Source organism: Sminthopsis crassicaudata, chromosome 2 (genome assembly GCF_048593235.1).
Source record: "Sminthopsis crassicaudata isolate SCR6 chromosome 2, ASM4859323v1, whole genome shotgun sequence".
NCBI lineage: Eukaryota > Metazoa > Chordata > Mammalia > Dasyuromorphia > Dasyuridae > Sminthopsis > Sminthopsis crassicaudata.
The window spans coordinates 318,663,556-318,807,734 of NC_133618.1; the positions used below are offsets into that span (position 1 = coordinate 318,663,556).

The following is a 144,179-nucleotide window of genomic DNA, read 5'->3' on the forward strand; positions in this document are numbered from 1 at the left end:
TGCATCAGAAATTTATAACAAATTAAAAAATAGATTTTAAAAAATAAAATGTACATAATAGTCTCACAGTTTTACATTCAATCATCTTTTTATTATATTGTGTTATGAAAATACTTATTTTATTCCATATATTAAAAATAAAATAAATAAAATGTTTGAAAGCTTTAATGATGGCTTTAAAAAAAATAGTCATTTAAAAAAATTATATCCCACCCTGTTTCTTTCTCTTATAACAAAGAAAAACATTTAAGCAAAACTGGTAAGATGACTTCCGTTGATAGTATATGTAACATTCCCTTTTCCCATATCTCTGTTGAGATGAGGGAGTTTGATTCAATTAAATTCAAACTGCATTTAATAAGCAAGGATTTACAAGATACTGTTCTAGGTTCTGGACAAAGACAAGAACAAAGTATTCTCCTGTGGGATTGAGATTTGTGATTGAATTTAATGTGAAGAAGTTTCATTTTTGAGGATGTCTTCCAGAAATCAGTCTTTAAGATGAATGATATTCAGGATTTGGTAGAATTAAAAGAGTATTGTCTTTGGAGTCCATGAATCTAGATTCAAATCAATCATGTTCTGATAAATCTTTAACAACTAGTTCTCAAAAAAAAATGTACCTCCCCCCCTCCACATACACACACTTTAAAAATTAATCTACATTATTTATTTTTTTCCGATTGCTTTCTTTAATCTGGACAACCAACAAGACAATAAATCAAGCCCTGATTTGTATCTTTTGCTGATTTCTGAGGCTCACATAGAAAATTGAACAATTTGTGATTGGGTCTGACTCTCCCACATCACTGATTCAAAAGCTGTCTCTGATGCCAAGGTGTAGGCAAAAAAAGTGATGTTCCAACCAGGTGTTTTCACTTAACTCCTGCAATTTTCCATCTGCATCATAGCTACACCAAAAGGTTGCTGTGAAGATCAAATGATTAAAGGTAAAGTGCTTTGCAAATCTTAAAGTGCTATATTTACATATCAGGCATGACAATTATTATAACACTACTAAATCTTGAATTAGTAAAGACATTTTTCATTGAAGTCTATATTTCTACATATTACAGAAGCAAGTTTGGGATACAGTTTCATACCTTATTTGCAAATTCAAAAAGAGTGAATTAAGATGAGAACCAGCAATTAAACAGTTTGGGTGATATAGCTTATGAACTATATTAGAAAAATTGGGCAGCTTTAAAAGAAAAAGCTCATTTGTTTTGATTCTTTACCATCTGTTATGTAGGTAGCAGTGATCCACAGTGCAATCGACACAACAGGAAAAGCTCATGGGTGGGAGGAAAAATAGTAGGAAAAACCATGATTCATAATGATAACTATCAATTTTGATTTCCTAATCCTGTAGTAAATTAGGCTTTAGATATTTCTTCTTTACAGCTCTATAAGAAAGAAGGGATCAAGTTACTGGACAACATCATTCAGTTCAATATAAGAAGGAGTTGTTTCAGTGATAAAGGAGATACCAGGTTGTTTTTTCTTTTACCCCTCCAGATGGCATCATCTAACTTCAGTGAGGATTAGCCCTTCTTCACTGTTACATAGGGATTGATTCCATAGAGTAGCTTGAACAGGGAAACTCAACTAGATAAGCTTGGTCCTAGATTTCTATTTGCTTTTCCTGTTTTGCATTTCCTTTTTTTTGAGTAAGTGATCAAACATTCTCAAGATGGACATATTTAGAATTAGTTTATATTTACACTGATTTTAATGAGTTTAGTCAGATATACCGGTTCTTCAGTCTCTGCTGACTATACTTTAGAAGGATTCCCTTATATCTACTCTAGCCCTTTTAAAAAGGACTAAATCTAGGAGTGTTAATAATAATTACTATTTTAAATATAAACATTATTCTAGAATATAAATATTTTAAATATAAACATTTCAAGCATAAATGTTATTTAAAGCATTTATATAGTGCTTTAAGGCTTGTAAAATACTTTACAAATATTTCCTTTCATTTGTACAATAAACCCAGGAAGCAAGTTTTGTTATTATACCCATTTTACAGATGGAGAAACTGAAGAAGATAGAGGCCAAATGATTTGTCCACAACCACACAGATAGTTCATTTTTTTCTGGTTTCAATGACAAATTTAATCATCTGGCTATCTTGCCAGAAAACATAGAATTTGAAAGTGGAGAGATGAAGGTTAAATCCAAAATGCCTGAGCAGCATGTTTAATGGTTTTAAGTCTCAACTTCCAGAGTATAATAACAATTAGAATATTCATTTATTTAGTTTTGTTGTCCTATCAAATGTGTACTTGTGAGTGTTCTGTATTAATGACTATTTTGTGCCTAGAAAATATATAGTTGTCCCTTATAAGTCAAAAATTTATCATTAAATATTTTGTTCTGGTATATAATGATCTGGAGTATTAGAAAAGGAAAGTCTAACTTCTTTCAGATTTTATATATCTATATATTATAAATCTCTATATATGGATATACACAATACACACATATGTATATATATACATGTATGTATGCATGTATTCTTCTTTTTATATTTAAAATATAAATTTCAAATTTATATTTTATACACCTTTATAACCTGTCCCCTTCCTGCTTTTCCAGTCTTTTTAACACTTTACTCCCATCTATTTAGCAATGCTAGCCTTCTTCCTCTTCTTCCTACAGAGAGCTCCAGTTTTTGATCATGTTTAATTAATCTTCCCTCTTTTCACCTCCACCTCCTTTCTTCCCTGGTTTATTTCAAGATCTTCTACAGAAGGCCTTTTGGGCAGCTAAATGTCTTAATGGATAGACTGTTAAACCTGGAGTCAGGAAGACTCATCTTCCTGAATTCAAATCTGGCCTCAGATGCTTACTAGCTATGTGATGATGTGTCACACCATCCTGTTTGTCTCAGTTTCCCTATCTGTAAAATGAGCTGAAGAAGGAAATAGAAAATCATTCTAGTATCTTTGCCAAGAAAACCCCAAATGGGGTCATAAGGAGTCAGAAATAATTTAACAACAATAGGAAGTCTTTCTTGATCATCTTCCCCCTCTTATGTTTTCCCCCATCACTAGTGTCTTCCCTCTAGAATAACCCTCTATTTGTATTTTGTATTTGTACGTACAGTTATATGAATGTTGTTCCTGGAATTGCAACCTGAACTCCTTCTTGGAATCAGGGACTATAGTTCTTTCTTTCTTTGAGTTTCAGGACTTAGCACAGAAACATGAAGCAATTAATAAATGCTTGCTGATTGACTGGCTGACTAGAGACAGTGCATCAATTCTTAATATTACATGTGTATAACTTATAATTTCTGTGCAGTAAGTTTTAGATTTCTTGAGGTATAGACTATATTTTTCATCTTCGTTTCCTAGCCCATAATTAGATGCTACCACATAATACCCAAAATATATGTGTGTCAAATTAAACTGAATTGACGTAGTTGATCTGGGGATTATTCTAATTTTAAATTCCAATGATTTTATGATTTTTCCCCTTTACTAAAATTAAAAGAGATGGGCAGATATTATCTTTTAAACCAATAAAATGTCAGGTGGTGAAGTATTTGGTAGCCATTAGAATGATGAAACTTGGCTCTTCAGGACTATGCCAAGAAATAAATCCCATAGAGAATAGGAAACAGAAAAAAAACACCTAAAAATTTAAAGCATGGGAGGAGCAGTATTGGAGAATTCATCCTCTATAGCAATGGTTCTTAAACTGGTCTAAGATAACTTTAAATATAGATAGACAGATAGATAGGTTGTGCATTTATAAGTATAGTTATAGATAGAAAACTACTTCACTATTATTAGTGTCTTGTAATCTCCAGTATTTTATTTTCTTTATTATTCTAAGAGGACCAACTAATAGATTGTTTGTGGTGTTGTAAACTGATCCCATCATCCTGGAGAGCAATAGGAACTAGGCCCAAAGGGATATCAAACTGTGCATTTTCTTTGATCCAGCAGTGTCCTTATTGGGTCTATATCTCAAAGACATCATAAAAAATGGGGAAAGGACCCACATGTGCAAAAATGTTTGTAGTAGTCATTTTTTGTAGTAGCAAGAAACTGGAAACTGAATGAATGCCCATCAGTTGGGGAATGACTGAATAAGTTATGGTATATGAATGTAATGGAATAATTGTTTTATAAGAAATGATCAGCAGGACGATTTCAGAAAGGCCTAGAGAGACTTATGTAAACTGATGCTAAGTGAAATGAGTAGAACCAAGAGAACATGGAATACAGCAACAACAAGATTATGTAATGATCAACTCTGAAGCATTTAGCTTTTTTCTACAAGGAAATGATTTAGGCTAATTTCAGTACACTCATGATGGAGAGAGCCATCTATATACAGAAAGAAGACTATGGGGGCTGAATGTAGATCGCAACATAGTATTTTCAACTTTTTTGTTGTTTGCTTTTTTTTTTCTTTTTTCATCTGATTTTTCTTGTACAGAATGATAAATGTGGAAATATGTTTAGAAGAATTGCGCATATTTAACCTATATTGGATTACTTACTGTCTAGGGGAGGGTGATGAAGGAAAGGAGGGAGAAAAATTTGGAACACAAGGTTTTGCAAGGGTGAATGTTGAAAACTTTTTTTGCATGTATTTTGAAAATAAAAAGCTATTATTAAAAATTAAAAACAAAAAAACCCAGAAACCTACCTATCAAGCTCCAAGGGCTGGTCTGCAAATGGAAAACAGAGAGATAAGAAAATGGACAAATGTAGATTAGTTTTAACTTTATTAGAGAGAAAAAGTTGAAGGTCTGAAGTGAGAATGAAATCAATCTAAATATGAAGGGAGAGTCTCCCAAGGTGGAATGGAGAAGGCTCTTTAGGTGAAGTTCAGAAAAGGTTCCGATTCAATTCCTTGCAAACAAAGAAACTGCTCTTTCCTTCAGCTTTCTAACTAAATCTGAATGGAGGGTGGATTATTACCTATCAGAACACACCCGTCTGTCTTAGCCTGTCCAATGAAATTTACGTTCTCTTCACTTGAGGAGAACTGTACGTTCACGGTTAATCGACAGGTGCTTCTCACCAATGGTTGAATCTGACACCGGCCAATGGGCTTAGGGGGAAGGGTTGATCCATGGGTTTGAGAATGAGAAACCAGAAGGGGGGGGAGGGCGGAGACTCTCCTGCGGAGGAGGCGTGCTTTTCATTAGGGATGGAGAGTAGATGGGGGGGAGCAGTTGAGGGGCGGGTAGCAGGGGGAAAGGATATTTCCAATCAGAACTAGTATAACCTGTGGACCCAGGGTCTCTGTGGCCAATGGGAAGGGAAGCTGGCAGAAACCGGGCGTTGGAGGTGGGGCCGTAGTCCCCGCCCGCTCCCCGGTCCTCCATCCCCGCCCCAGTTAGTCCGCAGGGTTGGGCGGGGCGGAGTGGGTGTCAGGTGGTCCTGGGCGTGCAGCCTGGGCTAGGAAGACAGGACGAAAGGGGTGGGGAGGGGAGTAGAGAAGGGAGGACCGACGAGCCGGGAGCGGCTCTGGGCAGCAGAGCTGGCAGCGCTGGCTTCATGACCGGGTTCTCTCCCACCCTGTACCCCTCCCACCCCACCGCCCCTGTGTGGTGGAGGTAAAACAGGAGGAGGAGGAAGAAGAAGAGGTGGAAGAGGGAAGCGGGGGATCCGGCCCGGCCCCTGTGCTACAGTAAGGGCTCTTTGGGCCGGGACATCTCGAGGGGTTCTCCCTCCACACCCCCTACCTCGGCCCCCAGTCCTGCCCTATTCCGCCACTTTCCATCCTACCTGCAGCCGCCGCTGCCTTCGGGGGAGGGGTCCCCCAGCTTCCGCGGAGCCGCATGAACAATAGGCAGCGGCGGCTCCTGCGCTCCATGGATCTCCCGCTCCATGGATCCCTCCCGCGCGCTTCTCGGCTGCCTGGCGAGCGCTGCTGCCGCCGCCCCGCCCGGGGAGGATGGAGCCGGGGCCGGGGGCGAGGAGGAGGAGGAAGAGGAAGAAGAGGAGGGGGCGGCGGTGGCCGTGGCAGTAGCGGAGGAGCTGGGCTCCGAGCCACCACTGCCCTTCTGGACCGCGGTGTTCGACTACGAGGCTGCGGGCGAGGACGAGCTGACCCTGCGGCTGGGCGATGTGGTGGAAGTGCTGTCCAAGGACTCGCAGGTGTCCGGCGACGAGGGCTGGTGGACTGGGCAGCTGAACCAGCGGGTGGGCATCTTCCCCAGCAACTACGTGACCCCTCGGAGCGCCTTCTCCAGCCGCTGCCAGCCCGGCGGGGAAGACCCCAGCTGCTACCCAGCCATCCACTGTAAGGGCAAGGCGGGACAGCAGTAAAAAGACTGGAGGGTTGGAGGTGCCGCGGTGGACGCGAGGGGCCTGGCCCTAGTGGGTGGGTTGGGGCAGGAAGGTTGCTGGGGGTGGGGGTGGGTTACCCCTGGGAAAGCGGCCAGCCTGGCGGTGCGCGCTTGCGCCGGGTGCAGGGGCTTGGGAGTGCCATAGATAAGATCCTTGGTGCGCAGGCCGATCCTAGTATCTCAGGCTTTGGGCCTTCTCAGTTTTGATGGGACTACCACCTACTGTGACTTACCCCCCCTCCCCCCCAAAGTCAAGTCCTAGTTAGGGGAGCCCTTCACTGTACTGTGTAAGTGGCTAATAAGCTCATAAGTCCGACGTAGGTGTTTAAAGCAACCTTAGGGTTCTTTACTATACCACTCCTTTTACTCCATGAAAAAATGACTTGCCTAAGGTCACACAGCTACTAATAGAGCCGGTGCTCTTTTCATGACTTCAATATTGTGTGGATCTTAGTCATCAGATCCACTAACCTCCTCTTCTCCTCCACCCTGCATAGGCATTTGCTGTAAGGAAGATTGGGGAGTCCGAGGCAGGGTTGAGTTGAAAAGTTCATTGAATCCCAGGTTTCTTCAAAGCTGAAACATCTGTGAAATATTGTATAGTTTTTTTTTTTTTTTTTTTTTTTTTTTTTTTGACTCATCTCTACAGCAAGGAAGCTGTATTTTCAGGGCCTCACTGGTGAATGATGTCCCAAGAAGTGATGAGTTGGGAAAATGTATCTCAATTTCAAAGTTCTTTGCCTGAATTCCAGTTCTTTAACTCACCTGCTGTTTGTTGTTGTTTTTTAATCTTCGTTTTAAAGAACTTTTAGAAATATTTCTTGCTCTCTCTGCCTACAGTAGTACTTGTTTTTTAAAACAAGTTTTTCTTATGACAAATCACGATCAATAGTTGTCCATAGTATTCTTTCACTGTCCTGAATTTTCAGTCATCCTCAGTCCTTTGCCCACATCTGATAACTCCTTGGACCTAAATTACCACTGGAATCTCAGCCGATGCTAGTCATTTTTAAAAGAGAGAAGGCAAAAATTACAAGATTAAAAAAAAAATCTGAAATGTTCTTTGGATTCCTTGACTTTCTTTTATTTTCTTTTATTTTTTTTTTTTGGAAAAGGCCATGAGAGCGCCTAGGTTCAAATACTACCTCTGGTACTTTTTTTTTTTTTTGTTTTTTTCCTGAGGCAGTTGGGATTAAGTGACTTGCCCAGGGTCACAGAGCTAAGAAGTATTAAGTGTCTGAGGTGGGATTTGAATTCAGGTCCTCCTGACTTGCAAGGGCCAGACTTCAGGGCTGGTACTATATCCATTTCACCATCTACCTGCCGCTACCTCTCTTTCTTAGTGTCTTGATGGTTTTAAAGTCACCTGATCTTCTGGACTATCACTTTCCTTATTTGTAAAGAAAAAGGTACCTTTTGAAGGTGTTTTCAAGTTATAAACCTAGGATACCAAGTATTGAATATTTTTACTTCTTATTAACATTTACAACATATTTCATATCCCAGTTGACCTTTAGAATAAAAGGAAAACACAGGTTCTTAGCAAGAATGTTGTTATCAGTACTTAAATGTTCAGTGTTTAACTTAATCTTTATTGTGAAACTACTCTCTTGGCTTTTGGTTTTGTAACTTATTTCCACAAAAGTAGTTTATAATTTGGAACTATATGTATACTTCTAACCTATGTCATGGTGGAAATTTAGAACAAAACCAGAAATCGTTTATTCTTTTCTTCTTTTTGCCCTCAATTTGGGATCTCCAAAAGTTTTAACCTCCTTTCATTGCTTCTTTGAAATTAGAACTACATATAGCTTCATCTTGATCTTTATAATTTTTGGACCTGAAAAGAACTCTTGTGAATGATGTCCAAGTATTAAGTCCATTGGGCTAAAAGCCTGCTAGGAGCTGCCTGCTCTCAGATGTATTTCATGGCAAACTTGGTGATATGGCAGAGAAAGAAGTGAATGAGCATGTTGGATGACGCTGGTCATTTTAATGACTAAGTTAAATCAGAGAATGATGTTTTCTGCTCCTGAAATCTTTGGTCATTAGTAGGGGGTCTGCTTAAAATTAAGATAGAGAGAACTCAGGGCACAATGAACCTTACTCAAAGCAGATTCTTAATAAATGTTTATCTAATCGAGTTGCATCTAAATTCTTGGTAAAAGTATGTTGAATTGAGAATTTAGTTGATACTAAAAAGTTCATTTTTCTTCATTGTCTTCCATTCCATGGCTTCTGAAATATGTTTTATGGTCTGCACTGGATAGATATGAAGATAAAAATGATCCTGAGTTCTATGAACAGGTATATTGCCATTGTCCCATTTTAGGAGTTTTTCCTCCACTAAAGACAGAAGAGACAAATTGGGGTCTTACAAGATTCCCTCAGGATAAAACTGATTGAGCTTCAGTAGTGAAGAAGAACCAGAAAATAGAGTGATCCTTATATTATTCACAAAGCTGGGAAGAATTGACTTTGTTCAATGGACCTTGAGGAATGTTACTGGAATAAATACCTTTTGGAGACTGAGAAATACCTTTTGGAGACTGAGGTCATATAGTTCTAGACAAAATTCTTGTGAATTCTTTCCTTTGGTCCTTATTATGTTTCTGGAGATTGCCAGCAAATGGGCCTTTTGAACTTTAGAAGTTATCAGTCCTACAAGCTATCTAGGTGCTCATTTTATATTATATAGAAAATAAAAATGGACATCTATGTCACCAGAGACCTGGGGTGGGATAAAATTACTAATAATTCTTTCCTTGGACTACCTATTCAGACCCTCAGAATTTTTTCTGGATAGGTGTACATTTGTAATTGAACTTTAAAAACTTTATATGTAAAGTCTTAAAGAACTTGAGGACTATACATTTTAGTTTTGAATGTTGGTGTTTTAAAATAAAATTTTCTCATCATCAAATTCCATTCAAATATGGATGACAAGAATTCCCCAAATTTTGTTTGATTAGAAAATTCAATTCAACAAACATCCGTTCAACACTTACTTTGTACAAAAGCACTGTGCTAATTCTGGGAGCTACAAAAACCCTCCCCCCCAACAGTTTTTGCCTTCTATTTGACTAGAAGATTCTGTATAAGTAAGAGTAAATACAAAATATACATAAAGTAATATAAGTAATTTCAAGGATAGAGTGCTAGTGACCAGAAAGATGAGGAAAGGTTGTGTGTGGCAACTAAATTGTTCTTTGATCAAATGTAGAGGTTGTGAGAGGCTGAAGTGAGGAGGAAGGGCAATCTGGCCTTGGGGGCTACTTAGGCAAATGTGCCAAGGGAAAAGATGAAATATGTATAGAAAATGTACATATGTACATATCATGCATAGGAAATGGCTGGCTAGAGGGCAGTTTGATTGAAACCAAGTCTGGAGAGGGGAATAATATGAAACAATACTTGAGAAGTACTTAGGAGTCAAAATGTGTAGGACTTTGAGTGCTAGGCTAAGGAAATTTTTTTTTCAGAAACAATAGAGAGACACTGGATTTTTGAGTGGGGAAGTGACATGATCAAATCTGAATTGTAAGATTATTTAGTAGAAGTGTGAAGATGGTTTAGAAAAAGAAGATACTAGAAGTAGAAAGATCTAGGAGGGCTGTTTTGAATAATTAAGTTATTGATAATATCATCTTACAATATTATTTCACTTTTAACTTTGTAGAGTACACCCGTATCTATTACTTTATATACAGTAGAGTAAGTTTTCATTTTATTTGTAGTCAACCTAAGTAATACAGTTTGGTTCCCAGTTGGTTTGACATATATAACCCAGAGGTTTTCGTAATGATTAAAAAAAAAAAAAATCAGTTGTTTAAATTGTTTTATTTAGTTCTCTAGTCCAGTGGACTAAATTTTTTTTCTGATAAGAAATGTTTTTCTTTTTCTTTCAAATAGAGCATACATTCAGTGTATTTACAAATGTAAACTTTCATTATTATATGAGTAGAAAACAAAAAGGAGGTTTCAATGTACTTTAGATTTTAATTATGAGCATCCTTAAGTATTTCTTTGTAGAATGAGCACATTCTGGGGAATCTGCAGCTCACTAGCTCTAAGCATGCTAAAATGTGTTTGTATTATTACACATGATCTGGAGAGTGGGGAACATAACCCAATCCCAGAATGAAATAAATATGGTTTTTATTTTACTTTTTATTTTTATTTTTTAATTTATTTTATTTCAGTTTACTGAGCTGCAGCTTGTGTTGAAAATTTTATGACTTAATTCCTGTTTAAAACCAGCACTAAAATTTTATAAGAACAGAGAAGAAAAGTTAATTTTGCAGAATAATAAGCCATAATCCCCAAGAAAAAAAATATCAGTGAAGTGTCTTCTCAGAAAAGTCATTTTTCATTGTTACTATTTTTCATATTCTCTTATTCAACCTGGTCATCAATCTCAAAGTTAACACAGAATGCATGTAATGTTTCCATAAAATATGAAACAAGAAACTAAATTTTTTGTAACCAAAGAGGTCTTTACTGTATTTTTCCATGTAGTCTTCTTTTTCTTCCTCTGAATGATGGAACTTGAGGAGCTGTTCCTTCAGCACCCACAGCAGCATCTGCACAATTGATATTGATAAAATTCTGCCTTTTTGAATATCAATCAATTAACAAGCATTTATTAAATGTCTGCTGTGTAACAGACATCATTCTGTGTTCTGGGGATACAAATGCAAAAACTGAAATAATTTATAACAGAAGGAATTTATATTCTATTGAGGAGAAAATGTGTGTGTGTGTGTGTATGTATATATGTGCATGCATTTCAGTGTACTTAAATAATATAAACAGTAAATAGAAATGATTAAAATTCAAGGTTACTACTAGCTAAAAAGATTACCTAAGTATTGAAGGAAAAGAGGTATCTACCAGGTGGAGATGAGGACAAAAATCATTCCACGCATAGTGTATATAGCCAGTGCAAAGGTATAAATATGAAAGATAGAATATTTTGAGAAAAAAAAGAAAGCCAGGTAGCTGGATTTCAGTGGTATAGAGAATAATGTACAATGAGACTGGCAAGATAGATTGAGACTAGGCTATGAAGGGCTTTCAAAGCCTTTATATTTTATCTTACAGGAGGAGCCATTGGAGCTGATTGAGCAAGGTGGATGAAGATCTGTGCTTAAGGAAAATACTTTAGCTAGAGTGTATAGGATGGGCTGGAATGGAGAGAAACTTGAGGTTGTTACAATCATCTAAGTGAGTGGTGATAAGATAATAATAGTATGAGTAGACAGGAGAGGTCAGATTCTGGTTTTAGAAATGGCATAATTTGGCAATTAATTAGATGTATGAAGTGAGGGAGAGTGACAAAAGATAATTCCATTATTACAAGCCTACGGGACTTAGAGAATGTTTGGAAGAGGGGAAAGTTTGGGGGAAATGACTTTAATTTTGGACATATTTGATTTATAGTGCAGAGATTGGCAACTTACAACTGGAGAGCCTGTCTTCAAACTAAGAATAGTTTTTATATTTTTAAATGCAAAAAGGAGGCCTACTGTAGTTTGAAGACACTTGTTTTGTTTTTTCTGGGATATAAAGTTTGAAATGTGTAATAGACAGTTAATTATGGAGAGCTGAAGCTCAGATGAGAGATTGGGACAGGATATATAGAACCCCATGACTGAATTAGGAGGGAATAAATGGACTGCATTTTTTCAGTAAAGGCCAGTTGAAGTTAGTCAACTGAGTCTCAGTCAGCTAAGATTAAGAAATGGTCAATAGGTTTCGTTTCTTTTTCTTTTTTAAATAAGGTTAAAACTTTTAAGCATTTGCTTTCTTTTGGACAAGGCTCACCATCTTTGTTAAATGCAGAAAAGTCACCTAACTTTATTTTAAGAGTGGTTTCTGCATAAACTGCCAATCATATAACAAAATTGAGCTGAAAGGAAGGCAATGTTAAGACATGAAAGCTACACCTTAAACAAGGGAGAATGACTTATAGAGTCTTTGAAAATCATCAGTATTTAGAACAAAAGAGAAGGTGATTACACATTTTAATGGCCTTACAGACACACTATTTAGAAAGGAATAATGTCTGTGTATAAGCCATCTGCCAATAATTTTGAGGTAGGAATAATTCTGATTTTTATCTCTAAATTTTTGATTTCAAGAGATTTTATATCGGGTCTTTGTTTTTATTTTTATGTCTCAATTTATTTATTGGTTTTTCTCCAAGAATTGAGTTCGCTAATTTTCTAATATTGAAAAGCCTATAGGATGACTAATAAGATCATAGATTTAGAACTGAACCATAAAATAACCAATCTAATTCACCTGTTGTATTTTCAAGGAAATTGAAGTTAAGAAATGTTAAATGACTGCCATAACTTCACAGGGTGTTAAGTGTCAGAGTTAGTACTTGATCCCAAATTTTCTGATTCTAAATACAATGTTCTTTTCATTATTCTCACAGTATTTTATAAATTGTAAAGCATGATGGAAAAGTGAAATATTATTATTTTTCAATCCTTGACTTTCTGTGTGTTGCACAGCAAATTTCACCCTAGATTCTCTTATATGAGTTTTATTATGCCAGTATTTTATTTAAAAATATTTTAGCGCTAACAGGCTTGCTATAGAGAAGATAATGATAATTTTAGTAGTGATGATTTTAACAATATATATGTATATGTATGCATTTGCTTATATGTATGTAAGCAAAGTATTTTATATACTTTAATTGAACCTCACAACAATGTAGACATGATTCTCATTTTACTGATAAGAAATCTCTCAGCCTGAGAGATTTAGTGATTTACTTATGGTTACACATTTAGGAGGTTTCAGAAGTAGGAAGAAATCAGGTTTTCCTGACTATCCATTATGCCTTGCTCCCGATTGATCCTCTCAACAACCCTGTGAGGTGGATACTATTGTTACCCCTAATTTATAAATGAGGAGAGATGGGTATATTACCTAGGACCACTGAGCTAGAAATTACTTAAGGTATATTTGAATTAAATTTTTTTCCTGACTCCTGACTCCAAATCTTATGTTGGATCCTAGAGGCATAGTTCCCTCCAGTTCTAAATCTATAATCTCATTAATTATCTTGGCTACCTCAAAATTAACAAATATAATTCTGCAAGGGCAAACAGTAAGTCAGGACTTCTTATAATTAAGTAGAAGGTCCTTTGTGTTACCCAGTTCTTTGCAGTGATTCTCTTAGACATGAATGCTGTGTAATAAGTGTAAGAATATGCATTAAGGTTTTAGTTAGCCTCCTGCAACTACCAGCTTTGTAAGACCATTGCTTTGCAGCAGTTTGGCAAATAGCCACATCAGCCACTCACTAAGAGAGAAGAACTGCCTAAGCAGCAGTAGAGCAAGGAAATTATGCTGATTCTATTCATTTGTCCGCAGCAAACATGAGCTAGGTTTTAAAAGCCATTAGTGACTCTTAGGCTTCATGTGTGTGTATTAATATAAATGAATGTGTATATTTATGTATATATATGTATGTATATTGTATATATACACATATACAGAGAGAGCAAGTGAGCACTGCTTTACAAAGACTTGTATAAAGTGAGCCTCAAATAAAAATAAAGTATGTAGTCCCTTTCTCCTTGCCTTCCCCTCTTAAAATCTCTGGCTTCTTCAAGACATTGCTCAGGTGCCATCTTCCTTGTTTTTTAAACATTACATTGCTAGAAATGTATTATCATTGCCATAATTGTCATCATCATCATCACCATCTTCCTCTTCCTCCTTCATCTCTCCCTCCTCTTCCTCATCATTGTTCTCTTCTAGCTAGTTGTTCTGTTAACCATTCATCTTGATTAGATTAAGGAATGATTTTCTTTTTCATGGGAATCCCCTTGCTCTTGATAAGCAGGGGGTATCAGATGTTAATTTACATAGCAAAATCAAAAGATAGTTTTGCTCTGAAAGAAGGAACTTACATTGTGGTTGAGAAATTACAAGGAGATATTTCTTAACTGCACTTTTCCTGTGCCTGGATTGCCCTCCCTCCTCTCTTCTTAGAATAGGTTGGTTTCCTTATATGGTCTTCTCAAGTACAATTTCTAAGAAGTTTTCTCTGATTCTTTCCCTCTTCACATACTTATTTATATGTGCATGTTGTTTCCTTTTATCGAATGTAAACTCCTCAAGAGTAAAGATTGTTTTGCTTTTACTTTTATATCCCTAGTGCCTACAAAATTCTTGTTGATTTATTGATTTGAAATTCAACATGTCTTAAAAACCATGTAGTGGATAGAGAGCTTGCCTTGGATCTTAGGTTCAATTCTGCTTCTGACATATATTGCCTATGCATCTCTGGCCAAGTCATTTGACCTTTTAGTGATAGAGTCAATTTTTTCCTCATTTAAATATTTTTTCCCAACTACATGTAAAGAAAGTTAATTTTTTTTTAATTTTGAGTTCCACATTTTTTCCCTTCTTCACTCCTTCTCCCTGAGAGAGTAAACAATTTGATATAATTTATACATGTTGTAATCATGCAAAACATTTCCATATTAGTTGTTATGAAGACAGACAAAAAATCCACAAAAACTGAAAGTACATGAAAAATACTATGTTTTTGATCTTCAACCTAACATCTAAACCTCTTTCTAATATGGTTCCTCCTTATCTTTTTAGGTATATTGCACATTATTTTTATTGATACACTTTATATTTCAGCAAAAGTGACCTACATGCTGTTCCCCAAATTCAGCATTACATTTCTCCACCTTTGTTTCTTTGCACAGCCTGGCACTGATTTCTGAAGAGTACTCTCTCCTTTTCCCTCTTAGAATCCCTAACTTCTTCAAGGCATAGCTCATACACCATCTCTTATAGAAACCCTTTCCTGAATCACTCAACAGTTAGTGCTTTCTCTCTCCTAAAATTATTATACAGTACCATTTACATGGAGTATCCCTGCCTTTCCCTTTTCCCCTCTCTAGAAAATAATCTATTTAAGGGCAGGACTTTCTTTTATTAATTTGTTTTTCTGTCCCTCGATTTTAGTAAAATATGTTCCAAGTGATTAGTAAAGGTTGTTAGCTTTTATTGAATTTAAGCTTTCTTCTTGCTCCTCCCCACTTCTTACCCCAATTTGTCTTGTTTGAAGCCTGAGTGCATCCTTTATGTGTAATTACTATGTTTTTTTTTTTTTTTTTAAAGATCTCACTTTGAGGATAGCAGCCTATATGGCAGTCAACAACTTTAGTTCATGATCTCAACTCTGCACAACCATTATAAGTCATCCTATATGAAGCTTTTGTGTCATGGCATCAGAAGGAAATTGTGTTTTTAAAGGAGAATCAGTGTAGAAATGTGGTTCTTGTGAAGTCTAGGGCTAAATTAAATAGATAGCACTAGTAATACAGATTATTGCTGGTCTACCGTTTCTTGTGTTAAATTTTAGAATTTGTTATTATTGTTTCTCTTTATAGATCTTACTGAAATCGCTAATAACAATAAAAATCTCCATATGAGATTTCCATGATTAAGATCAGTGGTCTATCTATAAATTGATGATTAAATGATTTACTTCAGAATGATTTTGACTTAATGCCTCTGTCTCTTCTCTTCTCCTTGCCCAGTATTAGAGATTGACTTTGCAGAGCTGACCCTGGAGGAGATCATTGGCATTGGGGGTTTTGGAAAGGTGTATCGAGCTTTTTGGGCTGGAGAAGAAGTTGCCGTGAAAGCTGCTCGCCATGACCCTGATGAGGACATCAGTCAGACAATAGAGAACGTTCGTCAGGAAGCCAAACTTTTTGCCATGCTAAAGCACCCTAATATCATTGCTCTGAGGGGGGTGTGCCTGAAAGAACCCAATCTCTGTTTGATTATGGAATTTGCCCGTGGAGGGTCCTTAAATCGAGTGTTATCGGGAAAGAGGATCCCTCCTGACATATTGGTGAACTGGGCTGTACAGATTGCGAGGGGGATGAACTACCTGCATGATGAAGCTATAGTCCCCATCATCCATCGGGATCTCAAATCCAGCAACAGTGAGTCTGGTGGAAGAGTGGGGGGAAGGAAGTTCATGGAGCCAAATGGTAGCCATGTCTATAATGGATTCTGAGTGTATTTGTGATGAAATTACACACAGAAAGCAGCCTATCTGAGTGGATGTGGGGGGATTTGGGTACCAGGGAAGAATAGAGCACATATGGAAATGGAACAAATACTATGCATCATTGGCATTTGATAGTTATGTCATATTATGCTTATGGTGTTATCAAATTCTCTTTGCTAGATTTCTTTTTCTGTGGACCATTATTTAAAAAAGACATTTGTGAATTTGTTTACATACTTCTCAATAGGAAGTAGGCACATTATCTAAACTACCCAGAGTATTTTGCACATAATAGGCATTTATTAAATGCTTGTTAAATGAATTCATTCTTGTTTGCTTGTAATTTTAAGGGAATTGTCCAATAATGCATACTTGGGCAATTTTAGGTACCCTACAGATATTATGCATTCTCATAACTGATAATCCATAGGTAACTTTGTAAGGCATTCTGAATTCATACATTGAAATAGTAAAATGTGTGTTAATTTTGACTTAAATGATGACTTGCATGTAGTTGCTATTAAACTTTTGATGAGATTCTAAAACATGTCACCCTTGCCCTTCGGTTCTGGCTAGGATGAATTCAAAGACTGGGAATACCCTTCTGTTGGAGTGTGTGCTCTTTCTTTTCAAATTCATTTATATATAAAACACATTCCTCAAAACAATACTGTGAAGTAGATATCTCCATATTGAATCTGTGGGCTCATTATATCATAGATTTAGAATTGGAAGGGACCATGGAAGACATCTAGTTCAACCTTCTGTTTCATGGTTGAGGAATTTCAACCAAAAGGGTTTCGCTTCAAAGAGATTTGAAGTAAGATGGAACCAAAATTTTTCTGATTCTGATTCTAATTCATCACTTTACCCATGCAATGCAGAGGAAAAGACTATGGTGTGTGGCATACTTACTTTTCTTTTCCTACAATATAAGAAATATGAAAAATAGTGAAATTAGAGGATGAAATAAAAATTTAATTAATTTGCAATAAAAGCAGTTTTTTTCCTGTTCTGTCAGGATGCCAATGGTTTATTTACACTTGTCTGAAGTTACCTGAGAAATTACATTTTTTTTTTTTCAGATTTTTGGGAGATCAATTGAAAAATACCATAGAGACTTTTCTACAAAGTCCTTGTTTTCAGATGAGACTATGGGAGAGATTCCTGTTTGATATATATAAAGTTATCAATGTTATTTGTGGTTGCAGAATTAGGTTTTAAAAAATTTACTTTCTTTTTTGTCCTTATCTTGGGGAAAGATGTTGAAGAAGTCCTCTTACCTCCCTGTCCTCAGTTGCTCCATTTAAAAGGTCAGATAGTAATATGTGCCTCCCAAGGGGACTTTAATAATTAAGAATTTGCCTGTTGGAGGTTTTAAGATTTTTGGAATTAAGGCACAATTTGAAGCTATAAATAAATATAAGATATAATTATTATGAGATTTATGCTTAGGAACCTAGGGTATTGTAAAGATGAAATCATCCTGTGAGTGGTTCTGTTCTTGGGCAACTGTGAGAATCTTGCTATTTTTCTTTCAGCCAGGCGACTTCTCACTCTTAGAGTTAAAATTTCCCCTTTGTCCTTTGAGTGCCCCACGAATCTGAGAAATGCCATTTGAGAAACATTAAGCTTCACAAAAATTGGACTGCAGTGTAATACAATAGTGGTCAGAAATTCAGGGCATTCTTGATAAGTCCTGCTGAACTGATTTTTAAAAAGATGTCACAGGGGCAGCTAGATGGCATAGTGGTTAGAGCACCAGCCCTGAAGTCAGGAGGACCTGAGTTCAAATTTGACCTCAGACACAATACACCTCCTAGCTGTGTGACCTTGGGTAACTCTCCTAACCCCAATTGTCTCAGTGGGGGGAAAAGATGTCACTTAGGTTTTTGAAGATTTCATTTAATTTTATTTGTCTTACTGATCACTAATGTCAAGGTCCGTAAGACTCCACTGTCAAGGTTGATGTTGGCAGTCAAGAGTTTGCTCTTTGCAGACTTAAGGGAATTGATTTCTTTTTTCAGTTTTGTTGGATGCTGAGATTTGCCAGGCTCTGAGAGTCAATGTCTTCCAACTGCTGGAATGATTAGGGATTAATTACGTGTTTTGGGAAGTAGAGAAAATTATTGATAACTATGTATACACTGTGCAGATTTACTAAAAGACAAGGCTTTTTCTTCTGTTTCCTTTAGCAGTATCATTAAAAAAGAAACAAAACCAACTTTTTGTTATTTGCTAATAGTACAATGTGCTTTGTATTTACTATTTTGCAACTATAGGATATCTTAATTTAGTCTTTGAGAAGCATAAAAGTTCAGAAAAATGAGTGGGAATTAGAATCCATAGTCTTGGGCTCAGGCGAATTTTTTAATAGTATATGCATCCCACTGCTATTCTGTTTTTACCTTTATCTATGGAATTACCTATTATAAGTCTCATAATGATTGTTTTTTAAAGTCTAGGTCCATTGTCATTGGCTCTTATATCACTGTGTCAACCCAATTAATACTGACAAAACAACTATGTGTTTCTTAGCTGTACTAAGGAAATACTGAAATATGGTTTTGTGGTTGAAAAACTTTTTCTCTTAGTCATTATAGGTGTTAGTGAATATAGACATGGAGGTAATGGTAGTAGTAGTAATATTTCTAATACTTAGTAATGTTGCATATTTTTATAGTGCATTAGAGTTTACAACATGCTTTCTTTACAAAATCCCTTTTAAGGAGGTATTCTGAGATATATGTGTACATATGTATATATGTATATGTGTACACATACACACACACACACACACACACACACACACACTATAGACCACTTGGGACAGAAATAGGAAATCGATAAGCAAAGTTAAGAAAGCAGATTATAATTGCAACATGAAGGCATGATTGTATTGAGAATGGCAGAACTTTAGTTATCCAGACCAGAGTTAGAGTTCTTTTTTCTCTTGCAAAAAGCATAGCATCTAATAATTAATTGCATTGCTTGAATGATGGTTTCATCCTTCAAAAGATATGAGAACCAATTAGAAGGAAATTCTATTCTGGATCTGATTCTTATTAAAGTGAAACTGATCACTGGGATGGAAATGGTAAGAGCCATTCAGGGAAGTGATAATTATTCCATCCTAGGATCTGTAATCCTAGGATGTAGTAGTAGAAGTAGGAGTAGAAGAGAAAAGTTGGACATTCTCAAAGGTGCACCTTTGATCCGGGGGACAACCTTTTTAGGATGGAGAGGATCCTGTCACCTAAGATTCTATAGGATAATAAGAGTCTGAGAGGGAAAAGAAGTTCTTTAGACTGAAATTTTGAAAATTAAAATAGGTGTTTACTTTCAAATACTAGGAGTTTACAATCTAATTAGGGCTTTGTGCCAGGCACAAAGATAAGTGCTAGAAAATGCAAATACAAGAGTTGCCCTCTGGGAACTTATCATCTAATGGGGAAAGACTAGAGTAAAAGAGAAAAGTAGAGGGGATGGGGTGAAGGAGGAAGAAAGTAATTTCCTACCCAGGTAGGAGCATGATGAAGCAAGTTTCCAAAATGAGGAATAGAACTTAAAGACATAACTAGTGTATGGACTTCCAGGGTGAAATTGCTATGCATGGAGGAAATGATCTGAAAAGTCAGGAGTAGAACTTGAAGAGGAAAGTAGATTTGTTTGAAATTCAGCACTCTGGAAAAGAACCAACTAACCAGAGGAAGGGGCATCAGGGGTAAGCCATTATTTAACTAGGAGGTCATATTATTCATAATATTCTAGGAGTTGTTTTGCTCAGAACTATGCAGCTAGTTATCTAAACTAGTGATGATAGTGGAAGTCAAGTCTTCTGGACTCCAGGGAAACTACTTTATCCATTGTACCACCTAGATACTCTAGCTCAAGAGCTCTTAACCTGGGAATCTTGAAATTATTCTTTGTAATCCTATGTATTTTATTTTATGCATTTATAGCATTTTTTTCTGGAAGGAAAATTTATTTTTATTTCATTTTTATAATAGCATTTTATTTTTTCAAATTTATGCAAAAATAGTTTTCAGCATTCATCTTTGTAAAACTTTGTGTTCCAAAATGTTCTCCTTCTTTCTCCCCAAGACAGCAAGAAATCTGATATAGGTTAAACACATGTAATTCCTCTAAACATATCTCCATATTTGTTATGTTATAGCATTATTTTGAGAAGGGTTTCATAGACTTCCCCAAACTAATGATCTATGAGATAGAAATGACTCAGAACCCCTGTCCTTAAGCCAGGTCTAAATCTCAATTATAGTTAGATGCTCTGCATAGAACAGGGGTTCATAACCCAGGATCTGTGAACTAATTTCTTTTATAATCCTATGTATCTCATTTTTTACACTTAAAAATATTATTCTGAAAAAAGGAACTGTGGCTTCATTATGTGCACCAAAGAAATCCATGGCACCAAAAAAAGATTGAGAACCCAACTTTAGTGGACTTAGGTGAGTATGTGGTCTGGATTAGACTTGATTTATGGAAAAGGAATATGGGCTATTTTGTATCTCATTGTTGTAGATTCTCTGTTTTTGCCTCATTGATTTTTTTTTTATCCTTCCAACTGCTGATTGAACCATCATGAGTTTCTGTTTTTTTTTTTTTTTGTTTGTTTGTTTTTAACAATAGCTTTTTATTTTCCAAAATACATGTAAAGATAGTTTTGAACATTCACCCTTGCAAAATCTTGTGTTCCAAATTTTCCTCTTTTCCCCCTTCTGTTCTTTCCCCCTCCCCAGACAGCAGGTAATCCAATATAGGTTAAACATGTGTAATTTTTCTAAACATATTTCTACATTTATCATACTGCACAAGAAAAAAAAATCAAATCAAAAAGGGAAAACAATGAGAAAGAAAAAAATAAGCAATCAAACATTTATTGTTGCTTTTAATTAACAAGAGTTTTGGGCATGTTGGCTTTATCAGAAGCTTGGTCACAGCTGACTGGCTACCTTAATCTTTGGCTGACAGTTTTGCTATTATTCTCCCAGATGTTCAGGATATCCTAACTGGAGCTCAGTAAGCAACAAAATGGACCAAGCATTGAGCCAGAGACTGAATGTTTCTTCATCTGTAAAAGGGGAATAATAATACTTTTATTTCTTACTTCCTAGAGTTTTTTTTATTATTATCAAATGAGATAATAAAGTGCTTTGTAAACCCTGAAGTACTATATAAGCACAAAATTATTGTTGCCAGCATCTCTGCTTACTCTCCACTTACTCCACCAATGGAATCCTTAAATGTTTTTTTTTTCTTTAGAAAAAGAATTAGTCCAAGACTCCAAGTGATGCTGGCTTTAAAGGTTGCTGTTAAGTGGCCCTAGACTCAAAAGTTGGAGGGATGTAGAGATGGGGAGTCAAGATAATTGTTAATTAATGCTTCCAAATCTTGGCATTTGTTCTTCTAAGCCTTTCCTGTTTTGACCACTCAGAGAAATAGTGATCTAGGACATCTTTCTTTTTTTCTATCACTCAAAGTATTTTCCAGTCATTAATTTTATGGCCCACTATATTCTTATTGGCTAGTTCAGAATCTGGTTTTTAGATTGAAATTAACTAACTCGTAATGTTAGTGGATTCCTCCTTTTTGCTCTGAGTTTTCTGACTATACCAGGGATTCTTAACTTTTCATGTACCAGAACCCTGTGTGGGTCTGATGTGAAGCTCAGACTCTTTCTCAGAATGATAATCTATTTTTCTTTCTCTTTTTTTCTCTCTCCCTCCTTCCCTCCTTTCTTCTTTCCCTCTCTTCTCCCTCCCTTCCTTTCTTCTTTCATCTTTCAAAACAACTGATTTTCTTTGTAATCTTATATATTTTATTGTAGGTGGAAGGAAGGAATGAAGGAAAGAAGGAAGGAAGGAAAGCAGGCATTTTTTTAAAAGAGTAAAGGATGTCACTTCTAGGTCCTGTAACTTTATTTCTTGCAGTTATCCTTCCATTCCTCTTTAGAGATAATCTCTATTGCTTTCTAACTGTGGGACTGCTTTAAGTCTCAGTTTTTTCTCAAAAAATGGGAGTGATAGTACGGTAAACTTGAAGTGTTATGTAGATGTATTTAACTTTGCTGGTGTGGCTGGCTACTCTATCCATCAATTAATATTTAACTCCTCTATAGCCTAATAAATAGGTGGTCTTTGAGAACCATTGGGACCACAAAATTCTTCATCTTGTGCTATAGTGCTGAGCATCTCTCAGTTTAGCTAAGCTAGTCCTCAGGAAATAGACATACAATCAGAGGCCAGCTCTAACATCTAACTTGCTAGAGTAAATTGTTAAATTTTCAATCTGGAAAGTCTGTTTATTGATTATATAAACTTAAGAGAATAAAGGAGGAAATATTAAACATGTAATGTAGTACTAGTGTGTCTGAGGCTAGATTTGAATTCAGAAAGATGAATCTTCCTAATTCTAGGGCCTAGCATTCTAGCCATTGCACCCCCCAGACACTCTTCTATCTTACTTACTAATTGTGTAATCTTGGGCAAGTGACAGCCTCTCTGAGCCATGTTTTCATAATCAATAAATCAGTCATCAATATTTAAAATTTATTAAACACCTGCTATATACTAGACACTGTGCTCTGGAGATTAAAAAAAAAAAAAAAGAAACAAGAGACAGTCTCTGCCCCCAAGTTGCTTACAATCTAATGGAGGAGACAACAAACAAACATATGTACAAACGAACTATATGTGGGATAAATAGGAAATAATTAACAGAGGGAAGGTACGATTAAGAGAGGTTGGGAAAGGCTTCCTTTAAAAGATGGAATTCTAGCACTTAAAGGAAGCCAGGGTAAAGATGAAAAGGAAGAAGTATCAAGCTTGGGGGACAGTGAGAGAAAATGCTGTAGTTAAGAAACAGGGTGTCTTGTTCATGGAACAGGCAGGAGGCCATTGTCACTTAATGGAAAAATATTTGGCTGGAAGTAGCAAATGGCAAAGACTTTAGATTAGAAATGGAAGTTATTTACTTCAACCCCTGAAGCTTGAATTTCCCAAAGAAATGGTCATGTGTAAAAAAGCAGCATTGAAGTAGTGATCTTGAAGGACCTTTCTAATTCTGTCATTCTGTGATTTACTGTGTAAAGGGACTTTGGAGACAGGAAACGGTACAGGGTGGGGGATGGACCAGGGATGGGATCTGGAAGGATTTGATTCCCTTTCAAATCTGGGGCAGCTGTTGGTACAGACCTTACTTCTGGACTCTGAATCAGCCAGACTTGAGTTTGAAAATTGCCTGAGTCATTTAATAGCTGTCTGCTGGGCAAGTCATTTAACTTCTTAGTCTCCATTTTTTCATCTGTAAAATGGGATAAAAACAACCTTTATCTTACTGGGTTGCTGTGAGGTTCAAATAAGATAACATGTAAAATATTTTGCAAACATTTTTGCTTATATGTAACTACTAAACTGCTATTATTTACCATATGGCTGAATCTGTGTGATAAGCTAGAATATCAGTAGTACATATCAGGGATACTTATAGTTTATGATGAGAACAGGGATTCTTGCTGCAGGTAGAGTTGATCCTGTGAACCAGCATGAAAAGGTTTAATAAAGACAATAGATAAAGAGAGGACAAAGATTCTCCCTTCCCCCACCTGTGTTCCACAAGTGACAGATGGTTGCTGTATAAAGAGAAGGCACTCCCCATCAACCTAATAATGATGGGTTTTCCTGTGAAATTGAAGGACTAGCACTCATCCTTTAAAGAGCCTGTATTTATTATAATGTTGTTTATTTATTCCCCTTTTGTCCTTAGGGCCAACCAGGAGACTATCTAATTCTAGGAAATGGTGGTGCAGCTGCTTTATCTAATTCCACCATATACCTCTTTTGTCTTTTAACCTTATTTAAATAAGGGCTTTTAGATATGATGGAATGATGGAATAGACATTCATTTGGAGTCAAAGGAATTGTGTTCAGTCCCCAGTAATACCCTTTACTTACCTAAGGAACCTCTCTGACCCTCACTTTCCTCACCTGCATCAATGACTAAGCATTTATTAAGCATCTATTATGTGCTAGGCACTTACAATATAAAGACAAAAATGAAAGTTACTATTCCCAAAGAATTTACACTCTATGAGAGAAAACATATACTTATCAGTAAATATAAATCACTGCAAGCTGATTTTGATGGGGAAGACACTAGTAAATCAGGAAAATCTTCAAAATAGCAGGTGGCACAACAAACTAGAGATTTTAAAAGGGAATATCTTCAAGACATGGGGACTGTCAGTACAAGAATGTGGAAGTGGGAAATGGCGTGGGTGAAGAGCTACTTTGACTTGACTATAGAGTGTATGAAGTGGAGCAACTTTTAATAAGGTTGGAAAGATAGATGGGGCCAGTTTGTGAAGGGTTTTAAATATCAATCAGAGTTTTTAGAGGTAATAGGGAGCCATTGGAACTTACTGAGTAAGGAAATGGCAGGTTCAGGCTTTAGGAAATCCTTGACAACTACGTGAGAGTTTGATTAAGAGAAGAGAGACTAAGCAGGGCAGCTTACCACAATAGTCCAGGTGAGGAGTGAGGAAGGTCTGAATGAGATTGGTAGCTGTGTGATCAGAGATAAGGGGACTGATGATAGATATATTGTGGAGGCAGAAACAATAAGATCTGCATCTGATTGGATATATGGTGCAAATAGAAGTGAGAATGCTGCCAAGGTTGCCTTTTCTTGTATTCTTTAAGGCTAGTTTCTTGGTCAGTATAGTTTCAACAGCATTGGGTTTCAAAGTTATTTTGTTCTATTTGCAAAATTGTGTTCCTGGTTCTGACTTTACCGCATATTTCTTATTTGTTTTATCATAGTAATATTCTATTTACCTTCATGTAACACAGTTTATTTAGCCATTCTCCAGTTGATGGACATTTCTTTAAATGTTTTGGTATATGTGGGGCTTTTTTTGTCATTGATCCTTTAGGGTATATGTGGAGTGTATGTAGTATAGGTTGGTCAGTGTGTTTGTGTGTATATGGATTTCACTAGCAGTGAAATCTCTGGATTGAAAGATATGGACATATCATCACTTCCTTCAGATAATTCCAAAATACTTTCCAAAATGGTCAGACTACTTCACAGTTCCATCAATTGGATCAATGGGCCAATTTTTCTACAACCCTTCCAGAACTGGTTATTCTCATTGTTACCATTTTACTGGATGTAAGGCAAAACTTCAGTACTTTCTAAACATTCATTTCGCTTATTGTTAGTGATTTAAGGACAATCTTTCATATGCTTCTTAATAGCTTATAATTCTTATTTTGAGACACCTTTGCTCCTTTCTATTCTTTGGTTCTTTATTTACTGGAGAATGGATTTTCCCATTAACATTGCATGCTTTTGCTTAGCATCCTCCGCTCTCCTCTCCCCTCCCCCCACCCCCCAGATAGCCCACCCAGTTCTGTCTCTCATGTCCTCAGAACTAATCAGATGGGAAAGCTGATCTATTTTATGGCTCCACTGGACTCTCATTCAACTGACAATTAAAATGCTTTTGCTTCAAGAAGAGGGTAATATATTTCTTCCCCTCCTCCCTTCACCTCTGATGCTGAGGTCAGAGAGAAAATGTATGATATATGGTTTTATCTTCCTTGCTTCTTTCCACTCCTACCCCCTGTCCTTCTAGCCCAAGGCATATTTTGATTGCAGATTTTTTTTTCTGTAATGTAGAATTTTGAGGGTGAGTAGCTCAGTCTTTATGGGATTTTAAAGCTTTTGACTTTCTTATAGAAGAGAGACTAGAAGTATTGATTGTCAGTAAGTAGAGAATGCTGCTGCTTTGTCAACATTTCCTTCTCACTTGTCTCAGTACCCTCATTTCTTGCATATTCCCTAGTATAGGTTTTCCATCCCATCTAGGCTAATCTGCTTGAGCCTTGTAAATAATTTTTATTATTTAGTTGTTTCAGCCATGGCTATCTGATTTTTTCTTGGAAAAGATACTGGAGTTTGTCCTTTTCTTCTCCAGCTCATTTTACAGATGAGGAAACTGAGCTAAACATATTAAGTGACTTGTCCAGGGTCATACATCTAGGAATTATGAGGCCAAATTTGAATTAAGATCTTCCAGACTCAGTATCCAGCACTCTATCCAATGTACCACCCAGCTGCCCTTGTAGATAACAGGCACTTCATAAATATTGTACTTATTCTTTCTTTTTCCCCCGAGGGAGTATAGTAGGGTGGCTGCATACTGGCTGCAGATTCTACGTCTGTGTGACCATGGACAAACAACTTCATTCTCCCATCAGTTTTCTCAAATTTTAAGTCATAAATGAGTTGTTAGTTTGCTTTGGTGGAAAGAGTTTCCAAACCAGGATTTCTCTACATTGGTGAAATCATAGGTATGGAACATCCTCTCTTCTTCTGCTCCTATGTATTATATACATATATTTACATATTATAGATAAAGTAATTATATATAAGTATATATGCATATATATAATTGCACATGTGCAGATATACATATACAGATTGTATATTGCATATATGCATATATTTATTTTATTTCTATATATGAGGTTTATCAGTCACCCAAAATATTTATTTTATGTAATGCTTGTTCAGTACAACACAATAAACATGTATTAAGTATTTACTCTGTACTAGATACTATGCTAAGTGCTGGAGATAAGAACAAGAAAAAGATAGTCTTGCCCATGAGGACCTTGCAGTCTAATAGGGAAAGACACCATATAAAAGGAAGTAGAAAGGAAGGTATTGTGCTAAGTGCTTTATAAATATTACTTCAGGCAAAAAGATAGTTGTTGTTTTCTAGGAACTCGGTCTCATGCGGGAGGCAATGTGAAGACTACTTTGTACAAATAAACTATGGACAGAAAATTCAAGATAAGCAATAGAAGGAAAGGGCATTAGGAAAGGCTTCCTGTAGAAATTAGGGCTCGAAAGAAACCAGAGATGACAGGAGACAGAGATGAGGTTGGACGGTATCTTAGACAGAGTGCACAGCCAGTGGACATGCCCAGATTTGGGAAATGGAGTATGTTGTGTGAGGAACAGTAAGGAAGTTAGTGTTACAAGATCCAGCAAAGTACACGAGGGGCTAGGAAAAAAGATGAGCTGAGCTTTGAAATAAAGTTAGAGGTGGAGGTTAAGATGGAGTGATGTCTTTGCAGGGGTATGGGAGACCCAAGATTGATTGTTCTCTGAGGAACAGCAAGAAGGTCAGTTTGGTTCTATCTCCAAGAAGGAAGGAGAATAATATGTAAAATTATTGTTTTAGAGGTTTGGAAGGCACCTTAGAGATCACCTAATACAATTTTCTTATTTTAAAAATTAGGCCCCAGCAAGGTTAAATGGTTGCCTGAGGGCACACAGGTAGTAAGTTTCAGAGCCAAGGTTTACATCCCCATCCTCTAACTCCAAAGCCCGTCCTCATTCCTCATGCTTTTTTGATTATCCTCCATTAAAGTCACAGAATAGCCACAGAATTGAAGCTGGAAGGGACTTCAGAGATCATCCCTTTGGGTTCTTTCATTTTATAGATGAGAAAACAGGTCCTGGGAGGTTAAGTGCCCAAAGTCATTGAGGCATGGACATGTCACTTTTTTCTCAAAGGACGTGCCGTGGAGCACAATCTCTGTCAGTTCTTTCCAAGATGCAAGGTACAGGCTTGCTTGACAGTAAACATGTGTTTGTCATTGAGGATCAGCTTTGATTAGTTCAGAGAGGCTCTCAAAGGACATAGAGTCCTTGGGTCCTTTATGAGTCCTTGAAGGTGAAGTATTAAAGAAAATATTGTTGATAAAATATTAGATTTTAACTGTTTGGATTTTCCTTTCCTCCGCTGTCTTATTTCCTTAGTATCAATTTCTTGAGAGCAGGAACCACAATTCTTCCATATTTACCCCATACCTCATCCCTATAATGATACAGTGTTCCATGCACACTAGCTTAGGTGCTTCATGAGAATATCAAAGGCCTGAAATTCTGCTCGTGTTTATTTGTAATGTTTGTTTTTGCATGAGCTCAGAACCTTTATGTTGATAGAATCTTATAGTCACCATGTTCCTTAATTTTAACAAAAATAATTTATTGAGCTCTATTTAATTGCCATGGAAAATAAAAAGTTTAGTTAAAACATAGCTCTTTGGAGACACATGGTTGATAAAATGAGAGAGCAGTTGTTTTCTTTAACCCCTTCTGATCCAAATACTTAAGAAAAGATATGTGCTAGATATAGAATATAAGATAATAAGTCAGAAACACTGCACAAGGTAAAAACAACAAAATTACTGTGAAATAACATTGGAGAACCAAAATATCCAGTTGGCTCTTAGTATTACCACCTCAGAGTCAATGCAAGTAATCTTGAAGACTTGTGCTTCTGAGTAGGTTATGTCCCCTATTCATTTCTCCTTCCATCCCAACATTCATTCAGCTTGAAATCCTTCTTACTCCACAAGGGGCAGCAGTCAGTCAGTGAGAATTTATTAAACATTATGTGCCAGGATATGTGGGGAAGATAATATGTAAATAACTAGGTATATATAAGCAATATCAAGAGTATATACATGGTAGTTTGGAAAGGGAGATAACAGGCATTGATTTAGCTCAGTTAAGTCAAAGAAAGGAAGAATTAAAAGAGAAAAAATAGATAGTCCACAACTATCTAATAGGGTATGGAACTTCCATGACTGAAGGAAAGAGAACTCATAAATTCAATTGGGACCTGATTCGTCACCATAAGATATATTCTGGCAGGGTCCTCTGACTCTTCATACACTCCTATGTGAGGAAGGATACTCAAGCCTTTGATATAGAAAGGGGAAGAGCCAAAAATTGAGGAAGGAAATCAGAGACATGCTAAAATGAAAAAAAAAAAAAAAAAAAAAGAGAGAGAGAGAAAGAGAGAAAAGAAAAAATTGAGTAAAAACCGAACTCACAAGCATATAAAACAAGAATGAGGCTCATAAAGACTGAAGGAAGAAAGAGAAAATAGATATGTTAGGGCACTATGAACAAGCATTAAACTCTGAAGGAAAATGAATCAAAACAAGAATTTAGTAGACTCCCAAGAGATTATAGAACAATAGCAAGGTTCAAAATATAGAATATAGAATGGGAAGGGAGAAGAGAAATGGGAAAGCAGAAGAATTTAGGAATCAAATTAGGTCAGAAATCAGGACTTTCAACATAGTATTGAAAGTACCACAATACAGAGTTTAGGACATGTGATAATCTCTCTAAAGAAGAAATTCCAAGAAAGAGAATAATAAATTTAAAACAAAAATTTTGTAAGTAGTAGAAACTTTGAGAGAAATAAAAAGGTCATTTGAATTCTATATAGGCCCAAAAGAGTGATATTAAAAACAGGATTCTGTAGAAATAACTTGAGAAGAATATGAAAAGTAAAAAATGCTAAATATAATATTATATTTAGCATATCTCAGGAAATAACAGAAGAACTTTTGAAAATCAACAACAAAAGAGTAATCTATCAAACCCATAAATCAGGGCCAGAGAAAACCCCATGCTTGAAAATCCAAGTCATATAGTCACAATTTCAATTATGTCAAAAAATTTTTAGAACTTGCCAGGAAAAAACCCAAATAATAACCTAGTGCTAACAAAGGGAACAAAACCAATCTTGGTTCAAATATGCTTACAGGTAAATTCTATTTAAAGTTTAAAGAACAATTAACACCCATGCTACACAAATTATTCTCAGGTACAAAAGAAAATGTTCTACCAAAATCTTTTTTAGATTCAAATGTAGTTCTACTCTCTAAACAAAAGAAGGATAAAGCATAGAAAGAGAACAAAAGATCAGTGTCAACAATGAGTATTGATATAGAATTTTTACATAAAATTTTAGAAAAAAGACTGTGGCAATATAGCTAGAAAATTATTGACTATGAGCATATTAGATTTATACCTGAAATATGGCTTAACATTAGAAAATGTTAACATAATAAATTATATTGTTTTTAATATAATTTATTATGTTAACATTTTCTAATGTTAAGCCATATATCAAATATGGCTCAAAAATATCTCAAACCATATAATTGTAACAATAGATAAAGAAAAAACACTGAACAAAGTATTCATTTATGCTAAAAGTTCTAAAGGATATGAGGCATAAGAAGTCCATTTTTTTAAATGCTGAAAAGCACATACATGTAAAACCAAAAGTTCACATTATTTCAGTAGGGAAATACTAAAAGGTTTCTCAATAAATAAAAGAACAAAGCAAGGATACCCTTTTCCCCAATACTGTTTTAGGTAGTTGTAAAAATGTTAGTTTTAGTGATAAGAAATGAAAGGCCATAAATATTGTCAAGAAAGAGACAAACTTAACCAGAGAAGCAAAAAATAGTATTATTTCCTTTAAGTCCCTGAATATCAGTAATGGAACTGAATTAAGTGAAAACTTCAGGAAAATAGTAAGATATAAAATAAATCCACACAAATAGTTAGCTATATAGCTAAAACAAAATCCAGGAATAAATCTCCCCAAAATCATGTAAGACATCTAAATAAAATTTAAAAACATTTTTTAAGGAAATAAAGGATGTCAAATAATTGGAGAGATATTTATACCTCATTATTGGTCTGAGGCAATGTTTTAAATGAACATTACTATCTACATTTATTCACAAATTTAGAACCATGTCAATCTAACTACCAGGATGAGTAAAGGTAGACACAATAATAAAATTCTTTTGGAGGAACAAAATTTCTATAAGAGGAATTTGATGCAAAGATTTTTCCCCCTACAAATCAAGTTTCCTTTTATTTTAAATCAAAACTTCACCAATTTTGCTTGCACAAAATCTTTAATTCATTAAGGGATATAAAACAATAGATAGCAATAAAATTTAATTTTAAAAATTTAAAAACCAAAAAAAAGCATATACAAGAACTAGAACCATTAGTCCCTCAAATTCCTTCTTTTAAATTATATGTATATATGCATATATGTGTATGTGTGCATGTGTATATATATATATATATATGTATATATATATATATATATATATATATATATACTCTATTTAAAGGTCTCATAAGAATAAACTGGAGGAAAATGAATCAAGAGAGAGGAAATCTTTCACTATGGCTAAGGAGAGAATTTTATTTAACAGAACAAGGAGTAGAAATTACAAAACACACAACAGACAATTCTGATAATTTTAAATTGAAAAGATTTTGTGCAAGCAAAATTGGTGAAGTTTTGATTTTAAAATAAAAGGAAACTTGATTTGTAGGGGAAAAAATCTTTGCGTCAAATTCCTCTTATAATTTGACATAAATATAAAGGACCACAGGCATCTTGGAATAGTGCATAGGACTGGCCTCAGAGCCAAGAAAACCTAAATTTAAGACCATATTAATTGTATGGCCCTGAATGAGTTGCTTAACCTTTTAAGACGAAGCAGTTCTCTAATACTATAAGTTACAGATGAACTTGCCTCTAGTTCTGGTAGAGAGAAGTCTGTTGTAATCATATAAAAATGATACATGTATAATTCTATACCATATTATAAATATTAATTATGTAACTATGTGCAGTTATATAAATGTGCAGTTGATAAAATATAATACAATGCAAATAATTATGTTTTATTATTATTAACATAAAATTAATTGTATGATCATATTAATAAGCATTAATTATAATTAACATGAAATTATATGATATATTATGATTTCTTAGGATTACTTATATTAATAAACTCCAACTATTAATATGAAATTATATTATATTATCAACATGAAATTAATTATATGATCACTTATATTAATATAAACCATATAATTAATTTCATGTTGATAATATAATTTTCTACAATATTTGAATATAATTATGCATATATATGTGTATTATTGTATTATATTAATCTATATTACATATAAAATTATACTATAAAACTATAAATATACAGTTATAATTATGTTTAACTATATTTTATATAACAGCATGGTTATAGTTATAATTATAGTTATATATTTAAACAATTACAACATAGTTATATATTGCTATAACTATATGCATATATGTATGTGTGCATGTATGTATATACACCTCCAGCTCATTTTGCAGATGAGGAAATTGAGGAAAATGGGTTAAGTGACTTGTCCAAGATCAATAGCTATTATATATCTGAGACTGGATTTGAACTCAGCTCTTCGTGATTCCAGACTCATTATATCCTTTATAGAATGTTACTTAGTTGAAAGTCCTGAAGGTTAATGTAGGATGGATGGATGAATGAATGAATGAAAAATTATTTATCAAAGACTTTCTCTTTGCCAGTTATTGTGCTAAGTGCTGAGGATACATTGTGGCTTTAGCTACTGTACTACTTAGTTGCCCCTATACATGTGTAGTGATATAGATATATGTATATATGTATAATTATGCATGGTTTTATATGTCTATATATGCTTTCATGTGGTTTATATGTATAAATATATCAATATACGTATGTAGCAACTATACATGTATAATACATGTATGATATGGTTATAGTTTCCTTTATTAATCAACTACAAGTCCAGGCCCTGCCCTTTATTTTTATATAGAACCAAGAGCTATTCCTTAATAGATAAATGGTCAAAGAACTTGAAAATACTTCTCAAAAGAAGAATTATAAGTTTGTTCTCAGAATTAATAAGAAGCATGTAAATAAAAAACAACTCTGAGATTTTATGTTATACCCAGCTAGTTGTCAAAGATGACAACAGATGGAAGCAGTTGATATTGGAGAGATTGTGGAAGACAAGTAATACTCTACTGATGGAGTGATTAATTTATTCAACTCTTCTGGGTTATAGAACATAGCTACTGATAACCCATCCCTTCCAACTCTAGATTTTGTGATTATTTTAAAGTGATTTGGAATTAGACTTTTCTTTTTCTTATTATTTTTTAAGTGACAGATGTGCTTATGGTTATGCTTTTTGTCTCAGAGATCCCACTAGTCAGCATGTACTCTTTGGAAGCAAAAGACAGAAAAAAGGTCCCATATATACCAAAATGTTGTAGAAGTGCTTTTTATGTCTGCAAAGAATGGGACTTAAAGTAGGTGCCCACTGATTGAGAACTAGTTAAGTAAATTATATTTAGGACATGACTACAGTGGAATTTCTATAAGAAGAATGTGAAGAATTCAGAAAGCATAGGAAGACTTTTATGGACTGATGAAATAAGTAGAATCAGGAAAATGATATGCAAAATTACTACAATGATAAAAATGGAGAGAACAATAAAATGAAAGTGAACCATTTTAAAATGTTTTTGTCTCAGATAAGAATTAAGAAAATGCATTTCTTTCCTTTTGTTGTTGAAAGGGAAAGAGGAGAGAAATGTTGGAACTGAATACTGCATTTGCTGTCAGACTCTGTGTATGTGTTAGTTTTGCTGATATTTTTCACTCTTTTTAAAAAAAAAACTTTGTCCCAAGGGATAGTTTGCTGGGTAGAAAAAGAGGAGGAGGAATATATTCTGAAATAAGTGTGATATAATAAGAAAAGGCAAAAATAAAAATTTTAAAAAGCAACACAGTTCTTGTCCTTATGTAACTTACAACTATAAAGGGATAAGACCAACACAGATAGCTGTTATATGCAATATTATGTGATTAACCAATTACTTAAAGAAAAACATTGTTATATCTTAAAAGGAAGGTTTTATTGACTAGGAATCAACAAAGGTTTCAAACTTGAATTTGGCTTTAAAATATAAAATGCGATTCAGTAAATAAAGTTGGAAAACAAGGATATTTCAGATATGGGAAGCAGCCAGAGTATAAGTATGCCTATTTCCGAGGCAGAGAGAAGTCTAGTTTGGCTGAAACATAGCAAATAGAGTAAAGTAAAATGAAAGTAAGCTGGAAGGGCACTGGAGTAGAGAGCCTTGAATGCCAAACAAAAGTGTTTCGACTTTATCTGATAGATAGCAAGGAACCTATATGAATCCATTTCATAAGCTTCAGCCCAGATAATCAGTTTTACTTTGTGCCAGTTTGTGGCACAATTGTGGTTTTTTTTTTTTTTTTTTCTTTTTCTTTTTAAAGTCTGATGCTTGCCTGGAGAAGCTAAGTCTTAGCTAACTCATTATGAAAGAATGGATAGAATGCTGACCTCAGAGGCAAGGAGATCTGGGTTCAAGTTCTGCTTTTGACAAGACTTGCTATGTGACCTTGGACAAACATCAAAGGTGTAGGAAGTTCTCTGTGACTATAAGTAATAATGAAGGTATTAGAAGGAAAGGAAGAGGCAGGGAATAAGCACTTATATAGCAACTGCTATATGTCAGGCACTGTGCTATGTACTTTACAGATATCTCATTTGATCTTTAAAACAATACTGGAAGGTAAGTGCTATTTTCATTCCCATTTTACAGATGGGAAAAATGAGGCAAACAATGGTTAATAGGTTCACACAGCTAGTAAATGTCTGGTGACACATTTAAACTCAGATCTTCCTGACTCTGGGCCCAGCACCTACAGCACCTAGGAGTTTCCTGTGTCAATGATATAACAATTTTAACCCCTCTAGAAGGAAAAATAGGCCCTTGAACTATATTAGAACCAGGTAAGATTTTGAAACTTGAATTCTTTTCTTCTGGATAGTCTCAATTCCCCAAATCTTTAAACTGCTTAATGTCCAAGAGTAAAGAAGGGCTAGTGATAGGAAGAAACTTGCAGGCCATCTCTTTTTTGCTCTGCCCCAGAGGCCTGAACTAGAAACAATCAGTGGAAGTCCAGATTTAGGGTTGACAAAAGGAAAAAAACACCTAAGAGTGAAGAACATCCTAATAATTATAACAAAATAGAACAGTGTGTTTCGTGTGATAGTGAGTCCCTCTTTACTTAGAGATCTAGAAAGGGCTACATGCCCGTCTGTCTGGTGGGTTCAGTTTTGAGTTGGACTTTGAGATCCTGTCTCCTTGTGTTATACCTTTCATTCTTTCTAACTGTGGTTTAGCTCTTCTTGAAGATTCAGAATGTACCCCTCACAGAACTTAGAATCCTAATATTTGGGCTTAGAGAATGTCTAGTCATTTTATAGATTAAAAATCTTTGGGTATAGAGACAAGAGAAATAACTTGCCCACTTCACATAGGAAACTAAGCTTCTTGACTTCCAAGTTTATATTTTTTCCATTATGCTATGGGAAAAAAAAAACATTATATCCTTTATAGAATGTTACACTTAGCTGAAAGTCCTGAAGATGAGTGTAGGATGGATGGATAGATGAATGAATGAATGAATGAGTGAATGAATGAATGAATGAAAAATTATTTATCAAGGACGTTCTTTTTGCCAGTTATTGTGCTAAGTGCTAAGGATACAAATACAAAAGCAGACAACCTGCTCTAATGGAGCATATCTCTTTGTGGTTGGGGGAAATAATACATGTTGGGGAATAGTGATAAGAAGAGTAACTTTGAAAAGTTACTGGGATGGTGAGTAGGGCTGAGGGGAATAGATTAATACATACCTTCCTCAAATAATGGCAGAGTTTGATTGTTCATGGTTCCAGAACTGGAGGGGAGACAGAAGGGTACTGTAGGCACAAGGGCAAAGACTATTGAAAAGACTGTTGAGAAGATGAGGGGGAGCAGGCAGGTTGTGAGTCTGATTGAAATGGTGAACCAGTCAACAAGCATATTACTCAGTGCTATGCACTGTGAACACAAATACAATACAAGGGAAAAAAGATAGTCCCTGATCTAAGGGACATACACCTTCATGGGGGAAGACAACCTATAAATTAAAAAAGGAGTGGAGGAATTGATGAAGCTACCTGGCCCACAGTCATGGTAGAGAAGTAGAGAGTTCAGCCAGGTATGAATTGAAGATTTGGCTGGTCAGGACTCTGGGAGGAGTTGTGAAATCAGATGCAGAGGCCATAGGAGAAGATGGGACTTCCACTGTGGGAATTACATGGTCTCAGTGAATTTCCAGCAGGAATAAGTTTCTGGGGCAGATTTTAGCCTAGTGAGAATTTAAGGCCTCTGGGATGGAAGTTCAGGAGATAAAAGAGTTAAATTTACAAGGCATATTTGTGGTCCCTAAAAGAACATACCATTCAAGGAAAGGGTGTGTGACCACTTAGTACAGATGTCAAGTATACAACCCTATTCAAAAGTAACAATGAGTTGCTCCTGGTTCACTGAAGCTAACATTTCATTCTCTAGCCATCCTTCCCTCCTACCCCCCACCTCCTTTTTTTAGAGCTTCACTGATTCTTTTTAACTTACAGCTATTTCTGGATCTGCTTCCCTCCCCCATCTCTCCACCAACCAGGAAACCTTCCCTTGTAATAAAGAAAAGCATTAACACAAATGCAACCAAAAATATGTGTCAGCCTAAGCAACATTCTTCACCCCTAGTCCCCATTCCCTTTTTCCTCAGTATCTTTAAGAAAAGGAAAGAGATACATTTCCCTCCTTGCTTTCTACTCCTCAAGATAGGCCATAAAGCATTTGTGCCAGTACCATTTTAAATGACAGTGTGGGATGAGTAATGGGGCAAACAAGAAACTCAAGTGCAGAAGTTCATTGTTGTAACCCCCAAGTAAAATGGTTTATAAATCTCTATCTGGGAAAGTATCCATGGAAACCACCAGTGTCTTCATCTGTAACCACTCCCTTCTGTAACCCGGCTGCTTCCTTCCCTGGACATTCCCGGCTGATTTCACCTGACAAAGGAGAATAACCACATTAAATGATCTTTAAAATGATCAGGAAGAATCACCAATGGAAATCAATTTTAGGTCCTTTTTAAATAGGAAATGCTGTGCAAGCAAATCTTGATCATGATAGTGGGAGGAAACAGTGGTGAGGATGATCCAAAAATAATTTCTCTTTGGCACTGACATAGTTATTTTTTTCTTTGCAGCAGATTTAACCTTCCTAATTATGTTTTGATTAGTTTAATAGTAAAATTAGCTCATCCTTCCATTACAAATACCAGCTCATGACAAGAGAAAGTAGCTCAGTAGAATGCTGTAGGTGGCAGAAGGAAATCAACTAGGGATTTAAAATCTGTCATTGATAATCTTACCATAGATAATTCATTGTATCTTGTGGTATTTTATTGATCATAATGTGAACAATAGTGCATCTATTAACTTCATAAAATCTTCTAATATTTTTTATTTTAACAGTATTTTTTTCCAAATACATGCAAAGATATCTTTTAACATTCACTTTTGCAAAACCTTGTGTTTCAGATTTTTCGTCCTCTCCTCCTCTCTTCTCTTTCCCCAAAACAAGCAATCCAATATAGCTTAAGCATGTACAATTCTTCTAAACATATTTCCATATTCTTTATTGTGTGCAAAAAAATCAGATCAAAAGCGAAAATAAAAGCATAAGTAAGGATATAAAAAACAAGCATAGCACCACAACAATAAAAGGTGAAAATACCATGCTTTGATCCACATTCAATCTCCATAAATTGAATCTCTCTTAATGTGGATGACAATTTCTATTCCAAATCTACTGGAATTGGCCTGAATTACCTTTTTGTGTAAATGAGCCACATCTGTTAGAGTTGATCATCACATAATCTTATTTCTATGTACAATATTCTCTTGGTTCTGCTCACTTCACTTAGCATCAGTTCATATAATTCTTTCCAGGCCTTGAAGTCATCCTGTTGATCGTTTCTTATAGAATAATTATATTCCATAACCTTCATATACCATAACTTATTTATCCCTTTCCCAGCTGATGGACATTCCCTCAGTTTCCAGGTCCTTACCTCTACAAAAAGGGTTGCTACAAATACTTTTTTGCATGTATGTCCTTTTCCTTCTTTTATGATATCTTTGAGATATAGACCTAATAGAGGCACTGCTGGATCAAAGGGTATACACAGCTTTATAGCCCTTTGAACATAGTTCCAATATGCTCTTCAGAATGGTAGAATCATTTCATACTCCACCAACAATTCATTAGTGTCCCAATTTTTTCACATGCCTTGTAACATTCATCAGTGAAGTGATTCCTCAGAGTTGTCTTAATTTGCATTTCTTTTAATCAATATGAAAATTTTCTCATATAAGAGCATGATGGGAACCTTATTCAGCTGTTCTTAACCTTCTCTGTGTCATGGACCCCTTCTCAGAAAAATGCTTTTAAACACATAAAAATAAAACACAAAGGATTACAAAGGAAACAAATAGTATTGAAATACAGGTACCAAAATATTTTTTTAAATCTTCAGGGAGCTGAGCTAATCCAGTCTCTTTAATTTGTTGACTTTCCTAAGGTCAATTAGCTAGTAAATAGTAGAAATGGAACTTTAAGCCAAGTTTTCTCTACTTATTACTGCTTTTTTTTTTTTTTTTTAAATTTAGAGGCAATTAGGGTTAAGTGACTAGTCTGGAGTCAAACAGCTAGTAAATATCTGAGGTCAAAATTGAACTCATATCCTCCTGATTAGTGCTCTATCCATGTACATCTACCTGCCTCTAGTGTTTCTTTTCTTTTTCTTTTTTTCTTTTTGAAATACTATATTAGGCTTCTCTAAAACTAAGCTATAATAGCAACCTAAATGATAAATGATAAATCTTTTCACAAGTCACCTGCCTCCTTTCCTCCTTGTTTTTGCTTATAATATTCACTATGACTGGACTTTCCTCTGTTTCCTGAAATGGTACCAATGTCTTTTAAATTCAATGAATCCTCAGATGTCTGGCCATGTAGATTCTGATTTTAGTGAAATCCTAAAAGCCTTAAAGATGGCAAAACCCCTTTTCCTCAGCCCTCTTTCCCAGATATGCCATAAGAGGTTCAAACTCCAACTCCATGTTTAAAGTCCTAGCTCTTTCTCTTGGAGATGTCCCTTCTCTTAAAACCGAGATGTCCCTTCTCTTAAAACCAATCCCGTTCCATTTTTTCTGTTCATTTTCAGACAATGTGTACATCCCCACACCGCACACTTTACTATCAATCTGCACAAAACTCACCTTCCTGCTGTATCCAGAAAACTATTTAATACTAGGCTTTTCCTCATCCTTTATACACCCTCTCTCCTTCTGTCCTGTTTCTCAAACTTAAAAGGATTAAAGTTAAATTGGCAAATTTGAGAAGTACAGTGTTTCAGACTGAGCTTGAGCTGATAAAATTTTCTGAGCTTAACATTTCACAAATCTTTTTTTCTGGTAAACTTCAGTGACAGTATATATAACTTGTTGATAAAGTTTTTTTTTTTTTTTAACTTTTAAAACTAGTTGGTTTGGTACTGTTTGATTGGAGGACCTATAGAATGGATACATAAGCAATTTGATTGGAGGGAAGATAAAACCTAAGTGCAGACAATTTGTGATTTAAAAAAAATAAAGAAATTAAGCCATTGCCTTTATTTGTTAATAAAATGGAAGTTCATGGTTTGTTTTGTTGTTTGGCACGATAATATTTGGCACAATGATATTCTGTTTCATTTATATACACTACCAAACTCTTGACAGAGAGGGAATGGACTCAAGAATGAAACACATTTTTTAAACTTTTAATTTTATTTTCAGTTTTGAATTGTCTTCCTCCTCTTTCCCTACCTCTTGAGAAAGCAAGAAAAACAAAAATCCATTATAAATATGAATAGTCAAGCAAAACATATCTCTGCATTAGCTAAGTCCAATTAAAAATATTCTTCAATCTGCACTCTGAGTCTATCAGTTCTATATCTGAAGGTATATAGCATATTTTATCAGGAGTTCTCTGGAATGGACACACATTTTTGAATATTTTATTACAAGCATTTTGTTTTTCTTTATTTTTTCCTGTGTTCAGAGGAAGTGTGAATGACAGAAAAATACTTATCAACTTAAAAAATAATTTTTGAAAAAGGAACTACTCAACTTACAATAAAATCTAGATTTGGGGATCCCCCCACATGCAAATAAACAAAACTACAGGTTTTTTTTTACCTTTGCCTAAATTTCAGGCTGCCCAAAAACGTGATAAAGGGCATTCCTCAAGAAATTTCAAAAGAAACTGGAATAGTATGTGTCCAAGAAATTGTTCCCAAATTAGGACAAAAAATTACTGATTTCCTGCTACTTTCCAGGTATGTGCTGCAAGTGGAGACAAGAAACTGACCATGATAGAGCCTGCACATAGTATTGTGAGGATGTAGCAACACACTCCAACCTCAAGTGCTTGTTAATGATTTGTATATGTACTTATTGTCTAGGATGTTACAAGTGTGAAATTTCAGGCTTTCCAGCACAGTTATAGATGTATAACATTGGTATCCCTGCATTAAGTGAGACTATGAATAAGAATATTGACTTTGCTTGTACGCAAGTCTTGTTAACTCCTTCCACAGGGTGAGATTGCCACAGAGAATGCTACAGAATGCTTAGTGCAGAGGAATTTGCAAAGAAAATGACAGTATCTAAAATACTGACAGCAATCAGAAGCACCGCCCATTCTCATTCCACCTAAGGTTTAGTAGATTCCTGTGACTCCAAGGAGTGCAGAGAGTTGCTTAGGTGTGGAGGAGTAGTTTATTTAAGTATCTGTACACACCTTCTTTGGCACTCACAGGCTGCAACCCAGCAATGGACAAACTTGTCTCTCTGGAATAGATTGTATATTCTGGGTGGGGTAGAGTCCATGGCTGAAGGAATATTTGCTCATCAGTAATGACTGAAATAGTGCAGTCTGAACATTTACACTAGTGGTGTTCTACTAATTGATAATAAACAAGATGGATGAATAGGGAAGGAACATTCATGGGTCTGGTCTCTAAATTAAGTAAGCCACTAGAGACTCAGCCTCAGAATCAAGACTAGAGTTAGGAGTTATTTACTCAAACTATCAGTACCAAAGGATGTCCTCTCCTCACCAACTGTGACAATATAACCATCTATATGTTGGTTGGATTCAAGAAACCCTGTCAGCAATCAGAGAAATCCCCTTCAACTCTGCAAAAATTGGAAAGAAGATCCATCTTTGGAGTCATTAAATTTTGTAGCATTCATTTTTGACTGTTTTGTTCTTGTAATCATTGTATATATTATTTTCCTGAATATGTTTACTTCACTTTGCATCAATTCATATATATTTTTCATGTTTATTTGTATTCATTTTATCAGTTTTTTTCTTAAAACACAGCAATTTTTTTATTACATCAATATATCACAATTTGTTTAGCCCAGTAGTCCTCAAACTTTTTAAATAGGGGCCAGTTCACTGTCCCTCAGACTTTTGGAGGGTTGGACTATAGTAAAAACAAAAGCTCACACTCTATCTCCGCCCTCAGCCCATTTGCCATAACTCCGCAGGCCACATAAACGTCCTCAGTGGGCTGCATTTGGCCCACGGGCTGTAGTTTGAGAACTCCTGGTTTAGCCATTTATCATTGAGGGGCACCCACTTTGCTTTCTGTTCTTTACTATCACAAAAAGTGCTATTACTGATATTTTGTTATATATAGGGTCTTTCTTTTTGTCACTGATCACTTTAGGGCATATTTGACATGAAATCTCTGGGTCAAAAGAGGAGTCTGGGTATTTTAATCACTTTCTTTGCATAATTCCAAATTGTGCTACAGTACAGTGGGACCAATTCACAGATTCACCAGCAATGTATTATTGTGTAATCTTTCCATAAGTTTTCCAAGATGGATTCCTTTTGTCGTTTTTGATAATTTTCTGAGTGTGAGGTGAAACTGTAATTATTCTGATTCACATTTCTCTTATTAGTGGTTCAGAGCATTCTTTCATAGGGTACTAATAGTTTGCAATTCTTATTTTGAGAGCTGTTTGTTCATATCCTTTGACCACTCACCTATAGGGGAATAACTTTTGGTCTTACATAATAATCTCATTATTTGCTTTTATTTTGTGGTGTATATAAAATTTGGATTTTAGGGGCTTGGCTTACAGAAATATTTGATATAATGGTCTTTTTTCAATTGAATCAATCCTCCTTAACTTAGTTACCTTACTTTTGTGGAGGCAAAACCATTTCCATTTCATGTGTAATTAGCAGCTCTCATGATAGAGAGAAAAGCAGACTGACCGAGAACTTGCTTCTGCCTCCCTTCTTCCTTCAGGGAAAGGGTAGAAAGGATCCTTCTAGATCATGCCTCATTCCTCTTGGACTGGTTGGAGGTATAACTTGCCCCTTTTTAAAAAATTATTAATTTTCAACATTTACTTTTATAAGATTTTGCTTTTCATATTCTCTCTTTCCCTCCCTCCTCTCTCTTTTTCCCCAAGATGGCAGTCAGATATGGGTACCATCATATTAAATATATTTCTACATTACTCATGTTGTTAAAGAAGAATCAGAACACAAAGGAAAAACCATGAGAAAGAAAAAAACAAAACAAAAGTGATCTTCAGACTCCACTGATCTTATTCTGGATGTGGACAGTGCTTTCCATCATAAGTCTTTTAGAATTGTCTTAGATCTTTGCTCAGAAAAGCAGCCTCAAAGCTGATAGACAACAATGTTGCTGTTGCTGTGTACAATGTAGCCTAGTTCTGTTTACTTCATTCAGCATCAGTTCATGTAAGTCTTCCCAGGTTTTTCTGAAATCTGCCTGCTCATCATTTCTGTAATGGTATTCCATTAGAGCTATATACCACAATTTGTTCAGTCATTCCTCAATTGATGGGCATTCCCTTAATTTCCAATTCTTTGCTATCATAAAGAGAGCTGCTCTAAATATTTTTGTACATGCAGATCCTTTTCCTTTTTTATGATTTCTTTGAAATACAGACCTAGTAGTCTGTTTTTCAGGATCAAAAGATATGAACACTTTTATTGCCCTATAACCCTGGAACTTTCCCTTCTTATAACTGAATTCTCTTATCCCCTCAGAGGGAAGTGTTGAGACTTTTTGCTTAAAAGGTCCAAGGCTGCGTTCTCCTTCTGTGTCCTTACCTCCTTGGGCTTGGGGATTTAGCCACATCCATAAAATACAGCAATAGAATCAATGGTCTAGGGGCAAAAAAAGAGATCCAGATTCTGTTTATAGTTCTGCTTATGGTAAATATATATAATTATTAATAAAATCAACTAACTTTTCATGCCCCCAGGCAACTTCTGACTTTCTAGATAGAAAGTAATCTCTTAGACATTTGAATTCCATGAATCCAAATAGTTCACAAATTCCTCCTCAGTATTAATTGGATTTGACCAAAGTACAAATAGGAAATGCATATTTCTAGATCAACCACAGATGTTGTATATGGAGAGAAACAAAATTAGAGTAACATTTTATAACATTACAGGGAAGCCAATTGTAAACAGAAATCTGATAGTGAACAAGCATGTGGAGGAGGAAAGGAATTGGAGATGAAAAGGCTTCCTTAAGTCCTTACTATGGGACAGATACTTTCCAACAACCATAGTTAGTGTTCCTTGTTATAAAGCTGGAAGGAAAGGCAGACTGCCTTCAATCTCTTGAATACACAGTCTTGATTGCTATAGCAATCTCACGGCTCTCCTGCTATCCTGCCAATCCTCTGTTCTGAACTCATTTCTTTCATTTTTGTATTCTCTCTCCCAACCTGTTCAAACTTCCCCTAGGGTTGCATAATCCTTTCCAGTCTAGTCCAGATTGCCGTATGTCTTTTCTGGGCCAAGAGGAAACTGACTGCTCTTCAAAACACAAGGGATTTCAAATCCCAGGGGTCTATGATGCCAGTCTTTGGAGATTTGTTCTGTCTTTGGATCTGTCTTCAAACGGCACTACACATGTAATTAAATTTATCTATTTTATCATTTGTAATCACTTCTTTCCTTTGTTTATTTAACAAGTTGTGAAATGGATTTAATTCTGGTTTTCTTCCAGTTTATTTTTATGTTTTAAGAAGTATATTCATAAGGCTATTCAGGGCTCTGTAGTACTACAAAGAATAGATTTGCTGATATGAGAGTATAACTTTAGACAGGTTTTGGTAGCTGTCACTTCAGCTTTTTTATATGTTAGATGAGATTCAAAGGGATATAATGACTAAAGATGTTTCTGTCCATATCCATTTGAGTGGTTTAAATTTATACCCAATTCTGTTTTCCTAAAAGCAGCAGAGTGATAAATCTGGATATGGATTAGTTTCAAGGGATGTTTTCAAAATGGTACAAAGATTCATCAGGATAACCTCTTGAGGTTGACAGTAATGATCATTATGCAAAACACTAGAAGCACATGTAGAAAGTTAAATTCATCTTTTATAGTCAAATAATTAGTATCAAAAGACAGTCTCTTTTTGGTTTTAACTGACTTGGAAGGATATTTTCACCAATTTAAGATGGCATTGTCACCACTGATCGGAAAGCCAGGACTCTGAATGATTTTAGCACAGACTGAGAGAATGACTATGTCCCCAAGCTTCTAGTACCCTTCCAGTTCCTTTCACATATGTTCATTTGTATGTCTATGTATAGATCTAATTTTTGTTGTTGTTTTTCAGTTGTGTCCAACTCTTTGTGACCCTATGGAAGATACTAGAATGGTTTGCTATTTCCTTGTCCACTTCATTTTACAGATGACTGAGACATACAGGGTTATATGACTTGCCTAGGGTTACACAGTTCGTAATTGTCACTCAGGAAAATGAATCTTTCCAAATCCAAGTATGGCACTCTATTCACTGTACCACCTAGCTGCCTAGTTTTTTCTTTTTTTGGCAGATGACCAAATAGCACTCTAACTGATATTCCCCTGGTGGAATGTGTGAATGAGAATAATTTGTTCCAGTGGCCATGAAGGTGACTAAAAGGCATTGTGGAGTGCTTAGAATTTGGTCAGACATCAAAGGTGCCAAGGTTATTCATTGTATCCCAGGTCATTGCAAGCTATCTTGACTTTTATGGACTTTTATGACTGGAAAGAGTGAAGCTGATGACTGCCTCATTTAAATCCAGTTCACATATGAGCTAAGACATTACCTTATGATATTGGTTTTTATAAAAAACCTTCAGCAATAGCACAAGAGTACTCTCCACAGCAGCCATCCAGTAGTTGATATGTACTTTAACTGTAAAGGGATTTCTTTTTTTTTTTTTTTCTCAAATGTATAATCATATTCATTTACTTATTGTTTAATTATTAAGCATCTACTATGTTCTAGGAACAGTGCTAGACTCTGGAGATATAAAACAAAAATATCTCTGACACCAAAGATTTTATATTCTGCTAGAAGGAAATATGTAAACAGATAAGTAAATACAATGAATCTTCAAAGTAAATGCAAAATAATTATGCGTGAGGAGATTTAACAAGGTAGAAGTGAAGAGGAAGGATACTTCAGTCATGATAGACCATGCAAAGTCATGAAGTCCCAAGATACATTATCAAGTACAGGGAATAGCAAATAGGTTGGAGGATTTAAATGCTTTGCCCATAGTCACACAGCCAGTAATTATATAAAGTAGTATTCAAACTCCAAGTACTCCGGATTGCAGATTGTAAAGGAATTTATTTAATACTTCTGCCAGGGTAGAGAAGTGACTACAGAGTCTTATTTTCTCAGTGGTTTTCTTGGAGTTGGTAGGGATTCTTAAACTTTTTGTGTGGTGTTATGGGCTTCTTTGACAACCTGATAAAGCCTATGGACCTCTTAGAATAATTTTTTTAAGTGCATAAAATAAAATACATAGCATTAATAAAAAGCTAATTGTTTTGAAAAACACTTATTAAAATATATTTTTAAAATTCATACATTAAAAGGTAAGGAAACTATAATATAGTAAATGGTTTGAGAGTTGCCTTTGAATTCCATGACTGCTTTTACCATGGTTGCCTTGTCTATTATTATAAGAAGAATTCTGTAACTAAGACTCCTGTGAAGAGTTTTTATAATGAGACTGTTGTCTAATGCAGAATCTTAATAGCCAAGGTTTTTAAATAGAAAAAGTTGCTGTGGAAAGATCCTATCAATTCTTTACAAAATTTGACCCTTGAGATACCTTTCTTCGAGGAAGGGATGTATGTCACTCTACTAATATTCATAATTACAATAAATAACATTTATATAGTGCTTACTATGTGCCAGATGCTTTGTAAATATTATTATTTATAAACATGAACTCATTTGATAACCATAACAACCTTGTGAGGTGAATGTTTTTTAATTATTCCCATTTAACAGATGAGGAAGCTGAGGCAAATAGAAATAAAATTATATAAGTCACATAGCTAGTAAATACCTGAGTCTGGATTTGAATTCATACTTTCCCAACTACTGCCCTCTGTTCTATCCAGTGAATTACCTCACTGCCATCCATCTGCACTATATTGCAGGAGAAGATAAGATTATTTAAGGTTTTAAAAATTGTATCTGCTTATTAAATAGATCAAGTACTTCTTCCTTCTTGGTCATTTGAACTTGACTGTGACAATTTGAAAGACCTCTGGACTTCCTACGTAGAGTTAGTGAAAGTAAGAGATGTATTCACTAATGAATTTTATCTTTCTTGTCCTGCTATCCAAGATGAATGATTTGCTGCTGATAGCATTTGCAGAACCCATCTGAAGAGACACTAGTTAAGAATCCCCTAATTATGACAGACAACAAGCCATAAACGTTAAGGTGGATCTGGTACACTGTGGATTTGAATATTACTCTGGACCTGGAAACGGGAAGATCAAAGTTCAAAACTGTGTTCAGACATCCTGGACAAGTCGCTTAATTTTTATGTGCTTCAGTTTCTTCAGTTGTAAAATGGAGATGATAATAATAGCATCTACCTCCCAGGATTATCATGAGGATCAAATGAAATCATATTTGTAAAACACTTTGCAAATTTAAAAGTGACATAGTAATGCTAACTATCATCATCACCATCGTCGTCATCATCATCATTATCATCATTATTATTATTATTACATGTGAAATTTGACATTTTCAGCAGAATCCAAAGATCCCTTTGGCAATTATATATATATCAGAAACAGACTTCTGATTTTTCCTGTTGATATAAGGATACCCAGCATCCTTAGAATGTAATTTTTTTGAGCCAGAACATGTTTTTGTTTTTTTCCTTATAAGCCCATTTAGTACTTACAGTGTCTAGTCCATAGTGAACACTTAAAAAGTTTTTGTTGTTTGATTAGGACTGTACACAAAAGACTACTATAGCAAAGAAAGCTTAAAGCTCATCTTTGAATCCCACTGAATGAATCATGCCAGAAGAATATTGCAAAATTATTTCACAATTCATATCAAGGTAAATTTGGTCAGTAAACCAACCTCCCCAAAACAACTATCATGAGGATGCCTTCATAATTTTTCAAGAATGTCTTTTCATCAGCTTATAAGGTCTCCAACTATTATTTTCCTTCATGATGCCATGGCTATGAATTATTGGAAATATAGTGAGTATTAATATATGGTATAGAGGACTTAGATATATTCTCTCTTTAGTGACTAGAGTACTGGATCTGAAAGCAGGTAGATTTGAGTTCAGATCTTGCTGTAAACATTTAATAGTTGTATGATTGTGGATAAGTCAACTATATCTGCCTTGGTTTTCTCAACTATGATATGGGGGTGATAATAGCACTTACCTCCTGGGATTGTTGTGAGGATAAAATGAGATAATATTTGTAAAATGTTTAGCACAATGTCTGGCACTTGGCTGATGCTTAATAAATACTTGTTTCTATCCTTGCTTGTTCATTTTAGCAGAGTTGTCTTTAATGTGACACTGATTCATTGATTTTCACTAGCCGAGAGAAGGAATGGAATCTCCCCCTTTAGGGATTATCTGGGTAAAGTGACCAGTGAATTGCCATCAGAGGAACCAATCCTGTAGTTCATCTTCAGAGCAAAAACTCGCAGGCTTATAAGATATCAATTCTTAAGAGTATCAAGATCATTTTTGAGAAAAAGAGAGGGAAAAAAGGAAGGGAAGAAGAAAGAAGAAGAAAGAAAAAAAGGAAAACAAAGAAAGGAAGGAAAAAAGAAAGAAGAATAAGAAAAGAAAGGAGACAGTATAAAAAGAAAGAAGAAAAAAGGAAAGGAAAAGAAAGGAAGGGAAATAAAGAAAAGAAGGAAGAAAGGAAAGAAAGAAAAAAGAAAGAATGGAAAGAAGGAAGAAAGGAAGAAAAAAGAAAGAAAGGAAAGAAGAAAAGAAAAAAAATAAAAGGAAGGGAGAAAGAAAAGAAAGGGAAGAATAAAGAAAGGGAAACAAAGAAAAGAAGGAAGAAAGGAAGGAAAGAAGAAAAACAGAAAGAATGAAAGGAAAGAAGAAAAAGAAAAAAAGAATTTATTAAGTGCTTATCACTTGCCAAGCTCTGTGCTAAATATTGGGGATGCAAATGCAAAGGCAGGAACTGTTTTGCCTTTCTTATTTGTATGCTAGTGATATGTGTGGGTGTATATGTGTGTGTGTATATGTGTGTGTGTGTGTGTATGTGTGTGTGTGTGTGTGGGTCTGTACAGGTGTTTTGTGCTAGGTGTCTTGCAGAAGGGCAAGATTATATACACATAAAATATATATGTACTCATGTGTTTTTATACACACACACACATACACACACACACACACACACACACACACACACACACACACACTTTTTTCTCTCCCCTTCCTTTTAAAAGTCCTTTTGATTCAATTTGCAAGCTACTTAGCAAATAAAATGTTACCAGCCTCTGTTAGATATATTCTATCTATGGCCAAGAATCTGTCAACTCTCTATTATAAACTATAACCCCAAAATTCAAATCCTGCTTTCATATACTACCTTCTTAGACTATTGATCACTTCTCCAATTAATTTTTACCTTCTATATTCTTTGCTTTTTATGAGCAAAAGGAGAAAAACATCACCTGTGCCCTTTTTGTCTTCAGTTTCTTATTCAAAATTTCATAATTGTTGTAAATCTTTTTTTTTTTTTTTTGCTTTTAGATACATGTTATTTGTGACTTGTGAGTTGCCCGAAGCAGATGGTTATCAAATGTTATCAAATGTTCTGGAGTTTGTCTTTAATGTCTAACATATATATATATATATATATATATATATATATATATATATATTCCAGTAAGAAGATACACCTCTCTATCAAGTAGGGATAGCTGCCTCAGTCCCCTGAGCAAGTAATTAGATACCTCTATAGGGGTATTTAGTCATATTCTTTCTCTATGCTTTATTGGATGATCTGTCATTTGTTAACTTTTATGATTCTGTATCATTAGTGGGAGGACAAGTACCTTTTTCATCCAGCTCTCCCCTCCTCAGGCAGGACCACAGTTGTGGCACTATTTTCCTTATCCTTTTCTGTGGAGTATTTTTATTCACACTGACAGGGGTCAAATCTGTCTATTTCATAACCTTTCTTGTATCCCATTGTTTCTTTTAGGAGTCCTTCATTCTCCCTAACAACCTGGAGTATGGAGAGGCATTCTTCTAGCCCCATTACTGTCTCCTCTGGGAGAGAGATTAGCCTACACTTGGAACACAGACAATAGTCACTGGGCTGTTGAAATACAAATGCTTACTACTTGATGCCAGTTCCTCTACAATTTCCTCTACTATCCATAATGGTTGAGATTTTCCACCTTGTTACTTAAAACACTTCACATCTAAGCTCCTGGCTAAAACTTTTGTTTTTATTGTTTAAAAAAATTAAAACTTTTTTTCCAACTAATTTGTTCCATTCACCAGTATACTTCATCAATTTACTTAACTCTGTTGCTTCTGCTTAACTCTTATGTCTTACCTGCTAGACCTTATCTTGCCAATTATTTCTTCTTATTCTTCTGGATGTACCTCTATGAGTTCTATTCCCTTATCTTCTTTTATCTTCCTTAATCCTCCTTAGTCCTTTTATATTATTCTTAATATAGTTAATAAATGTATTAAATATAATGTATTTATATTATCTTTACTTCTTTTACAATGTGAAAGTAGAATCTGTACCCATATCTGGGCTTAGAGACTGCTTTGCTTCAACTTCTCAAGAATTTTGGCCAAATTTCTCTTCCTCAAACTCAGCTTCTGAGCAGCATCACTGATACACCCCTCTCCAAGTCATCCTATGTGATTTTTTTCACTTTGTTATTCAGCTAAAATCTTTATTCTCTTCTCCCACAAACTTCTCTCATGGAATCTTTAGAAGTAGAATATAAAAATTACAATTTATCCAAAGTGAGACAGTGGCTAGAGTGCCGGACTTGGAACTTTCTCTCTTTTTTGTATCCCCAAAGCTTATCACAGTGCTTGACAGATAGTAGGTACTTATTAAATGTTTTTTGATTGATTGAAGTTAGAACGAGCTAAGTTTAAATCTATCAAATCCTTGGGCAAGACAATCCCTCTCTGCCACAGTTTCCTTATGTGTAAAATGAAGATAATAATAGTGCCTAGCTCTCAAGGTTATTATGAGTATAAAGAGAGCTATAAAGTTATAAAGCATTTTTCAAATCTTAAAATGGTAATTATTATTATCATTGTCATCCCCTCTTCCTTTTCCTTCTCATAATTTATCCTGGAAAATAATCTAATTGAGAATCATTATTTTGTGAAAATATTATTTGAAAGCAGTTATTGCACCATGTAAAGTACTATCTTGGGTTCTTGAGAACATTGGTGTTACAGCTGCTGGCAACTGCTGTCCAGAGAGATATGTTGCTAATTTATAAACATCCAGTTTTAAGACAGGCCTTTTCATTTTTATATAAATATAAAGGGGGCAACTAGGTGGCACAGTGGATAGAGCACCGTCCCCAAAGTCAGAAGGACCTGAGTTCAAATCCAGCCTCAGACATTTAACACTTCCTAGCTGTGTGACCCTGGGCAAGTCACTTAATCCTAATCCCCTCAACAACAACAACAACAACAACAAAAAAAAAAAAAAAACAAAAAACAAAAGCTGGTACAAAACATAATGATTGTGGTCAATCTAATGAATTGGAGATCTCTAACAATGATGAGCCATGGTAAGCGTTCATCATTAGTACATCTAAAACATATTATGCCAGGGCAAAGGGATCTATTATATCATTACTTGCAAATTAACACTATGATTCTTTCTTTCCTTCCTTCCTTCCTTCCCCTTTCCTTCCTTCCTTCCTTCCTTCTTCCTTCCTTCCTTCCTTCCTTCCTTCCTTCCTTCCTTCCTTCCTTCCTTCCTTCCTTCCTTCCTTCCTTCCTTCCTTCCTTCCTTCCTTCCTTCCTTCCTTCCTTCCTTCCTTCCTTCCTTCCTTCCTTCCTTCCTTCCTTCCTTCCTTCCTTCCTTTCTTTTCTTCCTTTCTTTTCTTCCTTTCTTTTCTTTCTTTCTTCTCTCTTCTCTCTCTTCCTTTTTCTTCCTTCCCTGTACCCATGGTGATGACTTAACTAGAGGCTAACATGAAAGATGTCATATGCTTTTCAGACTTTGATAGTTTTGGAACGATACCCACAATGTCTCCACTTAGCTGATCTATGTCTGCAATAATAAAATTACTTCTACCTAAGGGGTACCCATTCTTATCCAGGACTCCACTTCATTTTCCAAACATTTCAAGACATCTTTTTCCTTCCTCCAACTTTTTTTCCTATGTGTTACCTTCCTCCTAATTGAATGTAAGTTCCCTATGGACAAGAACTGTCTTGATTGACTTTTTCTTTCTTTTCCTTTTCCGCCTCTTTCTTCTCCTTTTCACCTCTTTCCTCCTTTTCTCTTCCCTTCTATTTTCTCAGTGTAGGGGCTCCTAGTGGGGGAGCTTCCTCCACTGATCCAAATCAATAATTCATCTATAACTTCATTGTCTTATGTAGCTTCTTGTGTTGAGAGGTAAAGAGACTTGCCCATAGTATCTGAGCTAAGTATCTGAGGACTTTTTGATTCTAAGGCTGGGTCTCTCTATTATCCCCCTGGAATATTTTTAAAATTTAATTTTTGTTTAAGCTTTCATTCTGGTACTAAGGCTCTACTTACTAAACCCAGTGGGACAGGCATATCAATCAGGTTTTTCTGATTCTATGGTCCAGTGATCTAAGCACTGTGAAGTCACAACAATTCTGGATGAACAAAAAAGGATAGGGTGGTTGGGATAGATTGAAATTGAAATGGGATCACAGATTTAGAATTATCAGCTAGCTCAACTTTCTCATTTTGTTGATGGGGAAATTGAAGCTTGTGGAAGTGAAAAATAAGATTTTAAAGGAGAGGCTAGGAGGTGATGGATTTCATTTTGGCCCCAAAAGCAACCTCCATCTAGATGATGGAGCCCAGCAGGCCAGTAGGCAGTGGAGTAAAAGGGAGCCATGATAATTTAGGACTTTTGCCCTCAGAAGAGGCAGGTTTCCTCCCTTCTTCCCCACTTCCCTTCCCTCCTCTTTTCAATCATGACCAATACCATTTCCTTTCCTGGCAGCAGCAGATGATGAAAAGGGGGGCAGATATCTGTGTGATCCTCTGTAAGAAGAATGTTGGGTTGAGTGAATCCAGAGAAACAAAGGGTTGAAAGTCTGGGCAGCTATTCGGAGAGGTTTTAAAATGACTTTAGCATCATTGGATGGATTCCATAGAGGAGGGAGATGTGAGCAGGAGGCTTCCATCCCCCAGGGGAGTGAACTGTTCTTTGTGAAGGAGCCACCAAAGGTCTAGGGAGAGACTAATGGAGACCGATGTCCCTGTGCTACTTTTTACTGCTGGTGTTTTCATCTTCCGCAGAGATATAGTTGTGGTATCTCTGGGGCACAGCTGGGAAGCACTTTAATAGGCATTTGGCAGATCATCTCTCTTATCCTGTGTTGGCAGTTGAAGAGGGGAGGGAGGAAGAGAGGGATTTGAAGAATGGCTCTTTAACAAGGACAAGAGCTACTCAGAGGATGCCGGCCATAAGATTTCTAAGGCAAAGAAATGCTCATGACCTTTGGGTTCTATTTCCTATTGGGGCCAACTGTGTGTGGCTGAGAGTGGAGCTTGAGCTCCAGCTGTGCCATTTGGGAATAATTCAGGCAAGACAGCAAAGGATGTAAGAAACCAAACTTTATTTTAAAGTTCAGGTATATTTTAGGAAGGCTGGAGAGAGATGAAGTTGAATTCTTGGGGCAGAAGGTGATTTTCTTTCTTATTTTAATACTGAAAACACTGTTTACAATAGCACATCATATAATCAATCAGCAATAAGATAAGATTATTTATTTTCTGCTAATCTCTCTATGGTAGGCTTTGACCAGGTTCTGCTATGACTGCTAGCTCTAAAATCATAATTAGTATGTACCCAAGGGCTTTAGCACAGGAGAAATTTAATCAGGAAAACAAAGCTGTAAAAATGAAGTGGGAAGTGTAAGACACAGCACCACGCTCGCTTTAATGCCTATGTTTTTGACAATTGCTCAGTTGGCTCAGGACTTATGTGACAAATGAAATTTGAGGGGAATTAAAAGGAGTATGGGGCAGCTAGGTGGGAAGAGTACCAAGCCTTGAGCCAAGAAAACCTAAGTACAAATTTGACCCTTGATACATATTGGCTTTGTGACCCTGGGCAAGTCCCTTAACCCTGTTTGCCTCATCTGTAAAATAAGCTGTAAAAAGAAATGGCAAACCACTCCAGTATCTTTGCTAGAAAACCCCAGAAGGGGACATGAAGAGTTGTACCTGACTGAAAAATGACTAAACAAAAACAAAAGAAATAGAAGAAAGAGCTGGTGCTCACTTACAGATGTTATTGGAATCTTGTAATGTGATTTCATGAAAAAGAGAAGATGCATACAACTTCCAGTTTCATGACTCTTTAAACACCAAGATAACTAAATCATCTGGAGCAGGAGTGGGAACTTTTTTTGTGCCATAGGCCATTTGGATATATATAAATATAAATCATTCATGGGCCACACAAAATTATCAACTTAGCGAACTCAAACAGTGGGAGGCTGTTGTACCTAGCTTTCAGCTCATCATCACCTGTGATTATCTTAGCAAATGATTTTGCTGTTCTACAGCAAAAAACTAAAAGAAATGATGAGAGACAGTTGCCTCAACTCATTTTTGTCAAATTTGACAAACATGGGACCTCTCAGGCCTGATTCATTGTTCAATCTAAAAAACAACAGCCTTAGGAAAAGGAATTAAGTAGCAGATATTGAGTAAAAAGTAACCACACCAAAACATCCTAAATGATACAAATGTTATAATCCTATTGATTTGAAATACTTAAAACTCCCATGTCATCCTCCCCATCCCCAGTTCATTCCGTGTTTCAAGTGTAGCCAGTGTGATAAACCCTCTAGGTTTGTGCTTTGGATAAATTTCAGTTTACTGATAGCTCAGTACCTCATGACAGTAACTCAGTCTGTACTTCTTTCTGAACTTTTCCTTACTCAATCTCTGAGTAGGTGGGAAAGTAACTGGGATAGGTATGGGGCTGAAACTGTGAAGAGCTAACTAGTGAAGAAAGAGCTTCTAAGTCCAAAGGAGTCAGAACTGGAAACATAGTTGAGTTTAATTTTCTCTGAATAGAGTAAAAGATGATATTAGCATGAAATTAGGTCAGAAAAGGAACTAAAAATTAAAGAAAACAAAATGAATTTTTTAAAAAAAGCACGATAGAGAACATATTTAAATAGGGAGAGGCTCTGGAAGGGATAATAAATATTTGGAACATGAAAAACACTAAAATGAAAGCAAAGTTGGATAAGTGGCAACAATTTTAAAAGAATATATGCATTCCATAAAAGTCAAAGTGACTTACTTTGAAGATAGGCTAGCAGATGTAACTTAAAGATCATCAGCCTCTAAGATTATGATAAATTAAGAATCGTGAATATCATGTGGTAGAAAATAATACAAGAAAATTGCTCAGAACTACTGGACACAGACAATACTTGATGATATGAATTTGCAAAAATGAATACTATATAGGGGAAGACACAAGCTTAATAACAATCATTACCCTAAGTTTGAATGATTTATACAGCCCAAGAAAAAGAATGATAGAAAGGTTAAGAAAACTAAACCCAACACTTTGCTACAGTTAAGAACCACATCTAAAAATAAACTACTTACAGAGTGAAAATGGGAAGCTGTGACAAAGTGAGCTATGTAAGTATTGAAGAGGAATGGAGCATACACAGGCTATAGTAGTTATAACAAGAGGTCTCTTCCCATGCTTGTGATTTTTGTTTGTGACTCATCACACAATAGTTAGAACATTTCCCTGTCACATTTTTATCCATAATTGTTGTTGCTAAGTAGTTTTCAGTCCTGTCCAACTCTTCCTGATCTCATTTGGGGTTTTCTTGGCACAGATACTGGAATGGTTTGGCATTTCCTTCTCTGGCTCATTTTACAATTGAGGAAACTGAGACAAACAGGATCACAGAGCTAGTAAGGGTCTTAGGCTGAATTTGAACTCAGGAAGATGAATTTTCCTGACTCCAGGTCTAGTACTCTAATTGCAGCTACACTAAGCATGTTGCTAATGAGACACCTGAAGAGGATGCTATTAACTCACAGTCATATACTTTGAATTGGTTTGCTAGTAGAAGAAATCGATATATTCACACACTCATGTCTTCTTGCTTTTATGTGCATGCATTGGCAGGATTACTAGTTGAGGGTCAAAGCTGTCATTTTTAGTCATTAAACTGAGAACAAAAGCTAACCAAAGTGCACAAATGTCAGATTTGTAGTAGGAAATGAGTCTATATCAAAAGGATCAAAGAGTGACAAGAACTGAGACTTCACCCCGGCTAAGTGTCCTCATTTTGTAGATGAGGAACCAGATGCAGAAGTGATTCTGTGATTTACTTATAATCACAGAATCGGTCAACAAACATTTATTTAGCATCGACTATGTGCTAGTCACTGTGTTGTATACAGTGTACACAGGTAGTAAGTTGCTGAGCTTAGTTTTGAATGCAAGATTTCGTAATTCCAAATCAGTTATTATGTTGCTATTTACCTGATACCTCACAATGATGTTTAATGGTACCATATTGAATTTTTAGTTCCCTCACCTCCTTCTGGAGGCCTTTTCCAATTCCTTCAGTTTAATGTTCCACTAGGGGAAAAGGGAAAAGGAAGGGAATAAACATTTGTTAAGTGCCTACAATATGCCATACACATAAATGGGGACTCAGTGGGTAGAGCTCTGGGTCTAAGTTAGGAAGACCCAAGTTCAAACCCAGCCTCAGGCACTTGCTAGCTGTTTGGTCATGGACAAGTTACTTAGTCCCTGTTTGCCTTAATCTATTAGAATAGGAAATGGCGAACCACTCTAGAATTTTTCCCAAGAAAACCTTATGGACTGTATTGTTGTTCTGTGGTCCACAGGGTCACAGAGAGTCAAGCACAACTGAACAATATGTGCTAGCCACTGTTCTAAGCATTTTCCAAATATTATTTCATTTTATTCTCACAACAGCCCTGGAAGAAAGGTGCTAATATTATTCTCATTTTATAGTTGAGGAAATTAATGTAAACAGAAATTGAGTGATTTACTTAGGGTGACATAACTTTAAAGTATCTGGGGCTGGATTCCAGACCCCAACCTCTATCTACTGACTACCTAGCTGTGCCCTCCCCACTTCCCAATTACTTTGTTTATATTTTAATTTACTTATCTGAGCACTCTTTGTCCTAGGTGTATAGCATAGTGCCTGGCACATTTTGTGGTTGACTTATTTCAATCATGTCCAATTCTTTGTGACCCCATTTGAGGTTTTCTTGGCAAAGATACCGGAGTACTTTTCTGTTTCCTTATTTAGCTCATTTTCCAAATAAGGAAAAACTAAGGCAAACAGGATTAAGTGACATGTCCAGCGTTTTATAGCTAGTAATTTTCTGGGACCAAATTTGAACTCAGATCCTTCTGAGAGGATCCTGTCTAATCCACTGTGCCACATGGCACATAGTAGGTGCTTAATAAATATCTCTTGAATTGAATTGACTAACTTCCCAAGTTAGTGATCAGGTAAGGAAAAATATTACAGCAGTTTTGACAATGCATGGGAACCTTGCTTCAGAAAGAAGGTGAGCAGATTATGTGGGAATCTCTCCCTTTATCTGCCTTTCTTCCTTGATCCTATCTTTTGTTCTGGCTTATACCTGTTCTTGCTGCATGTCCTGGGTTGATCTTACAAAGTACGGTGTTCTGATATCTGATGCTTACCAGCTGATCCCAGCTGAATGCAAGCCGGAATTACATTAGCAAATAGGTTTCTGGCCCCCATGTGCCAGAATCATTAAGCTGCTTTTTTTTTTTTTTTTTTTTTTTGGCCTGGGAAGCTAAGTAAAGTGAAATGAAAATGAGGGCCTCGAACCTGGCAGTACTCTGTGTGAGCTTGCTGTAAGACTAGACCAGGAACTGGGTCTGTTCTTCTCAAAGGAAAGGGGAGGAAGAGGGAAAAATGTTTCATTGACATAATGGCAAAGCCATTGTTTACCTCTTTTTGTAAAGAAGTGTCTCTTCATCTGGGACTCCCTTCTATTGTCACGTCTGTGAACTGAGCATGTCAGAAGTCTAGAGGGAAGATGTCTGTTGCTCGAGAAGGGTGTATGTATACCATCGACCATTCAAGGAAAGTGGGGAACTCCCAGAAGTTGCTGAGATTTGAATAATTCCAGAACTTAGACTTTTAGAGTTGGAAGAGACCTTTTAGTTCAACTGGACCCTGAAGAAGACTCTTTATCTACAATATGTAGTTGTTCATCCTGTATTTGAAAATGTCTAGGGAAGGAAAGCCACCTCCCTCTGATGGCCACTCACATCACCTACTATGGCTCTAATTGTCAGGAAGTTTTCTCTGTTGTTGAACCTAACCTACATTTTCTTTGTTTGAACCTATCATTTTGCCACCTCCCTTCAACTCCTTGTTGTGCCCTTTTGAGCCAAGTGGAACAAATCTAATCCTTAGTTCATAAAAGAGCTTTTTGAATACTTAAAGTCAGCTGTCATGTCTCCACTAAGGTTTATCAACTTCAATTGAAATATTTTTGGTTCCTTCAACCTATTATTCTCCATAGGTTTGATTTCTGAATCTTTCACCATTGAGTCATACTGCTGGGTTTACCTAGTTAGTCAATATTTTTCCTAAAATGTGTTATCAGAACTGAGTTTTCCAGATATGATCTGATCAGGATACAATCTAAGGAGACTTCTTGTTCAGTCATTTTAGTCATGTCTGAATCTTTGTGACCCCATTTGGGATTTTCTTGGAAAAGATATGGAGTGATTTGCCATTTCTTTCTCCAGATCATTTTATAGATGAGAAAACTGAGGCAAACAGGGTAAAATAATTCACCCAGGTTCTGAGGCTAGAATTTAGAGTATGAGGTTAATCTTTTCCCTAATAATCCCTTTAATATATTTAATATTATATTATTTTAACAATATATTTAGAATTTTGCCAGGAATCATAGTATATAGCCTATAGTTTCAACAACTCACAATTGAAAGGATTTTACAGCAGATATATAATGGAATTCTCCTACTGTATCATGCCTTTGCAATGATTTTGTTTTATTTTTCTAAACTTCCCATCTATTTCCTCTTTCTGTCTAGATGATCTATATTTGATCCAGTGACAATAACAACTCTGGTTTTGCTTTTGTTGCTCTAAACCTAAATTCTCCTTTGCCATATAGCTTTTCCACCCCACTGCTATGACTCAACTCAGATCCCTAGATGAACATAATACATATGTACTAACCTTCACCCCCTTCAATTCACCAAAAACTTATTGAACATTGACTATGTATGTGAGATGATTCTAAATTCTGGGGATAAAAAATGTTATAGGCCATCACCTTTCTGCTTAGTTGCAGAACCTGTCATAAAATGGATTCCACTGGCATAGTTTTCAAGGACTAGGCAGTTACTTATATATAAAAATGATGAAGAGTTGGCTGCAATTGAAATGATTAAATAACGAGAGGATCAACTGTAGGAGAACCTTATGTGGTACTTTGTTGTTAAAGAACCTTCTTATACAACTCTGTGAGATGAGTAATGATAAGAACAGAGTGCTTTTGCCATATTAGCCAATCTGGTAAGTTGAGGTGGTACTTCAGAGTTATTTTAATTTGGATTTCTTTAATCAATAGTGATTTAGAGCAATTTTTTTTTTTCATATGGCTGTAGCTTTGATTTCTTTGTCTGAAAACTGCCTATTCATATCCTTTGACCATTTATTCATTGAGGGTGACTTGTATTTTTATAAAATTGACTCAGTTATCTATATATTCAAGAAATGCAATTTCTGTCCCACTCCTCAGTATTCTGTTTTCCTTATAATTTTGCTTACATTGGTTTTGTTTGTGCAAAACTCTTTTTAATTTTATATAATCAAAATGATCTATTTTGCATTTTGTAATGCTCTTGATATCTTCGACTCCAAAAAGGGAAGACCCTTATCCATAAATCTGATAGATAAACTATTCCATGCTCTCTTAATTTGCTTATGATATCACTTTTTATGTAATCATGTAGGCAGTTTGATTTTATCTTGGTATACACTATGAGATGTTGGTTTATACCTAGTTTTTGCCATGCTGTCTTCCAGTTTTCCCAGAGTTTTTGTCAAATAATGAGTTTTTGTTCCAAAAGCTTGCATCTTTGGATTTATCATATATTAGATTTCTTTGGTCTTTTACTATAATATAATTTGTATCTAATCTATTTCACTGATCTTCTGCTCTGTTTCTTAGTTCCAGCTTGTTTTGATAATTACTGCTCTGTAATATGGTTTAAGATGTGATACAGCTAGACCACTGACTTTTGCTTTTTTTCCCCCTTGATTCATGAATTGAGCTTTTGTTCTTCCAGGTGAATTTTGCTATTATTTTTTCTAGCTCTATAAAATAATTTTCTGATAGTTTGATTTGTATGGCACTGAATAAAATAGAAAATTTAAGTAGAATTGTCATTTTTATTATGTTAGCTCAGCCTTCCCATGAGCAATTACTATTTTTCTAATTGTTTAGATCTGACTTTATTTGTGTAAAACGTGTTTTATAGTTATATTCATATAAATCCTAAGTTTGTCTTGGCAGATAGATGCTCAAGTATTTTATATTGTCTATGGTTATTTTAAATGGAATTTCTCTATCTCTTTCTATTGGATTTTGTTGATAACATATAAAAATACTAATGATTTATGTGGCTTTATTTTTTATCCTACAACTTTGCAAAACTTGTGGATTTCTTTAGGAGAGATATATATAGAAGAAGGAGTTCCAAGGATGTAGAGGAGACTTTGAAAAGTAGATAGTAGTCTGCCAAACTATGGCTATGTATGGGAGTAGCCCCATGTTTCTTGACTTCCAGAACCTGAAATTCTGGATACTGATGAGAACTTTCCAAAATGAGATTTCCTCTTTTTCCCAATTTGAGCTGAGATCACAGTGAAAGAATTTATTTATTCTAGTGTATTTTCTGATATAATTTAATTTGTAGTGCTTCTCCAATTTCTCGTTGCTGTTTTGCTTGGACAAATGAATTTATTCACTATTCACTATTTTTTGATATTCTTTTGTATAATTAGCATTTGGTGGAGAGGCCAAGCTATACACTAAAGAGTGATAAGAGAAGTTCTTCTAAATAGGGATTACAGAAAGGGATAATTCTAGCTTGATGATCTTCTTTTGGAGTAGAGTAGAGATTCCTTAGTTTTTACATAGCTATTCTGACCATGCAAAGTCTCATTACTGCCCCTGCTTTGAATGGAAACTGGTTTTCAATAACTTTGTGCTAATCATAAAGGGGAAAAAAAGTTATTTTCTTCAATTTGAACTGTGAATGCAGGTTAAAAGTACTAACAGCTTTGTGGAAGCCTTGACTCACTCAAAGGAGGATCCTATGTTAGAGAAAAGCCACAATATTAAGAATCAGCCCATGCTAGATATGAAAACATATGAGGAACTTTCCAGTGTGCTTTGCCTTGAGTGAATTTTGGCAATACACCTTAATACATAGGAAATACCACTGTTGAGTGTGAGGTCAGAGCTTTGGTACATTGCCCTATTTGATATTGGGAAAGAGAGATCTAGGATGCAAAAAAATCTTTATTTTAAGTCTTTAAATGGAGTTGTGACTTCATTCAGGAGTATCCCAGTTGTTCATTGTTGTTCAGTTATTTCAATCATGTTGGACTCTGTGACTCCATTTGGGTTTTATTGGCAAAGATACTAGAGTGTTTGCCATTTCCTTTTACAGCTCATTTGACAGAAGAGGAAACTAAGGCAAATAGGGCTAAGTGTAGCTAGTATCATAGTAGATCCAGGGCTGGTGCTCTATCCACTGTGCCACTAGCTGCCCTATAGTTCATCCTTCTCAGAACAAATAAATATTTGTATTTTACTGGTAAAAACTATTTCAAATGTGTTTGGGTCTAGAATCCAAGATAGAAGGTTCCTGGCTCAAATCCCTTATGTGATATAAAGAAATCTTTCACCATCTTTTAACACTACCCTGTTTTCCAAATGAAAATGGTTTTTTAAGCATTTTTTTTTTTTTTTTGGTATCAAGGGGCCCTTTACATTTTGGAGAAACCTATGCACTTCTGCTCAGAATAATGCTTTTAAATGCATAAAAGGAACCTATTATATTTAATATCAAATTTTTGTTTTATAAACATTCACAGACTCCAGGTCAGGAAGCTCTAATCCAATCCTACTTTCTTGACAAGATAGGTGGGTCATAGGGAGCAAAGTATAATAAGCCATTTATTTACAGATTAAATGTTTTAATTTAATTTAAATTTGACTGTAGCTAATCTAAACTAATCTTTCTTATGAAAATAGTTAGCTGGTCTATGTTTTCTCAAATAGCAAACTCCAAAGTTCTGTGACAGTATTAGAATTTTGTTTTATCTATTGTTTTTTGAAAGGAAGGGGCCTAGTACTTGGAAATCTTTTCATTGTTCAGATATTTTTATTATAATAGGATTTGACTTATTAGGATTATGTTCCTAATAGAATTTCTTGATAAAATAGATTATAGAAAGGATTGCTGACACAGCAAATCATCTCTGCTAGGTTTAAATTGTTTGTTATTTCTGAATAATTCTAACAAATTCGTACATTTGCTTCATTATCATTTTACTGTATTCTTTCTGTGTCAGTGGAGGTTTGGGGACATCTGCTGGGAGTATGGTAACCTTATAGTCTGAGAGACAGAAATGGAAATACTTTTTCTTAGGAGTAATATGTCCTTTAAAGATTGTCGTTTTCACGCCAGCAGGTAACTCTGTAGTTAAGTAAGTATACATGCTTTCAATGGTTATAGGCCAAAGGTTTCTAGATAGAATGTTTTAGATTGAATATATTTGCCTAGGAAAGTGGTTTATACAGAGTTTTCCAAACATCATAGTGAAATTTTAAACTTTAATTTTTTGAAAGCTACTGGAGAGAGCACTGGCTCTATCTTATAACCTCCAGAATAGTTGTGAACTATATAAAGGTTACCAGTTAAATGAATCTGTAGAAAACTATGGCTAATGCTCTTCTTGCTGGAGAGGTGATTAACTTAAAGTCTAGAATGAGAGATGTGTATTTAGATTTGGTCACCATAGAATGTGAGGATAGTGACCTTATTTTTACTACTCTTTGCCCTGACACATAGGATGCAAATGTGTGTGTGTATGTTGTGTGTGTATGTATATGTGTGTGTATAATATTAAAAATTATATATATCATTATGTATCAATTTACATTGATTGTATACTATTATATATCAATATAATATATGCATATATTATACATAATATATTTATATAATAACATATTGTGTATAAATATATCATATATGTACATTATAATATATAATATATATATAATAATGTATAATAATTCAGGCTGATTTATTGATTGACATACACATCATACAATTTTATATATGCACACAACCATATATAATATATATGAGACATAAATAATAGCATGTAATCAATGCACATTGACTTATTGATTAAATTTGGATCAATCCTATCCTCAGGGCCACATTTTCAACAACTATGTAATTAGGGAAATGATCTTCACTTGGGATTACTCTGTGCTTTTTTTGGTAGTTTAGGGGTTAGATATTCTCATCAGTGACTAGTATGGTTTGGGAACAGAGTGAGACATTAATAAGGAATGTTTAGAAATATAATTTTGAACCAAATTGGATCTAAGAATGGCAACTGTGTTTTAGAGCTCAAGGAAGAAAGCAGGAGAACAAAGCTGTGAACAAAGCTGTTAAGGATAGCAGTTAAATGGGACTGATAGAAAAACCATGGCCAATCCCTTTCTTGTTAGAGAGATAATATACTTAAAGTCCAGAATGAGATACCTGCATATTTGGACTTTTAGAGAGTTTGTTTAGTGGTTAAATTTTTTGAATTGTTGTTTTATTGGTGTGAAAGAGAGACAGACAGAAATGAAACTCTTGTAAAAATAAATATTAAAAAACGATTTTACCCCATCCCTTGTTATATAATTTGTCATAAAATTTGGAATTTGTCTCTAAATCAATATAATATATATTTTGAATAAATAAAAAAGAAAATCATGATTAATTGCTTAATATTTGGGTGCTAATAATGGTAATCCCAAGTGTACTATTGCTCTACTTAACACCAAGGTATTGCATTCAGCTTTGATGTGATTGCTGTTACTCAGCTTTACTGTTGGTACTGGAGGTGCAATGAACTTGCTTTTTAAGTCCATCATTGGAGCGCAGGAAAAAAAAAAAAAAGAGCAGATTAAGTTCTGGAATGTCCTTGGAACAACTGGACAGAAAGGGATCCTACCAGAATCAGTCCTTTATATAGTTCATCATAACTATTATTAGGCATTCTAGAGCCATAGAACGTCAGAACTAGAAGAGATCTTTGAGGTCATTCTGTCCCTACCTCTCATTTTACAGGTAAGGAAACAGGAGCCCAGAGGAGTGAAGTCATATGCCAAAGTCACATGGCAAGTTGGTGACAGAACAAGGGCTAATTCCTCTATGTTCTGATTTCTGGAGGCAGGTGGGTGGCTCAGTGGATAGAGTATTGTGTCTGGAGTCAGAAAGATCTGAGTTCAAATCTAACATGTGACACAGGCAAGTCTGTCTCAGTTTTCTCATCTGTAAAATGGAAATGATAATTGCAATCCCCAGAGTTGCTGTTAGGATAAAATGAGAGAAAACATATAAAGTGCTTTGTATACCTTAAAGCACTTATATAAATGCCAGCTGTTGTGATTATTATTATGATCCTCTATTCCATTAGTTCATAACCAACCATAAAAGAAGAAAATTCTGACTTTTTGAAAGTTGCTAGGTACCCTTGAGAACATTGTTTGAATACATGAATCCTAGAGGTTTGGGAGGATTAATGTACTGTCCTAAGATGAGAAGTCTATTCCCTTCTTATTTATGGAATCAAGCCCGTTCTGTGATTAGAAATGATGAGCGTCCCTCAATTTGTCAGCTTGGGCCTGAAAGTGAGAGCTAATAAAGTGAAAAGCACCACAGGGTTGTTAGAGTTTATTGGATGGATTTATGGGGAAAGTAAACTGTTTACAAGAAGGTAAGCTCCAAGGACACAGGGCTAGGAGCAAATGATTAATTGCCTTTTCAATTTCTTTTTTTCTTCAGAAGAGTAACCATAGCAGTCTTAATGATTACAATACCTTTGGTAGGTAGTATTCCAAAGATTCTTTGGCTAACTCAAGTCTTCATAGCTGTGTCATCAATCTGTGTGATCCTGGACAAGCCACTTAACCTCTGTTTGCCTCAGTTTCCCCATCTGTAAAAAAGGATTAACTCTCAGAGTCATTGTGAAGATAAAATGAAATATTTGTAAAGTGTTTAGCATCGGCACCTAATAGGCACTGGGACATTCTGTATCATATAGGAGTTAGCTATTATCGTCATTGTCATTCAGCAATAGGAAATGCCAGCTATGTGCCTATAGTACCATTTTCCCATTCCTATCCTTGTGTTAGAGCTAAAAACAAAGCAGTTATACGATGATGACTTTCCAGAGGCATGTAAGATATGAGAGAAAGATCATCAGGGATTTGCTGAGAAAGAAGTTTGTCAACTTCCCAGCTTCAGGCTCACTTAGTTTTTAATAGACCAACCTGTTTGGGGAAGGAAATGAAGTGGGTGTGGGGGGTGTTGCTGTTCAGTAATTGGAGATTTGATATTTGTGTCTTGCTGGGAAATGACCACTCAAACAACCCTGCCCCTCTATTCGAATAGGAATGGATGATTCTGTGGAAAGGCAGGATTAAATGACATCTTAAAAGTAGTTTTATGGATGTCTTTTGTTATTGTTGTTAGTAATATTATTGTTCTGCCATTTCGGTCTTGTCTAATTCTTTGTGACCCCATTTGGGGTTTTCTTTGCAAAGATACTAGGATTGTCATTTCCTTTTCCAGTTCATTTTAAAGATGAAGAAATTGAGACAGACAGGATGAAGTGACTCGTCCAGGGTCACAAACCTGGTAAGTGTCTGATGCCAGATTTGAACTTAGGAAGATGAATTTTCCTTACTCTAGGCCTGACAGTCTACTCTAGTTGCCCCATTTTTAAAAAATTACAGTCATTTCTTGAAATTACCTTTAGCTATCCCCAAACCTTACCTCCACCAAAAGTAGAAATCTCTCTTTTAACAACAACAACAAAAAAGTAATTGAGCAAAAATACCCAGGATGGCACTTCATCTGACTTTGGATTCTGTCCTACTTGCGTCTTGCCTCTGCCCTATTATCTGTTCATTGAGGAGGTTATTATCATATTTGTTTGTTTTTTTAAATTACTTAAAAAATTTTTAGTGATATTTTTACAGAAATTGTAACTGTAGCATGGCCTCTGACTTTCCTCTCCAGTGTATTCTTATATATGGGTTGCTACCAAACCTGCTCATGAACTCTCACTGGTGTTTCCTATTAACAATCAATAAGTAGATACAATTCACTCTTAGCAAAGACAGTTATTAAGATGGCAAAGAAAAATGAGAGGTAAAAATACTTATCCCATAAACTTGGGGTTGACAATTCTACAAATACATAAAAAGAGTAGGTTCAGGCTTACAGTACAATGATAGTAAGGTATACACTCAGTATACTAGAGTCAGGAAGACCTGAGTTCAGATGTGGTCTTAACCTCTCACTTTTGGTGATCCTAGGCAAGTCACTTAATCCTATTTGTCTCAGTTTCTTTATCTGTAAAAATGAGCTATACAAAGAAATGGCAAACCCACAAATTCCAAATAGGATCATAAAGATGGTATAGAAATGACTGAACTACCATTGAAATGAAAGAAATGAAATGAAAAGAAAATGAAAGAACAGCAACAAAAAGGGCACAACTTCTGGTAGCGTAGGGCCTGGAAATACTCTCTTCATAGAGCTCTTTATATAGCTCTATGTCTTTGCCAATCATTTGCTCAGCTGAGTTCCCCAGGTTTGCTTTTCTCTATAAGTCAATTATCTTCTCTGCCACCAGGTATCCCATTCCATAAAGCTGTTTCTTCACTTGTGTGGTTGCTTTTCTCTTTGCATATGTATTTGAAGAATTTGTCTCTGCTCCCTATTGGGTGCTATATCTCCCACTGCTCTAGTAGCTTCCCTTCAGAGATCCATGACCAATGATGGGAGGGAAAAGAAAGAAATTCCCTTTTTTCCCCTTTCATCCAAGGGTTTCGTCAACAGGCACCTCCCAGATTGCAATTCTTTCTCACTGTCAAATTGCTGAAATTGTTGTTGGCTTAGCTATTTAAAGCATGAAAGGATGTGGTTAATTTGTTCACTTGGCCAATCTTGTGGTTCCCTTCCTGATCCAGAGAGATCTTTGTGTCTAATGAAAGCATCACAGAGAATTTCACCTTGCTAATTACGTTCTGGGGCTATATCAACTGGGCTTGAGGGAGGAGGAATCATATTCTGTATATTTTTCTTTTGGTTTTGCTTTTTCACTTTAGATGCCAGATTATATACTCGTTTTCTTTCATATAACATGGACTATCATCTGTTAGGTAAGAATAAAACTACCATGGGCAGTATGGCTTCCTCTGGGATGGCACTGAGCTGTGGTGGAAAAAAACCTCCCACTAGACCTGAAATTTTGGGTTGGATACTTACCACCTATGACTCTGGCCAAAAGTCTTACATAAATATGACTAAACTAAAGAGTTCTGATAAAAGAAAAGGATAATATTTGAAATTTCCATGTACCAAGCTTGCTTTTTCTCTTATCTTTTCTTTTCTTTTCTTTTCTTTTCTTTTCTTTTCTTTTCTTTTCTTTTCTTTTCTTTTCTTCTCTTCTCTTCTCTTCTCTTCTCTTCTCTTCTCTTCTCTTCTCTTCTCTTCTCTTTTCTTTTCTTTTTTTAACAAACTTGACAAGGATGAACAACAAAAAAGAAAAAGGGATTATATTATGATGTAGATTTTTTGAATTAAATTTTATTTTCAAATTCACAAAAATAGTTTAAAATGTGTAATTAGTTCAAAAATATATATTAAATTTGATATGTAGTTTCAAAATTTTCCTGCTTGTCTGTTTCCCTTTTGAACTACTTCTGCTTTCTACTCTATTTTAAAAGTGCTTCCTTGCTACTCTTTCCCCCCCCCCCCTCAATTTTTTAGTGTTTTTTACAAGAATGTTGGAGTCATTGTATAAATTTATTTGTGGATCTGTTGATGACAATACTCTGGGGCTATGTCAACTGGGCTTGAGGGAGGAGGAATCATATTCACTTTGCATCAATTTATGTAAGTTCCTGCTGGTGTTTCTGAAACCATCCCCTTTATCATTTCTTATAGCACAATCATATTCCATCAGATTCATATGCTATAACTTGTTTAGCTATTCCTCGATTAATGGATACTCCCTCAGATTCCCATTCCTTGCCTCCTCAAAAAGAGCTATGAACAATTTTTTTATTAATTTGTCTTTTTCTTCTTTCTTGAATCCAGGATATAGTCTATATATAATTATGGCCATTAGCTATCCTTGTCCTGTTATAATGTTGCAGGTGGTTGGAAGAACTAAATTCATTCTAGCCCATATTAAGCACCTACTATTTATTTAAGGCATAGTTTTATGCATACAGAGAAGCCCCAAAACAACATTGGTGCTGAAGAGCTAGAACCCTTTGATAAATTCCAAAAAGAGCCCTAGAACACAGCTGTGTCTGCATATAGTAGGTGCTGGACATTTGTTTAAAAGGGGAAGAGAATAAGCATTTTTATAATGCCTGCCATGTGCCAGGAATTGTACTGATTTTAAAAAAATATCCCATTTGATTCTCTATTTCACTGCCAGGCTATAATTTTTACAGTTACATGGGCTAATGCAATCAGAGGCCTTCCATGCAGAATAATCAAATGTGAGGTAGAAATTCTGTGGTTATTCCTTTTTTACAGTTGTGGAAACTGAGGAAAAGAGGGTTCTATGACTTGCCCAGGATCACACAACTCCTAAGTGTCTAAAGCCAGATCTTCCTGCCTGCCATGCTTAGATGCTTGTGCTTTATTTTCTGTACCATTAAGAATGGAATGTTTGTCGAAACTGTTAATGGTTGAGGATCTTGGCAGCTTTTGACAATCCTTTTCACAGTTTTTTTTTTTTTTTTTTTGCCTCAGCTCTAGGATAAGAGGGCAAATCTGAATATAGGAATCCACAGGAACTTTTTAGAACATAGATATTGAAAGAGAAAGACTACTGTGGATTCAGTTACATTTCAAGCTGTGTAGTATAATGATTATAATCATTGCTATTACTGCTGACATTTATATGACATTTTCAGTATTGTGAAGCTTTTTACATACATTATCTCCATTGATCCTGATAACATCCTTTTAAGGTAGATGCTATTACAGAGTTTACATTTTGCAGATAAGTCTTTGTGACTTGCTCAGGGTCACCCCACTATTAAGTATCAGAGGCTGCATTCAGATGCAAGTCTCTCTGGACTGTTTCCACTACCTCTCACTGACAGTTGGGAGTAGAATGAGCATGGAACTAGGGATTCTGATTCTCTCTTCCCCTAGCAAGCTGAGGGACCCTGGAGTGGTCAGAAACTTTCTGGGTCTCCTCACGTATGCATTGATGGCATTGGATTAGACCATCTGCAAGCTCACATCTGAGTTGAGCGTTTTATTATTTTGCGTGGAAGACCTCTGGTTGCATTAGCCCACGTGATTGTAGGAATGATAGCCTGGCAGTAGTCTCACGGGGAGCCCTGTTGATGTGCTCGGATTAGGTTAGCCCAACCTCGATTGGTATCTTCCGTCTTTCTTTGGCACACATTGCTCCTCTGGAGAGCCTGAGAAATTGGGAGTCTGGCACCTCTGAGCCTTCCCCAAGCAGCGGGAGGTGGAGACAGCAGCGGGCCCCCCGCCAGGGAGGCGAGGGGAATTTGTGCTGGCTTTGCCCTCTCTGGGTGGCAATGATGGATGAGTCACGCGTTCAGGCAGTCTGCTCCTGCTGAGTCAGCGTGAGGCAGCCCAGGACCTGGTTCTGCACGTTGGCAGCTGCTGGGTTGGTCTCTCTGGGTTGTCAGGGTGTAGAGCAGTTCTGAACTGTTCCATGCCTGCCTTCTTTGTCTTTCTGTCTACCATCCAGCTAGTCACCTAATTTATTTATTTGTTTAATTTTTCTATTTGCTTTCTTTTCATTCATAAGAGACATTAAAGGGAGGTTGGCGCCTTCTATAATCTCTGCTTATATTAATGAATGGGATCTTTTCTCCTCTTCTGACCTCCCCTACCCACCACCTCCTCTTCTCATTTTCTTCACTCTTTATTCCAGAACAGTTTGTAACATTTCTATTTTCCTCTTCTGGGGCAGAGCAATCATATCCAAATCCCTTTTGCTTACTGACCTGGTGGTTCTGCCCTTAGGATGTTGAGGAGGTTCGGGTGGTTGGCTGGGACTTGTCCTGAATGTGGCCACACTGTTAATAAACATAAGAATGAAAAACAACAACTTTGTTGTGGAATTATAGCCTTAGAGCTTGGAAGAGACCTTCACTACATACACACATGCATGCATTTTGCTTTCTCTTTTTCACTTTAAATGCCAACTCAACTTTTTCACCCACTTTCTCTCATATAACATGGACTATCTTCTGTTAGGTGAGAAGAGAACTCCCATGGGCAGTATGGCTTCTTCTGGGGTGTCACTGAGCTGTGGTAGGAAAAAACCTCCCACAGAGCTGAAATCTTGGGTTGGATACTTACCATCTATGACTGGTCAAGAGTCTTATATAAATATGCATGCATGTATATATGTGTGTATGTATATATCTATATCTATATCTGGCCTCTCTCCTGGGAATGCTACTCTCATATCTCCAATCTCTGCCTGAGGCAACTAGGTAGCACAAGGGAAAGAGCCCTAGATTCAGAGTCAGAAAAATGAGTTCAAATCTTATCTCAGACATTTACCTTTCCCAAGACTAGGAGAAGAGCAGCTACTCTGCCAAGGTGAGCCATCCAAGCAGAGAGTAAACGATTGTAGAGTCCAAGAATTGAGAATGAATAATAAATAAGTTAAATCATAGTATGATAAATCATCAATCAAAGTTAATGTTGCCATTAGGTTCCAGTCTAAAACTCTTAATAGAAGAAGCCTCCAAATAACAATATTGTCTAAGGAGGAATAGCCTCTTTGTTGCCCCTTCTTCCTCCCCCCATTAAGCTTTTCTCTCCCATCTAGAAATTGGATTTAGAATCACTTCAAGTGCTCATCCTACCTTGTTTATGATGCCTTTCACGACCACCCTTTTTGTGGATTGTTTTCAGTTTTGTCTGCCTCTGTGACCCGCCCTACTCCCCAAATTTGGGAATTTCTTGGCAAATATAATGCAAAGGTTTGCCATTTCCTTCTCCAGCTCATTTTCCAGATAAAGAAACTGAGGCAAATAGGGTGAAGTGAATTGTCTAGGGTCAGAGTTAGTACCTGAGGCTAGATTTGAACTCAGGATGTTGGGTCTTCCTGACTCCAGACCTGGCTCTCTGTGTACCATGTTAGCTATTCCTCTTAAGGCTGACTAAAAATGAAGCCTTATCATACTGATAATTCATATTGATATAATAGTCCATAAAAACGCCAGCTACATCTTTTCTAGGAAAACTCTAATTATGATTCCATACTTGTGAAGCTGATTTTTGGAATCAAAGAATAAGAATTCACATTTTCCCTATTGAATTTCATTTGATTAGATCTCACTTTAACTTGTGCTTTTTGGATCATGACAACTCCATTATCCCTCCCAGGTTTGGGTCATTTGTAAATATATAGGACTTGTCATCTTTGCCTTGATAGAAGTCATTGATTAAAATGTTTTATTTTATTTTATTTCATACTTTATTTTCAAAATTAATTTTATAATTATAATATTTTTGCCAGTACATATGCATGGGGTAATTTTTTACAACATTATCCCTTGCACTCACTTCTGTTCTGAATTTTCTCTCCTTCTCTCCACCCCCTCCCCTAGATGGGAGGCAGCCCCATACATACATCCTACATACAACATATGTGTGCAGAACCGAATTTCTTGTTGCACAGGAAGAATTGGATTCAGAAGGTAAAAATAACCTGGGAAGAAAGACAAAAGTGCAAACAGTTTACACTCATTTCCCAGTGTTCCTTCTCTGGGCATAACTGATGGTGTCCATCATTGATCAATTGGAATTGGATTAGCTCTTCTCTATGTTGAAGATATCCACTTCCATCAGAATACGTCCTCATATAGTATTGTTGTTGAAGTGTATAATGCTCTCCTAGTTCTTCTCGTTTCACTCAGCATCAGTTGATGTAAGTCTCTCCAAGCCTCAATTCCTCCTGTTGGTCATTTCTTACAGAACAATAATATTCCATAACCTTCATATACCATAATTTACTCAACCATTCTCCAATTGATGGGCATCCATTCATCTTCCAGTTTCTAGCTACTACAAAAAGAGCTGCCATAAACATTCTTGCACATACAGGTCCTTTTCCCTTCTTTAGTATTTCTTTGCGATATAAGTCCAGTAGTAACACTGCTGGATCAAAGGGTATGCACAGTTTGATAACTTTTTGGGCATAATTCCAGATTGCTCTCCACAATGATTGGATTCTTTCACAATTCCACCAATAATGTGTCAATGTCCCATTTTCCCACAGCCCCTCCAACAAAATGTTTTTTAAAATTTTATTAAAGCTTTTTATTTCCAAAACATATGCATAAATAATTTTCAACATTCACCCATGTTTGCATGTTCCATATTTTTTCTCCCTTCCTTTCATACCAACCCCTCCCCTAGACAGCAAATTATACAATATTGATTAAACGTGCAATTCTTTTATATATATTTCCATAATTATCATACTACACAATAAAAAGCAGATAAAAAAGGAAAAAAAATGAGAAAGAAAACAAAATACAAGCAAATTACAACAAAAACGTTGAAAATACTACATTGTAATCCACACTCAGGCTCTATAGTCCTCTCTCTGGGTGCAGATGGCTCTCTCTATCACAAGACCATTGGACTGAACATTGATTAAAATGTTAAACAGAATGAAGACAAGTACAACTTACTCAGATAACTCCTTTAGAGAGCTGTCAAATTGGCATTGAATTCCTATAAACTTGTCTTTATTAGCCTTTTAACTAGTTGTGAATCCACTTAATTGTATGTTCATCTTATCTAATGCACATCTCCACCTTTTCCACAAGAATACTATAATATACTTTCATAAATGGTTTGCTGAAATCTAGGAAAAATCATATCTATAACCTTCATCTGATCTACTAGTTCAGTAACCTTGTCAAAAAAAAAAAAAAAAAAGAAAAGAAAATAAAGGTAGTCTTGGCATGATCTGGTTTTGATAAAGCCATGCTAACTTTTCTGGATGCTCACTATTGATATTTTAATGATTTGTTCAGTAATTTTCTCAAGAATAGAAGTAAAATCAATAGAATGTCATTTGTAAACTTTTCTCATTTCTTTTTTGAAAATAGGAATATTTACCCTTCTCTATGTGGAAACACTTTAAAATCCATCTATAGTAAAATTGAAAATATTAAGAAATAATAATTCCCTCTTTCCAGTCTTCTGGGAAAAGCTCCTTCGAAACATGGGAGGTAGAGGGCAAAAAGGTTTTTCTAAAGAAACTGAATTAAGAATGATATTAAAGAATAATCCTTTACATCCCCACCTACCTGGAATTGCTTGGTAGCTATTGAAAAAGGATTATGATATCAATGGAAGAGAGGAGCTGTCTTTGTTTAACTCCTGGAGTAGGAGGAGTCATCCTGAAGGAATGGGATTGAATCTGCTAGATTCTGGAATGTCAACCCAGAGTGCATTCTAAGATGTCTTTTCTCATTCCTATAAATATTACTTCATAACTTTTTGGGGCAAAATCTCGTCTGATGACAGGGAGGGGGACTATTTCAGTTTGGACCTTTCTGTCTCCAAGATACATTTATTTGAAGTCTAGTCCCTATCTCATTCTCCATAATCTTTTTTCTTTTTTCTTTTCTTTTCTTTTTTTTTTTTTTTTAATTCTGTATAATGAGGGAGTTGAACTAAAAAAGAAATCTGTGGTCTTTCACATAATTGAGACTAATAGTCAACATACAGGTATCCCTTTCACAATGTGACTTTCCTCATCATGATTTTAATGTAGCACAGGTTGGCATAAGAAATTAAATAGGAATTTGGGGGAAGTTTGTAGAAGCTTTAGACAACATGGAAGACCAGCAGATAACAGAAAAGGTTAGAAACTCAGAAAAGCAAAAGATATATGTAAATATTATATGACATTAACCTTATTAATTAATAAGGTATTGTAAATACAACATAAAAGAAAAAGAAAAAAATTCAGACCTTCTCTGGTACAAAGTGGGGGGGGGGGCGGGCAAAAACTTTTGTGCAGATTTTTTTTTTTTTTTGATCTTCCAGTGGGAGGGGGAGTTAAAGGATATGGTTATTTGGTTGGGCATGAGATGAAGAGGGGTTCTCTTCCAACCCCTGTAAAGCAACAGTCATTCTCCTTGGCAGAGGAAAGAGAATCAAAATAAGAAAGAGCTTTGCCTTCTCATCCTTCCTCCTCCTTCCCCAGTATGCTCTTTATTTCTTTCTCAGACCCTTATTGGATGCCTCCCCCCCTGACAGCTTCTGTAGCTCTACTATGTCATTTCTTGGAGAAGAAATTGCTTCTTTTCTCTTAGAACATTCAACTTTCTCTGATGTAGGAAGTACCTCACATTTTAGCTTTAAGTGTACACTTATCCTTCCATTCTTACTGTAGTAAATCTCTGGGAAATATTCTTCTACTCTTTCCCCTCCTAAGAAGATTGTTAAATTGCTTTTCTTAAACTTAAGATCCCTCTCCTTCATCTCCTACCCCCCACTCCAGTCCTACTTCAATTTTTTAAAAAATAAAAACTTCATTTTCTTTAGGCACTTCTCAAATCCTTTATCTTTTTGTCCTAGGAGGGAGCTTTTTCTGCTCAGATAGAGGTTATCTAGTATTGGCAAGAATATAAACATTGCATATTCGGTTACAATTACTACAAAATTTTCTACATACTGAATGAGGCATTTGGCTTTTTATCTTAGATTTATTGGTATTTTTTTTGTTGTTGTTGTTTTTACATATTTTTTTTTTTTCTGTATTCCCCCTTACCCAGCAAACTGAGTCCCTTGGAAGGACTAAAACAGAAATCAATCAAGAAGCAATTAAGTGTCTACTGTGTGCCAGAAACTGCTAAATCCTGGAGATACAAAAGAGGCAAAAGATAGTTCCTGCCCTCAAGGAGCTTACAATCTAATGGGGAGACAACATGCAAACATAGATATTCTTATACACATATACATACACATATTTAAATATGTGTGCATACAAAGCAGAAGAAACAGGAAATAATTAACAGTTTAATGGCTTTTTGTAAAAGATGATATTTTATTTGGAACTTAAAGCAATTGTTTTGACTTTTGTCTTGCTGTTGAGCTTTGATGATTACTGGAGAGAAGAGAATAAGAATGATAACTTTGCATAGCTTTGCTTCACTTAATTCTAGTTCCCAAACAGGTTTAGGCATTACTTTCAAGATGTCTTTGGTCCTCTTCTGAAAAGAAGAGCAAACAACAAAACAAAGGAAGCCAAGGAAGTCAACAGGCAGATTTGAGAAGGAAGAGCATTCCAGGCTTCAGAGAGAATACCTGGAGCTGAAAGATGGAGTGAAAAAAAAAGACAGTTCAGGAAAACCAATCAATATATCAGCCATATTTGATAGTATATGCAGTATTTCGCATCCCTCTTGAGGAGAAGGAGGTATCTTTTTCTTCTCATTTGTCTTCATCTGCTTTCATCTTCGTCTTCTTCCTCCTCTTCCTCCTTCTTTCTTCTCTTGTTCCGCCACCTCCTCCTCCTTTTTTCTCCTCTTCTTCCTTCTTCATCATCCTCCTCCCTCCTCTCCCTTTTCCTCTTCCTTTTCTTATTTGTCCTTCTCCTCCTCCTCCTCCGCTACCACTTCTTCCCTCTCCTCTTTTTCCTTCTCCTCCTCCTCCTTTTCCTGCTCCTCCTTCTCCTTTTTCTTCCTCTTTCTCCTCTTCCTCTTCTTGCTCCTTCTCTTCTTCACTGTTAGTTTTTTACTTCTTTCCATTAACATTGCTGTAGTGAATTGTATATGTTGTTTTCTTGATTTTTGCGTCCTTTATATCAGTTTATATCTTGGCATGTTCTCTGAATCCTTCATATTTGTTATTTCTTACAATACAGTTATAATCCTATTACATTCTTGTGTCATGATTTGAACTCTGCATTTGAAATCGGAGGACCTGGTTTTAAATGCTATTTTTGATTCCTATGTGACAACCTCCCAGACATCAATGCTGATCATTGTAGTTTGGCTATAGCTTCTAGGCTTTTATTAGATTTATATAATAACAACATTATAAAAACAAGTGAATTTGAAAGACTTAAGAACTGTGATCAGTGCACTGACCAATCATAGTTCTAGAGAGAGAATAATAAAACTATCTATCTCCTGATAGGAAGATGATGACGAATTTAGGGTGTAAAGGTTTAGAATATATATATATATATAAACATGTATGTATATATATGCATGTATATACACATATGTTTTAGACCTCACTGGAATTTGTTTCATTTGATTATGTATATTTGTTACAAGGACTTTCTTCCTTGCTTCCGTCATTTTTCTTCCTTCCCTCCTTCCTTCCCTCCTCCTTCTCTCCTCCTCCTCCCTCCCTCCTTCCTTCCCTCCTCCTTCTCTCCTCCTCCTCCCTCCCTCCTTCCCTCTCTCCTTCATTTCTACCCTTCCTCTTTTTTTAAAATAAAAGATTAGCTTAGGAATGATTTCCCTTTATTAAAATGATGTGACTGGAACTCATATTAGTGTGATGTGTGTATTTATCTGTCTAATCCAAGTAGCCATTGGCAATAATAGAAGGTTGCTGTGAGGCTGAAGTGAGCTAATTTATCAAGAACTCTTTGCAAATCTTAAAATACTATATAAATGTCATCTATTATTAGTAGTATTGTCCTCGTTATTCATTTTTATGCATTTGTTGGTATTTTCTCTAAATCATATTGATTCCTGGCTAATGGTGAATTTATTTATATGATATGATTTGACAAACCTGGTTAGGTTCCTCTGCCCCCAAATATCTTCCTTGCTACATGTTGTAGTGTCTGAAGTCCTTCCATCAATTTATTTGAGTCTTGAAGGTAACTCCTCTCTGAGAATATACCTGAAGGGGCAACAAGTGGTGCTAGATTCTTTTTTTGGAATATTGAAATAATGAGGCAGACGTGGGATTTTTGCTTTCTAATGCTAGAATTTATTTAAGGAAAGCTGCATAATTAAGCAAAGCTACTTGAGAAGGGCTTCAGTACAGCTGGCTGGTGTTGTACATGCAGAGACACATTTGACCAGACCCGTGATAAGAGAACAGCTTGTGTGAGGTGAGGTCTCATCAAGTTTAGGAAGCTGTTGGGTCTTTTCTGTTGGAAGCTTGATCACCCAGATGCTACTGTGGTCATTAACAGGGCCAGCTAGCCACATATTCTGTCTTGTAGGCTGTTCTAAATAGCTTCCTGAAGTGCTTAATTAGAGCAAATTTGTTGGCAGGAATAGGGGGTTATATAATAGGGTCACCTAGCAGATGTCTCCTAGAAAAACCTTCTCCCTCTACATAAGTAATCCTTATTTTGCTTTTGTAAGGATAAATTGATAGATAGCTGAAAGACTCTCCTGGGAGAAGGGGATAGAGGGTAGGCCAAATAACAGGGCCTTGGAGCTCAAAGAATAGTTTGGTCTACTTCAGGTATTTATGCCTACAGCAGGGGCTAGATCATTATTAATTTGATTATGAGATTGCCTCATATATTCCCTCTGCCACCTACATAGTTTTTATTCCTGTTCAGCATCATTAGCATGGAGGCAAATTTTCATCTTTTTAGTCCAACTGGTTGGTTTCCTTTCTCCAAATTTCTCTTCATTTCCAATCTTCCCGCCACTCATCTACTAAAGTGATTTTCCTAAAGTGTAGATTTGATCATGTCGTCCCTTCAAATTAGTAAACTTGAGTGGCTCCCTATTATCTCTAGGATCAAATATAAAGTTCTCCATTTGGTTTTAAAAGTCCCTAACCATCTGACCCCTACTTCCCTTTCTAGTCATTTTATAATTTACTCCTATCCATGTACCCTTCTATGATCCAATTACATTGAACTTGAGACTAAGCCAAAAATAGTCCTTTTCTCTCCAAAATGATTCTGGTGAAAAGCACAATTCTTTGTGCTTTCTAGCTTGCTCTTCTGGTTCCTAATAATCACAGATAATCATCTTCTGATGACTTTTCCCTGGTTTTCCCCTCATGCCTGTTTTGTTTAGTCTCCCTTTTCACCTCCATCTTCTAGGTTCCTGGGTTTCCTTTAAGATTCAGCTCAAATCTTCCTTTCCACAAGAGACCTTTTTCAGTTCTCCCCACTCCCCAATGTTAGTACTTTCCATTTGAGATTACCTACTATTTAATCTTACTTTACACACAGTTGTTTGCATATTTGTCTGCCCCTTTGGAATGTGAACTTCTTGAAGGCAGGGATTGTTTATTTTGGCCTCTCTTTGTATCCTGCCTCTTAGCACTGTGCCTGGCATTTAATAATTGCTTGTTGACTGACAGACTTTGGGGTTCGAAGAATTTATTGTACGCAGGGTTCCAAGGGACTGACACTGGTTAGTGCATGTTTGTTTGTTTTTATAATAATTGCTTTTTATTTTCTAAATACATGCAAAAGTAGTTTTCAACATTCGTCCTTGCAAAATCTTTGCAAAATCTTCTGAAGTCATTGCATTATTTGAGTTTTCAAATAATTTCTTTTTCCATTGTTGTAGTCATTGAATAAGGTGTTCTGATCTTGTTAAATCCTTCATAACAGACTTAGTGGACTTAGTGGAAACAAATCAAGATATATGGTTCCTAATTTTATTCTCTCCCTTCTCCACCACCTCCCCTAGATGTTTAGTAATCCAATATATGTTAAACATGTACAATTCTATAAATACTTCTACATGTATCATGCTGCACAAGAAAAATCATATCATAAAAGGAAAAAAATGAGGAAAAAACCATTAAAGGCAAGCAAACAACAACAAAAAGAGTGAAAAACTATATTGTGATCCTCATTCAGTACCAACAGTATTGGTTGTTCAAGGAAAGATTTGTGTGACAGATTTTCTCCCCATTTCCTCCTTTTAAAATTGAGGTTCTTGCCATCCATGCTTAGAGCTAGTTTTCTTTTTTTTGAGAGCTAGCTGCCTAGCAAGGAAAAATTTCTTGAAAACTGGTTGTTTATTTGTTTTCCTAAAAATGTCGAAATAAGCATTTTTATCTAATAGGTAGTAATGAAGCAGTGCCTCTCATGCAGAGTTTTTCAACTCTTCCAAGCTTATGGCATGTAGCACTCAGTTTCCATTAGTGCTCCAGGGTGTTTTTGTCTTGGAGAAAGCTCCTCTCAGAGGAATGTACTTTTCACTGGAACCCTTTTGATAGGTAATAGAGTGGTCTTGGCTCAATTCCAAGTACAGTTCTGAGTACTCCCTTGATGTTGCTTTTCTATGAGTATAGTTAGAGTAAAAAATGAGGAAGAAAGAAGATGATAGAATCAATTAGCCCTGGAAGGAATCTTAGAGAACTTTTAGTTCAGTTACTGCATTTTAAAGTTTTACATTTTAACTTTAAAACATTTTTATTGATACCTTTAAATTTTTTTAAAAATTACAAACTTAGAAATTAACAAATAAGAACATTTTAATAAAAAGATTTGAAAATAGCATTATATATGAAACTGTAAGCTTCTCTTATATAATTTTTAAAAAATATGTTCAATTTAACCCATTAACACAGTTGTTTTGCTTGTTTGACCTCCTTTCTGATTTCCCTGCTGCTCTCTGTGTTTTAAAAAAATGTTTTCTTGATACTCTTTTATTTCTTTTGTGTCATCACTTTTACTACCAGCAACTTTGCCTCATCCTTCATAACAATCAGTAGACTTAGTGAAAACAAATCAAGGTATGTTGCTCTTGTTTTACCAGGAGATAGGGATCACGGTTCATCATCAGTCTTCTGAAGTCATTGCATTATTTGAGTTCTCAAGTCTTTCCACGTTATTTTCTTCCTTTGTTTTAGTCATTATATAATATATTATTGTTCTTCTGGTCTTGCTGAATTTACTTTGCATCAGTTTATATAATTCTTTGCAAGTTTCTTTGAATCTATCATATTTGTCAATTCTTATGGTACAATAATATTTTATTACATTCGTCATTCCCTACTGATATGAATATTGATATGAATCTCCTTTCTAGTTCTTCCTAGTTCTTTGTTAAAACAAAAGCATTGCTATGAATATTTGGATATATGTGAGGCACAAGGTCATAGATATTTCTCTGGTTTTGATCAGTTGGTATATAATGATATTACTAGATCAAGAGGTACACAAAGTTCAGTGATTAGGCAGGAAGAGAATTTAGTTTCAAATTGCTTTAAAATGGTTGCTATGTATCACTAACCCATAGTATGTTTGTGTTTCCAAAGCTTGTGCAGAAATTGCCTTTTTTTTCTTCTTCTTTGAGCATTTTCATTGACTGTCTTCTCCCTGGAATCCTCTCCTACCTTTTCTGTCTCTCTAGTTTTCTCTGACATCCTTCCCTGGTAATAGTCTTTAATATTCCATGTTCTATAACAAATGTTTCTTAATCCCTCCTTAATGCCAGTCCCTTCCTCTGTTGATTATCTTCATTGAATCCTACATATATCTTGTTTGAATATAGTTATTTGCATTTTGTCTCCTATGTTAGACTTTGGCTACTTGAGAGTAGGGACTAGTTTTTTGCCTCTCTTCCCCTTTTTTGTATCTCCTTTTTGTATTTTGTGTATTAGCACAATGCCTAATATGTGGTGGGCATTTAATAATTGTATTGATTGACCTTCTAATAGGAATGTAGCACCTCAGAGTTGTTTTTATTTGAATTTTTATTATTAGTGATTTAGAGCATTTTTTTTGTTTAAATTTTATTTATTTATAAAATTTTTTTGGACATTATATATGTATGAGTAATTTTTTTTATAACATTATCACTTGTTTTCATTTTTCCAAATTATCCTCTCCCTCCCTCCACCCCCTCCCCCTGATGACAGGCAATCCTGTAAATTTTACATGTGTTACAGTATAACCTAGATACAATATATGTGTGTAAATACCATTTTCTTGTTGCACATTAAATATTAGATTCCGAAGGTATATAAGTAACCTGGGCAGATAGACAGTAGTGCTAACAATTTACATTCACTTCCCAGTGTTCCTTCTCTGGGTGTAGTTGTCTCTGTCCATTATTGGTCAACTGGAAGTGAGTTGGATCTTCTCCATGTTGAAGATTTCCACTTCCATCAGAATACATCCTCATACAGTATTGTTGTTGAAGTGTACAGCGATCTTCTGGTTCTGCTCATTTCACTCAGCATCAGTTGATGTAAGTCTCTCCAGGCCTCTCTGTATTCCTCCTGCTGGTCATTTCTTACAGAGCAATAATATTCCATAACCTTCATATACCACAATTTACCCAACCATTCTCCAATTGATGGACATCCATTCAACTTCCAGTTTCTAGCTACAACAAAAAGGGCTGCCACAAACATTTTGGCACATACAGGTCCCTTTCCGCTCTTTAGTATTTCTTTGGGATATAAGCCCAATAGCAGCAATGCTGGATCAAAGGGTATGCACAGTTTGCACAGTTTTGGGCGTAGTTCCAAATTGCCCTTCAGAATGGCTGGATTCTTTCACAACTCCACCAACAATGCACCAGTGTCCCAGTTTTCCCACATCCCCTTCAACATTCATCATTATTTGTTCCTATCATCTTAGCCAATCTGACAGGTGTGTAGTGGTATCTCAGAGTTGTCTTAATTTGCATTTCTCTGATCAGTAGTGATTTGGAACACTCTTTCATATGAGTGGATATAGTTTCAATTTCATCATCTGAGAATTGTCTGTTCATATCCTTTGACCATTTATCAATTGGAGAATGGTTTGATTTCTTATAAATTAGGGTCAGTTCTCTATATATTTTGGAAATAAGACCTTTATCAGAACCTTTAACTGTAAAAATATTTTCCCAATTTGTTACTTCCCTTCTAATCTTATTTGCATTAGTATTGTTTGTGCAGAAACTTTTTAGTTTGATGTAATCAAAATCTTCTATTTTGTGATCCATAATGATCTCTAGTTCTCCTCTGGTCATAAATTCCTTCCTCCACAGGTCTGAGAGGTAGACTATTTTCTGTTTCTCTAATCTATTTATGATCTCATTCTTTATGCCTAAATCATTGACCCATTTTGACCTTATCTTGGTAGATGGTGTTGTGTGGATCCATATCTAATTTCTGCCATACTAATTTCCAGTTTTCCCAACAGTTTTTTCCAAATAATGAATTTTTATCCCTAATGTTGGTATCTTTGGGTTTGTCAAAGACTAGATTGCTATAGATGTACCCTTTTTTGTCCTTTGTATCTAATCTGTTCCACTGATCGACTGGTCTATTTCTTAGCCAATACCAAATGGTTTTGGTGACTGCTGCTATATAATATAGCTTTAGATCAGGTATACTTAGACCACCTTCATCTGACTTTTTTTTTATTAGTTCCCTTGCAATTCTCGACCTTTTATTCTTCCATATGAATTTTGTTGTTATTTTTTCTAGGTCATTAAAGTAGTTTCTTGGGAGTCTAATTGGTATAGCACTAAATAAATAGATTAGTTTGGGGAGTATTGTCATCTTTATTATATTCGCTCGGCCTATCCAAGAGCACTGAATGTCTTTCCAATTATTTAAATCTGACTTTATTTTTGTGGCAAACGTTTTGTAATTTTTCTCATATAATTCCTGACTATTCTTTGGTAGATGGATTCCCAAATATTTTATACCCTCAACATTTGTTTGAAATGGAATTTCTCTTTGTATCTCTTGCTGTTGCATTTTGTTGGTGATATATAAAAATGCTGAGGATTTATGTGGATTTATTTTGTATCCTGCAACTTTGCTAAAATTCTGAATTATTTCTGATAGCTTTTTAGCAGAGTCTTTGGGGTTCTCTAAGTATACCATCATGTCATCTGCAAAGAGTGATAGTTTGATTTCCTCATTTCCTACTCTAATTTCTTGAATCTCTTTCTCACCTCTTATTGCCGAGGCTAGCATTTCTAGTACTATATTGAATAGTAATGGTGATAGTGGGCAACCTTGTTTCACTCCTGATCTTACTGGAAAAGGTTCCAGTTTATATCCATTACATATTATGCTTACTGACGGTCGTAAATACATGTGATTTAGAGCATTTTTAAATAGCTGTTGATAATTTCTTTTTCTTTTTTTTTTTTTTTGAGAAAAACCTTATTGAATCCATTGCCCAAATGGATCTTGTTTTAATATTTGTTATCAATTCCCTATATCTTGGATATCAGAATTCTATCAGATAACATTTGCTGCTAAGATTTTCCCCCAATTAACTGTTTTCTTTCTAAATCTAACTTTTCAATTTTATGTAAACAAAAATCTTTTATGAAAATGTCTAGCCCTAATGAATTCTTCTGTATCCACAGTTGTAAAAATTGCCTTCCTCTCTGATCCTGCTCTATTTTTAAAAATGTTGACATTTTCATTTAAGTCATGAGTCTATTTGGAGCCAATTGTAGTATGTGGTGTGAGAGGTTGGTTTAACTTCTTCCAGGCTGCTTTTCAGTTTTTCTGTCAGTTTTTTTTTTGTTGTTGTTGTTTTGTTTTTTTTTGGTTGTTGTTGTTGTTGTTGTTAAAAACCTGCCCTTACCCCAGTTGTTAATGTCCTTGAGTTATCAAGTTTAATTGTTTCTGGATTTTATTTACCTAAACTGCTCCACTGATAAATTTTTTTTTTTTTTTTGGTAAAACCAGTACTAAATAGTTTTAATGATTGCTGATGTATCTAGTTAGAAGTCTAGTCTGCTAAGCCCCTTTCAATAGTACTTTTTTTCTCCATTATTTCACTTTAAATTTTTGACTTTTCATTCCCTAGATCAATTTTCAAGTTCAATAAAATAATCCTTTGGTAATCTGATTTGTATGACACAACTAATTTAACTAGTATTGCCACTTTTATTACATCAGCATGGCTCAATAATGATTAATTCATAGCTTGCTAACATCTTATCTTCCTTTATTTCTGTAGAATGTTTTGTACTTATATTTATCTAAGTCCTGAGTGTGTCATGATAGATGGATGTCCAAATTTTCATATATTCTATTGTTATTTTTAATATAATTTCCATCTTTTCTTGCTAGTTTTTTTTTATAGTATACAAAAAAGCCGATCATTTTCATGAGTTTCTTTCTTCTCTCTCTACTATTCTGAAATTATTTATCATTTCATTTTTCAGTTGAATCTCTAGGATTGTCTAAATAAATCATCAGATCATTTGCCAAAAACCAGTATTTTTCATGTCTTTTCAATTACTGGCAGATATCTTTTATTTTTTATAGCCTTTCCTTCTGAATATTTTCCCATCCATTTCTCAACTTTCCAACCCTGATAAAAATGACTAATAATTCTTAAAAAAGAGTTCAGTAAAACCAGTTAACTTCAGTTGGCCAATTAACTAACATGGCCACATGTAACATGTGCAATGTTACATATATATATAGTCTTCCAACTCTGAAAGGAAGGGATCATTCATCTCATTTGACACATGAGGAAGCTAAGGCCCAGAGAGAGAAATGATTAGTTCAACATTCCATAGTAAGTTGTAAGGCAAGACTTAAATTCAGGCTTTTTGGTTCTTAAGTTTGGCATTTTTTTTCCTACAACAACATTCTTCTTTATGTCACATCTCTAAGTTCTATTTTATAGAAGTTGACAAAATAATGAGTTTCTCATTTATAAAATGATAATACAGTACTCATAGGATAACAGTGAGGAAAATATTTTGTAAGTCTTAAAACATGATAAAATGCAAGCTGGTACTGTTTAATAAATAGCCTTGAGGAATTAGCCAAGGATTAGCCTTTGGGAAACCTAGAAGCAATAGGTACAAACACTGCAGGATACCATCCTGGAAGATACACTTATCCCTCTTCATGGATTTTGAGTTGGGAAGAATTTCAGAAGGTCATATAGTCCAACTGCTTTATTTTAAAGATGAAGAAATTGAGGCCTCAAGTGGTTAAGTAAATTGCCAGAGATATAAGTCATAAGTCGCATAGTCAATTTTTAAGTTGGGTTTTTCATTCCTGCAATGTGCTCATGCCTTGTTGTTGCTGGATCCAGCAAAAGTTTCTCAGCAGCTTATTGAGGTAGCTAATGGAGAGAATGCTGAATCTGGAATCAGGAAGACTTGAGTTCTAATGTGGTCTCAGACTCTACCTGTGTGATATTAGACAAATATTCCACCTCTGTTTACTCTGTGTCTTTATCTGTAAAAGGGGGATAATAGTACTGCCTCTCTCCCAGAGTTATTGTGAAGTTTGTTTCTCTCCTCCCCCTCCTCCCTCTCCTCCTTCTCCTCTCTTCTTTCTCCTTTCTTTTCCTTTCTTCTTCTTTTTTTTCTTCCTTCTTCTTTTCTTCTTTTTTTCTTCCTTTTTCCTTCTCTTCCTCTTCCTCTTCTCCTTTCTTCTTCTTCATCATCATGATCATCTTTGTTTTTATTAATGTTATATTCTCAGTGTATAGGAAAATAGAAATGAGTATGAGCTAGGCTAGTACAATAGAAGAGGCTTGGGAATGGGAGTAGGAAACGATAGTTTCAAAATATGGCTCTCTTCTTTATTGCTATGTGTCCTTATGAAGGTCACAACCCCTCTGGGACTTTTTCTTCATCTGTAAAATGAGGGAGATGTAAATAATTTCTAAAGTTGTTTCTACTTCTAGAGCCATGAAACTAAAATAGCAAAAACATCCAGGGGAAAGCTTTTCTTAAGAAAAGAAAGGTATATAAAGAATATAAATATTATATGTGATATAAATAAAAAATATAAAGAAGTCATAATACCTTTTCCTTCATCTTTTCAATCTTTCCTAGATAATTTGAGACACATGGGAATAAAATCAGGGACATAATTTCTAAATATGAATTTAATGTTGCCTTCCCAAAACAAGTATCAGATAGATCTGTTCCTGTACATCTAATTTATAACAAATTGACTAAATTATTTTAGCCTGTGAGCTGTTGGTCTTCATTCATGTGTCTGGGATCCATGGATCTCAGAAGGCAGTTTTGTATCTAGTTTTTTTTTTTTTTGGATGAAATAATTCATGTTAGATGCATAATGAGGTTTTGAATGGCTTAACAGATGGAAAGAAAAAAGGTTTGAGGTAGGCTGTAACATCTGAGACATTTAGGGAAGCAGCGTGGTATAAATCATGGTACATATGTCCTCGGGGTGGTGTGAGCTTATTGAGGAGATATAGGAATATTTAGGAGATAACTATATTTTCCTGATTGAAAACTTTTGATAAGATGAAAGAAAAAAAATAAGGCTTGGAAACAGAAGAACTTGAGTATCAGCTTCTCTATATACTAACCTTGGATTTTGTGCAAAACATTTCACGTAATTATGGGTTAATAAGGGGGATAATGCTTGCATTACCTCCCTTACAGAACTAGTATGTTTTTTTAAATGTGAGTTCATGGGAGTGTTTGGGTTCAGTCCATTGATTCTTTTTTTCTCTTTATCTCTTTCTTTATCTAGTATTAATCCTCCAGAAGGTTGAAAATGGAGACTTGAGCAACAAGATTCTGAAGATCACAGATTTTGGCCTGGCCCGGGAATGGCACAAAACTACCAAAATGAGTGCAGCTGGAACTTATGCTTGGATGGCCCCTGAAGTCATCCGCTCCTCCATGTTCTCTAAGGGCAGTGATGTATGGAGGTAGGAGCCACTGTGTCTTCAAATTCATTTCAGTTGCCCAGACTCTTCCAAAATCTGGGTATTATTTAAGAGCATAAGACTCCCAGATTGGAAGAGAACCCAAACATAGGTAGATGCTTTTCAAAATTTATGCAAAGCTAATTTCCAGTAGTTAAGGAGTGGGATTTCTAAGGACTGCTCTACCCTATGACATATTAGGGTCCAAAGAAGATACATGGTTGTCTTCTAGGAAGAGATGCTAAGTAATTATATATAGTCTAGCACTTATTCTAAAGCAGGGGTTCCTAACCTTTTTTATAGGTTTCATGAACCCCTTTGGAAATCTGGTGAAGCTTATGTATTATGTATTATTTCTCAAAATAATGCTTTCAAATGCTTAAAATTAAATACATAGAATTAGAAGGAAACAAAATTATATTGAAATAGAATTATCAAAAGAAATTAAAAACAAGTTCACAGACCTGAGGTTAAAAACTCTTGTTCTAAATCTAAAGGACCAAGACAAAAGTCGACCCTACCCAGAGTATATGATTATTACTGTTTAGGTACACTCAATACATTCCAATAGGTCTATTTTTTTAAGCAACTATCTGCCTTTCCTATGTTTTTAGATATGGGAAAGATAGAAATTAGATTTTTTAGTGTGGTATAGTAGAAAGAATTGTAGTTACAGGACATTGGTTCAAAACCCAGATTTGCTACTTATTACCCATGGAACTTTAAGCAAGTCAATTCTAGTCCTCAGATTTTCTAATTTGTAAGATTAAAAGAGTTGAACTAGATGATCTAACAATAAGTCATTAGCAAATTTGTATAAAGGAAAATATAATCTTAGCTTTCTACATTTCAGAAACATAGGTAAATGTTTGGTAAATTTCTGTATGTCTAATTCTGCTTTTCCATTGATATTACAGAATAAGGTAGCTAATGTAAACTAATCCATTCTTCTCCCCCACAGAGTCTCAATAGCTTTTGAGTCATGGGTCATAGGCAATTATGATGTATTAGGAAGATTAGGAGACCTCAGTTGAAATCCTCACCCTGTTTGTTATTCATTATAGCTGTGTGATCATTCTGAATCTCACTTTCCACATATGTAAAATGGAGATAATTGGGTCAAACGATTGTAGCTCTAAAGTAAAAAGGAAATCTGGAAACTGCCTAGTCCAGTCTCCTTATTTTATAGATGAGGAAACCTAGATCCAGGAGTTTAAATGACTTGTTCAATGTTATACGTAGCATCATCAGAACCACTATCAGAAGCCCATATTTCTGACCCCAGAGCTAGAACTTTATCTGTTGTTCCACCATGAACTCTTCCCACCAGAAAGCCACTTCCCCTTAAACTTAATCTTTCTCATTGTAAAACAAGAGGGTTGGATTAGATGATCTGACTTGTTTTTCAGCTCTTAACTCCTACTCTTTTTGATTTCTCCCTTTGGTATGTACTTGAGGTTGTAGATGTGGTCTATCCAAATGGAGTCTGATGCTAAGGAAATGCTTTCTGGTACAATTTGACTGGTGTTAGACAGTCCTGACAATATTGTCTACTACTCCTCGCCTCCTCTTTTCTTCCCTCTCCTTCTGCTAATGGAAGATTTTTAAGGGATTATGTTTTATTGAGGAGGATGGAGCCAAAATGGTGCAGTGGGTACCATAATCCAGTTGAATTCTGTAAATGTTTCTTTCTATCCAACTTTGAAACAACATCTCAAAAGAAATTTTAGAATGGAAGAGCCAATAAAAGGTCAGGATGAGACATTTTTCAGCCTGAGAAAATTTAAAAGATACTCAGGAAAGGTGTGTGAGGTATACGTTCACATCTTCTGCATAGAACTGCTTATGGGAAAGCAATAACTAAAGAAGGAGAGAGGTGATTAAAGCCTAGATGGTAGGTTAGAGGCAACTATCCAGGCAGACTCTCCTAACATTCCCCTCCAAACACCTCTTAAATAATATCTCAAATTGAATTCTGGCTTGGAACTTAAAACTATAACAGTAACAAACAGCAGCTTTGGGAATTTTCAGCTCAGATATAGTAATAGGGTTGGACAACTGATCAGAAAAAAATTACAAAGGATCCTTTGTTAGCATTGGCTGCAGCTGGTGCTCATTGGCACCTCTACTACCCATATCAAGCCCCGAGACATTTTCAGGGTAGGAAAAAAGCCCTTATGACTGGTTGGTTATAAGGGAATGTGGGCCCTGGTCACAGTTCTAAGGCAGAGAAGGACACTAGCATTTGGGGTTATAGGAGAGCAAAGGATCTGGTCACAGTTTCAGGGCTGGAGGAAAATAAGGACCGTTTATGGGTAAAGACTAGAGAGTAGTTATCATACCCCCTTGGAAGGACTGAAAACTTCCAAATTTCTAGAACTAATTCTGGAAAACAGTAACACAAATAAGCCTGAAGCTTGGGACAGTGCTTCACCATCCCAAGAGTCCAAATTTAACATAAAGTTCAAAATCAAGAAATAGGCCGGAAAAATGAACAAAAAAGAAAAAGAGAACTTACCAATGAAAACTAGAGCAAGAAAGGCAAGACAAACTTTAAAGAGGACAACAACATAAAAATGGCTAAAATCAAAACCACACATACAAAAATGCTAACTGGATCCAAGTCCAATAAGAATTCCTGGAAAAGTTAAAATGAGAGATGAGTGGTAGAGGGAAAATTGGTAAAAGAAATGAGAGTAATACAAAAAATTATAAAAAGAAAATTAACAATTTGGTAAAAGAGACAAAAAATCCAGAAGACAATATCTCAAAAAATAGAATTTACTTGAGAATAAAAAAGACACAAAGATTTACTGAAGAAAAGAACTTCATTAAAAGCAAAATAGGGGTTTTTCAAGGGCTTATGTTGAAGAATTGTCCATGCGTATGTTTTGAAAAATAAAAAGCTTTAATAAAAAAGAAAAAAAAAAGCAAAATAGGCCAAATGGAAAAAAGTACAAACATTCACTGAAGAATAGAACTTAAAAACTTAAGAACTTAACAAAGCAGAATTGGCCAAATGTAAAAAGAGGTATTAAAAAACTCATTGAAGAAATTTATTCCTTAAAAATTAGAATTGGGCAAATGAAAGCTGATTACTCTATGAGAAATCAAAAAAGACTAAAACAAAGAATCAAAAAATAGAAGATAATACAAAATATTTCATCAGGAAAACAACTAACCTGAAGAATGGATTGAGGAGAGATAATTTAAGAATTTTTAGGCTACCAGAAGCTGTGATTAAAAAAAACCAAAAAAACCTTTAGATATCTTACTTCAAGAAATTATAAATTAAAATTGCCCTGATAACTTAGATGCAGAAGGTAAAATAAAAATTCGAAAATTCCACTGATCGCCTCCTGAAAGAGATCCCAAAATGAAAACTCCCAGGAATATTATACCCAACTTCTAGAGCATCCAGGTCAAGGAGAAAATATTGCAAACATTCAGAAAGAAACAATTCACTTATCATTGAACCACAGTTAAGATCACATAAGACTTAGCAGTTTCTACTTTAAAGGAGTAGAGAACTGGAATTTGATATTCCAGAAGGCAAGGAGCTAGGATTACAACCAAGAATAAGTTATCCAGCAAAACTGAGTAATAATCATTGAGAGGAAAAAATGAATATTTAATGAAATGGAGGACTTTTAAGCATTTCTGATGAATAGACCAGAACTGAATAGAAAATTTGACATTCAAATAAGAAGACCCAAGAAAAATCTAAAAAGATAGCTGCAGTTTCCCATGGTAAGTGTCTGAGGCAAGATGCCAACTCAAGTTGGCAAACCTCCTTGTGCCTCAGTTTATTCATCTGTAAAATGGGGGAGTTGGACTTGATAGCCTTAAAGTTCTTCTAGCTTTAAATGTATGATCCTATGAACTTATAAGAGAATAATAGGTCAATCGCACCTATCCTTGAATGTTGAGTCTTTCTCAGGTATTTTTTGATTGACTCATTGCTCCTTGTGGTTTTTGTCTTGAGAAATTTCCTGATTGGCAGTCACTTTAACCCTAAATTTAGAACTAATAATTTTGGATGTCCCCTGTGCCACTTAGTCAAGGAGACTCTTTCATACCGGCTTCATTAATAACTTATTAGAAGATGGGGTAGTGTGTCTTACTACCTGTATTTAGGACTGTTTCTGGGAGCCCACTGTAGCAAATAGGAGAAGACACAATAATTTAAAATTTTCCCTGAGGCCTTTCATGTGACCTCTGTTCTTGCATCCAGGTCAATTTATTAAGCACTGATGGGAAGGATTAGTAAAAAGTTTTCAAGGAGCCATTGCTTAGCATTGCTGGGAATTTGTGGATCAAGCTAAGTATATCGAGACCTTTTCTGATGATTCCTTGATTTCCAGTTCAAGCCTGAACCAGGGTGATGACAGGTTTGGGATCAAAGCCGCTTTTTTCTACTTTTTCATGGTTTGCTCAGTCATAGTTGTGGAGACAATGACTCATCTGTGACGTTCTGTCTTCCTTCCTTTAAGAGATGCGAGAAGAAAAATTCAAGTACAGATTTAGTATGGCCTGAGTCACAGCAACAGCTTGTCTCTAATAGCTCCCGGGCTCTAGACAGTGAGATTTGCCTGTTATGTTTAATTGGGTAAAGAGACCACTATTATTAAAAGACTAGCCTAGCAATGATCTCTTTTATATCGATGACTACATGTGGGAAGTTATTCAACTTGTGGGCATTTGATTAAAAACTTTATCAAAACTTGCTTATTTGGGTCCAATCACTAGATTACATCCAAGAGCATGACTCCTTTTTAAAACCTCAAAATATTATTAAATATAGCATTACAAAAAGAAACAGGTATTAGCAACCACATCAAAAGTTTTTCAGGACTATTTTACAGATTCAAAATATTAGAACTGGAAGAAATCCTAGGCATATATATAGACCAGAACTTATCCTTTTTGGTGTTGTGTATCTCTTCGGTGTAGGTGAGATTAATATTTTTTAATGCACCAAATATATCACACAGGATTACAAAGGAAGCCAAATACACTTGTCAACATATTTTTAAAAATCAACTATTTGGATACTAGGTTAAAAATACCCAATCTAGTCCAACCTTCTCATTTTACTAATGAGAAAATTTAATCTCAGAGAGGAATGACTTTTCCAAGTTCACTCAGCTAGCATGTGACAGCATTAGGAATAGTATTTATATTCACATTGTGTTTGAGGGCTTAAAAAGTACTTTCTTCATAATATCTTTGTGAAGTAAGAAGTGGATATATTACTACTTCCTCCTCTCATTTTACAGATGATGAAAATCAAACTCAGAAGAGGCTAAGTGATTTGCCCAGGATGAGATTGCTAAGAAGTTAGTCAATCAGCAAGCATTGAATAAAAGCCTTTTGAAATGTGTCCAACTTTGTGCTAAGTGCTAAGAATACCATTAAAGGCTAAAAGAATGGTCTCCTGTCCTCAAAGAGCTTATATTTTAAGGGGAAATAATCCTGAAACTAGAATTCAGGTCTCTTGACTCCAAGTCCAGTGTTCTTTCCATTGTACCACATTGCCATAAGTACTGTTCAAGAGCACTATGATGAAAATCATAATGTCATGATACGTTATCCATGGGTTCCCCATGCTGTGTTGGCAAGGCCATACAAACTATGATAATTGAGTATAATATGTGATTTCCTCTAGTCTTTGTCTTTGTCTCTCCTTAGCTATGGTGTGCTGCTCTGGGAACTGCTGACGGGTGAAGTGCCCTTCCGAGGAATAGATGGCTTAGCAGTTGCTTATGGAGTTGCCATGAATAAGCTTGCCCTTCCCATTCCTTCCACATGTCCAGAACCTTTTACCAAACTCATGGAAGGTAAGTGGCTGGAGGAGAGTAGAGGGGATTGTGATATTGCTAAATTTTCTTATCAGTTATCATGAAAGGAAATTAAGTATTAGTCATCCCTGATAGAAATACTGTGGATGATGGGAATTTATCTCTTTTCATCCTTTTTGTTTATCTGTATTTACTCTGGTTAGACTGCTGGAATCCTGACCCCCATTCACGACCATCTTTTATGAATATCCTGGACCAACTCACTACTATTGAAGAATCTGGCTTTTTTGAAATGCCCAAGGATTCCTTCCACTGTCTTCAGGATGACTGGAAACATGAGATTCAAGAGATGTTTGACCAACTCAGGGCCAAAGAAAAGGTAAAGAATGAACACATCCATCCATCCGTGGGCCATCGCAGCTGGCCCTGAACCTGGCTGGATGTCACTGGCTCTAATAAGCATATCTCCTTATTCATTACAATATCCTGAGTTGAAATCTGGCATCAGACATTTACTAGCTATGTTAGTTAACTCTGTGTGCCTCGGTTTCCTTATCTGTAAAATGAGCTGGAGAAAGAAATGACAAACTACTCTAGTGTCAAGAAATCCCAAATAAGCCACAAAGAGTAGGATGTGACTAAAAAAATGACAGAATTAGCAACAGCATAGTAAAATAGAATGAGCATTGGAGTTTTAGTAGGTTCAGAATGATCTGAGTTGAAATCATGCTTCTAATAATAGTATATAACCCTGGGTCGGGAACCTAATCTCTCAATCCCCTACATTATTATATAAGACCACAAGTTGTGTTGTAAAAGGAAGTTTTCTCAGATCAATAAAATCAAAGTTCTGGTCCAAAAGGGAAAAAAAAACTCAAAAAACTAATTTTCACAAATGACTCATTGTACCACTACAAAGAACGTTTTTATTGTGCAATATCAATTAAAATTCTTTCCTATTGTATAGTGTCTGAATAGAAAGAACACATTTATAAAGAATTTATAGGTATAATTTTATAGACAAGGTATTTCAATCTCTATGAGCTTCAGGCAACTCCTTAAGATTTTACAGGATGTTATATGTCTTTGTGGATAGATTTCCTATACTCAGAGTTCCTCCAAACTGATAAAATCACAGTTCCTTAGGTATTGGAAAGATAAGGAAAAGATCTATATTTTAGGCTTCTTTTAGTGAGAGATGAACTTTTTCTCACTCTGTATGTGACAAGTGTGGTTTAAGTTGCTATGCAACTCCATATACAGAAGTGCTCCTTAATGGACTTTTTTTTTTTTTTTTTTTTTTACTCAGATTATAAAATTACTGTAGCTCCTGAGCCCTGCTATTGGCTTAGTGATACCTCCATCAGGCAAGTGGCTTTCTCACTGCCAACAATGGGTCCTGTGGGCTACTGCTAATTGTCACTGTTGCTGCTGTTTTAAGTCCTGTGGGGACAAACGAAAGTTTGTGGAGGGGAGAAGTCTGATATTCTTAGAAAGGACTTTTATAAATTAAAATTCTTGCCACTCATAGGAACCAGCAGGAGGAAAGGAAGGAATGAATGATCTGTGATGCTGCAACCATCTTGAACTTTTCAACTTTTCCCTTAACAGCAAAATCAACCAACTGAGCATAATTATTCTGTGATTTCTAAATCCTTTTGTTCTCCCAGCAGTGAAGCCAAAGGAGTCACACAAGGGAGTAGAGGATTTGTAGAGCTCAGAATAATTATTTGTGACAGGTTTATTTTCCTAAAGAAGGAAGAAGTTAAAAGATATATAAAAATTTTTATAATATAAAAATATTTTATAAAAGTCTATTACATGTATTCTTTCCTCTCTTTTCCCACTTTCTCTTCCTCTCCTCCTCTTTCTCTCTCCTCTTTTCCTCTCTTTTTCTCTCTCCCCTCTCTTCCCTCTTGGCTCTTTACTTTTCTCCCCTCTTCTTCCCCATCCTTTTCCCCTTCCCTTTTTTCTCCTCTCTCTTCCTACTCTTTGCTTCTCCCAGCTCTGTCTCTGGTCAAATAGTAGCCATCTCTAGGGTGGGTGCAGGGTGCAGGTAGGGGTAGTGAGGAGGAGAGGAAGGATCAGAAAATAAATAAATTAACAAATTTGCATGATTGCTTTACTATATATTTAAAAGGAATAACAAATTGTATATAATTTACAGTTTCATTGCAGTCATCTTTTTTTTTTTTCTTATGCTATGTTATGGAAACTCTTGTTTTATTTCATAAATTATAAAAAAGAAAAATAAGAAAAGGAAAATGAATATTATAATAAAGAAAAGCATTATTTAAAAAATAATCATTTTGGAGGATCTATTTTCTAGTAAGACATAAAGTTTATAGCTTTTCCCCTTTCATCCGGTCTGTCTCTTTTCTATGTCTTTTATTCCCCAACCACTCTCCTCTATCACTCTTCAGTCTCCAAATCTTACCTTGTTTCAGGTCCAGTTTCTTGCCAGTGAGTGTTTATGAAAAGTATTTAAGTGTCAACAAATGATATTTTGCCACAGAAGCTTTATAAACTAAATCTCTTGTTCTCTCTCTGGACTTAATTCTTTTATGTAAATGACTTTATAAAGATTTCAGTGTTTTGTGTTTTTTTTCTCCTCTTTCTTGTTGCTGTCCTTAAGATACTAGCCTTTTGCTGGGTTCCTAATCAATCTCACTAGATTGATTGCTTATCTTCTCATCTCTCTTCTCTGATGTCTTCCCCCATTTTTCTGACCTCCGGCCTTCACTACTGTGTTCCCATAGGGAGCCAAGTATCAGAGAAAGGCACTATGTCTGGAGTCAAGAAACCCTAGAGTTCAGAATTGGGGATGGTTCTCTGGGAGAATCAATCTTTTTATTTGAAAGTAATCTGAATTATTACCAGTTCTTGGCTCAAAACATAAACTTCCTAATGGGAGATTCTTGGGTTATAGATTAAGTTTCTTAATATTCATTTAAATATTTTTGGGTTCCAAATTCTCTCCCTCCCTCTCTCCTCTCCTCTCTCCTTGAGAAGGCAACTATCCAGTAAAAATGCCTTTTATGTTGTAGACACTGTGCCAGGGACTAGAGACACTAAGACAAAAATGAAATACTTTCTGATCTAAAGGACCTTGTAAATCTAGCACTTTTTCCATTTAGCCTTGTTGTCATATGATATAAATGCATGGTCTCCTTTGGGAAGAAAACAAATCTCTTATTTGCTTTTTGTCTCAGTTTCTTCATCTTTAAAAATGATTTTTAAACCCCTTTCAGCTCTAACATTCTTGATTCTATGAAGGACCCTCCAATAGAGATTATCTGATGGTGAGTCACTTCCCAGTGTCCATTTTCCTCTTCCTCTCTCTCTCTGGTAGGAGCTCCGAACATGGGAGGAAGAGCTGACCCGCGCAGCCCTTCAGCAGAAGAACCATGAGGAGCTACTGAGGCGCCGGGAGCAAGAGCTGGCGGAGCGGGAGATCGACATCCTGGAAAGGGAGCTCAACATCATCATCCATCAACTGTGCCAGGAGAAGCCCCGGGTGAAGAAGCGCAAGGGCAAGTTTAAGAAGAACCGGCTGAAGCTCAAGGACGGCAACCGCATCAGCCTCCCGTCAGGTCTGTGACTGGAGCAGTCCTAAAGCCCAGAAGGGGCAGCTAGGTGGCGCCGTGGGCAGGGCACTGGGCTTAGAATCAGAAAGATCTGAGTTCAGATCCAGCCTCAGACACTTCCTAGCTGGGTGACTTTGGCCAAGTCACTTAATCCCTGTTTCCCACAGTTTATCATCTGTAAAATGGGGACACACTGGAAAAAAAAAAGGACAGAGTTCATAGAGTCCCATCAAGTAGGGTACAATAAAAAGAAGACTTATACAGGGTACCAACATGCATCAAAGGAGACCAGAAGTCCCAAGGGGCAGAGGAGGAGGGAAGGCGTAGTATTAGAACAATTAGACCCAGGGTGACTAGATTATAAAAAGATAAAAATATAGATACAAATCTCTATATTTAGATATCAGTATCTATTCTAGGTATATGGCATTGAGAGATTAGACACAGCTTATAGGTTTTTAACTTATTTTGTATTTATCTTCTACTTTCTCATTTATATTTATTACCTTCCCTTTATATGGTAAGTTTCTTGTTTTTTTTGTTTTTTCTTTGTATCCTCAACATTTATCAGTGTGCCTAGCCCATAATACATGTTTAATAATTGGTTGGGAGATGTAGCTGTACATAGGGGAGTATACACATATGTATGTTTGTATACGTGTAGAGAAATATATATGTATATACTGGTGTGTGTATGAGTCCAAATCTATATACACATGTATATCAGTATGTTTTATGATCCATACACTATATCATTATAGTGATATTTGTATTTGATTCATACATTTATTGGAGGATATGTGCTCTTTTTTTTTTTTTTTTTTTTTTTGCTGTTGATTGGAGACCATTGTTTTATTTTAACACCATACAATTACACACATATATTATATAGGCTATGTGGACATACATGTACTTCTCTATATAAACACTGGTAGTTACAATTATACATACTGGTACATAATACAAAGAGTACATATGCACATATTTTGCTGTTCTTTGTTTCAGTCATGTCCAGCTCTTTATGACCCCATTTTTTGGTTATTGTTTTTTTTTTTTTTTTTTTTGTTTTTTTGGCAAAGATACTGGAATGGTTTGCTATTTCCTCCTTTACATTTTGCAGATGAAGAAACTGAGGTAAACAGGGATAAGTGAGTGACTTGCCCAAATCCCCATTTTAATTCAGGTCCTCCTGTCTCCTGGACAGTGTTCTATCTATTGAGTTACCTAGCTTTCCTGATTTTTCTTTTACTGTCAATATTTCATTATCTTGGTGACTCTTGTGACACTTTTCTCCTTAGAAATTTTCAGTAGCTCCCTTTTTGTTTTTCCCAAACTAGATAATAAAATTGCAGAAGGAGCATGTAACAGAGACAATGAGGTATGAATGATGTAAGCAAAGTGCAAAGTCGTGTCAACATTCTGTTACCACTTTGCATGGGAAGTAATTTTCCAATAACAATAAAACAATTCTCCCAAACCAAAAAATTGGCTAACCATGTTCCTGATGACCCTTTTAAAAGCAAGACATGTCTTAAGGATTCAGCCAAGGCAGGAACTCCAAGGAGTGAGATCTTTGGCAAGAGAGAAAAGAATCAGCTCTGAAAGAAGTCAGCCCTTGAGAAGAAAAACTGTTCCTTCTCTGAGAGAGTGATGGTAGTGGACAGGTTACCTTCCCCCTCCCCACATTGGCCATGATACTTTGAAGTTTAGCTGGAGACATCACAGGTAGTAGGAATCAGGTCTGATAAATGGTAGCAAGAAATAGCTCTGAGGAATGTGACCTTTATTGAGAAGAGATCCAGTTTTGACCATCAGGAGTTGAATTATAGAGAGAAATCAGGTTTAAGGAGCCCAGGTAAATAACCTGCTCAGGGTATCAACAGGAGGACATCATGAAAAGGGAAAGGAAGTTGGAGTCTTATAATACAAAGGTAGGAGTTAGTTGCTTTGGCCACATGTTCCCTGAGTGCATGCCTTTTTATTAGTGTGTTACTCTACATTTGTGCCCCCTCTTCCCACACTGACTATGGGACAATTGTTGAAGAGAACTTCCTATTGACTCTAAGTGTAGTTGTAGAAAAGTACACTCAAGGTTTATGGGATTATTTTTTTTGTAGTTACTATTCTTACAATGCCAGTCTGTTCTTATAGTCTTAATGGCTAATTGTGTCTTGGCTGACTAGTTACAAATAAGCACACTGGTAGGACTTCATGAGTTTTAAGAATGCAGAGCCACAGGTTATCCTGAACCTGGAAGTCACCCTTTAGCATGCACAAATGAGGACAAGTAAGAGGAGATGTCCTTGAGGATGCTTCATGTTTTTCTATCCTGGCAAAAACCACAGTGCCTTGCCAAGTATATTCCTGGAATATATAGTCCTAGAGAGAAAATGCACTCCAGGAATCAAGCCTTTGAGTTATCAGCATAGATATATGCACCAGATACACATTTAATAGATATTTCTTGAATTATCTTGCCTCTGTAAACACGTTGTTCTTAGAAAACATTGAAAGTTGGACCATTCATCCCAGGTCAATATAACTGACAGTTCCTGTCTTCATGCTCTCTGCTCCTATCTCCCATGTTATTTATTCTCTGCTCTGCTAGGATTATACTAAAGGAAACAGTGCACATTTTTACAAGCCTTATAATCTACAGAAGCACAGTTGGTTCATTCCTTATACTTCTCCTAATTAGAGGTTCAGGGCTGAGCTATTAAATTGTGAGGAAAGGAAGCTTTTAGGCTGATTCTTTTTCCTTCTAGAAAAAATCAGAAATAATTTTTTTTACATTGCAAAGTGCTTAATTTCATATTGCACATGTGTAGTTAACTGTTGCTGATACCAAAATGCTTTCTTAAATTAAACACAAGGGTATCCCTAATGAAATCCAATCCAAAAATGAATTTTCTTCTATCATGTCTCTAGACTCTAGATGCTAGGGAAAGGAGATAACAAAGCTGAAAAAGATACTTTTTAAATAAAGACAGAAACTGAGCCTTTCAGAAAACCAATGCCTGCCCCTTGAGCCTGCTGGGAAATTTCAGTTCTCTTGTTTGGATTATTTGATTATAGAATAATTTTTTTTGATAAATGAATTTTTTTGTATGTGTTATTTCTAATTAGATTTCCAGCACAAGTTCACTGTGCAGGCATCTCCAACCATGGACAAAAGAAAGAGTTTGATCAGTAGTGGCTCCAGTCCTCCTGCAAGTCCCACCATCATTCCCCGACTCAGAGCCATCCAGTGTAAGATGGTGTTTACCAACTTTACATGGGGTGGGCTATGATCCTCCTGTGAATTTTCCAGCATTCATTTGATTGGGAAGGGAAGGGGAATTGTTTCTGACCTGTGTAGCCATTCACCAGTTTAGCCATTTGTCTATTTATACCTCCAAAAATCCACCAATCCTTCCACCATGAATACAGCCCCCCAACATACACATACCACCCATCTTTCTTCCATTATCACCATCACTACTTCTTCCATATTTTACTTTTTGGTCAAAAATTGTCAAAAAGAAGTAGAAACCAAAAATTATCTTTGAAAGCTTATTTGTAAATTGTATAAGAGGTTATCTGATCCAAGTTCTAAGACTTCTCCCATTATGAACTCTTCTTAGACTGGGAACATATTGAAGTTGACATTATCCTTGTCCAGGGATCACTGAGTCCTCTCTTTGTCTAATTTGTCAATTCCTTTGCCCCATTTGTATTATCAGAGAGCTAGGTTTATTTTTAATTTAATTGCTGAGAAAATGTGACAAATATTTCTATATTTCAAATCCTGCTATACCAAGAGCAGCCCCTCTTGACTTTTTTGTCTCCTCCAGCATCTGTTCCTTTCTTTTCATTTGGTACTTTCTCATATCCTCTAGTGTCTCTGGCAAACCAATTCAATTCAGTAAACAATATTTTAAGTCCTACTGTATGTGAAATACAGTTCCTGCCTTCCAAGGAGGTTTGCATTCTACTGAGGTATCTCTGTGATAGATCATTGTGCTTAGGGGTCAGGAAAACCTGAGTTAAAATCTGACCTCAAGCACTTAACTGAGTGATCCTGAGCAAATCACTTAACCCTGTTTGCTTCAGTTTCCTTATCTGTAAAATGAGTTGAAGAAGGAAATCACTCCAGTATCTTTGCCAAGAAAACCCAAAATAAGGTCCTGAAGAATCAAACATAACTGATAAATGATTGAAATGCTGCTGCTTGTAAGACTTTAGTCATTAACCTCTAAGGGTATTAGTTGTTTTTTCTGTCAGTAAAGAAGTTAAAGAACCTAATGTTTGAAAGCCCTTCTTATTATAACTTTTATGATCCTATGATTGATTTTCCATTCTTCCCATAAGACATCAGTGGAAATCAATGCTTATCAAGGTGCAAAATGACAGAAGCCTACAATAAGAGGGATGTTAATAAGTCAAAAAGAGAGAGAAAGCCTTTGATTCCTATTCCTTTTTTAAAAATTGAGACAGAATGAAAGGAAAGGAGGTCAGTCTTCTTTGGGAAGGATTAATAAAAATATAGAAATTCCAAAAATATCTCCATTAAAAAACCTAATTTCTTTTCTTCCTAATGCTTATCTTGTATTAACCTTTGCTCCATCCTACCTTCTTTCCCCTCCAATAACCTCCATCCCTTCCCCAACCTGTAGAATTAACCCACCTATTCTTAAACATTAGAACGGTTTCAGATTTATATTTATGAGAATTAAGAACAGATTTGAGAATGATTCTGGGATCTTTTTATAGTCAAGTAATCATAGTTCATCTATTTTCCTGACTAGTTCAACAATGGGATAAGTATTCAATTAGATCATAGAATCACAGATTTAGAACTGAAAACTACTTTAGATATTATCTTGTCTGTCTTTATGAGGAAACTGAGTTCAAATGTAACTTCAATATGTCACCCATCTACGAAGAGTATGGAATAGGACAAATCATAAATCTTGTATTGAATAGCCTCTTACTCCTTTACAAAGTGGTTAACCCACAGTGGTTAAAAGATTTGCTCGGTGTCAGAAGGATGATAAATAACAGAGGCATGATTTTGAATCCAAAATCCCTCTAACTTCAAATCCAGGCTTTTTTCATCATGCTACCCAAGCATCTCCTCTTCCTCCTCTGAATCCTCCAAGTGTGGAATGCAGGACACAGGTAGGAAAGGAGCTTTGTTTCTGGATCTCACTTGATAATCCCTCTTTGGATCTCCTAGTGACACCTAGTGAAAGCAACAAAACCTGGGGTCGGAGTTCAGTTGTTCAGAAGGAAGAAGGTGAAGAAGAAGAGAAGAGGGCACTGAAGAAGAAAGGACGGACCTGGGGACCAAGCACACTTGGGCAGAAGGAAATTGTCTCAGGCGATGAAGGGTAAGAGCCAGCTATCGGTGATGATAATAATAAAGCTTTCTTAACGTTGATAAGGCCTGGACTTACTTTTCAGAAGAACAAACTCAGTAGTATCCTATAATAAGTCTCAGCAGGAGAATAGTCATAAATAGGAGATGTTTACCCAAGTCTTTTCCTGTAGGGTTCTCTAGAATCTTCACTTTAAAAAATACCTTCAGGGTTAAAACTTTTTATTTGATAGGAGACAGATAATCTGCCTTGGATTTGAGTTCTTGACCCATGTCAAGAGATCTCATCTCTTTGAAGTTTTCTGTATCCCATTAAGGGGAAGAAAGAGGCACAGATTACAGAGAGGCTTCATCTTACAGAGGAGAAATATGAGACCTAAACAGACAAAATGACTTAGCCAGTCACTTTGAGAACCACCTTGAGCAGAGAATAGGTTCCAGACTCACCTGTAACTATTTCAGTCCTCTCTAGTCCAGCGGTTCTTTATTTTCTGTCTCCTAGATTCCTTTGACAACCCTGGACCTCTTTGAAGAATCATATTTTTAAATGCATAAAATAGGATTACAAAGGAAGACAATTTTGCCAAAATATAGTTATTAAAATATTAAAAAGATAAGTTCACAGACATTCCCCAATCCCACCAAAATCTTACAAATATAAGACTCTCAGGAGTCTGTGGACTCCATGGTTAGATTCCCCAGAAGTCCTCAATGTAGTTCTTCACTGACTGAGATAGTTCTTCTCTTGTTGGCACTTGAATTTCCTCCTCTCCAATGTATTAGATAAAGTGCTGGGCCAGAAGTAAGGAAGACATGTGTTCAAATGTGGCTTCAGACACTCCAGCGGTATAACCTTGGGCAAGTCACTAAACTCTCCTGCCTCAGTTTTCTCAACCCTATAATGGGAACCATAATAAAATATACTTCCCATGGTTCATGTGAGGATCCAATATGATAATATTTGTAAAGTTCTTAGCAAAGTGGGTTCTTAAACTTCCTTAGTCAGGGGCTTCATGGTACAACCATCCAGAATGGGGTAGGGGAGGGTAACTGATCTGGGTGTGCCCTATATGGCTATTGCTGACTCTCTTTATTTATTGAAGATCTCCTCAGAAGCGAGAGAGAACTAATGGTTTGTGTGCCCTCTCAGAGTCTCCACATTTTCACTTGGGGTGAGTTTGTGCTCTACCCTTTCTGTGCCTTTGTATTGGTATCCATTCCCATCATCCACATCCTTTTCTTTATTTTTCTGGAGTAGTTCTTAAGGCATTTAAGCTTCATTCATTTCAGAACTATGCTTCTTTTTTAATTTGTTTGTTTATTTGTTTAAAATAATGCCACAGTGCACCTTGGGAAAATTGTCAGACTAATTTGGATTCGACCTTGTGAAACCTTTTTTCTCTTTTGGCTGGATCCCAGCTACCCCTTTACCTTGAGGAATGATACAGGATTGTCTGCCTTAGAGCTTTGTGCAGCTCACAATAGTATTCCTTGTGGAACCATGGGAGATTATCGGGTAGTGAGTATTTTCAGTCATGTTCACTCCTGGAACTATTTTTCATTTAATAGCTGGAATAATTTTTAGCTGAGTAGAGTCTCAATGAACACCCTACTTAGGGTAGGAGTTTATGGTATATCCAGGAGAACATGAAACTACTTCTGCCTCTTCTTATGGGACTGGAATTCCAGAGTAGAGTAGGAATGGTGGGAATGGTCCTCCATTTGCCTTAGGGGACAGTCTTATTAATATCTGCACAACAAAAGTTGTATTAGACAAATGCTTTCAAGTTCTACATCTTTCTCCTGTAAAGACCCAAAACAAACAAACAAAAAAAACCCCAAAACCCAAAAAACCCAAAAAATGTATTCCAGTGCACTGCCTGGAATTAAATCCATTTTCCATTCTCTTGAATGAGAGGAACTCTATTGGACACCCGATCTATTTCCTGGGAATATCATTAGTTTTGCAACCACAAGTTAATGACTTTGGAATGGCATGGAGGAAGGGTTCTGGGAAAACTGGTTAAAAAGAGAAAAATGCCATTTTGACCCATATGTTTGTCCCAAAGTGCACTGGGGTGATGATGCAGTTCAGAGTGCCCTGTTTGGGTTTGCTGATTTTTTTTTAAGCTGATTGCTTTGAAAGCTACCTAAGCATGCCATGAACTTGGCTGGAAAGTAAGATGCCAGCTGGAGTAAACTGGGGTGGGTGCTCCAAGCTCTGCTGAGCTGTTCCTGCCGGAACTTATGTTTGCATGGGGCTTGCCTATAGTGTACACTTCAGCAGAGATGCATTAGTTGAGTTGTGTCTTTGTGAATTGGTTGTAGCCACCTTAAAATGGGCTCAAGATATAAATGCTCTGGGGAAGCAAGCACACCTGGGTTGGCCAAGTCTTCTTGTTGCTCCTGCCGTTCACTTGCGTCCCCCGCCTCAATGTTAAGGTATGCTCTCAGACCTTTCCACAGCTCATGACAGGAGCAGGTGAACAATTATTTTGCCTTTTCTTTCCTTAGCATGTGATTCACTTCACTTGGGCAAATAAGCAGGTTCTTGTTGGCCTTCTAACCCTGGACTTCAGGGCCCTCAGAAGTAACAGGACTGAGCAGTCTGTGTGATTAGATTGAACATAAATAAGGTTGTCTGGGAGGAGCTGAGGGAGGGAAGGGGTAATGACTCACTGTCATAGTTTCCCTTTGTTTCCTTTATGCAGCCTGAAATCCCTGGTGGATGGATACAAGCAGTGGTCCAATAGTGCTCCAAATTTGGGGAAAGGCCTGAGGACAACCCCTGCCCTTCCAGGATTTACCAGCCTTGCCGAGATGGGTAAGGGCAGCGTATTGGTGATGCTGGAAAAGCAGTATGTCCAGCACAAGAGTGCTAGACATGGACTCGGGATTCAAATTATGTCTCACACCAGGACAAAGTCAGTGATCCTGAGCAAAGTACTTTATGTCTCAAAAACTCAGTTTCTTCATATAACTTTCAGGAAGAGAAAAGAAAAAAATCTTAAATAATCAAATCTTAAAATATTATCTTCTCCTTAATTCCTCAGGAAGCATCTAGTCACACTTTCTAGACCCTCTTACTGCCAGAAGGCAAACCATATGGAAACAATTCACTAAAGGGAAGCGTTTTCCATTCCTTATCAACTCTTTCTTTTCCTCTTTCCACTATTTTCTTTTTAATTAATTCCCAAACCACAAGTTATCTCTTACTTATCCCAACTTACTTCCATTAGCATAATATTACAACATATTTATTATAATTTTTAGTGAATAAATAAAACAAAATTAAAAAATATATAATCATTACAATATAAATAATATAAATAAAAATGAAATGATCCTTCCTCAAATGGATCTTAAGTTCTAATGAGGATCACAAGGACAACTATAAGTATATACAGAATACATATAAAGAGAATCAATACATAAGTACAAAGTTGTTGCATGCAAGGAAACTTATGATGGTAAGAACTTGCAGTTGGGGCAAGGGGGTCAGCAAAGACTTCATGCAGCAGGGGTTGCTTAAATGGGATCTTGAAGGAAAAAAGAGATGCTTTGATGTTGTGCATTTAAGGAATGCACATATATACATATTTAAATCATAGGACAATATAGTTTAGTAGCACTTCTTTGGCTAGTGACTATATTCTATATAGGTTTTTTGAGGCCTGTTTTGCAATGTGAATGAAATATCAAGCCTGAGAAATGAGAGAAACTTTTCAAATCTTCCATCAGCATAGAGAGCTGGATGGTGCAGTGGACAGAGTACTGGACATGGAGTCAGGAAGACCTGAATTTGAATCCTACCTCAATTCTGCAAAAGTCACTTAACCTATGGTTGTCTGCTTTTTTAAAAATGAGGGTAGCAATAGCCTCCATCTCCCAGGATTATTATGGGGAATCAATGAGATTTTACACACACACACACACACACACACACACACACACACACACACACACACAGAGCTTTGCAAACCTTAGCGCCACCGTATAAATCCTAGCAATTATTCTGGAAGTACCTTCAAGCTGGTGGAGTCCCAGTGTATCAGTCATGGACTAGGATAACTACGAGAATGACCCCTGCCCTGTTTTCCTACAGGAAAGCTCTACCTGGATTATGTCTGGACCTAATCCATGGGATCATTAGTTTAGATTAGTATTATTTGTTGTTTGATCATTTCAGTAATGTCCTATTCTTTGCAATCACCTTTGGGATTTTCAGAGATACTGGAGGGACTTGCCATTTTTTTCTCCAGCTCATTTTACAAATGTGGAAACTGAGGCAAACAGGGTTAAGTGAGTAACAAGGGTTACTTGGCTTAGTATAATAATATTAATAATGATAGATGTTAGTCATGAGAATCAACCCCCAAACCTAAAATCATTTTAGAAAAAAAATCTAATTTGATCATTTGATAAAGGAGAATGAGCCAGAAAAGAATTGTGGCCCTTGTCCAGTCTCAGCATGTTTACATTATATGGTGTTCAAACAAATGTGCCAGGGGACTGTTCATAAACAGAGATCCATTGAGATGTATATCAGTAAGCATAAATATTCCAATTAAGGTAGATTGGGAAATAAGCATAAACGTTCAGGTTTGAGGAATCCCAAATGCAAGCATTGAGGAGATCTAAGCATTCCCTGCTACTATCTAGCTCTTCTGATACTTTTTCCCTTTGGGTTAAATAATTTCTAGCCATAAAAAGCTAGATCCAAACCATATTAATAAAAGATAAATAATAAGTATTTTCCCCATATAAATCCCATTTTCATACATTTTGAAGTATGAAATCACTTTCCAAATATTATTATTTGATCTTTAAACAACCCTTGGATGTGGGTACTATTATCATACCAATATTTTTGATGAAGAAATTGAGAATCAGAGAGGTTAAATTTCCAGGCTCACATAGCTAGCAAGTATCCAAGGCAGAATTTGAACTTGGGTCTTCCTGGCTCCATCACTCTATCCACTACTCAAATCCCAAGAGCATTCTTCTCTCATGGGAGGGTGCCAAAGAGAGAGGTAAATTCCATTCAATTCAATTCAATAAATATTTATTAATCACTTACTGAGTGCCAGGAACTGCTAAAGTGTTAGGGATACAATAAGGAAAAGGAAGTTTCTTTCCTCAAGGAGTTTATAATTTAATGAAAAAGAGAAAGTCAGAGCTCCTGATGCTAAATGCCCTTCATGGGTCGCTTAAGAAGTTCCCTTAGGCATAATATAGCTTCTTAGCTTTGCTCTTTGCAGATCTGTGAATCTACATCCAGTCTGTCCTTGGCTCCTAATTTAGACACTATTGCCAGATACTGCTGATGGGCTGAGGAATGACACTAAAATTCTGACGAAAACTCCCAACATTCTCCTCCCACCCAAGGGCAAGAGGAAGAAACTAAGGGTAGAGTCAAAACCTGCTCCCTAACCCAAGAGATGACTTCTCAGGGGTGTTGTGGGAGGGTGGGGATGGTTTCTGACAGAATGTAAAACATACTTACTGGGCTTTACCTTGAAAAGATCAAATTAATCTGACATCAGGTGAACTCCATCTCTAGGCCTGCTGTGCCCTATTTTTTTTCTAGCTCATGTAAAAGTCCCTAGGGAAAGAGGTAACAAGTTGGCTGATCCTCCTTTTAGGAGGATGGGAAAGATGATGTGCTAACAGGATTATTGATTTCCCCATGTTACTCTGGAAGATATTAAGGAGAAAACCCTCGTGGTCCAATATCTAATTTCTTCTGGCAACCACCCTTATTTCTTCTCAGTATCACTGACTTTTACTCAGGTAGTCCTGGGGAGAGGGAGGGAATTTAGCTGCCAGCTCAATCAATTTGGTCTTGTTTTTTGCCTCTCCTCCATCACCCCCACCCCCACCCCACAGAGGATGAAGAAATTGAAGGCCTGAGGAGTGGGGAGAGCCGAGCAATCCATTCCTCCAACCAGTCTTACCTCTGCATTCCGTTCCCACGGATAGAGGAGGTGGACGGCCCTTCCATCGATGGGACCCACGAGGAGCCCACCCCAGTTAACTCAGCTACCAGCACCCCACAGTTAACACCTACCAACAGTCTCAAGCGAGGAGGAGCCCAGCATCGCCGCTGTGAGGTCGCCCTCCTGGGTTGTGGGGCTGTTCTGGCTGCCACGGGCCTAGGGTTTGACTTGCTGGAGGCAGGAAAGTGCCAGCTGCTGCCCCCAGAAGAACCTGAGCTGCCCCCCCGAGAAGAGAAGAAGAGGCGAGAGGGTCTGTTCCAGAGGGCTAGCCGCCCCCGCCGGAGTACCAGCCCCCCTTCCCGCAAGCTCTTCAAGAAGGAGGAGCCTGTGCTCTTCCTGGGGGACCCCTCTGCTTCTCTGACGCTGCTTTCTTTGTCCTCCATCTCTGAATGCAACTCGACGCGGTCCCTGCTTCGATCGGACAGTGATGAAATTGTGGTGTATGAGATGCCCGTCAGTCCAGTTGAGGCGGCTCCCTTACCACCTCGAACCAACAACCCTTTGGTCAATGTCCAAGTTGAACGTTTCAAGCGAGACCCCAACCAGTCCTTGACCCCCACCCACGTCACCCTCTCCGCTCCCACGCAACCTTCTGGTCACAGGCGAACTCCTTCCGACGGCGCCCTTAAGCCGGTGGCACCCCTGGCCAATGGCAGCCCATCTAGCAACGGACTGAGTGCCACACCAGGTACAGGTGAGCCTCTTCTTCTCTGTGACCCTCCCCAGTACCACCGTCACCCATTCGTTCTCTCCCTTTCTCCTCTTTCCCGTCGAATATTCTGTGAATGAACGGTTTCCTTTCCTCCAAGGTGAAGTTCTATTCCATTGTGGAAGAAGGGCTGGAGCTGAGGTCTTGGGGAAATTCAGTGATTTGCCATTGTTGCAATAAGATAGAGTTTACCTTATCTCCCAAGAGCATCCTCCAGTTTGGGTATTGGGATGGAGTGGAGTTTCCTGGGGCCTAAGAAGAATCAAACCCAGGAGCCATGTGGGGACTTTAAGTCATCATAGCTAATGTACATGGCTGAATGTATGGCTCTTGCCAGAATTAATATTCTCAATTTCAGGAACTAAAATTTCCTGTAGTGATTATGAGGGCTATTCCCTGTCATGTACTAGGCTTGTGCATCTCATTATAGTATTGACTCAGTTAATCTTTAGAAGGAAGATCCACATACATTCATACACGTCCTCCCCACACATACCCTTGCAGCCCTTCATGGACATCTACTTAATTGTGCTTGGACATATACGGCCATATCTTTGCATCCACATGAGTAGTTCAGTCTTTGTTCTCTATTTTTCCCCTCGGCCTTCTTTTTCTGGAGACCCACCTGATAACACTTGATGCTCATACAGATGTATTAAGTATCTGAACCCTGACACTCCTCTTATACAATTATCCCTTCCACATTAAGACTTTCCCTATTGTGGTTTGGATATGGGAAGTCAGCATAAGAAATTAAATGGGAATTTGGGAGGAGTTTTGCATGAACACATGGAGGCTAGCAGATGACACAGGAAAAATTTAGAAACTCTGTAACGTATAAAATATAAACATAGCATTGTATAATATCTACATATTTTATTTTTAGTGCCATAAATGTATCTGAATTTTATAATAAGGTTTCTATAAAGGAAAAAGAAAAAATCAGCCTTCTTCTCTAGTATGAAGGGAAGGCCAAAAGATTTTCCAGATTTTCTCGATCGTGGCAGGGTAGGCTGTGAATCCCTGCAATGTGGAAGGAATAACTGAATATCACCCTGACACTTTTCCTCCCAGGGTCCTGTTTGTCACCCTAAGCATTCTAGTTACCGAGCAAACAGGGAGAAAAGCTGACAATCATGTCATTGGCTGGGATTACTTTCGGGTTACCGTCTAACTCTTTTCTAGTTGGCCCCCTCCCATTCCCAAGATCCCTTATACTCTTTCCCATGCTCTCCTTCCCTGTGACTGTTGATTGCCGGTGCATGGGACCCTTGCCTCTTGCCTCACAGTTGTTGGGGTTTTTTCCTTCTCCTTTTCCAGGGATGCTGAAAACTCCAAGCCCCAGCCGAGATCCTGGCGAGGTACCTCGCCTGCCAGACCCCAACCTGGTCTTCCCCCCTACCCCAAGACGGTGGAACACCCATCAAGACTCCACACTGGAAAGACCTAAGACTTTGGAGTTTCTCCCCCGGCCCCGTCCTTCTGCAAACCGGCAGCGGCTGGACCCCTGGTGGTTCGTGTCCCCCAGCCACGCCCGCAGCGCCTCCCCCGCCAACAGCTCCAGCACAGAGACACCCAGCAACCTAGACTCCTGCTTTGCAAGCAGCAGTAGCACTGTGGAGGAGCGGCCAGGGCTCCCTGCCTTGCTCCCGTGTCAGGCAGGGCACCCTCCTCCTGCTGAACAGGCCCTTCTGGATCTGGACGCAGAGGGACAGAGCCAAGACAGCACTGTCCCGCTGTGTAGATCTGAACTAAACCCACATAGATCCGCCCCCTATGAGGTTCAGCAAGAATTTTGGTCTTAGCATGAGAGGAATCGGGGATGGGGGTAGAGATCTGGGCAAAATACCCGACTAGGCCGTGTCTCCTACCACGTGGCCCCCCAAGCTCCAGTCCTACTTCTTGCACTGATAATGCACTTTGAAGACAGAAGAGGTGGGGAGGGCAGCTGCTCCAAAGGCCCCAGCCAACAGTGAGCCCTCCTGTTCAGAACCACCATTGATGTAGCCTGTCAGCTCTGAGTGTGTGTGTGTGTGGGAAGGGGGAGGTGTGTGAATGGCCTTCCAGCTCTGCAGTAAACCTCACCCTTGGGCCACGGCCCGGCCCGGCCACCCAGTCGCGGCCAAAACTGTCCGCTGTTCTCCGGCACCATTAAATGCCCAGGGTCTGTCCCAGAGTCTCTTGGGCACCCTAGAGTTCTATGGTTACAAACAACAGTATTGGATATTCTTCTGCTACTCTCTATCCCCTGCCCTTGTCCTTGAATGCAATTTCAAGGTCATTATGAGCCCTAAGGCTGGCTTTGTCTCACACTGTCAGGAATGCTTGGGGGCAAGGTGATAAAGGCATATAATTTGATGGACCTACCATCCCCCTGGCTGGTCTACTTGTCCGACTTATTTATTTGAGCCTAGAAGTGGTACTCTGATCCACTTCCAAGGGGACTTGGGGGTAAAGGATGAGGGAGGGATGGGGAAATATAATGGAGTTGTAGTGAAGAGTCTATGTTCTGGCTTTTTAAAGCAAGGTTCAGTGAAGGGTGTGGTCTCTCGCATAGTAAAGGCACTGACCTCCCTATGGCCAGTTTGTGGCCAAATCAGGTTTCTAGAAAAAACACTAGTCCATGGGGGGTTTCTTGGGAGAATCCTTCTCTGGTGCCATTTTAGCTGCTAGAGACAAGGTCTTGTGTCTGGCCCTTTCCTTGTGTAATGGGACCTCCCCATGGAGTCTATGCAGAGCTGCACTATTTGCTTCTGGACAACTACATTTGCCAGGTCAGCACTGACAGACTTGGATGCTTTGGGGGTGCCAAAGCCTCTCGCTATTTCTGGATGATTGTACGTGACTCAGTGCTGAAGGACCTGGTGGAAACAGGCCGGCAGCTCTGTGTATCCTCTGTGGGATGGCCCTATTATATGCCTTTGATTTTTTTGTTGTGTCCTTTCCCCTTGTTCTTCACTCTCTCTTCTCCAGGGACCAGTAACTGCAAGCCTTCATGTATGGTTAGTAAAAATCTTTCAAACCCTAAAAGGTTTTCTTATAAATTTTAGCAGGAGCAGCATCCAGTGGTGAACCCTAGGGAATGGGAATCAGGATTCTGGAGTTACTCTCCCAATTCAAGCAACCACCCTTACAATTTTCAGCAACTCCCTTGTCTCCTGCTGTTCATGTCTATAAAATGAGATTGCGAAACACCTCCCTAAAAAAGGGACGTCAAACAGACAGTGACAGGATCTAAAAAGGCATGTGATGTCCCTAACATACACACCATAAAAATTGGCCAGAGTTTTTCTGTGCCTTCTTTCACCCTATACTGTGGCCTCTTGATGTGCTGGGCTTTGGACCATGGGGAAGCAGCAAAGCTCCCTCAATCTTTCTGACATTTCCTTTTAGAAAGAAAAAAAAAAAACTGAAAGCAGCTCTGACATTTATGAAATTTATTTATTTACTTGAATAATGAAACTTCAACTTAAGATCTCTTCCATCTGTTTCTTTAAACACCCCCCCCTCCCAATCTGTTTCTCCATCATGTTTGAACTGAGTGAAATCCATCTGTAACTTTTAACAGTACACTGGGCCTCTGCTGAGACATCCGTGAGTCTGGAAGTGGGATGGTGTTTATGGTCTCCTATAAGGTTCCTTCCTTTCTGCAGGGAAGAACAGAACCTCCTACAAGGGAACAATAGAGAGGGAAGCTTCTTCTCGGTCAAGCCCAGAGAATGGAGATAGATAGTAAGTCTTCATCCGGCCCAACAAATCCAGCTCCTTGCTTCTCTTCTGTACCAGGGGCAGGTGACTTCTGCCCTACCTCTCCTCTTCCCATCATGTCAGCCCATGGCAAGACAGTGGAAGGAGTCATTATTATTCTCACAGCATGGCCTGTCATCCCTGGGGTAGAGAGGCTGTACGACTTCTGCTGAGGACACCGGCTCAGAAGCCAGCTGGGAATGACCTTTTAGTTGATATTTCCCCTTTAACTTCACGCTCTCCGTGGTTCTGAGCAGGAGCTGACCTCAAAGCTGTGGTTCAAACTACTTTCACTGAGAGTAGTTGACCTTCCCTAGTGCTACCTAGGGACCCTAGTCCTTAACACTATGCAACGTGTTAAACCACATGGAATGTGGTATTAGAAAATATTTATTTCCTAAGATTCCTGCTCACATCATTGACTCAGATACATTTCTCATCTACTTTCTTGAGAGGCCAGCCAGCTGCTGGGCATCTGAATTGCCTTTCATATTACCTTGTAATTCTACTCAAATAGCTTTGCAGGATACTTTTTTAATTGTTGGCATTTTTCACCCGCAAGGTCCTCTCTCAGTTCCCTCCTTTATGTGAGGTTCAATTACAGGCCCTGAAGTGTTTGATGAGAAATAGCTCTGATTTTTTTTTTTTTCCAATTTTCTTGTAAGTGGGACGTGTCTGCTGGTGAAAAGGGATAAGTGTTCACTTCTGGGTATGCAAGTGGAGAAATGATAAAAGGCATTTGAGATCTAAAGCCTAGACTCTCCAGAGGACTAGGAAGAGAAAATGTTTCAGGCTCTTCTTCCTTATTCTGATGCTTCCTTACCTCGTGACCTTGCCTGAATCACTTAGCCCCTTTGGAAAAGATATCACCAGCCTTCCTCCCAAAGCAGAGTGTGAGTGCTCACAAGACAATATTGATCAAGCACTTTGGGCTCTTTGGCAGGAAGAGATTAATTTTCAGCTGAGAAATGATGCTAGTTCCTGAAAGAAGGTTCCTTTATTACCAGCTGAGGTGGAGAGGAGGAAATTTGTACAACTTGTCTTTCATCCCCTTGACTCTGAGTTATTTTGTATTTTCTTCCTTTCTAAGAGGCTTAGGAAAAAAAAAAGTGATTAAGGGGTTCCTTACATGGCCATTAGAAGTCATTGCCAGGCACAAGCTCTTGTGAGGCGTTTGAATTTATACAGAGTGCGTAGCCACTTTAAAAAAAAAATTATCCTTTAGTCATCCCTAATCTGTGAAGGTGGCCATCATCCACATCTTTGTCTTACTGAGAAGAAAATGGAGATAGGGAAAGGATTGTTAGCAATGTAAGAAATAAAAAGTGTCACTTGTAAAGTGTTGGCCTTTTGACTCTGGAAATCTGATTTTTCCCCCCCTAGTTTGAATTCCTTCTAGATTTGGTTTAAGGAGAAATCTAGATAGAATGGATCTTCTTACATTTCTCAGATACCAAAAAGGACTAAACAAGTCATCTTACTCAGGCTACTCATTTTACAGGTAAAGAAACTGAATATAAATATACCACAAGATTATGTAACTAATAAGTGGCAGAGGCAAGATTTGAATCGAGATCCTCTGTCTTCAAATCTAACCCTCCTTCCTTACCATACTCCTACTCCTTAATTCCTTTCTCAGCTTGAGTTAGACCGTATGCCCTCTTTAGCAGATATCTTTAGAGATATCCCAAAATGGAAACATAAGTGGGATAGTACAGAGAGCAAGGGACTTGGAGGTAGGAAGATCTGAGTTCAAACACTTACTATGTGATCTTGGGCAAGTCACTGTTGACTTTTTTTGTAAAATTTGTAAAATGAGTCGGAGGAGGAAATGGCAAATTGCTCCAGTATCTTTGTCAAGAAAACCAAAATGCAGTCACAAAGAGTAAGATACGACCGAAATAACTGAACAACAGTAAAAATCAAAAGGGCTACCTTGAAAAATATAATATGATTGCTTTTTGAATATATTATAGTGGAGATTTTTTTTTGCAAAGTATTGGAGAAGAAGGCTGCCTATTGTCCTTCCAACTCTAGAATTTTGAGTTTTGTCACAAAGTCCTTTTTTCTTTGTCTCACTACTGTGTCTTAGAGACATGGCTTAATGTCCAAAAGAAAGGACTAATCAATCCTTTGTTGAATTTGTTTTGCTTCCAAGTTTTAAGCCTGGGTCTCTTGTACTAGTGGAGAGAAAAGAGAAGACAATATTAGATGTTCTTTCATTGGGTAATTTCCTCACCCCTTAATCCACCTCCTCCATCTATAAAGTCCATTCTTGCTCTTCTTATAGAGGAGAGACACTGGACAGAGGATTAAAGGTATGTTAACAGATTCATAGATCCGATGTCTTCATAGCCTACATATGTGAGTATGAAATCACTAAGTATGAAAAAGTAAGGTGCCCAGCCAGTCAAGTCCTGTCTGATATATTTATTCACAAAGTCTCAAGAGTTCTCTCCTTGTATTGCCTTCCTTTGAAAGAATTTGGATGGAAGGGAAACGGATGTCATTATTTCACATTGCACCCGGTCCTCTGGGCAAGATAGCTTTGCACTTGTAGGCTGCTACCTAAAGAATCCTCACAGATATGAAAAGTGGGAAGAACCTTATGAAACTCCTGTTATGTAAAGGCAAGGCAAGTCAAACATTTATTAAGCATCAGCCATGTTCTAGTACTGGGCTAAGTACTGAGGATATAAAGAAATACAAAATCTAGTCCCTGCTCTCAGGGAGCTCCCAATTTAAGGGGGAGACAATATGCAAACACTATGTAGAAAGAAGTTAAAATATAATCTCAGAGGTAAAGCACTAAGAGTAAGGCTTCTTGTATAAGGTGGGACATTTATTACCTGAGACTGGAAGGAATCCAGAGAGTCTAAAAGGCAGAGATGAAGCAGGAGAGATTTCCAGGTATGTCACTTCTATCAGGATGAATCTTTGTTCCAGAATTGGGAAGTCATAGTCCTGGTGTGATCTATTCTGCTCAAGCCATTACATTTTAGGAAGTACATTAAAAACCTGGGGAGCATCCAGAGTGGGAGACTAGCATGATGAAAAGACTCAGCTCCATGCTATATGAAGATTGGGAGAAACTTAGAGATATTTCCTCTGGAGAAAATTTTGAGGATGAGGGAATGGGAGGGGAGAGATAGAAGAGCTGGCTTCAAATATTTGAAGAGATATCAATTGAAAGAGTGATTAGAGTTGACTAGCCTGGGCCTAGAGGGCAAGAAGTTATAGAGAGGCACATATAGGCTTAATATAAGAAAAATTTTCCTAATGATTAGAGCAATATAAAATGAAAAAAGCTGCCGTGGATGGTAGTGGGTTCCCCTGTCACTGGAGGTCTTTGAACAAGGGCTGGATGATGTTTCAGGCAGATTCCTTCCAAGTCAAGATTGATAGTATAAATAGAGCTGAAAGGTATCTTAAAAAGCTATTGAGACCTGATTTTACAAATCTCTCAAATAATCAAGAAATATGTTTTGCAACCTTTTGAGAAAAGACTATGACATCATATACTACCCCCTTTCTACCCCTTCAAAGCCCAGAAACTGCTCTAGGTAGCCAGCATCCTTCTAGGGAAATATGGTGCATCAGGAATCACCACTCCTAAATACTTACCTTTTGCTTTAAACAAGTCAGTATTTGCCTGAGCTGGAAAAATAAATGTGTGTGTATGTATGTGTGCCCATGCAAGTGTGTGTATGTGTGGATTTCTATCTCCTGATATATTTCTGGATGGTGAGAACACTTTAATCTTTTCAGTGTATGGGGATCAACATTCTCTAGTCTTATGTGGCCTTTGAAGGGAGATGAAAATCAGGGATTAGAATGCTATCTAAGGTTAATGAGTTGAGGATAGACTGGAACTATTACCTGACTACAAAGCATGGATAATTGTTCCTACGATTATTGTGCTTTCATTGTATGAAAGCAAGGGAGAATTAGAAGGAAGCTTAGAGCATATAATCCAATTTCTTCATTTTATATATGAGGAAAAGGAGATTTAGGGAGGAAAAACGCCAAAGGTCACATAGCTAATTAATGGCAAAGTTGATCTGGAACTCAGGTCTTCTAACTCTCAATCCAATGTGTTTTCTAGGACATTACTCCCCCCAATCCCTTCCTATTTTGAGTTTAAAGCCCTGCAGTTATAATCCATGTTTCTCCATTCTCAAGTATATTTGATTTTCTTTATTCTCTCCATAGATCTTTGATTCAAATATTAAGCTTGGGTGGGCAGTTATCAGGAAAAGGGAATTAGTTCTCTGGGCCTGACTACAAAAGGAGGGATATTGTCCATTTTTTGCAAGGACTTAACTTTATTCTTTCTCTATCCTTGTAAATGATCTTCCATTTCTACTTCTGTACACCTGAGTTTTCCCTGACTGGTAGGTAGTTGCAGAAAGCCAGGCAGCCAGGGCTTCCTATCACAGGAAATGGGAAAACATTTTCCAGGATTCTATGAATAATTCCCCTTCCCCAATAAAGAACCTTCTCCAGGTATAGGATGGGCACTGGTGGGGCCTACATAGAGAAAGTGAATCCTGAGTTTATGATTTGGAAATATGTGTGATAAGTTCTCCCTTTCTCATGCCCCATGAGAACTTGGTCATCCTTGGTGAGAAGGACCATAGAAAGATATGTTACTTATTTTAATTTGTTTGAAACCTTTGTAATCTGAAATGATAAGTTTCTTATCTCCCTGGAAATAATTAGTTCATTACCTACCCCCAGCTTTGGGCACTAGGTGATGAAGTAGATAGAGTACTGGACTCACAAAGTTGAATCTTGAGTTCAATTCAGCCTTACTGGCTGTGTGACCCTGAGCATGTCACTTAATTCTGTTTGCCTTGGTTTCCTCATCTGTAAAATGAACTGTGAAAGGAAATGACAAACCACTCCAGTGTCTTTGCCAAGAAGACCCCAAATGGGGACCACAAAGAGTCAGTTACAAATAAAATGACTAAAAAATAGTCGCATTCCTGCTAGAATCTGAATCTAAATAAGGACTGTGGAGTCCTTCTGAATTAACTTGCTTTGCTTCTCTCTCCATTATGGACCCAAAGATCTTGTAGGTTTGATATTCCCATGTTCTTCAACTTTTTCTCCAGATGTTAACTTATAAATGCAAAGGTATTTGCTTTTCAAACCATGATGTTCATTTCAGTCTTTGGCACAGAGTTATGGAAGAACACTAATTAATTTGCCAAGACTTCCAAATTACAGGCCACTTGGACCTCAGATTTAGCCTGATTAGTCTGGGGAAAGAGGGGGACTAATGTTCCCCAGTATTTTTCAGTGGTCTTCAAAGTATTACTATCATTAACATTTATTAAGCACCTAATATGTGCCAAAGTACTACACATATAAAAACAAATGATATTGTTCTTGTCTTCCAGGAGCTTACATTTTATTAGAAAAACTAAAAGAAAACTTGGATGTGTGTAGAATAAGGATACAGGAACTTTCAGGTTCTGTATTTGAAATGTGTGTTCTAAGTGAGGCGAGGTAAATGATTGTGCTAATCTGGGACTTAAAATAATTGCCAAAAAATGATGGCTTACCCTCATTCTTCTTTTCAGTTAAGAGTCTATGCTCTTTAGCTTCTCTAACACCTTCTACTCGTAGCATGAAACCCATAGTTAATAGCTTTTCTCTTCAGTGCTGTGGGAGTGCAGGTCCCTGTATTTATTTTCAACATAGAGATGGAAAGATGCTAAGAGTAATAGCAACTCATGATCCATCCTTGAGAATGTCCTGCGGAGGGAGTATGGTAGGGGGCACTTTGGAATGTCTATAAGTTTCTATAAGTTTCTAGATCTGGTTCTTGTTTGATGTATAGCCCAATGGGTCATAAGAATTGTGATTCTCTCTCAACTGACTGAACATATGTATGTACCATTTATTTATTTTTACCCCAGTGCTAAAGGTTCTTTCCCTTGACCACATCTATAAGCTCCTGTCCCATCAGTGTACCACAGCTTTATGTCCATCTTCCTTAAGATTTCATCCAGATCCTAAATTTGAAGCCTTAGAATGGCAAATCTCCTCTCCCTGTTCATTTTAGCTTTTCCTCTCTCTTCTGTCCCCCAAGCAAATTTGGGGAAATTGAAATAGGTTTTATTCATTCTGTTGCCTTAGATCCACACATCTTGAGACATCCAGAACATGGATTTTAACTTATTTTACTTTCCAGATAAATGTCCCATTTTACTCCTGGATGAAGTGGCTGTCTGTTTAATTTGCTAAAACTAACAATGAGGAAATTGACCAATAGGTCCTTCTCTCCTTGAATGGGTCCATCTGTCTTGTCTTTTTCTCCCCCTTTCTCTCTTTGTTTTTGCATTCAAGTTATTTTGTCTCTTTAATAATGTTTAAACACAAAGAGTGCTGATTAAAATTGGTCAGGTTTTTTTTCTCTCGCTTTTTTTTTTTTTTTTGGATGTACTGTAAATTATTAACCAAGGGTGCCAAGCAGGCTTGGTTCAATGGCTAAAATTCTTATTGTATTACAGTGTAATGCTGACCTCAGCCTTGTCTCGACACCAGAGCACACACAGACTTGAATAAAACTGTTATCACAGTGACCTCTGGCTTGCTGCAGTTGTTTGTAAGCTGGCTCACTTCCAGTTTTTGTCTTAATTAAACTAGATTTTTCCAAAGGGAGGCTTTCAGATTATTCCAGGTTATACTTAGGACATATATCTATATATCTATATGTTTATATAGATATATAGATACACATACATACACATATGTATATGTATGTATAGCCTCTTAACTATGGACAGAGGCACTTCTGCGGATCTGTAATTTCATCACCCGAGTTTTCACTATACAATAGCCTCTCCATTGTATACCAGACAATTTCTTGAGTTACTATGGGGTCAGCTAGATGATACAATAGATAGAGCACAGGGTTTGGAATCAGGAAAGTCCAAGTTCAAATCTGGCCTCAGACACTAGCTGTGTGACCCTGGGTAAATCATTTAACTTTTACTCTTAGTTTCCTCATCTGTAAAATGGGGATGATAGCATTCCAGAGTAGTTTGAGGATCAAACAGATAATAAAAGGCTTAGCACAGTGTCTGGCACAAAAGAAGTACTATATAAATGTTAGCTGTTATTATAACTCCCTCATTCTCCACAAAAAAAAATGTTAAAATCCACCTGCTGGTGTTAGACCTCTCTGCCTGTAGGCGGTACCAGATGAGACAGTATTATCTCAGGGCCTATATCCAAAGCTTTTGTATTTTGGGAGGGCCTGTTTAAATTTACAAGTGAAGCAGTGATTGAAGGGCTGGGCATGGATTCAGAAGACCTAAGTTCAACTGCTACCTATGATATTAATTATGTGACCCTGAGCAAGCCACTTAACCCATGTGTGCCTCCATTTCTTTTTCTGTAAAATAAAGGAAATGATAGCCCCTGCCTTACAAGGTTGTTGTGAGGATCCAATGAGATAACATGAAAAGCACTACATAAAGACCAGCAATTTTTACTATTACATTCTGCTTAGACTTTGAGAACACAGGATCATCTTCACAATGACCCATGTAGAAAAAATAATTAATTGGAGTCCAGAATGTGAATCATATGTCAAGAACATGGATGAACCACTTATACTTGATTTCAATCTGAATAATAAATACATTCTTTGACCCCCCAACCCAAGTACTAAGATTTCTCTGTTTTCTCCTCCTATGTTGCCACAGGTAACTACTTTTAGATTCCAACATTCTCCACCTGCAACTCAAGGGTTAACTATTTCTTTATTTCCCATTCCCCATGCTCATCACCCCCATTCTTTGTAGAACTGCTTATCAAAGACAGTATCAGGTATTTTGAAAGTGAGTTCAGATACTAAACTCAGGGGAAAGATTATGATATTAATAAGAAAGGCTTATTTCCAAAGGGTAGCTATGACCTTCCAGAAGAGGATAAGATAGAAAGAAAAGGAAGCCATTCATTCACCCTGGGCTTTAGACAAGATTTTTCTTGTGACTCCATGAATAAACTACCACTTAGTACTCAGGCAAGTCACAAGTCCTTTGGGTTTCCAGGACACTAGAATCCTTGGCTTTGGAGTTGAAAGGAACCTTCAGGTGCAGCCTTTCATTTTTTTCAGTAGTATTTTATTTTTCAAAATACATGGAAAGATAGTTTTCAACATTCATATTTGTAAAACTTTGCATTTAAAATTCCCTTATTCCTCCTTTCCCGAGACAGCAAGCAATTTGATATGGGTTATACATGTACAATACTTTTAAACACATTTTCATATTTATTATGTTGTGTAAGAAAAATCAGATCAAAAGAAAAAAAATGAGAAAGATAACAAACAAGGTAAAAATATTATGCTTCAATCTATATTCAGTCTCTATATATTTATATATACATAATATTATATATCCCTTTTCATTATAGTTCTCTCTCTCTGGATATGATTGGCATTTTCCATCCCAAATCTATTTAGCCTTCTCATTTTACTAATGAAAAAATTGAGGCGCAGAAGAGTGATTTGCCTAAGGATATAATAGGTGGCATCTGTAAAAGAAGGGACTGGCTTAGACGCTCTCCAAGATCCTTGTAGCTCAAAAAAATCTTCTGATCTGAGCTATCAATTAGGGGAAGAGGAATCAGCAGATAGTGAGGAAAGTGTAAGAAGTAGGGAATTGTTTAATGTGTTCCTTTGACTGTTGAGTTTCTATCTTACGTTTTCTATGGGGTTAGTAAGATTATGGTACTGGGCAGTTAAGTGGTGTAGTAGATAGAGGTTTGGAAGCAGGATCATGAATTTAAATCTGGCCTCAGATACCCATTAGATGTTGGCCAAGTCATTTAATCTTATTTGCCTCAGTTTCCTCATCTGTAAAATGAGCTGGAGTAGAAAATGGCATACCACTGCAGTATCTTTGCCAAGAAAAACCAAAAATGGTGTCATAAATGGTTGTACACAACTGAAATGACCTAATAATAATAACAAGATTACAGTATAGTAGAAAATATATTTAATTAAGAGTCTGAGAACCTGGGTTTCAATTCCAACTCTACTCCTGACTACCTTTTAATATTGGGGGTCAATTTCTATGTATCTCGGACTCTTCTATAAAAGAGATAGATGATTTCTCAAGTTTTTCCAAATTTAAATTCTACAGGTAAAAATGGCTTGCACGCTTTCCTCATTCTTTACCCCTTAGTTCTCCTTTCCCTTCTGATATGGGAGTTCTAATCTTGGGTTATAATTGTATTCTTGCCAGTGGCTGGCATTTTACTTAAACCCTGAAGGGAAGTATTATTGTTCTCTCTGGCCAACCGTTATAGCATCTTTGTTGGTCTCCTGGAAGAAGACTAGAACTCTAGTTCTAGTTGGGGAATCAGAGGGACACAGGTATAGTATAGGAAAAACAATCTTGGCATTGGGGTCAGAAAACATAGATTTAGATCTCATGGCTTATACTTTCTCATCAGTAAAATGAAAGGGTTGGACTACTGTGCTCCCTTCCAGGTCTAAACAATGATCATGTGAACCAGGCAAACTTCTTATAAGTGCAGATCACTACTTCCTCTTTCCCTGTTTCTTTACAACCCTAAATAGGGTAGATTGTCCCATGGGCAGGGTTGTGCTAGCCCAGCTAATTTTAAGGCAAATGCAACAATCAGGGCTTGGTTTATTGTGTTGTTGATTATCTAGATTTAAGAAAGTTGTGGAGTAAATGTTTCCAAAGCAGATTAAAATAAATTTGTGTTGTGTATGCATATATATATATATATATATATCTTAGAGAGCCAGTGGTTAAATGTTTACCAGCATACTCCTTCTCAAAAGTCATTCATATTAGGAGAAAGAACACCAGGGTTAGATTGACAGGACCTGGTTTTAATTTTAATTATGCTCCTTAATTCATATGTGATATTGTATACACTGCTTACCTTTCAGGGATTTAGTTTTGTTACCTGTAAAATGGCAGGGGGAGTGGTGAATAGAGGGAGGTGGGGGGGTTGTAGTAGAATCAGAAGGTGATTTCCAAATTTCCTTCTAGTTCCAAACTTGTTTAATTGCTTTACTGTCTGGGGAGGAGTGAAGGGTGGGGACAGTCAGGGGAATGGCAAGGACTGATCCCAGGATTTTCATTGTAAAAATGGGGTAAAACCTTGCCTACATGCCTTATTCTTATGGGCACCCCAAGAAGAGTAAAAGGAAATTCTTCTCTTTGTATCTTCTCCCATCCCCCAAATTCTACCTGTCTTTGTCATATGAAGAAGAAGCCAGAATAAATGGAGTAAGAGTCAGTTACCTACACACACGAGCAGCAGGGAAAGATCCCTTGGCGGAAATGTTCTGCAAGTCACCTGGTTGGCTGAGAAATGGCATCTTCCCTGAGTTAGGGAATGCCGACACTGGGTGTGGCTCGGGGCTGACTGAGCCTCCCCTGGGGATAGAGCCTCCCCATGAGTAGCAGGGCTGGGCCTGGTTCTACCTCCTCTGGCTTGTTTGTGTGCAGAGGAATGTGCTTCCTAAGAGACTGGTGATCCCCAGCTCTGTATCTTCCTGCCCTGCCCCACCTGGTCAGGCCAGCTCAAGTTGGAGAACTTGTTTTTGCCAGAGAAACATGGAGAGACAGACATGCTTGTTGTCTGGCTCGGTTCCACGAAAGCCTGTGGAGTGCTCGGTTTTTATCTGGAAGGGCTTTTCATGAGCTTTAGTGAAAAGGAACAAAAATTTAGTTTTAATGGATTTTGTGGTAGAAGAGGTTTGGGCAGGGAACAACAGGAACAAGAGTAAGCCTCCACAAAAGCAGGAAGTAATATTAATAGCCTACATTTTATAGATGGGGAAATGGAAGCCCAGAGAGTTGAAGTCACTCCCCTGTCTGACTTGAAGCAGCTCCTAATCAGAAGAAATGGGACTGGGTATCCAGATCTTCTGACTCCAGATCTGGTGTTCTTCATTTCACAGCACACACTGCCTCATCATCTGTCTTGGGAGTTTGCTCTCTTGCTGTTGCTAGTGCCCAAGTTGGCTGCTATGGCATCCAGTCTAGCCCTCCAGTACGATCTGCCTTCCAGATGATGTCTTCCCTCAATCCCTTCCCAGCTTCTGCCTCAAAACTCTTCCTCAACCACTCCCACTTTTGGGAATCCTATAATTGCCCAATACATCCTAAGATATTACAAGTCATTAACAGCTTTTAAAAATCTTATTTGGAATTAGTGTAATTACTGAATGTTACCCCTCCCAAGGATATTTGTATCTAAAAGGTAAGACAATGCCTTATATCCAAAGGGAATGAATGTTTCTCGGTAGAATTGCAATAGAATTGCAAGTATTGGTGATGGAGGAGGAAGAGGGAGATTTTTGTATCTAAAAAGTAAGAGGATAACCTTATATCTAAAGGGAATGAATGTTTCAAGATAGAATTGCAAGTATTAGTGATGGAAGAGAAATAGGGAAATTTTGTATCTAAAAAATAAGACAATGCCATATATCCAAAGGGAATGAATGTTTTGTGGTAAATTGCAAGTATTGGTGATGGAGGAGAAACAGGGAGATTTTAGATCTATCACAGAATAAGAAGACCTACGATGGAGGCTACTTGGGTGGAAGTAATTTACTTTTTCCCCCCAAATTCTTATGATTACTGAGAGTTAACTTTGAGTACTCATTGGGCTCCTATACTGTAGCCTAAAACTTGGAATATGATGCTTGGGGGGGGGCAGAGTTAGGGCTCAGGTGGTCAGATAAAATATAGAAAGGAGAAGCTGAAAAGGGAAGAATAGCAAGCAAAAGAAAGGGATATATATATATGTGTATTGTTAGAGTAGTAATTCTTAAACTTTTTCCACTCATGACACCTTTTCACCTAGATATATAGGTATATAAAAAGGTATACAAATCAAACATTTACCGATAATAAATCATAATTTCATGACTCTTTGCATTGAGTTACAAGACCCCATATGGAGGCACAATCTACAGTTTAAGAAGTTCGGTTTTAAAGAAATGTGTCAGCTAGATGGCACAGTAGATTGAGGGCTGAGCCTGGAATCAGAAAAGCTCATCTTTGTGAGTTTAAATCTGGCCTCGGACATTTACTGGCTGAAATGGCAAACTACTTCAGTATCTTTATCAAGAAAACTTAATAGGGTCACAGAGTCAGACATGTTTGAAATGAATGACTGACAGCAATAAATAGAGAAGTACATAAGAGCACACACATTTAAAGCCATCAAGGATTGGGGGGAACAAGAGAGAATATGTAGCATTGAAGGGTGTGATTAGCTAGATGGGAACCAATCTAAAAGAAAGACTGACTTCCTGTCATGTTCTGTGCTTTTTTTCAGTGGGACTAAGGATGATGCAGGCTTTTGACCTGCCTAGACCTGAGCCTGTGGGTAAAGGGGTAGAGAAAGATTACATCTGCAAGGACAAATCCAATTTCATCCAATTCTGCTCTGAAATTCTGCTCTGAAATTCCCTAAAGGGGAATTAATTGTCTTTTGCAAAATGTTTTAGGGGTCTTAAGTCTTTTCCCACAAACATATACTAGAATATAAAATATTTCCATAATCCAGCACTTTTAAGATACAGAGTGTCAAAATTTGAGGGGAATTCCAAGTTCCAATCTTGCTATTTTTAATAGATAAGGAAACAGGTTAAGAGGTCACAGAAATAATGAGTGATAGAGAAGGTATTTGAACTCAGACCTTCTCATGACCATTGTGGTATTCTTTAAAGCATCACACTTCTTAAACTCATGGGGTATTTCCCTTTTGGAGATAGGACAGTGAATAGATCTGCTTCTGATTCTGACAGTGTGACCTTAAATGAGTCACTATCTATGTGCCTTCATTTGCACATAGAAGCTAATTACTCCCACTCCACCTAACTACCCAGTCTGTGCTATGTGTAGATTTGCGTTACTATATAAATGTGGGGGTGTTAGATTGTGGGGATTTTATTGTTTCTCACATTAACTCTGTAAATGAATGACAAGATTAGAACTTCTCTCCATTCCTTCAGCTATCACTAATTAAACAAACAGTTATTAAATATAATTCCCTTAATATATTTAAACAACTACTCTGCAGGGAAGCAAGGTTCCCTGCCCTCAAGGAGTGAACAGTCTAATAGGGGTGGTGGTGATACATTTAGACAGACAAATATAATATAAATTAGTTTATAACAAATATGTGATCATGAGTCTCATGGACATCCACACCCAGGAAAAAGACCTTTTGAATTGATTCACATGACAGTCTACTCTGTAGCTTCATTTGCAGAGTCATATACATGTAAGTTTAAGAAGGGGGGAGGTGAAGGTCAGAAATTAGACAAAAAGAGGTCAGAAAGAGGTGTACAATTTGTTGTGTTGATAAAATTACAGGTATCATTAGTTTTTTTTGTTGTTGTTTTTGTTTTTTTTTGTCCCAGAGCATCAATATGACCTTGTTGTTCATCCTTCATATTCAAAGAAAACCAATGACACTAGGAGGGTATCTTGCCTTGCAAGTGAACTGGATTTAAGTGAGGCAGGACTGTGCAAGGTCATCAGATCTCCTCCAATCACAGAGTCCAGTGACAAGAGGACTGAAGATGGCCCTAGATTTAGTGGGAGACCTTGGCTTTTGTAAACTAAGGCTTTTTCAGGTCTCATTTTGTCTGAAGCAATATCCATTCAGTAATTAAAAACTAGGTAAAGATTAAGGTAAAATTTGACTTCGTAAAAGAATCCTTCTGGGAGGGAAGAACCCTCTGAGTTTCTGTCAAAAAAGAAACAATTGCTATTTTGTCCAATGTATCCTCGAATGACGGTCCCCTAACCTGAGGTAGGGGAAAGAGAAGGAACATACAAAGAAGTCCATTCCCATTGAAACCACCAGATGGCGAAGATGACAATACAAGGATGAAAGACTTCTCTTGACTGGTTTGTTTAGTGAGTTTCATATCAACAAAACTTTGAGCACTCAATGGGTTCACAATCTAAATTGGGCAGATAGATTGATACCAAATCATGTCCTCCCCCAACTCCCTGCCCAGTCCCCTGCATTGTATTTATTTATTTTCTTCTGATACAAAGAAAGCACATTTCTCTTATCAGCCAGGGAGACTGAACACTATAATCTTAGAATTCTCCATTTTTCGTTTGCAACAAGATTGCACTGATTTTTTTGCTTTAAAGGTAATTTAGGGAGATTTATTAAGGATAGAGAAAGCATCTGGGTCTGTGATTTCCCTGGAGTAAGAAATTGCACAGTGGGGAAACTCCTTCTACTGAAGCAAGAAGCAGCCCTTATAGTTTTAGAGTTGTCTAGATCATTAAAAGGTTTTGTCATTTATTAAGAAACTGGGGGGGGGGGGAAGACAGGGTAGGGAATGGGAGGGACAGAACATTCTCTGAAGTCAAGCAGTATAGAAATCTCTCAGACTGGGACCTGTTTCCTCTTAGCGATTGAAAGAGGGGAAAGATGGGGGGGAACCTGCTGTTTGAGAGTGTTTTTTTGAGACCTTTGATGGACAAGGCAGCTTTGAATTTCAATGGATAACAGGCAGAATTTGCAATTATAGTTATTTCCCCCTTCAATTGGATAGAATACACAATACAGCTTACAAGAGCCTAAAAAGGAAGATGGTTTCCTACTTTCCTATTTGAGGTTCATTTTAGTTCACATACTGGCCATGTCTGTTGGGACACTGGACAAGTCACTTAACTGCTAAGTGCCATGAGAAAGGGCCCTGTGCTCTAAGATCACAAATGCCCCGAAAGGCACCAGCCTCCATCAGTAGAATTTCTTACCTGGCATCTATGAATTCACAGTGATGATCCCTACCTTCTTGAAGTATTACCAACAAAAAGAACTAAATATGGTGTTAAATGAGATACCAAAAAAATTTGGGCCCAAGAGAAAAATATATGTATTATGTTATATTAATATTAATTGTTTGAAAATGGGCCTCTCTACATGTGGCTGAGTGTGTGTGTCTATATGGCTGGATTCTCTAGGGTCTGGGCTCTCTCCTCTCTCTGCATTCCTGTATGCAGAGTTAAGCTGTCCGTTGTACTTCTCTGCTCTCCTTGCCATCTGAAATTGCTACAGGCACAAGAGTTCTGAGTTGGGGTTCTGTCATGGTATCCTACTATGGTAAAGTGGAAGGAATTGGCCTTTGGATCAGAAAGCCTAGGCATGAGTGCCAGCTCCTACATTTATTAATTGCTTGATCTTAAGAACATCTCTGAGCCTTATTGCTCTTATCTATAAATTGGAAGTAATGAGATGTCTGAGGGGAATTTCACCTCCTAAATAGAATTGAATAAATTGAATCTAGAGTTTGAATTCTGATTTAGATATTTACTCCCTATGTGACCCTGCATAAGTCACTTTCTATCAACCTCAGTTTCCTTATTGTTAACATGCTTCCCAAAGTTACTGTATATCAAATGAGTTAATATATATAAAGTACTTTGCAACATCAAGGAACTATATAACTGCTAATTATTCTATGTGTCTACCTCCAATATTTTCACTCATTCTCTTTTATTTACTTTTTGAACCATATCATCAAATGAAGTTTAAATACATTTTAAGACTCCTTTCTTCCCAGACTCTTTTCTTTCTTTTCTTTCCATATTCCACACGATTCACTTCTCAACCAATAGTTTTTAAAATTATTTTTATTTCATTAAATATTTCCCAATTACATGTAAGAAAACGATAACAATCTTTTTTTTAAAATTTGAGTTCTAATTTGTTCCCCTCTCTTCTACCTTTCCATCTTCTTGAAAAGCAATTTGATATCAATTATACATATGAAGTTATACAAAATATATTTCCATATTAGCCATATTGCAAAACAAAACACAAACAAAATAAAAAGTAGAGTTTTTAAAAAAAAGGCTTCATAAGGTATTCAGAGTTCATTAATTCTCCCTCAGAGTTATCCAGTTGAGGGAATAGGTGCTTGGAAATATCTTAAGTCTTTGTCTTGATCAGATCAATTAAATCTTTTACAATGAATCACTTTCAATATTGGTATTACTATGTACAATGTTCTCTTTGGTTCTACTTATTTTACTTTGCATCAGTTCACAAAAGTCTTCCCAATATTTTTCTAAAACCCTCTTACTTGTCATTTCTCATAGCATAATAATATTCCACCACAATAATATACCACAATTTATTTAGCTATTCCTCAATTGATGGACATCTCCTAAATGTCCTGTTCTCTGCAATCACAAAAGAGTTGCTATAAATATTTTTGTACATATTGGTCTTTTTTCTTTTTCTTTGAGCTCCCTGAGATACAGACCAAATAGTACTACTATTTGACTTAACTTTTGCTGAGTCAAAGGTTACACACATTTGGGTGTAGTTCCAAATTGTTCTCCAGAATGATTGGACCAGTTTATAACAGTGTCTCAATTTTTCTAGCATTGTCATTTTCCTTTTCTGTCATGTTAATCTGATAGCTGTGAGATAGGATCTTACAGTTGTTATAATTTGCATTTCTCTAATCATTAGTGATTTAAAGCCTTTTTTCATGTGGCTATTGATTTCTTCTTCTGAAAACTGCTTCCAACAGGTATCTTTAAAGCACCTATTATGTTCTAAAGGCTCTTATTAGGAGCAGGAGTTAGTAACATTTAGCTAACACCAGTGGATAATCCTGACTACAAATAGCATAGCAGATACCTGACATGGGTATGGAGGATGGAATGGAAAGGAGAATTAGACAATAAAAGAGCAGGGGGATGTTCTCTGGCCTTGAGGGAACAAGAAAGAGCCTCACTTCATTCTGACCCTCAAGGCCTTATCTTTGTGACCTTTATCTCTCCAATCTCTCAGTCCCTGCCACAGTGGTTATGTGTAGCCAGCAAGTTAAAATTCAAACCCAGTTATTTAACACCCTCGTTTTTAATGATTTGTGCAAGAAGCCTTAGTAAGGGCAGCAATCTGGATTTGGGATTATTTTAAGATTTTGGTTTACTATTTTTTTTTCGGTTTAAGAATCAATATTCCTTCACAAAATTGTATACCAAGAGAAAGCTAAGGAATGCAGAGAAATGAAGATTAATTTTGGCTGAGTGGAATTATTAGATTGGGATTATTAGATTTTAGTTTTTCTTAGTTCACCAATCATGTCCCTGGCAAAGTTAGAGATCTAGGGAAGGAGTAAAGAATAATCAAAACATTAGAAAGAATTTTTTTTCAAGACAGTTCTATAAGGTATTTAAAATATTGTTATCCCCGTTTTACAGATAAGGAGATTGAACTTCAGAGGTTCACTTGCCCTTGTAGGATGGTGGTTGTTTTTTATTTTTGAAGAGGATCAAAATGACATCCCTATGTTAGAATCATGTTCCAGTGTGTCCTGCTGTGGCTGATCAGATCAAGATACACAAAAAATGCTCTACAAGTCCAGCACAAATAATCCATGTGAACATTTGGGGTGGATTCTTTAAATCTGTACATCTCACATTTCTTTTTTTTTTTTTTCTTTTTTAATTTTTTTAAAGCTTCTTATTTTCAACATTCACCCTTGGAAAACCTTGTGTTCCAAATATTTGTCTCCTTCCTTTCTCTCCACTCCCTCCCCTAGATGGCAATTAATCCGATATATGTTGAACATGAGCAATTCTTCTCTATATATTTCCACAATTATCTTGCTGCACAAAAAAATCAGATTCAAAAAGGAAAAAAAATTGAGAAAGAAAATAAAATGCAATCAAACAACAATAAAGAAGGTGAAAATACTATGTTGTGATCCACACTCAGTCCCCACAGTCCTCTTTCTAAGTGCAATACCTCATGTTTGATATAATTTGGGTTTATTCAATTCTGCTTGGCTTCTAGAATGCAGCACTTTTTCTGATGAGGGCACACCATCCTGGTGATCTTGTTTCATTGTCCCCCATGTCATGCAATCAAATTCCAAGTTCTTAAGAGATACCTGCAGAATGTCCTTGTATTGCTTTTTTTTGACCATCACATGAACCCTTTTCTTGCGTGAGTTCTCTGCAAAATAATCTTTTAGTTAAGCATACATTTGGCATTTGTGGTCAGCCTATTGGAATTGCCCTATGGTAGGATCAGAACACGACTCTAACTCCTAACTAATAAGCCCTCTACTCCAAACACCACATGCTTTTCAATATGTTTCTCAAGAAAGCAGAGTTACCTAGAAGTTACCTGATCCAGGTGTGCAGCCAGTAAAGCTACTACTGGTCTGGGTAGTTTTTGGCCCAGTGCCCTGTGCCCAAAGTTATACTATTATTCACAAACTCATGGGAAGTGAGGAAAAACTATAATTGAAATCAAGCAATTCAACAGAGCAAGTTAGGAGAATTTAATTGGATTTATTAAAAAAAAAATTAAAGAAAAAGGTTTCATTTTTAACTTAAAGAAATATTAAGAGCCTAAAACTCCAATCATCTATATAGCTCGGTAGTCTATACAGCCTCAGAGAACTTCCTGTGAGCACATGGAAGTCACTTGACTTGCTCAGTCAGAAAAATGAAAGAATTTGAACCCAGCGCTTCTCAATCCTTAATCCAGTATCCAGTCCACTACTGTACATCATGCTCCCTCTAGTGGCCCAGGTAAGAAAGATATTGTTTTATTTGTATTTTTATTTTAAGTACATTGAACATTGTTATGGCTTTCTTTGTTTTCTTTCTTTTTTAAAGCAGTTGTTAGATCCTGTTAAGAGAGGAACAATTTAATAGATACGTGCTGAAATTCTTCATATGGTGGAAGGAGTTGGCTTTTGAGTCAGAAAGTCTAGGTTTGGGTGCCATTTATTAGTTATTCTGATCTTAGGCAAATAATTTCACTTCTCTAAAATCTTATTTTTTTAGCTATAAATTGGAAGTAATAAACGTATACTAAATCAGTCAGTCAACAAGCACTTATTAAGCCCTTAGTCTATGTCAGCCATTATGCACAGTAAAGAGGGTACAAATACAAACAAAATGAAAGAAAGCTCCTGCCCTAGAGGATCTTTCATTCTAAAGAAGAATAGGAATATGTAAAAATAAGCTAAAAGGAAAGAAGTTTGGGAGGCACCTGGTAAGAAATGAAGAGATGGCCCACCTTAGAAAGTCTTCCTTAAATATAGCATGCATGAGGCAGCTAGATGACCTTGTGGATAGAGCACCAGCCCTCTTGTCAGGAGGAACTGAGTTCAAATCTGTCTCAGACATTTAACATTTCCTACCTATGTGAGCCTGGGCAAGTCACTTAACCCCAATTGCTTTAGCAAAACAAAAAATTAAAATATATATATATATATATACATATAACAACCATCCAATCAAAGTGAGGGGCTACAGGGGCACAAGGTCCTTTTGAGGTGTGAATTCCAGAGATTACGTGGTCTTCCAAGATGCAAGAAGTTACTGGGCTATGGTATACAAGTCCAGATTACAGTCTGATAAGAAATGAAGATGGTTGTAAAGAAAGCACTTTATAAACTTTAGAGTGTTGAATAATGGAATTATTATTATTTTTATTGATGGTAATGACCTTCCTGTTAATACAGTTTAGAAATTTTTTCTGTGCATATTGCATGTGCATATTTGCTCATGTGTCTTCAAGTTTATTTGTCTAATGAGCCTTCAAGTCTAGGGGGGAAATAATCTTGAGGCACAGAGGGAGTGTAAAAGATAATTTATGAACTGTGCAAATACCAGTCTGATCCTTTGCTTGGCATGTTGTAATAGCATCTGAACTGAAATAATTTTTTAGCATAGTCTGTGGGCCTTCCCCCAAGTTTGAGGCACATGGTTCAAGATCACTCAAAATTTTCTTTGTTTTACCACTTAAACAAAAATCACATTAATTCAAAGCAAAAGACATTTATTTGGATTTTTAGGTTACATATCCAGCAAAATGACATACAAAACATTCTTGCCTAATCACTTCAACATTCTTCTCCTCTCCTTGCCTTTAGAAAAATGAATTATATACCAAATCTAGAATAAATACAGCTAAATCTATAGAAGAACAAGATAGAATTACTGACAAGATAAGAATCCTTTATGAATTGATCTTGGAGAATTCTAATAGTTAAAGTACTTACTCTACATCCCTTCTTCACTAGCTCTTATACTCTTGCAACAGGAATACAGGCAAATTTTCAATCTTGGGATGTCTATCTTGGAGTCTGTTTCAATGATATTGCACAAATACTTTTTTGTTCCCCAATCCTATAAGAAGAAGCAGATTCTGACTTATCAGAATGACTGAAAATATACTGCCTTTGATCTTATGATAGGGAGTCTCCCAAGACTGGAATGTTTTTTCATGAACATCCTCCTGACTTCTGTAAAAAGTGCCATATACTGACATGGTCAGCTATGAGAAGAAAGTACACTAGGAACCAGGCAGGGTGCTAGCATGAGTAGTTGTCCCAGGCATTAAAGAATAGTCCTGTACCCACAAAGGGTCCTCAGGGCAGGGCCTTAGGCCAGCAAACTATCATGGAACATAAGGAGGCTGAGGCAGCTTTGCTGTTCACTTTAATGGAATAAATCTACAGCAAAAGGGGAGAAATCAAAAATAGAATGATTGGGAAATGCAAAAAAAGGCTAAAACATCAAAGATATTAAAAGAAAAATCTGAATAAAAGTACATTGCACAAGCAGATAAATCATTGGAGAATTTTGGTTGTTGTCTTTTGTTCTAAAGAGGAACAGAATGACATTACTTTTGTTAGAGTCAAGGTACAGTGTGTCTGTACCTTGTACAGTGTGGCTGATCAGACCAATATAAGCTAAAAATGCTCTGCCACAAGTTGGACACAAATAGTCCCTCTGAACATTTGGGGCGACTTCTCTAATTGCACACCTCAAATTTCTTCTGAGGCAATTCAATTCGCCTTTGCTCAAAGAGGACAGCATCTTCTCTGATGAAGGCTGGTTCTATGCCACTGTCATACATGTCATACAATTAATTCTAAAGTTCTAAAGAGATCCTGAGAGGTCCATGTATTGCTTCATCTGACCACCACATGTACACTTGCCTGTATGAGGTCCCCATAAAACAGTCTTATTAGCAAGTGTACATTTGGCATTGGAACAATGTGGCCAGGCCAGTGGAGTTGTGCTCTATGTAGTAGAGTTGGAATGATTGGCAGTTTATTCAAAATAAGACTTTAATGTCTGTTACCTCGTCCTGCCAGGTGATCCTCAGAATCTTCCTAAGATAATTCAAGTGGAAGCGATTTAGTTTCCTGCCATGGCGCTGTTATAGTTCAGGTTTCTCAGGCATGCAACAATTAAGTCAGCACAAAGGCTCTGCAGACCTTCAGTCTGATAGTCTAATAGCTCTCCTCACTCATGGTTTTCTTCAGAATCTCCCAAACCCTGAGCTAGTTCTGTCAATTCATGTGTGAGTCTCATTATCTATATGAACATCCCTGGAAAGTATACTCGAAACATCAAGATAAGTGAACTTATTCACAGCACTCAAAACTTTTCCATTTGTTGTAACTGATGGTTCCTCACATGGATGGTACTGTGCTGGTGATTATCTGTGGGTTTGTTGGGGGGGGGGGTTTGTGTGTTAACTATTAGGCCAAAATGAACGCAAGAAGCAGAGAATAGATCCATACTTTGTTGTGTTTCAGCTTTGGAAAGGGCATTGAATGCACAATTATCTGTGAACAAAAAATCATGCGCCAATATTTCCTGCAACTAAAGTTGGAGAAGAACATAAAACGAAAAGGAAGAATGAATAAAACATTAAAGAGAATGTAAAGCTCTCAGTAAATATTGCAATATAAAGTAAAATAAACTCAGTGACCCATGAAAAACAGAATACTGGGGAGTTCCCAGAGAGCATGAAAACAAAAAATTTCATAATGGTTCAAAAGAGAAATTAAATCCATAAAGAAGGAATTAAGCTATAGTTTTAATTATGTGAATAATGAATCACCTAGAAGTAACCCCATTTTTGCATTCACACTATTCAAAGTTATAATTGTGTAAAATATGGTCATTGGTTGTATGCATTAGGAATTCAAATAATGTGACCACTTCAGGAGATTTTTTTTTAATTTAATTTTTCCTCATTTTTATGTAAAAAGAATTTTAATATTAATATTAGTTTTAAAAACTTTGAATTCCAACTCCCCTCCTTTATTCTCTCCCATTTTCCCTGATTGAGAAGGTAAGCAATTCAATATAGTTTATATATGTGGAGTCATGAAAATACATGAAAATACATGAAAATACAAATACAAACAAAAGGAAAGCTCTCGAGGAACTTTCATTCTTTTTTTTTTAAGAAGTTATTTTTTATTATAGCTTTTTATTTACAAGATATATGCATGGGTAATTTTTCAGCATTGACAATTGCAAAACCTTTTGTTTCAACTTTTCCCCTCCTTCCCCCTACCTCTTCCCCCAGATGGCAGGTTGACCAATACATGTTACATATGTTAAAATATAAGTTAAATACAATATATGTATATATGTCCAAACAGTTGTTTTGCTGTACAAAAAGAATCAGACTTTGAAATAGTACAATTAGCCTGTGAAGGAAATCCAAAATGCAGGTTGACAAAAACAGAGGGATTGGGAATTCTATGTAGTGGTTCATAGTCATCTCCCAGAGTTCTTTCACTGGGTGTAGCTGGTTCAGTTCATTACGGCTTTATTGGAACTGATTTGGTTCATCTCATTGTTGAAGAGGGCCAAGTCCATTAGAATTGATCATCATATAATATTGTTGTTGAAGTAACCTCTTGGTCCTGCTCATTTTATTCAGCATCAGAGGAGCTTTCATTCTAAAGAAGAATGGGAATAAATAAAAAGAAGCTAAAAGTTTGGGAGATGCTTGGTAAGAAATGAAGAGATGGCCCACCTTGGAAAGTCTTCCTTAAATATAGCAGCCATGGGGCAGCTAGATGGCCCTGTGGATAGAGAACTAGTCCTGAAGTCAGGAGGACTTGAGTTCAAATCTGATCTCAGACATTTAACACACTAGGTGTGTGACCCTGGGCAAGTTACTTAACCCCAATTGCCTTAGCAATATATAATGGATAGCATTTTAAAAAATCATAAATCCTTCATAGTTGTTGGATCATTGTATTGATGAGAATTACTAAATAATTCACAGCTGATCATCTTACAATATAGATGTTATCTGTATATAGTACATTTCTTTTTGAGTCAGGCCATGTAAGTTTTTTCAGATTTTTTCCAGATTTTCTGCTCATCATTTCTTATAGCACAATAATATTCTTTCATAACCCAAACCACAATTTGTTCAGCCATTCAGAGGATTATTTACTAAATAATAATGATTTATTATTAATAAAAGTAGAGTAAAAATTAAAACAATTAACAATTGAGAAGAATATTAATCCAGATTGGAAAAATTTCTATAAGAAAATAAAAGAAAAATTAATAGTTTGGGAACTTAAAATACTGAAGTGAAAAAAAATTTAGCAGAGGGGAAACCCAAAGGCATCAATTCTAACAGAAGACATGAATTCTATGCAAGTCCGATCAGTCAATAAACATTTAATAAGAATCTATTCTGTGCCAGGCACAGTGCTAATTAGTTGGTCTTGAAGACAGAACATGCAAAGAGAACTTCTTTGAGAAAGTACTGGAACTCCATGCATATCCTACCCTAAGTACTGGGCTATTTGAGTCCCTAGGTGGAGCTAGCAGCTATAATATTGAATAAAGACTGAGCCAAAAATGAAACAGAGCAGTTTTCAGGAAAGAGGATGCTCACGATCAGGGAAAGGTATGGGGCTGAGATAAACTTTGAAAATACAAGTTTTTTTTTTTTGTTTTTTTTTTAAGCATGTGGTGATGCTCCAAATCCAACATTTCTTCTTCCATGATTTTCTATTTTCAGAAGCAAAGCATGACAGAAAAAAAGGGAAAGAGGCAGGATCTATAAAGAAAAAAAAACAAAAATGGGTCTGAAGATTCATTTCTCAAAACCTGATACTTCAAAAACTTTAACCTCTTGAGGGACACAGAAACAATAAAGGGAAAAAATATGGGTATATAGCTCATTAAGTGTTAAGTAATTTCAAAATATACTAGAAAAAAAAGAAAAATGAAGATGAGAACAAATGAAATATATATATGTATGTATATTTAGAAAAATGGTGCAGTAGAATAAAATGAATAAGAGCAAAAGTTGGAGAGGAGGAAGGGAGTGAAGATTTTGACTAATCACTTCCCCAACTAAATAATGGAGAAAGAGATGGGACAAAAAAAGGGAGGGAATAGATAATTAGGAAGAGGGTATACAAACCTTGGGAGGGAGGCAGAGCTTCTACAGATAGAAAATCATACAAATAGTTTGAGCAAAACTAATTACTCTTCAGCTATTACTGATCAGTTGGGTAGATTGGTGGCATAGTGGAAATAATGCCAGTCCTGGAGTCACAAAGACTTGAGTTCAAAATTAGCTTCTGACACTTACTAGCTGTGTGACCCTGGGCAAGTCACTTTACCTTATTTGCCTCATTTCCTCATTTGTAAAAAGAGCTGGAGAAGAAAAAAAAATGACAAATTACTCCAGTATCTTTGCCAAAGAAATTCCAAATAGGGATTTGAAGAGTCAGACATAACTGAAAAATGGCTAAACAACAACAACAACAATTGATGGGACAAAGTAGAAGAGGACTTTCAAAAATGGATGAAAAAAAACCCAAATATAACAACCATAATTTCAAAAGTGAATGTCTTAAATAATCCACTAAAACAAAAAAGGATGGCAGAAGATAGGATGCAAGAGAAGACAGATAAGAAAATAAAACCCAGTAATCTGCTTTTATAAGAAACATCTAAAAAGGTACATAGATAATCAAATTGAGGGGTCCAAACAAAACTCATTATGCATCACATGAATAAAAAATGTAGTCATGCAAGTCATGTATGGTCTCATACTCATAAAATAAAAATCATCCAATCAATAGAGATAAAGAAATATAAGTGTGCTTAAAGGAATCATAGACAATCAACCAATATTAGCACCAAACATAGATATACTATATGCCATAGCATCTCAATTACAATGAAAAATTAAATAAAATAAAAGTTAACTGTATTGCAAAACTAGATAACTAATAACTTAACTGTAAGGGATTTTAATGTTTCTTAGAACTGAGCACATAAAAAAGAAAATATAGAACAGAATGAAGAATTGGAAAATGGAGAATTGAAAAGACCTGTGCCATTTCTGAATGGGAACTTTAAGGAATACACAGAGCTAGACTATTTATTTAAAACTAAGAATGTTTTCAGGTGCTGTCTACTCCAGCCCCCTCATTTTATGAATGAGGAACTTTAGGCTTAGAGAGATTAGAGATTTGCTCAACATCATATAGTCTTATTATTATCTGATATCTTTATAAAAATTGATCTAGTTTGCTAGATCTTATTAGATCTTATGCTAAGACACAGGAAATTCTAAATAAATGTAAAAAAAGCAAAATAAAAATCTTTCATAGACCACTGGACAATAAAAACAAAATAATAATAATATAAATATTATAAAAATAATAGAAAATTAATAAAGATTTGATAAACAGGGAATATATACCAAAATGTGCACTTAATAATAACATCCTGGAAAAAGTTATCTGTAGCAAAGAGGTCAATTAGCCTTAGGGAAAACTATTTTGCTTTGGGAGAAATACCCAAAAACAAACAAACAAACAAAAAAAGAATCCTTTCTTATACTTTGGTCTGTTTGAATAGTTTTTCTTTTCTTTTTATTTATTGTAGCTTTTTATTTTCAAAATATATGCAAAGATAGTTTTCAACATTCACCCTTGCAAAACCTTATGTTCCAACTTTTCCCTTCTCTGTCCCCTTCCCCTAGAAAACGAAAAATTCATGTTAAACATGTACAATCCTTCTATGCTTATTTCCACATCTATCATGCTGTACAAGAAAAATCAGATCAACAAGGGAAAAAAAAAGAGAAAGAAAACAAAAAACAAGCAAACAACAATGAAAACAGTGAAAACACTATGTTGTGATTCATATTCAGTCCCCACAGTCTTCTCTCTGTGTGCAGACATCTCTTTTCTATCACAAATATATTTGAATTGGCCTGAATCACCTCAATGTTGAAAAGACCTACCTACTTAGATCAGAGTTGATCATCACATTATCTTATTGTTGCTGTGTACAATGTTTTCTTGGTTTTACTCACTTTACTTTGCATCAGTTCATGTAAGTCTCTCCAGGCCTCTCTGAAATCATCCTGCTGATTGTTTCTTACAGAACAATAATATTCCATAACATCCACATATCATAACTTATTCAGCCATTCCTCAACTGATGCATCCACTCAGTTTCCAGTTTCTTGCCACTACAAAAAGGGCTGCTACAAACATTTTTGCACATGTGGATGCTTTTCTCCTTTTTATGATCTCTTTGGGATACAGACCCAGTAAAGATACTGTCTGGATAAAAGTGTGATAGCCTTTGGACATAGTTCCAAATTGCTCTCCAGAACGGTTGGATCAGTTTACAACTCCACTAATAATGCATTAGTGTCCCAATTTTCCCACATCCCCTCCAACATTTATCATTATCTTTTCTTGTCTTCTTAGCCAATCTGAGAGGGTTGTCATGGTACCTCCAGGTTGTCTTAATTTGCATTTCTCTGATCAATAGTGATTAAAAGCATTTTTTTTTTCAATGACTAGAAATTGTTTTAATTTTTTTGTTTGAAAATTATCTGTTCATATTCTTTGAACATTTACCAATTGAATAATGGCTTGTATTTTTATAAATTTGAGCAAATTCTCTCTATATATTTAGAGATGAAGCCTTTCTCAGAATCTCTGAATTAAATATTTTTTTCCAAGTTTTCTGTTTCCCTTCTAATTTTGTCTGCATTGGTTTTGTTTGTGCAAAAGTCTTTTTAATTAAATATAATCAAAATTATCCATTTTGCATTCCATAAATCCCTTCCTTTTCAACAGATCTGGGAGGTAGACTCTCCTCTGCTCTTCTAATTTGCTTATAGTATCATTCTATATATCTAAATCATGAACCTATTTCAACCTTATTTTGGTATAAGGTGTTAGGTGTTGGTTAATGGCTAGTTTCTGTCATACTATGTTCCAATTTTCTCAGAAATTTTTGTCAATAGTGACTTCTTATTCCAAAAGCTGGGGTCTTTGGGTTTATCAAACACTAGATTACTACTATTATTGACTATTGTGTCTGGTGAACCTGATCTATTCTTTTTCTTAGCTAATACCAAATGGTTTTGATGACTGCTGCTTTATACTATAGTTTTAGGTCTAATACAGCTAGGCTACCTTCATTTGTACATTTTCATTAATTTCATTGGAATTCTTGCTCTTTTGCTCTTCCAAATGAACTTTGTTATTATTTTTCTAGATCTTAATCAATCTTAATTAATAATCTAATACTTGAGACCTATACAAATATAATTATAAAATAAAGAATTAAAGGAAGAAAGACAAATAACTAGAAAGATAATCAGTACTGAAGTATAATATAATAAAAATGATGATGCTATCACTGATAATTTTGAGATTTAGTACTATACCAATCATTCTACCAAGCAAATACTTTATAGAACTAGACAAAAATAACAAAATTCATGTAGAAGGGTAAAATACCTAGAATCTCAAACAAAATGAAAAAAAATCTATAAGGGAGAAATGGCAGTTTCAGACCTTAAACTATATTATAAAATAGTAATTATCAAACTTCTTAGTGCTAACTTAAAAAAATAGAAAAAACAGATCAGTGGAATAGTAGGTAAGGAAGAATAAGAAATTCATGAATTAAACCCAATTACCCAGAGTTTGATAAATTTGGGAAGAAAAATTTCTTTGGAAAGAATTCCCTATCTGACAAAAATTGCTAGGATAACAAAAAGTCAGTTTAACAGAAATCAGATTTAGAGCATCATTTTATATGACCGAATAGCAAAGGTTATACCATAACAAAATTAAAAGAGAATCAAAAACAATTATCTTTTGCAGCTGTGGCTATGGAGTAAATTCTTAACCAAACAAGGATAGAAGCAACTATAAAAGATAAACAGATAATTTCAATTACATGGAATTGAAAAAGCTATTATATGAATAAAATTAATCCAACAAAGATAAGCAGTAAAGCAGTTGATTGGGGAATATATGCATCAGATATCTCTGATTAGGGTCTAATATCTAAAATAGGTAGTGAAACTAATACAGATATTTAAAGAACAAAAGTCATTACCTAATAGATAAGGTCAATATATAAAATCAAATGGTTTTCAGTGGAATTACAAAGTTATTATGAACAAATTTACAAAATAAAAATATTTCTCCATATCACTAGTAACAAAAGACATAAATCAAAACAACCAGGAAGTTTATCTCATCTCTAGGCAATTGGCAAAGATGACAAAAAAAGAGAAATGTCAATAATGGAGAAGTTGTAAGAAGACAGGCACATTAATAATGAACATAAATGTATAACTGGTAGATTTGGAAATTGATCCAAGTATTCTGAAAAATAATTTGGAATTATGCTAATGAAGTAACTAAAATATTCCTAACCTTTGACCTAGTGATTCCACTGATAGGTATATCCCTAAGGAGGTCAAAGATAAAAAGAAATGTTTTATATACATCAGAATGTTTATCAAAGCACTTTTATTAAAGAAAAGAACTGAAGACAAACTATATGTCCATCAATTGAGAATGGGAAAAGAAGTTTTTTTTTCATAAATGTAATGAAATATTACTATATAATCAGAAACAATGACTATGATGAATACATAGACAAATGAGGAAACATGCATTGATACAAAATAAAGAAAGCAGATGCAGGAAAGCAATATACAGAATGTAAATTAAAGTAACAAAACAAATGAAACAATGCTATATAATTAAAATGGCTATGTGTGATCCCAAGAAGAGGTATGAGAAATTCTATTTTGCAGAAATGGGAGCTTATGAGTATGAGAACCACATATATCAGATTTGGTTGATGTATTGGTTAGTTTTTTAAAACTTGTTTTGTTTTTTTTTTTCTTTTTCTTTTTCTTATTAAGGGATTGTACTCTGGGAGAAGGGGAATGACATTTTGGAATGACTAGTGTGCAGTGGATAGAGTAAAGAAATTATGGCACATGAATACAATGAAATATTAATGCTCTGTAAGAAATAATGAAAGGGACAGATTCAGAGAATGGAATCATTTCTCATCACTTAGTAGAGAAATGATGAACCAAACCTACAGAATGGATATGGACAAATAAGTAGATTTGTTTTGTATGACTCTATTTCATTGGGGGTGGCAGGGAGAGCAAGGGTGGTAGAAGGGAACATAATAGCAATATTAAATAAGGAATATAAAAAAGGAAAGCGCATTTACAAATAAAAATGTATGAAAGATAAAATAAAGTTCACAAAGGGACATAGAGAAGCAGGAGGAATTGGAGCTTTCACGGTAAATTTGAAATATATAAAAAAAGACAAACTGTACTCAATGGTGATTCATAGTTTCATGCTTTCTCCTTTTTCTGCTCTTTGTATAAGGCAATGCTTATGTTTGTTGACGTTTCTCAAATACAGGATGATAAAAGGGGGAAAATGTAAAAATAAACACAAGGTATCATTATGAAGTAACGGGCTAGTGTCTATTCCAAGAAAAGAGGAAATTGCTCATCTTAGGGAAGAGAGTACGTTCATTGCCTTAGTATGTCTATTAAGCAAGAACTAGTCAAGGATGGAAAGGCTCCTTAGTGGCTTAAAAAGTGAGGCATTCTTCCTTCCCTCTTTCTATTTGTTTTTTTGCTTCAGGGCTCTGGTCTCTCTATCTTCCTCCAGACATGAGTAATCTCCTGAAGAGAAGCTGTTTTCATAAACAATAGTTTCTGCAATTCCCTGTAGAGGCAGTTCTGTGTAGGTAGAAATTTAAGAACAAAATATTCTAATTCTTGTCCGGTGTAGGAAACTAGTGGGAGTGAAAAGTGACAAGAAAAGGAGAATCTCTGATGAAAAGAGATTTAGATAATAGTATAAACTAAATCCTCTTGATTCCAACCTGGCCCTTGACTCTACTGCCTTTCTCCAAACCAATTGCAATTAGTCTTCCTGACCAGAAGTGATTATTTCCTATATTATTATAGAGCAAATTGGGGAGGGAAGTAGCAGAATAAGAGTGCTCTTCTTGGGCCACAAGGTAGAAAGATCAGCTAGGTGGCTCAATGTATAGAGCATCTGCCCTGGAGTCAGAAAAATTCACCTTCCTGAATTCAAATCTGACCTTAGACACTTACTAGCAAGTCATTTAACACTGTTTGCCTCAGTTTCCTCATCTGTTAAATGAGCTGGAAAAGAAATGGCAAACCATTCCAGTATCTCAGCAAGACAACCCCAAATGGGGAATGGGACATGACTGAAAAATGACTGAACAATAATAATTCTCAATAAAGCAAGATTAAGGGGGGAGGGTGCACCAAGCACAAAAGACAAAAATTAAACTGTCTCTGACTTCAAGGAGTCTACATTCTACCAGGAGAAAATAGCTTGTAAACAGATATTCAATACAAAAATACCAATAAGCATTTATAAAGTGTCTCCTATGTGCTAGGCATGAGTGGCAATGTGATGGCATAGACAGAGTTATCTTTAGAGCTAGGAAGCTCTGGGTTTATTGCTCCTGGCACATATGGGCTGTATGCCATTTTTTTCTTTTCTGACCTACAAAAACATATTCTTTTTTTCCCCCTGGATCTTTCCCATATATCTGTTTGATTTCCATATTTAAAAGGTTTTCTTGGTCTCTAAACCTTTCAGAGCTCAAGCTCTAAAACTGCTCAAGGCAATGCTCTTGGGACTCTCAGTTTCAGAGAAGATGCTGACTTGCACCACGGAGGGAATTCCATTCCCTAGAAGTTCTCTGTCATTGAAATCACTGATCCTGCCCTAAGACCTGTGTACCAGACGTTAAAAGTACCTGTACAAAACACAGTACAAAGACAAAAACCAAATCCAGTGATAGAAATGAAGCAGTTCCAGCCCTTAAGGATGTTATATTCTATCATCAAGACAAACAACAAGTAACACATATAAGTTACACGAAAATAAATCTAGAACCATTGTGAGATTGGGAAGACAACTAACTGGGTTCCTGGGGGGAAGCAGGAAATGCCTTTTGGTGATCGTAGAGCCCTGAAAAGAGTAAGGGGGTCTAAGAAATGAAACTGAGGAAGATGAGCATTTCAACAGGAGGAGCACATAATCTGTGCAAATTAATGGAGGTAAGATATAGTGTGTAGGATACAGTGCCTGGGGAATAGCATTGACGCAATTTAGCTGGAACACAGAATGTAAAATGAGTCAGAAAAAGTAATTTGAGATAAAAATGTAAAGGGCTCAAAAGATCCCACGGAAAGGTATGTATTTTATTCTAAGAGATAAAAGAGAGCTACCAAAACTTCTTGAGCAGGGGAGTAGCCTGGTTAATATGAATATAAATATGACCATAAGAAAAGATGCAAAAATTGGGAGAGCAAAAAATGCTGTATAAAATCCCAGGCCAAGCAGGAAGGAAACTCTTTGACTCATTTTGCCATTTCCTGTTTTGTTTTCTAAAGGCCTTTTACATATTGGCGACTTGACAATCAGGGAGACTGACCCCATCTGTTTCCTCAGCCTGTATTGCAGATAAACCTGGAGCCAGTTTCCTGCTGCTCCACAGTCTACTAAAGTTCAGGCTTAAATTGAATGAATGCTCCACTTGCAGGAATCTCTGCAGCTGCCTTCCTACCCCCTTTAGTGTCTCTAGGGACAGCCCCACTGGAATTTTATGCCACTGGACTCAGAAAAGGAATTAAGATCAATGAATGTCACCAGAACCTGTAACAGAGACCAGGCTGGTAAAGGGTCAGTATCAAATTAAAAATAGGAAGGGCAGAAACCTGAGAGCTTGTTTCCCTCCCTTTCCCTTTCTTCTTCTCCCCTAGTCTGTATTGTTCAGACATTTCAGTCATGTCTGACTTTTTGTGACTCCATTTGGTGTTTTTTGGACAAAGATTTCATAGTGGTTTGCCATTTCCTTCTCCAGCTCATTTTGCAGATAAGGAAATTGAGGCAAACAGAATAAAATGACTTTCTCAAGATCACACAGGTCAGATTTGATGAATCTTCCTAACTCTAGGCTTAGGTGCTTGATC

The 144,179-nt window shown here is 36.4% G+C and overlaps 1 protein-coding gene across 6 annotated transcripts; it reads left to right on the forward strand.

Moving 5' to 3' along the window:
• The first annotated feature begins 5,394 nt into the window (after positions 1–5,394).
• On the forward strand, positions 5,395–110,446 carry MAP3K9 (mitogen-activated protein kinase kinase kinase 9). Of its 6 annotated transcripts, none has more exons than XM_074290135.1 (13): positions 5,395–6,276; positions 15,910–16,323; positions 86,598–86,778; positions 92,467–92,615; positions 92,780–92,955; positions 95,929–96,169; positions 99,290–99,412; positions 101,382–101,535; positions 102,626–102,694; positions 103,851–103,964; positions 104,234–104,346; positions 107,412–108,209; positions 109,551–110,446. In XM_074290135.1, exons 1-13 carry the CDS (start codon positions 5,862–5,864, stop codon positions 110,033–110,035), a joined length of 3,432 nt encoding a protein of 1,143 aa, XP_074146236.1. In that variant the 5' UTR covers positions 5,395–5,861; the 3' UTR covers positions 110,036–110,446. The 6 variants fall into 6 exon arrangements, with proteins under 6 accessions (XP_074146236.1, XP_074146239.1, XP_074146235.1 ...); XM_074290134.1 differs by having other exon boundaries at positions 5,396–6,276; positions 107,412–108,215; XM_074290138.1 differs by lacking the exon at positions 99,290–99,412 and having other exon boundaries at positions 107,412–108,215.
• Positions 110,447–144,179: the final 33,733 nt, after the last annotated feature.

Coding starts and splice junctions, on each gene's coding strand:
- MAP3K9 (XM_074290134.1), top strand. CDS start 5,862: ATGGATCCCTCCCGCGCGCTTCTCGGCTGCCTGGCGAGCGCTGCTGCC. Junction 6,277..15,909: donor CTGCTACCCAGCCATCCACT/GTAAGGGCAAGG, acceptor CTCCTTGCCCAG/TATTAGAGATTGACTTTGCA. Junction 92,616..92,779: donor TTTTACCAAACTCATGGAAG/GTAAGTGGCTGG, acceptor TACTCTGGTTAG/ACTGCTGGAATCCTGACCCC.